This window comes from Podarcis filfolensis (genome assembly GCF_964270895.1).
Source record: "Podarcis filfolensis genome assembly, chromosome: 5".
Classification (NCBI taxonomy): Eukaryota; Metazoa; Chordata; class Lepidosauria; order Squamata; family Lacertidae; genus Podarcis; species Podarcis filfolensis.
This window is the reverse complement of record NC_139608.1, coordinates 80,230,285-80,352,180: the sequence shown is the minus strand read 5'-3', so window position 1 is coordinate 80,352,180 and position 121,896 is coordinate 80,230,285. Positions and strand designations below refer to the sequence as shown.

Here is a 121,896-nt window from a genome sequence, read left to right as displayed (position 1 = left end):
CTTACAGCTGTGTGGATAATTTCATTATATAGTCTAGTCACTGGCGGGTGGCGCTGTAGTCTAAACCACTGAGCCCCTTCGGCTTGCTGATCAGAAGGTCAGCAGTTCGAATCTGCATGACAGGGTGAGCTCCCTTTGCTCTGTCCTAGCTTCTGCCAACCTAGCAGTTCCAAGCATACCAGTGCAAGTAGATGAATAGGTGCCCCTGTGGCGGGAAGGTAAACAGCATTTCCGTGCGCTCTGGTTTCTGCCATGGTGTTCCGTTGCGCCAGAAGTGGTTTAGTCATGCTGACCACATGACTCGAAAAGCTGTCTGTAGACAAACGCTGGTTCCCTTGGCCTGAAAGCGAGATGAGCGCTGCACCCCATAGTCGCCTTTGACTGGACTTAACCATCCAGCGGTCCTTTACCTTTACCTTTTACTGGACTGAATGGTATCTGTGTTGAGTCCGGAGTTTCCTGTTGTTCTGTTCTTGTTGAAGAAAGACAATAAAATTCTGTGTAGGGGCAGATGGAACTCATCAACCTGGGTAGCCCATCTAGGGGTAGGAAGAGGAAAACTCGGCTGTTATACCTTCACTGCCTTGCCGGATAACTTCGGGAGAAGAAAGGGCTAAGGAAGGCTTCCTCAACCTTGGCCCTCCAGATGTTTTGAGACTACAATTCCCAGCATCCCTGACCACTGGTCCTGCTAGCTAGGGATCATGGGAGTTGTAGGCCAAAAACATCTGGAAGGCCAAGGTTGAGGAAGCCTGGGCTAAGGAGTAAACCCTACACAAATCTGGAGTGTAGCCCCTAAAGCGGTTGGATTGTGCCTTGTACATGTACTTCCTAAGGACAGTCACCTAAAAGAAAGTTACTTGCCACACTTTATTGTGGATTTGATTAATACTGTATTCATTTGCTTTGCCCAGTTTGACTTCCAGGGTGGTTCAGTCATTATGTCACTAACTGATTTCATGAAAGAATGCATTTCTAAAAGTGAAAAAGTCTTCAGCAGAAAAATAAAATAGTGAGGATTTTTCCATTTTGGAAAACCATTCACCCTGCATCACTGCTTATACACAGCTGCTCATAGTACAGTAACTAGAAATCTTCTTCTTTCAGTTCAAAGATGTTCCTGAAAGTCAGGAACCTTTATATGTTGCATAATCTTATTTCTAAGGGAAAAAATGAAGGAAGTGAAAACTGTTTAACATACAAATTTTAACAAATTCAGCCGTGGTCATATATGCTCACACACTTTCTAGGGTGAACCACTTGAAAAAAGAAGAAATTGCCTGGTTTGAATAGTGCTATAGCCACAAATTAATGTGTTACAAATTAATTTCATGTAACTTTAATTATTAGAAATTGGATTTTTTCCTCAGAAAAATATAGCAGCCTTCCATTCTGGAAAATTTCCCGCCTCCTGTCACAGTATAAAAATCCTGCACTCACCCCAGACATTGTCCAGCTATTGTCTTCTCCATGTACAGAGTGAGAGTAGGGAGGAAAGTGCTTCATGGGTTCTCTTTTTGTTATTGCTGAATTCACTGGATAAGTATCTCCACATGTATCTACTTATAAACTACATGTTATCTGATTCTGGCTAGTATTTCACTTCCCTGTGAAGGAAGCGGGCAAAGATAAGAGGCAGCAAAAACCGCAAATGCAACGAGTTATTAACTTAATTTCAAGCCCTAATTTTGCCTGCATAATTAACTTCAGGCTTAAAGATATATTCTTCTGTCCCACTTAGGAATGATGAGACCAACCTGAGAGTGTAGTTGTGGATCCATTCAGCTGAGATTGAACTAACTCAGGGGTGTTAAAGCCTGATTTATTTATTGACAGTCCTAGATTGTATAGCCAGAGATTCAAGATGGGTTCAAGTGTTATATGTAAAAGAGCAAAAACTGGAGGTTTGGTTTCTCTGTGTCTGCAGATGACAGAACCCTGCTGTGCAGGTTCACATTGTGTGTGTGTGTGTGTGTGTGTGTGTGTGTGTGTGTGTGTAGATGAAAAAAGGGAGGGATGTACCTTTTTTTTTTTTTTGCAGAGAGTGCCCATGCGCAATTCTTACTGAATCCAATAGCCAGCATGGGCCAGGAGAAGTGTTGTGCTGTGTTAACCTATCCTATACTGTTTTGTCCTGCTATGCTGCTTTTGCTTGTGCTGCCACTTGCACAACAAAAATAGCTTGCACAACATTGCGGACTCTCCCACTTTTTGCACTAAATGGTTCTTGCCAAGTGACCTCAGGGCTTCTTCCTCCAACTTGCACTCCAGGTCTGGATTCAGGCGTGGTCCCAACGCATAAAAGATGTAAGAGGCACAGAAGGAAACAAACTGGAGAACACTATCGTTTGTTTTTGCAGTATTTTAATACAGCATTAAACTGCTATAATGCTAAAAGCAAGCCATATACTATTCAGCAAATAAGGCACATGTCGGAATGCCATTTTATGGACAATCCACAACAGAGGTTTGACAGTCTTTTAAACAACCCAGTTAACCAGTTATCACCTTCGTGGCTGAAATAAGCCTGGCACCCCTGAGGCCTATGTCCATAGAAATGTTATCATTATTATTATTTTTAAGCTGTACAAATTAATTACCAGTTACAGAAGAGAAAAATTATACGACTGAAACTGAAAAGAAGTCTGTGGGTACAGCTATGGTGTTTTTTTCTTTAAGTTTATAAGTAATTGAACTAATCTAAACTGGTAGACGTTAATATGATAAAAGGGTTAGTTTTATACAATGTAGTGATTGCTGCTCTAAATAACCTTTGTAAAGGAAAAACAAGGCCAGTACAGGATTGAACCTATCTCCTATTTTAGCATGGTTTAAGAATCACACAAACAATCTTAATATAATGGAGCTATGTGAAACCATAAAGCGTAAGATGCATATAATACGTGCACATGCATATTGTATCATTTTATGAATTCTAAATAAAAAATAAACACAAAATGCTTGTGTCGATCTAACTCTTTCTTGATTATGGCCACTGATTGATAGTACTGTATTGTTTTACTGCTAGCATGGCATCGCAAATCCCACGGCGTCTTTGCAAACTGCTGTGAGCCTTCCTTAGCAAAACAATGTCTCCCCCCTCCCACCCACCCACCCTGAAGAGATAGTGTAAAAATAATAATAATCAGATAATATAATCGTGTTACAGAATTTCTGAAAGCCAAATCTGGACTCTTTGGATCATTTCACACATTACATTGCAACAAAACCAGGGAGCTTCAGCAAACCCTGCTGTCGAATCTAAATGATGTTACATGTTTGTCACATTTACCCCCTTGCATGTTAAGGTATGCAGTAGGTTATTTAAAAAAACTAGATGTACACCTGAAAAACATAATGTGTGAATAAGTCCTTTGAGCATTTTCACTTCAAATCTAACTCTTTGCACCGGAGTCCCTGCTATGCTACTATAAAACTGTGCCGACATAGAAGTCCTTATAGCCCCATCCTAAGCATAAGTTTTGGGAGTGGGCTATAAACAAGTGTGTCTTTCACAAGGTCATAAAGTGATAGTGTAACATCTGATTCTTACCAAATCAGTTATAGCTTCTCTAAAAAGGCAATACTTTTCAAAATACACATATAAATAAACCGAATAAGCATATTAATATAAGTTCTAAACACTTGAATAATATACTGGTTACTTAATACTGATATTTTCATCCAAAGGCAAACAACAACAAAAACAACAACAATATGGCTTAAAGAATTGCAAGGGGTTTTTTTTCTTCATGTCAGAATTATGTACCAACTTTCATATAATATTCTATGTAGACAATATTTCCTTCTTAATGTAGTTCTGTTGCATACTTTATACAGACAAAAGCATTGTAAAAAAAGAAAAAAGCAAAAGCAAAAAAGCAAATTCCTTTCATAAATATTTTCTTGAGGATACACCCTTAATTTTGTATAATACTTAAGAAAACTCTTAGCTCTGTTAGTATTCTAGTAAAAAAATCCAAGGCCCTTTTTGAAAGCTTCAGAGTTGTAAAAACACTTTTTAAAAAACCCAAACAGAACAAACAATAGTTTTTTTTTAAAAAAGGCCCTCAAATATATACAAAAAATGTTACTGCAAAGAGTTTCCAGGTAACAATTCAGTATTACAAAGAAATATTTGTAACCATTCAAAAATTTAAACACCTAAAAAGTTTTTTCCCCAAAATACACACACAGTATTAAAAAGAAGAAAGGAACTCTATGTCAAGTATAACTCAAGATAAATACACATCTGCAAGTAAAACTGTAAAATATTTCATAACAGGGGTAAACAGTAATATCAATTGACTACATCTATTAACTGCACACGATTGTCCCTTTGATATTCATCCTAAGAAAACACAAACCTTCATTTGTATAGCTACAATTTCAGTCATCTTACTGAGTGCTACAGCCATTCAACAATACTTCCAGAGGCAGTGGTTTTTGTAGACATAAAACAGATAGGCACTGAGATCATACATATATATATACACACATACACACACTGCCTTAAAGAATGACAGTGTGGATCATTCCGTTAAGTCTGAATTAAAACCCAATATCTGCTTGCTTAAATTTTAACAAGGTTTACATGAGGATGACTTAGCACTTGCATGATCAGAAGCCTGAATAATGTCTAGAACAACGTAGTGGGCACCATGTAGCCAAAGGTAAGCACTTCTAAGTCCCACTGATTACAACAGATTTTGGGAGTTGCCTCATACAAAACCAAATAGTTGGCCAAACAAGATAAGAGCTCTCTATTCTGCCTGGCAGTAGTTCTCCAATGTGGTGGGTGAAGGCATTTCCCAGCCCTGCTATCAGAGAACCCTTTTTTAAAGGTGCCGGATATTTATCCTAGAATCTTAGGCATGCAACCCATATGGTTTGCGCTCTGGCCTATCCCCTGGTGTGCTTAACTTTGCCATTGAAATGGATGGGACCTAAAAAGTGCTTCGCTTTGGTTGGATCATGCTGCTTTAGTTACAACTAGTTTGGGAGGGGGAGGAATCTAACTCCGTAATCCTAAACTCACATTTCATTTTCACTGGAATTTCCAGGTTCAACCAATTAGGCTCAAAAAGATTTTACACAAACAGGGGTTACATGGAACAGCAGGTGGTTCTGTGACACATAAAGCATGGCGCTTTTCATGCATAGATCTCTATATTTTATTTTGTCATTGGCACATTTGTTGGAAAGCCAGTGACCCCACATACCAGAGGTAAATGTAACATTGGCACTGGTAGGAGAATTGCTGGAGACCTGCGAGTTGCCAATTCACATGGGTGAATATGCACAACATCTTTTCAGATGGGCCTTCCAAAATCAGCACTTAGTACTCCCTGAAAAGCCACTACTGAGTATTAGAGGGGGCGGGGGTGGCGGCTCCAGAGTGGTTTTTAAGACTGCTCTGTGTGCTGCTGAAAGAAGTCAAATTTAGAAGCGTCTTTATATACCAGTCAAAATAATGCTGCACATGTACCGATAGGAATGGCTTATCTTCATATGTAAAAAAGAAGTGTGCAAACTGCCCATTATTTTTTAGCACATGCTGAAAAACAACTTCTAGATTTTCCAGGTGTGTTGTTTACAAAGCGTATTTTTGGCATTTTCTGCAAGTGTATGTGATGTAACAGCACTAAATTTGCACTAGAAATGTATTTCTTAAAAAGAGACAGATCGTTTTCTGAGAAAAGTTGGGCATTGCAACCCCAGTTACAAACTGTCTTAGTTCATATTTCACTTTTCCTTATTAGATATGGAGATATTACTGCTAACATTTTATAAGTGGTCAAAAAGAAATACTGTATATGATATAACATATGGCTGTTTTGTAACCATATTGTTAACTCTCTTGCAAGAGTGAAACAGAATTAACACTAAAAGTTCAAGTTTGTAAATGCCACCACTCACCTCCACACGCCCAAGATAATGAGCACTGTACTGTTCTTTACACAGTCACCTAATCTGGCAATGAAATGGAAGGAAAGTTAGAACTTTTTATACAGGAGCAGTCTTCCTTGCTTTCTGCTTTTGATCAGCCCTTTGATCATGTAAACAAAGCAGATAAAGAAGTTCAGGGGTTTCTGTCTCAGGATAACTGCTCATGTAAACAATATCTGATGCAGAAATGGCCTCATCCCTTGCTTTTGTATAATCACAATATCTTCAAGTGGTCACTGAGTCACTCCTAAGTCACTCAGGGAACTATATTTGAAAACAAAAGCCACACTGGCTCTACAGTTGTATTTGACAGAATTCATAATACGCACAGAAGGTAGGCATGGTGATTCATGTCACACCCATTTTATTGAGGCCTAGGGAGAATTCATGACTTGTCAAATTTGATAAAATCAGTCATTATTGCAGGATCTAGCCCAGAGATACTGAGGCACAGTCACACGCAGTGCTGCTAGATGGTGCTATAAACTATTTAAATTAAGTTAATTAATTTCCACGGATTCTGAATGAATACCGCCTGCCATCCATATGAGACTTATTTGCTTAATGGACATTAGGAAAATAAAAGGAATTTATGTTTTCGGCAACAACATGACAGGTTCACAACGAAATTTGTTACTGGAATAGGGCTTCTACTAATGGATTTAGAAAGAGTGCACCTGTTTCTTTAAGAGCTCTGCCACATTCCGCTTCAGATTGACTTGCTGCTGTACTTAAGTGCTGGTGTCCTCTGCTCCTAACCACTGTGGCATGGAACCAGGAAACACAGCAATTATTTTCAGAGTGTTGGTGGCATGAGAAGCATAATTTCTCATGGTGTATCCAGTTTTGTTAAAGAGGTTTGGCAGGTTTCATAGTGCTTCAGAAACCTGCAACATCTCTTTGGCCAAGGTAACAGTGAAAAAGACACCTCCACCATAGCACTTTCAATGCTCTTCAAAACAACTGTCTGCCTTTAGGCCCACATCCCACAGGTGGGACCATAGCTCATTGGTAGGGGATATGCAGAAGTCTGGAGGAAAGTGTTTACTGCCTGAGATCCTTGAGAGTTGCTGCCAGCCTGACTCAGCATAAGACAAATTCCTGTGTTTACCACGGGAATGGAAGGAGACTGAGCTTCTGGACCATTGCAATGATGGTTGACGATCTGCCCAAACTCTCTTTGCCCTGCAGCCCACTATTACCCTACTGGGTTCCAGATGTGAAACATCTTTTAAGTACTGTTTTCTTATACATGATGATAATCAGTGAAGCACTTCACTGCTACTGCTGATAGAAATACTCACCGCAAGTGTTTATGGATAACATGGCATCATCCCTAGCTGATCTGACATGAGATGATTTGACACAGAAATGATCCTGCTTTGCCAGGAACCAAAACATCCCCGTTGAAGATCGTCTCAAGTGAATACTACCCAGAGCCACAGTCCACCTGTGATTCTCTGTAGAAACAGGTTGTGCAGGCAAATGGTCCAGTCACTGCTTTATCCCTGCTCTTAAATTTAATACATAATACAGAAAGGAGTTAGGCCACATAGAAGCTTATAAGCCGTGATGAAAGCAAGTGAATGAGGTATTCCTTGTCCCAAACTCCCATCATGCTTTTTTGCTGTTCTAAGATCAAGGCTGATTAAGGCATTATGGCCCCCACCAAAAATCTTTGGCGTGGTGGCACATGAGGATTCTCCATAACCATTTTGCAAAATCATAGGGTCTGCTGTTGCGAACATGGATCGCTTCTGAACTATTACATTGCTCTGCATGAGCCTTTTTGTGATGAGCTTGATTACAAACATGCTTTGTGCAGAGGACCACCATGCCACAACAATTTTCAGTGGACCCTATCTACTTGAGGGGTGTAACGTATGAAATTTCCTTCATTTATAATGTAGGTGAAATTGTTGATGCCATATTGCTTGGCAAGTCCCAAGTGTCTATCCATTCCTGCCCTCTGCCATCACTGTTTTTAAGTCATGTGTGGCTCAAGCACAGTTCAAACAGAGCTCATAAATGAATACATCAGCAATATTTTTTGTTTAGGAACTGCTGAAGGGTTACAGGGAAGCTCCCACTATCTATTGTTTAGGGAGCTGATGTGTGTCTTTAGATGTGGAGAGTACGTACATCTTGAACATAGTGTGTGAGCAGATCAGTTAGTGACACCTCATTTCACTACAGGAAAAATCTAACTGTAGGGCCTTTGCTCTAAAAGGAGCAAAGGGCCAAACTGCACTACAGAGTATGTGAATGAGAATTATAATGGGGCAGGGAGGGCTTGGGATAGCCTGCTATGGTGAGACAAAGAAAGTTGAATTTATCATGTTGGCTATATAAGCTGGTTGGTTATGTGGCATTCACAACAGTAGGAATTTCAGCCACCACTTGCATAGCAAGTACATAAAGAAAGGAAGGAGAAGCTTTAGAAATTGTGACAAGGGAACGGTATTGGTCAACAACGCCCTGAAACAACAAATGCATCCTAAGCGCATTTGCTCAAAAGTAGCCTTATAGATTTCAGCGGAACTTCTTCTGAGGAAGCATGCTTAAGACTACTGGCTAAGAAAGATGAATTCCTGATCGACCCTTCCTGTTCTACCATTATACTTCCATGCAAAACACTCCCTCAAACAATTATTCACTTGTTCTTTTTAACCCTCAAGATTCTATTAATCAAAAGCCTACCAAAAGTCTCATTTCAGTGGCCCTGGACTCTTGGAAAGCAAGCAATCATATGCAACTCTCAGACCAACCCTAAAGTCAAGGAAAATGAACATTCCCCCCTTCCACACAGACGCACATGCACACCTTTTTCTAGCTTAGCCCTCATTGTATTAGAAAAATATATCGTTTGTGGCATTGGCTAGAACCCACATTTAACATTTCCACCCATTTTGTCTAATGCCTGCAAAAGCCATGACGTTATTATATACCTCTCTTGACAAACAATACTGTTTCACCTGGGCAGGATATTGGAACTGTGTAAACAATCAACAGAAACCACGTCGGTGATTTCATCATGAACATGATGGGCACAGCCCAGCAAAAACTGCTACTGCACAACCCCCACCCCCACCTGTTTTAATCTGGCTTGTGTGAGGCTGTTATGCAAGACTCACAGGAAAGGACGGCAGCTGTACAGCAGCAGCAGTGCTTGACGATTTGTGCCCTACATCAGTAACATCTGTTTCATATATATATATATAAAAACACACCATAGTCCTATAAATACAACTTGCACGTATACACATACACAGGAAAAGGGTTACATTCTATTAAAGGTAAGGCGTATTATTAGTTTGTTGATAGGCAATATTGGTGATGTTTGGGGTTCTTGTCTGGTGTTCTTTTTTCCTCCCCTCCTCTTTCATTTTGACTGTTTGCTGCCAGAGGATCTAAAAACGTGGTGGCAGAGGTGATCCCTGTGTTGATTTATTGCACACGGCGGCAGTAGTACCCCAACACTTTACATTTCTCACAGAGATGCTGAGGGTGTTCTTTACTTTGATCAGAAACATCCAGGCCGTCGGGCTTTTCCAAGGGTCTCTGCATAAGGAAGGTAAGCACAGGCATACATTCATGTAAATGTGAACTGAAATGCAGCTCTGTTCCAAAGACACATGAAACCATAGCAATATGCAGCCATTTTAAACATTGTAGGTTAGGAGATGAACAGAGAACTTTTACAGACGGCTGCCCACTGATTAAAGAACATTCAATGTTGATCATTGCCACAAATTCTTAAAACACATAGAATCACCGGGTACCACATACAAATTAAAAAGGCAAAGGGTGAATGTTTAACAGTAATCTGTCTTCCATGTGGTTTACCATTTAAAATATGGTTTACCATTTAAAATATTTGCATATTGCCAGACTCTCAGGATAAGTGGGCTGTTGAAATACCAAAATTGTCGAGAGCCACCAAAGTTAGATCTGGGAATCCTCAGATGATGATATTATTATTATTATTATTATTATTATTATTATTATTATTACCCCATCTTGGTGTCCTCCAGATGTTTTGGACTACAACTCCCATTAGTCCCTGCCAGCGTGGCCCAATGGTCAGGGACAATAAGAATCCACAAAATCACAGAATTGTAGAGTTGGAAGGGACCATGAGGCTCATTTAGTCCCACCCCCTGCAATGCAGGAATCTTTGGGCAAGGTGGTTCTTGAACCCACAACCCCGAGATTAAGAATCTCATGCTCCACCAACTGAGCTATCCCAGAAGAGTTCAAATCACCTGGAGGGCACCTGGTTGAGGGAGTCAGTTGCACAAGAGTGCAGAGCACTCTCCTTTTCCTTGCTGACATTAACCCTGGATGTCCCCCATCTGCAGTGAACACTGGGAAGCTATCCATATTCCTTTACATGTAAAGGCATGATTCAAATCTTGCCTCAGCACAGAACACAGCACTAAGAAAAGGGGGAAAGGGATGTAGGAAAGGTTGTAGAAACCAATTGAAATGCTCTTTATGGCATCAGAATTGCACATCTATCTCTCACTGCAAGGAATTATTGTCAGAGCAATGTATAGGTTTTTGGAGTACCACATATATTCTATGCAATCATCTGTTTCCTGCCTCCCGTCACCCTGAGCAATATGCTCGCCACCCCCCCCCCCAAATATATGACCATGATTTTGGCTGCGGTACTTTAAACGTTTTTATTCTAGCGGAGCAAGAGTGTTTCAGATTGCAGCCTTCCTGCTCTTTCCTCACCAACCCTCCCTGAAGGAGCTTTAAAATCTTAACTACAAATAAGACATTTTTGAAGAGAGACATAATCCAGAAATGAAATCAGTTGTTTATTCCCCAGCAGGTCACTTCAAATGTCTATCATAAAAACAAAAGTGCTGTCTGAAATTACACACTGTGTAAGTGAGATGGAAACCAACCACTAGCTAAGAGTCGGAAAGAACAACCCTAAGGAAATGAGCAAAGGTCTACTACATTTTAAGATTTAAGCAAAAAATAAATACCCAGCTTGCTCTTGTACCTGAATATTTGCAATGCCATAGTTCTTGAAATAAGTTAAAATTATGAATGAACTTGATAAAATCTGAGGGTTTATATCTTTTCTTGCTGGCATTCACAAAGAGAACCCCCCTGCACCCCACAAGGGGCTCCTTTATTCTGTGCTATGAAAGGTCTGCTTAGGAACTGAAGGTTTGTGCAATTTCCTTCTCCTTCCCACTGGCTCTGCTGCAATGGTAGCTCCACTGCTTTGGCCAAAGTGGCCTATGAGGTTCCTAGCCAGGGGGCAGAGGGGACCCTGCCCAGTCCATAATAGGGGGGGCCAAAGGGCTCTAGCTCAGGACAGCCGCACTGTGCGAAAGTGCCTGGGGGAGAAGCTGCCGTGACCTGACCCGAGAGAGACAAATGCAGCAGTTATCGTGTTTATTGATATAAACTAGCTTAAAGCAAATTAACACAAATACGCAGGAATAATTTTTTCCTGGAAGTAGAGCAAAGGATGTTGGGGGTGCCAAGAGTTTCTTGGACCGCAGTCAGAAACAATATCTTTCCCTGGTTTGCTTTTCCCAGGCATTGGTTGATTTCAGTTTTATTGGCCTGCAACCCATTTAGATCTCAGAAAATGTTATTGTTACCAGCACGTTATGACATACTTGCAGAGGACAGACGTTGCAAACACAGGAAATCAGGTTGTTATGGGCCAGTTGGAGGCCACAAAGCAGTGCTTGGGCTGCATGCATATGGTGAAGTGCGGCTGAGGTTCAGGCTCCAGAAACAGCACAAAAGCAACAGGAGTTAAACCAGTATGCAAACCAAAGCATAGCAAGCAAGCGCAACATTTTATGAGGGTAATGATGGCCATGGTCTAGAGCAGTAGTAGAGCCCAGGTTTCCTAGTGGAAGGAAGCACTATCCACATCAGTTCATTTGCCAACTACGTCCTAGCAGCTTGGATGTAGGGATGTACGCCATGGTGGAAGAGACTTTGGTGCAATGCAGTGGGTTCCAGGGCATGGTCAGTTCATGTGAGGCACCAGCCAGGACTTGGCTGTTGCCTGATGTGTATCAAAGGCTAAAGCTGACATTGCAGATCCATGTGTTTAAATGTGGATCTGTCCCATCACATAAAAAATAAGGCATGGGAGCCCAACTTCAAGAGCAAAAGGGGTGAGGGACACTAAACCTTTTCCTTGCCTGCCACCTCCCTGCCCCACCTCACTGGATCTCTTCTCCCCATCCGCTTTTCTTCCGCCTTGGCTCCCTTCTGGTATCAGAACTGAAACTGGAATAAAAGTGAAGTTGAGGAACAGTCCAAAAGTGGGCAGAGGGATTAGCACTCCTCAGAGGGAGTGCAGGACCAGTGTCAGGGGTTGGACTAACCACAGCCCAGCAGAGGGCCCCCTGCAGACAAGAGATGCTCCACCAGTCTTCCATTGAGAAGTCCCTAGCAGAAGGAGAACAAACACAAGGGGAGTGGTCATTGCAGGATTCTTTGCAATGATCACCCGTTTCTCTCGTGGGAAGTGTTCCGGCAGGTTGCAGGGCAGAGAATGAAACAACATATTATTCTTTATTACAGTGCTATTTTTCTACAAAAAGAGATGCCAGAAATCACCACGAAACCTCCTTGTTCACTTATAATAGCAATGGTGCCCACTTGAGAGGTACTGGAACTGAGTTCTGGTGAGTTCTGGCTGAAAAAAACCTGCTTTATCTTGCTATATTCCCATAATAACTATTATATATCCTGTAATAATTGTCACAGCAAGAATGTGTATGTGTGCACCAAGACTAAGGATGCCTATATCATACCACTCAAATTTAGTTCACATTTCTTCAAAATTATTGTTCATCCCCAACCAAAGTTTCTTATGGTTTTTTGTGATCAATTAGCAACTTTTATATGTGTTTATGTATCCGAGGCTTAAATCCCTCCAGTCCCTTTCATCTTGTTTGTATGTTAATATGGAATACAAAGTGAAAGAGAGCTGTTCTTTGCACAAATGTGCATTCTGACCAATGCACACTTGCATTACACACCAATTTAAGCTAGGGAAAGCACTTTAAGTCATGTGTGAAATGCCCCAAGTAATGGAAGGATTTGGCTCAACCCTTCATTTCATACACAGATGATTTCTCTGATAGTTTTCTGGATGCCAAACAGGTAATGTTGCAGGTAGTTTATATGTATTTTTCCTTCTGGAACACAGGACAAGAATCTTTTAAAGGAGAGAAATATTTTTGGTGACCTGTCTGGGATTCTGTGAGCAATTTATATGTTTCCAAAAACCCTTCGCTCCCAATAAAACAGTATCCAGCAAAGCAAACCAACTACCAACTGGCTGAATCTGAACCTAGTTCTGCAGCTGTCGTTACAGAAACAGCAGAGAAGGCCAAAATAACAACAACTTTTTAAAAAGGAATTTGACAGGAGGCCAATCAGGAAGAAGCCACAGCATTGATGCTTCTCCTAGAAAGTGGCAGGAGGGAGGGGGGAAATGACCATTCAGAGGCTGGCATCTGGGTGGCAACGCTGCCAAGAATGCCCAAGGAAATGGATATACATGCCAGCTCAATCACGAACCCACTGTGACGTCAAACCAAAGGCAGCGAATAGCTAATTGAAACAAAAAGCAGCAGCCTCCTGGAAAGGAGACCTTGTTTCTTTTAGAGCACCACCACAGTGCTAATGGTGGTGGGGTGGGGAGGAAATACAGCCCTAACTAACCACACTGAGAAAGGACTATGTGTTAAAGGGCGACATGGAAACTTCCCTGGAGCTGTGTGAATGGTGAGCTGCGCTGATTTGAGGAATGAAGGCTGCAATCCTCAGCACACTAGCCTGGGAGTAAAGTTGCCTGAGCTGAGTATAATGTGCACAACGTAAATGTATTGGAACATATTGTGTGAGAGAGGGCTACGGTTAATTAGCATTTGTGTTTGCATGTAGTCACGAGTTCCAGATGAATAGATCAGGTGCCAAACCGCAACTGATTTGACATACCACAATTAATTGCATGCTGGTTTGAATCATGCCTTGAAAAATATTGATACAGTCTTAGAAATAACAAATGTCAGTAGGAAACAATACTATAATGAATTTAAACTACATTTTACTAACTTCTTTGGTTTCAGATACATCCAGGTTTTTGTCATCTGATGACATCGAGGCGAAACAATTGATGGATGTGGATTCCAGAGGGAAGGGTGCCACTTTCCTGCCTCCAATGTCAGTCCCATGAGCTGCGTTTGCACATGGGTTGTTCCAACCAAACCATGGTTTAATCGGAAGGAAGAGTGCTACATAGAAGTTCCCGTAATGCTGACCTCTTGCTCCTGCCATGTCTCTGAACCTAAGCCCATGGTTTATGTCCCCCCGCCCCCAAACAAACCACAAGTGAAGATCCAATTTTGGAATTTTGTGGGAGTTCCCATATGTCATCTTTTCCCAGGGCACGCCATCTTTTTCATTAAAAAAATTGTCCAGAAGCACCTTAGAGACCAACTAAGTTTGTTCTGCTTTCGTGTACATGCACACTTCTTCAGATACACTGAAACAGAAGTCACCAGACCCTTATATATAGTGGGAAGGTGGGGTGGGGGTTTTCTAAGAAGGGTAGTAGGAGATGGGTGATCGACTCAATGGGTATGGTAAACCTGTTGGCAACTGTTAAGGACTGCAATTAGTCCTACAAGAAAAAGCAAGGGATAGTATGCAGATTACCAAAAATAGCTTTAGCTATTTATATTTGGATATACTGGATTAATGGATTAATGTGTGCAAAAGTGACTACTTTGCCCATCTCTATCAAGATATATATGCAGACTGCTTTGCATATGCAGACTACTAAGATTTTGCCTTCCTGCCTCTGTCATCAGAGACTGTGTGTGTGTGTGTGTGTGTGTGTGTGAGAGAGAGAGAGAGAGAGAGAGAGAGAGAGAGAGAGAGAGAGAGAGAACTTGTGTGTTGTTGTTTCAGCTGTAGATGGGATGCACTTCCCTTCATATGGAGCAAGGAACAATGGAGAAAAGCCGTTTTCATATTTAACTCAGGTTCTCAGAATTTGATCTTAAATAGCCGTTTTCATATTTAACCCAGGTTCTCAGAATTTGATCTTAAATCATCAAGATGTCAAGCACAAATAAGCTGGGTAGGTTTCACAATTTATGGGTAGATCATTTGAGAGGGGTCAGAGATTACAGTTAGAGAATGAGGAGAGCCATGTCCCCCATTTTTAAACTCTGCATGTGATTATCCGTCAGGATCAGCTATAGTTTTGGCTACCTTATGGTTCTACACACTGTTTTTACATTATTATTATTTTTTAAAGCTTACTATCGCTCCTATTTTTACAAGAAATTTAGTTGTTGTCTTTTTTAAAAAAGAGCAACAAAATATAAAACAATCTACAATTCAACCAAATCATGTATAAAAACACAATGCCGCAATACCAATTCCAAAGCAACCACTCGAGTTAAGCATCAATAAAAGGAGGAAATATTAAGTGGAAGGGCTTTTTAATCATCCAAATATATATATATATATTGTGGGGGCCTAGGGCAAGGCTTCTTGCAGGATGAGCACTGCTACTGAGGAGGCCATAGCACTGGTAATTTCTTAGCATGCCTGGACCAGTACCTCAAATGACTATTGTAGCACGTGGGGAGGATCATATGGAAGAAGATGGTCCTCAAGGTGCCCAGGTGCCAAGCCTTAAAGATTAACACCAGCACCTTGAATTGATGCTGAAAACAAACCTGCAGCCGGCTCAAATCCTGGTATGACAGACTAAAAATGCCTAACACCCATCAACATCCTTGCTGTGACATTTAACACCAGTCGCAGTTCCTGAATGCTTTTCAAAGGCATACCCACCTAGAGTGTTTTGCAGTAACCTAATCCGTAGGTCACTGTGGCATGAATGACCATGGCAATATTCTACTCCATCAGGAATGGAAAAGTCAGGTGCTACCTGAACATCTAATAATAGCATTGGATTTAAGGAGTACCCTCCCCCAAACCGTGAGCCTGATTTTTCAAGGGGTGTGTGACCCCATCCAGAACAAGTTGCGTACCCAGACTAAAAGTCGGACACTGTACCTACCAACATGTCTGTTTTGTGTGGATTATATTTCAGCATATTCTACCTCATCCAGTCTTTCACAGCTACCAAACAGCAGTTCAGCCATTCAGCTGCCTCCCTAGGATCATATAAAACTAAGAGGTAGGATTGAGTGACACACCAGCATACTGATGACTCCATGACCCACACCCCAACCAGCATTTTCATGTGCAGTGTATATTAAACAGCACGGGAGACAGAAGGGAACCTTCCAGGACCCCAGAGCCCGCAAGCAAAGGGAAAGAACAGCAGTCCCTTGGCACCATCTTCTGGGTCCAAATTCTCATGAATCAATGGAGTTGGTTCAATACTGTGCCCCTAATCCCCACCCTTTCAAGATGGTCCAGAAGGGTACCAAAACTGATGGACTTGACCACCACTAAGAAATCCAGGAGGATCAGCAGAGATGCTCCCTCCCAGTCCATTTTCCATTGGAGGTTATCCACCTGGATGACTAAGGCAATTTCAGTGACAATACAGACAACATTGAGCAGATGCCATGGTGGTGGAAAATGAAGATTCCTTTGCCACCATCATTGTCACAAAACAGGCTCAATAACTAGTTCTAAGCTGTTTTGGTTGGGCTCGCTATGAATCTTCCTGTATTTTCACTCCAGTGGTCTGCTCATTTGTTTCATTGCTCCTCAGTAAACCAAAGAGTTTTATAAGCCCCAGGGGAGAGCTAAGCTCCACTAGGGGCTTAGAAGCAATAGAATTGATAACTGGGCCACTTCTATATTTCACAGATTGACCAGGACAGTGGCAGAACTGCAATCTATTTCAGTGGGAATTCTCCCACCCACACAGGGAGCTATCAGGATTCTACCTGGATCCATCAGTCTCCAAGGATGGACAATTTCAATAGCTCCTTCCTGCAGAGTTGGGCAGTTGTCCAGAGACTAAACCTAACCAGGCAGTGATCTGTCAATGACAAGGGAAGCGCACCGACTTCCTCCGCCATCAGACCATATTGTCGCAGCCTAGGACAAAGCAGCAAGTCAAGCATATGCCCTACAATTTGTGTGTGGGACCAGGTACCATTTGAGGCAGGCCCACAGTTGTCATGGTAGCCATGAAATCCTGAGCTACTCCAGTCAGGTATGAAACTCACCCAAGTTTGTAAACCCTGGAGAATCCAGCATCACTATGAAGATTATCATGGCCAGCTTTGGTAAGCAGACTGTTAGATGGTGCACCAAGAGAATTGCTATCATATCCTGTGTTTTCAACACCATATGCAGACACACAGACCTAGTGGGTTGCCTGGCAAGGATGATGGCATCATGGCAGACAGCAGCAATCCCTCCTCCCTGTCTACTGGGACTGTGCTGCTACATAGTGTAGTAATGATGACTGCTTGACTTGTGGTGATATAATTGCTAACAGTTATGAACCATTAAAAATCCAATTTCAAAATGTGTGGTGTTTAAGGTTGAATATATCCAACAGCAGGCTTTTAAACCATGCTGAGAATCTTGCTGCCTTATTGTAATTGCTTAGCTCCCCCTCATATACAGAAATCTAAAATGGCAACTCTGACATGCAGTGGGAAAGGGCAAGGGCAAAACATACTACAATTCCCTTCCTGTGTAAATATATATTCAAGGTGAGGACTACAACCCACAAGCAACTTTTTATTTATTTATTGAATTTATATACCGTCCTATACCAGCCAGGTCTCATATCCTAAATTTTGTAAACAAGCCATTCATCAAAGTGTCTGGTTTTACCTAATGGCTATAGCCCTTTTACTGAACCCCAATAATCTTGGAGAACAACACAAGGGATTTCTTTCACTCTGCTTCTGCTGTTGCTGCCAGCAAAGGAGCAGAGCCTGTGCTTTGGAATGGATTCTAAATTTCTGGCATGGTGTCATCATTTGCTAGTCACACAGCCTCCAGTCTCATTTGTAATGGATCAGTTTTCATTTTGACCTACTTTAAATTAATCTGAAAGCTTTATCTGAGCACTGAAATATTTTCTGTGGCTAGGGGAGGTCTTTGCTCTGCTCTTCCAAATGACCTTTTCTTTGTACTTAATGTCATACACTTTCCCCAATATTACCTCTTACAATTGAGACTCTTCCACCCTTCACCTTCCCGATTATATAAGCACAGATCCTTGTCGAGATTTAACAACTGCAATTGCATCAAGTATAACTCTCAAAGAGATTGGTAAATACACTCCACATTCTTTGCTCATGAAAGACACGAATATCATCATATTTTTTCAGTCACAGCTTCCACACTGAAGTTGACTATCCTTAGGCAAAATGTCCCAATCTAGCAATGGAATTTCATACATGCAAATAATACATGTGAAAATGTATTGCAATGCTCCCCAGTCCCCATTGAATGCAATGAATGTGTCTAACGGGATGGATAGATCAGTCTAATTCTGCTCCATATCTGTCTCCCTTGTGTTCATTCATAAATTATTCCATCCCATTTTCATATTGATCTGTGATGATTTTTTTAAAAAAGGAAAAACATGCATGGAAATTTGCATTATTTTTCAATGCATTTTATTATTTTCACAAAATGCAGAGTTGTGTACACATTTTACCCAAAGCACACATTTTTGGGGGGCCTGTATTATACCTAAAACACAAGTTTTCAAGACAATTTGGTATACCTCTTTTAGTCAAGAACTCGCAGAAGTGCAAAAACCAAAGGATAACTGTGTTCTAATCTATACATTAATCCAGGAAATGTGAATCAGATTGATTCATTTTAAAAATACTATATGGACAAAACAAAACCCTCCACTCTCCCTACTAATGGGAAATTCTCATCCCCCCCCATCCAGATTGCACATAAGAAAGCAAAAGCAGCACATTACAATAAAAATGAGTTCACTTTTCATTTTAAAAAATAATAAATGGGGAAAGTGTGTGAATAAAATCTACTATAGGAAACCCTATAAGAATTAACAGAGTGTTATTTTAGACCCCAATGTACTATAAAAAATAATCCCAAACATTTCTTATTCTTTGACATTAACTAGAAGTAATTGTCAAATACATCTAATTGTTTTTTAAACTAAACTATGACTGGGCTCAATATCAGATAACTGAAACAACTATAAGAGGATTAAAAGGTTACTTAAATTCTTGACAGTTGTTTACAATTACTTTAGATATTCTGAATAAGAAGAAAATGTGTTTTGTTTGTTTGAAAAGTTTTGTTGCTGTTGGCTTTTTTAAAAATAAAAAAGTTTCGACATTGTTTCTAACATTCTTCATGTGCTTCCCATAATAAAATATGAACAAGTATTACTGTAATATACAATTTTCAGTAATCATGTAAGCACTCTTGCTCATAGTCTCAGTCTTGCAATGTCTCAGTCTATTGAATTAAAACTTACTTGACATTCCACTTCTTCCAATGTATACGTTTAATTCAGGGGAGGGGAACCTTTTTTGTCCCTGAAAGGCCAAGCGTGATAGGTGGCTAGGGCTGCAAGAGCAGCATGGGGATGCTTGCCAAAGCCCTCTTGCAAACAGCCCATGCATGCTGCACTCTGTATATTGAGCTTTTGGAGGCTCACTTGAACCATATGGAGGAGCACCTGTAACAGCCCTACCTGCTTGTGAGGATACACATTGATGTGGCACTTGATACATTCTTGTCCCATGTTGGCCCAGGAGTTTCCACTCATCCATTTTCTCTTGCACTTGGGGCATTTGTATTCACCAAAGCAGCGTTTTTTCCCCTGGTACGGTGTCAGGCCTTCTCCTTTTGGACGTGCCTGAAATGTGAAGAGGAGAGATATAAATGTAATCATAACTGAAGTGCAGAACAGGAAGTGGGATTGGATTGCGCAATGAGTTTTGCGTGTCCAAGGAGGCTTAGGCCCTCTCCCCTTCCTGCATAGCTCAGGTTCTCAGCTACTATGCTATACCAGTGTTTCCCAAACTTGGGTCTCCAGCTGTTATTGGACTACAACTCCCATCATCCCTAGCTGGCAAGACCAGCGGTCAGGGATGATGGGAACTGTAGCCTGAAAACAGCTGGAAACTAAAGTTTGGGAAAATCTGTGCTATACCATCTATTTCATAATCTAAACATAGTAATCTAAGGAACACTCAAATAACAAAAGACAATTGAACAAAAAAGAGCAGTGAGATTTTTAAGCACCTCTACAAGTAAGAACTTCCCCCCAACATTCTCTCCCACTCTCCCAAAAAGATATCCCATCCTAGCATGACCAAGACATGGAATCCAGGGCAGGACTACATAGATAGGGGCTGGGCTGGCTTTCAGTGGCTCCCACTGAGCTGTGTGGGATAATGCAAGTCGGCTACAGTAGGCAACATGATTCCCCCGGTGTCATTTTTTTTCTACTGTGCCACTACAACAGCTGGCATCTTGCTCATTAATAAATAGCAGAGTAAATGCAATCTTAAAATTCATTCCTTTATCCAGTACCAAAGGCCAGGTGACACTAAAACAGTGCAATCCACTTCCGAAGCATAGGGAGAAATAGAGAATGTTGGACTTCCTTGGGAGGGAATTCCAAATATATGGTGCCACTATGAAGATGTCGCTTCCGTTTGCAGCTGTTGAAGGAAATTCCAGTATTGAATGTTCCCCGATGGGATTATATGACCCAGACTGTTTAAGGCTTTTAATGAAAGATGGTAACCAGCACCCTGAATGGTGCCCAAATTAGTGCATCCACAGAGAGCATGTCAGTAGGAATTCCTTGTCCCAGAGGTGCTCAGCACTTTTGATTCTGTGCTTGGCTTCCTCTGTAACTACCCTCCCCTATGATGATGGACTTGCTTGTGAATGCCTTCTCTCTGCTTTCATGGGTAGTAAGCATGCAGGGAAATGCCTGCTCTCATGAGAACCCCAAGGCCCATATGGTTTTTGTTTCATGTGTTGTCATTCTATTATCCAACTCCTGGAAACTGTGAATCACGGCCCTTTGTGGGGCTGACTGTGCTATCCATTTATGTTGTTGTCTTCTGAGGTTGCTTAACATTCCCTGATGAAATCCTCAGTGTTTCTTAACTGTGCGGGGCGCCACTTTTCTTGGTCAGCAATATGCATGCACGATGATTTGTTTTTATTTGCGATACTTCAGCTGTTTTATACATACAGATGGCCTGTTAATGAGGACGTGAGTGATGCCTTTTTCCTCACTTAGACAAATCTTTGGATTTTGCAAGACACATAACTAAACAGAATATGGGATTACTAATTATATGACAAAATACATTGCAGTTGTGTTGATAAAATGCATGAAGAAGATAATCCAGATTTGCATTAAAACTAGGGGTACTAATACAGATGTCTGAATAAGTAGGCTATACTAAGCACCATGCTAGCACAGCAATGTTTAGGTACTGAAACAGATGCCACAGTTGGTGTCCATTTTTACAGGGTCTCCTGCTGTCTCCTCTTTCGCTACCCTTCTCTTGTGCCCTGCTTCTTCCATAACTTTCCCATTCCATCCTTGTTTCATCAAGCAAATGCCACACTCCCACTCTGGTCATAACAAGCTCCAGAGTATTTCATAATGATGTTTCTAAACTCTCCCAACACTAAATATCAGGGTTACTGAGTAAGTTGCTCCATGACTGCTGCAGAACAAGTCTTAAGGTCCCAGCAGGCATGAGATGGTTAAATTACAGTTAAGGCCATTTGGTTGCTTGGCAGTCTGTCGGTTCAGCTGACATGTCAGCTAGCACTGGGAATTGAAACTAGTTTTTTAGAAGAAAGAAAGAAAGAAAGCGTTGGCTCAGTTTCTTCGAACTGAGTCCAAATTACAAAATGGTATTTTGACATAATATGCATGTAAAGGTGGAGTTCCTGGCTGCAGAGGTGCTGGCAAATCTCCCGTTCCCTGATAATAGCTGACCCCGATTCCCAGATAAGATTTGTGCCTGAACTTAAATGTTTCTAAAATTATCACACACACACACTTCTCTCTACTGGAAGCCTGTAGGGATTAAATGTCTTTCCTCAAAGGCTGTTGGTAACCCACTGTGACCTGAGCAGGCCAAAGGCCTCTTTGTTACCCATTCACGTAACTACACTTCTGTTCTGCTGGAGACATTTTATAAGGCTCCCAGAATAAATTTAAGCTTTCCGAAAGCCAAGTGGGTCCTTAGCTTTAAGAAACTCTCTGCTTTGCTCTGGGAACTTGTGTACTATATCTCGGTGTAGAGGTCCAAATAGCTCTTGGTTGTTAAAACTGTGTAGAAGGAAAAGCAGGTGTTTGGCATGAAAACCCGAACTTGGCAGGGATGGGAGATTCCATGGCCAATGGCGATAGCTCGTGCTGTGTTGTGTGTATGTGAGAACTTCAGAAAAGTACATTCAGCGTATCTGGCCCTGTTAAAGGAGGCAATGAAACAAGGTGGGTATTTCCCTTGTTTTATTGCATGGGGATAAGGAAGGCCATAAATGCACAACTTTCAATGAGGAATGCTATATTTTCCACTTAAAGGAGCCAAAAAGCTTGCCAGAAGGGTAAGTTGGGCTACTGGGGTCAGGTGGGGCTGGGCTGCAATGGGGGTGTGAGTGAAGCCAGGCAGACAGGGATCAAGTGGAAATTCTGGAGTAGCAGAATTCAAGACAACTAACTGACATGTGCTAAGTCAGTGTTTCCCAGTGGTCAGGGATGATGGGTATTGTAGTTCGAAAACAGCTGGAGACCCAAGTTTGGGAAACAATGCTAAGTGAAAGGATGAACAAGGTAAAAAGAAGGAGAAAACAGGAAGCACAAGCAGGAGGTTCAACAGGCATAGCCAAATTCGAGTTCCTGATTGCTCATCCTTCCAGCAGCCACAGCCACTACAGCTTCTTTTTGTAGTAGCGGTAGGGAACCTTTCTCAGCTCATGAGCCATATTGTGTTGTGGGCAACATTCTAAGGGCCATATGCCAGTGGTGGGGGGAAAGGGGGGAAAGGAAGGACCTACTGACAAGAGAGCTTGGGGATCCACATTTGCACCCAGAATCTACCTTCCTTGGATGCCCGTGCAAGAATGCCACTTAGTGGTTTGTAATTCACAATGAAGCGGTAGTCTAAAATTGTTGTGAAATAAAAGTAAATAAATGATGACTTCTCCTTTGGGCAAAAATAGAAACTGTTTGCAGACGGTTGGTGACAGCACAAGAAACCCTCGACATTTCTTGTGAGTTAAAATGGGCATTTATTGGGAGCTAAAATGGGGTGTTTCCTACCCTTCTGGTGAACCATCTTCCTGGTCCCCATGGCAGGCACCCGCTCCACATTGCCATGTTACTCTTACGCCAAGAAGACCCAGTGTGTGATCCTAGCTCTTCCCTGAGGTGCTAATTTAAATCCAAGCTGAGGTGTACATGGAGAAGAGTAGCTCCTGTTCTTTATGCTGCATCTCTTTTACTTTGCTGAGATGCACCCTGCTTTAGCCAGACAATACAGATGAACCACTATGGAGGCTTCCTGACCATGGTCCCCTCCTTTTCTTGACTGCAGCCAAGGAACGGCTATTAAAATAAATAGTGATGTTTCTGCACAGGATGGACTGCAGGGTTTATATATATATATTTTTCTGGCTCAACTCCTTCTTCCCTAGAGCAAGCTGGGAGTGTCATGGTGACCCTCACAGCTGTGCAGGGTTCTCAGTGAGATGGGGTATCCCACACCGCTAGTAAATTTGTTGCATCATCACCCCTACTTGGGGAATTGCTCCTGCTCCCTCCTGCCAAGCAATAAATACTCAGTGTAAATGTGGAAGGAAACACGCACATAAAAATTGAGTCTCCCTTCCATTTAATAATAATCAGCATTTTATACAGTGCTTGAAGCTACATGATGTCTTGTAATCCTTGCAGGGACCAAGTATTATTATATGGTTGGTGTTATTATTCTGATATTGCAGAGGAAGGTTTGAGACTGAGACAGAGTGGGGTGAACAAGGTGACTTCATGGCAAGAGACCAGGGATTTCCTGATTTGTAGTTTAGAAGTAACTGAATCTTACTTCAGCACTAGTTATAGGACCAGGGATTCCCCCCCCCCCAGCCAGAACTCACCAGAACTGAGTTCTGGCACCTGTCGGGTAGGCTCCATTGCCATTCCAAGAAAATGAGGGAGGTGCTCATGGTTCATGTGCCTTGTGCACACATATTTCCACCTGGCTTCTCCTTCCCTGGCACAGGAAGATTTTACTTCTGAATTCCCTTAACCACAGTTTAGTGTGTCACCAAACCCACACTGGTAGTTAATATGTGTGTCGCTCTCTGGGTTCATAGTGTGGCTATCCTTACGTTCTCCACACTTCAGTTTCTCCAAGGACGTCTTGATCTATTTTATTACATTGTTTTTAATCCTGACCTTTATCCAAGAGGGTCACGGTGACATCCCCCCCTCCTCCCTTCTGCTACAAGCAGCACTTTAAAAACAGTGAATAGAATGAGTTTTGGACTGAACCTCCACTATAGCCATAAATTCAGTGGGTGGACAAAGACAGGCCTCTCGCATTTCTTCATTCTAAGTTTCCCTGTGTTAAAGTAGGAATCACAACCCTTGACAGAGTTGTTGTGAGGATAGATAACAAAAACATTGTGAAAAATATACTCCACAACCATCCTCAACTACACATTATGCAGACTCCCAAGATTCTTCCCTTCAGGTATGTGGACATGGCGGTGCTGGTGGTTGTTTTGCATTGTGAGCTCCAAGCAGATAAACAGATGGTCTGGCTTTGGGACAAGGCAGCTTCCTTTGTTATTCTCATATACCCCACCTACCCTTTCCCCTGTCAAACCACAAATGGGCTATAATAAGATTTCTGAAGCATCTAATCTCCCCCCGCCACTCCCTTCCCCCACTTTGGTGAGTGGCCAACTGGGGCCCAACTGGTCCGTGTATCTCATGGGATGGCTTTGCCAAGCATCTTGGCAGCATCAGGCATCATAAAGGATCTATTTGCTTCCCTTGGGACAATTCTCCAAAAGTATCCATTTGCAGAGTTTCAGTCATGCCTGGATTTGATGCTGGACTTTTACAAATGCAATAACGTGCACAAACATCCTCTCGGGCTGGAAGGCAAATTGACCACTGAGGGTGTATCTTCTTCTGAAAGCTCCAGGGACAAAGCAGAGTATTGGAACATACAAGCATGTAGCCAGCAAGATGCTGGACTCACTCCACACAGAGATCTGCGTCGATGGGAATATTTAATTAGCAAATGCTTATCCCTCAAATGTCAGAATAAAATAAACGAGTGATTTGAATTGCTGGATGACTGCTGGATAAATCCCCTGTGTACAAACACTGTCTTGAAATGTGACCATTTGCCATAGCATGAAGTTCAGTTGTCAAATGCTAGTGGGATAAATGATAGGCTCCCCAAATCATGACAGATGTGTGGTCATCTCCAAAAGCAGTGGCGCCATGTCTCCTCTTCCTTTCTCCCTCCCGTAATATTTTGTATTGGAATCATGATGCATGATATCTCACCCACCTACCCACCTGCACCAACTATACATTTTTTCACCCTACATGTTTTCGTGCAGGCTTCCTCAACCTCGGCCCTCCAGATGTTTTGAGACTACAATTCCCATCATCTCTGACCACTGGTCCTGCTAGCTAGGGAACATAGGAGTTGTAGGCCAAAAAACATCTGGAGGGCTGAGGTTGAGGAAGCCTGTTTTAGTGGAACATCGTATTCCATGCTTTCCTGGGTGCAAAACTCTCTATGTCATCCATGCAAAAGAACCCATGCAGTCTTGAACTGGGAGGAGACATTGGGGTGTTAAGCTTTGAACCTCTGCCTATGCTGAAGCCGCATGTGTGTAAACATATGCAAATATTAGAAGACATCAATAAGCCTCCTGTGACCTTATTCTGAAGGGGACCAAGCCCAAGAAAGTGCTGTACTCCTGAAATTTCTTGCCACTTAAGAGAATCAAGGTGTGCACATAACAGCTTAGTAAGGCAAAAATGTATGACCTGACATTGTGTTGAGGGTTTGCAACTCCTACACCACTTCACTGGCTGCACCATGAAAAATCTTAGGATGATGACCACGTAGCAAGCAATTTGTCCTGTGAAATGCTAAGGGGAAGAGTGGAGGAAGAGATATTTTAACTGCGGTTGTGTGGTGAATGTAACTTGCAGAACCTGTCTTAGATTACCGTATAAATAAGAACAAAACAGTCTATTAAAAGCAGCATTACTGTAACAAAAGAATATTAGTTTAAACTACTTTAAAACATTTGTTGGGAAAGCTATTATACTGCCACCTCAAGTCTAGTACGATTATGGTCTTGCAGGAGTCCCTTAAGAGGATATTCCACAGATAGGGCACCATAACAGAGAGACTGCCTGGGCAGCCAGTGATTTAAGTAGCTGAAAAGAAAGCACGGCAGCAGAGATCCTTTGGATATTCTTAGACTGTAGAGAAGCTCACACTGGAGAAAAAGTTCTCTTGAGTACTGGCTGCAGATGTTTTAATCTATTAGAGTGGCTTTCAATTTTGTTTTACTCAGATATGGTTGGCATCTGTCTATCTCGGGAGACAGTGGAATAGTGCACTTTCGGAGACAAAGTCACACTGTTGATGAGTAGAGCCATTGAAATCAATGAACATTCGGTCCATATAGTTAAGTGGGTCTGCTCTGAGTAACACTCAGTTGAATACCACCTTTAGGATTTCAGTGGATTTTCCTGGTGGTATTGATTGCATTAATTAAAAGGTATTTAGATACAAATATTTGATCATATTCCCTATGTGATTCACAAGAAAGAATAAAACAACATAGTAACTATGAACAGAATATAATACAGCAGAAAGGCCACAAGTTCACAAAATGCGCATAAAACAGCAATTTTAAAATTGTATTTAAAAAGTGTTTGGGGGAAAATAGTTGTGCCTGGCAAAAAAAATAATCAAAAAGGCACCAGGTGAACCTCTTTGGAGATAGTATTGTGTTATTGGGGAGCCATCAATAAGAAGGCCCTCTCACTCGTAGCCACTTGCCTCAACCCAGATGATGGGGGCACCTTCACGAGGCCCTTCTCTGAATATCGTAATATAATTTAGAAACATTATCCCAAAAGTTGTTTCAGAAGGGGGGAGGGAATATACATCTCTCTTTTTCTAAAGTGATGACTGAGTGGCACGATTTGGCAGTGCTAATCAGGAACTGCTTACACATGTTTCCAGATGCTGATTAAAGCTGCAAGAGATGAACTACTCAGGAGCCTAGAAACCTAAAGTGCTGGCTTAGCAGATGCCTCAGTATTCAAATTAAGACCTGTGCTACAAATCTTGCAAATGCCTTGGCCACAATATTTTGGAAATAATCTATGTAGTGTTTAATTGGGCTGATCATTAGGCCCATTTGAGGGTGAAATACATAAATGCCAAAGCTGGGATTCTATGCACTATGCCAGCAGAAATGTCAAGAGAGCTGTTTCCCAATGCTTCAGTCAACGTGAAATGTCAGGAAATAGGTTATTTTGACAGTACACAGGAAAATTTTTGACAGCACCCTGTTCCATTACATCAGGGGTGGCTAACCCATTTCATGGCTTTATGCTAATGTGGGCATGGTCACAGCTAAACATTTGGTGTGATCAAGCTGGAAAGCGGACGTTGCCAAAAAAGAAAATAAATACCACATGCAGAACCATAGAATCATAGAACTGTAGAGTTGGAAGGGACCATGATGATCATCTAGTCCAACCCCCTGCAATGCAGGAATCTTTTGCTTATGTGGGGCTCAAACCCACAACCCTGAGATTAAGAGTCTCATGCTTTGCCAACTGAGCTATGTATCAGAGCACATAGATAACACTGCATGGCTAGGAAGAACCAGTATGGACCCTCCTCCAATTTCATCAAATTATGTTTTCCCTAAGACAAGCCCCCTGCAAATTGGTTTGTTCACCCTCACAAGACCATCAATTCAGGTGCGTTACAAAGTCCTCCAGCGGCATGCTTTTATTACTAAGTGGTGAAGTGCTGGCTGCAATGCTTGTCCTACTATGATGCCATTGGTAGCACTCAGGACAAATTGCTGAAGATCATTGGTCTTCAGTTGCTGACAGCATTGCAGGCAACTACTAATATTATTAATAACACTACCATTTTAACAACATGGACCTAAAAACTTGGGGAAAGGGAAGTGAGTTTTCTTGAGTTGTTCTGCTGTTGTAGAGAGGGCTCTTGAATATGTTATGGCAGCTTTTGGAAAGGTGGAAACAGCTGTGGAATAACCACCAAATAATAGGCAGCATAATTTTCCCAGCATAAGCCCCCACTCGGACAAGTGATGGCCCAGGAAATAGATAGGCACCACATGTTCCCAGATGTGTGCCTCAGGATCTCTTGCAACCATGTGCATTGCTTTACTTTCTAAGACTAGAGATTCAATAAATGCCTTTAACAATTGGTAAGTGGCCAGCCTCTCTTTTAGAGCAAGACAGAGATCTACATTATAATTGTACTTATTCAAGTAATGTTAATAATTGTACTTATCCAAAATACTTGGTTCCTGTTTTAATCTTTCTGTTGACTGTATGCCCAAGGACCGCTTAGAGATGGAATCATTTTAGACTTCTTTTTGAAGTAGTTTATCTTTTTGGAACCATTCTTGAAAAGGAAAGGAAAATCACTGCGATAAGAAGCACGGTTGTATTCAAAGGTTAAAAAATAATAATCTGCTACAAGCTGGCCTTCTTAAGATTTTTTCAAAGCAAAGTGTCCATCTGTTACCAGACAAATAACTTGTCATAGAGTGGCAGGGTAGATTTAGAGGTGATGTAATTCTGCATTTAATTTTGCAAGTTATTAAATTTTGACTTAAGTGGAATGGGTGGAAAATACGGTAATTTATACAACACGTACATTGAATCAGCTGGGTCTGCTTCTCATTCAGCTGTAGAAACTCAAATGGCTATAACCAAACAATCTCAGCAACAAACAAGATAATGACAAAGCCCTCTGAAACACCCCACCACACAAAAGCCGGTGGTTTAGTGGTTGGAGTGTTAGACTAGGACTTGGGAGCTCAAGGTCCAAATCCCACTAAACCACTACTCATTGGGTGATCTTGGGCCAATCGCAGTAGAGGACAGTGTGATATGGCAGCAATGTTCACCTGACCTCCTGACCACTGAGTCACCATTGGTTACCATGAAGAAGAAGAGGGTGAAGTAGGGGTGGCAGGGAGGCCACTGTGGTGCAAACACACTGGCGGGAGCACTGCAATGGCTCCAATGATGTGTTTACACTATGCTGAGCTCCCTGCTGCCTCAGCCTCTCCTTCCCAGTAAGGAGAAGGAGGTTCACTGTCTCTTTGCTTAACCTACTTCACAGTACCATTGTGAGAATAAAATGGAGGAGAAAGATGTATGCCACCTTGATGTTCTTGAGGGAAAGTTGGCATATAAACTCAATAATAAAATAAAATGTTTGAAGAGGCATCATACCAAAGTTTCTTGTCTAAGGCAGAAGTCTGGTCTTTCTTGTGGATTTTTGGCCGGCCTGCCAAAAAAATATTAATCTGTAACTCAAACAGGATCACCCACATGCAAGTTCTCAGGTGTGCGAGAGAGAGAGATTGGGAGACAGAAATGGAGGGCATATTCAGGGCTGTTTACAGCCATGTTCAAAAGAATTAAAATTCGAGCACATCATTCTAAACATAAGGACTAGAAACTTCAACTTTGTCCTTTTGTGTGTGTGTGTGTGTGTGTGTGTGTGTGTGTGAGAGAGAGAGAGAGAGAGAGAGAGAGAGAGAACACGCAAGGATTATCCAGAAACTGAATTTTGTACATAGTGCCATGTTCTATCTGCACTTTTCCCATGTTGCAGCAGAATCGTGGTGCATTGTTGGAAAACCAGTGAGTGCTGGGCTGCTCTGGTTGTAGATTTAGCAGCAAAGCAGCAGGGTTACCCCTTCCAGCTGGATCTAGTCTTCGGGTTTCAGCTGCTAAGAAACAGAGAAAGGAAATGGAGACCAGATGAGCAATCTCCCCCATGCCTCCTTTTCTCTCTCTCCCTGAGATGATACATGAAAATACCAATTGAGCCGGTCAGCCTGCTTTAAATCATAGCAGGTAAAAAAAAAAACAACCCCAAAAAACTAAAAAAGAAAATGCTTGCTGCGAACAGCCCAAGTATGAAAAATGATTTGGCCTGCCCCCAGCAGATTTAGAGGCAAAACATACACCACCACCAGCCTCATGTGATGTATCTGTTGCTGGGCTGTGTGACCAAGCTGCAAGTTTCTGGTTTGTGTGTGTGCGTGTAAAATCTTCAAGTGTTTACCCATCTGAAAAAACTTCTTGCACATCCAAAAATCACATGCCGGGGAGAATGCTAGCCTAGCCTGTTATTTTCAAGCAACTGTCTTGTTGTTTGTGACTGCAACTCCCCTCCTGCACAGCAACAGCAGGCTTTTTGTGTTGGTGTGTGCATGCTCGTGTGTGGGGTGGTTACTAGAGGTGCGTAAAATTGGTCCCTTTATTTTTACAGATATTTCTGCCCTCCTGTATACCGGTTGGCATTGCAAAAACAGATAGGTGAATTTTAAGCATGTTGTGGGCGAATGTTATCTGGTCCTTTTTGCTGTGCTGCTGCATTGCGGCCAAGGTTTGTCTTAGCATGCTTTTAGGGGTCATGGATAAGTTCTGCACCAGACAATAGGACCTGCATGTCTATGACTCACTTTAGCCTTTTTAACCACATTCACATATAGTAATGGGCACAACCACATTCCCAACAATTAATTCCTGTCTTGCTCTGAAATAGTTTGCAGTGCAGATAATGGAAGCATAAAGTCAAAGTTATCCCCACAATACTTTCTCTGTATCCATTTCCTCTCCAACTCACACATATTCTGCCCTAGACACTAGCTGAATGACATTTGCATGCTCTCACACGCATATGACAACCACATGCAGACAATCTAACAAGTGACTGTGCTGCTTTGATAGTTTTGCTTATGCTTTTCTCTGTCCCTAAGCCCAGGGCACTGATTCTTTTTAGCCTGTGAAGTTGGGGTGCTTATAGGCATTCCATAGCACCACACAGGGTGAGCCAATGGCTAAAGAGGTATCCTTTCAAAATACTGAAACCGGAGCTCTTGCACTAGAGCAGGACTGTCCAGCTTCCAAGAGACTGCGATCTGCAACCACTATATTAAAAAAAACTGGCAGTGATCTATTGTTGAGCTTTTTTTTAGGGAAGCCAAAGTTGTCGGGCTTTTTTTGGGGGGAAGGATCCCGCAATCGACCAGGACATTGACCGGTAGATCAAGATCAACCTGTTGGACAGCCTGGCACTAGAGGTTTTGAGCACTGTTCTGTGCCATCTTCTTTCCACATCTCTCACCTGCAGTAGTGTAGATACTCCCACCCCGGCTCTCAACCAGAGGAACCTTATGTCTACTATTATGGGCTCTCACTCCACATGGAAGCCAATGACTTCCCTTCCATACTCTCCGATCAAGCAACATCCAGGGTGGGGGCCACAAACAAGGTCTTGAGGGTGGTGTCCTTAGCCTCATGGTGAGCTCCAAAGGTAAATTTATTTGTGCTTAAAGCCACATTGTAACTGCCACCGCTTCTTCTGCACCAACACTTTACGTCAGCATAGTAATGCTACATTGTTGGCAAAGACCCAGTTGATGGCATGTCTCTTCAGTTCTCCTCCCAAATTACTGAAGTGAGTACTAATATGAGCTGTGAGCCAGGGTGTCTGTAGTTCATATCTCAGCTCAACCACAATCTGGCTGGGAGTCCCAGGTGAAGCACTATTCCCTTAGCCTCAACTACCAAATGCAAAATGGGAACAATGCAGTTCTGTTTGCAATTACTACTTGTGTTAATGCATGAGAAAACTATATGAAGCTGCTTTCTGATGAGTTGAACCATTGGTCCATTCCTCCCACCAATATCTATGCTGTCTGGCAGTGGCCCTCCAAGTTCTCAGGCACAATATTTCCCCCAGCTCTACCTGACCCCACTTTCACAGGGAATACCAAGGATTCAACTTGGGGTGTTCTGCATGGAAAGCATTTCATGGTCCTCCACTATGATATAGCCTTTCAGCATTGTGTTTTGAACACTTGAAAAGTGCCACAGAAATGTTCTGTGTTATGTATGGAGAAGCACTCGCCACTCAACACAGGCAGTCCAAATCTCTAGATAAGGATGGATGGATGGATGGATGGATGGATGATAGATAGATGATAGATAGATAGATAGATAGACAGATAGATAATTAAAGTGCATTATCAAGTCAGCATCTGGCTTTAGAAGAAGATGCCATTCCCCCAGCATCATAAATGTGGTCACTTTCTGTATTGGGTTGACCCTCGGCTTCAGGGAGTGGTTCTGCATAGTCCTGAAATGAAGAAATGTACATCAAATTGGGGATGGTCCCGCCAATTGGCTTGCTCTCAGACTTTTTGCTGCCAGCTACACTTTCTGCTTTGGATAAAGAGAGGGCTTTGTTTCCTAAGCTTGTCACACGTCTGCTTTATACAAGCACTGGATTCCGTTTACTGCGAATGATGTAGCAAAGTTCTAAAATGACAAGGAATGGTAACTTGGCCGCAGGTACCTTTCTGTCCCAAGGGAGCCTGCAAGGTTCACTCTTTGTTGGTGATCTTTCCTGGTTACACTGTTGTTATGGTTGTAATGATATCACCCCAAACCAGCAAGGAAGATCTGCCCACACAATGAAGCAACTGATGCTGCGGGCCACTGATGCAGCTATGCATCTGCAACAATGTGCAGATTATATGCATTGACTCCCACAGAGATGGCTGAATGAATCTCATTATGAATTAGGCATCCTTCACCAGGCAGTCAGGGCACTTGACTGAACACACGGAGTGCCTTATATTGAACCAAAGGTACTTTCCGACGTAACCCAGCAGCACTTCAATATGTCAACAGTGATAATCAAAACCCTGGGACTGAACCTGAGCGTTTCTACTTGCAGCCCACTAAGCAGGGGTAGAAACATACAAATCTGTCTATTCTGGGTTGTCCCAGTTTCTCATTTTTCCACCCTTAATTTCAGTTGTTTGCATTGCTGCCGCCCCCGCCCCAACAAGTCCTCATGAAAATCCAGCATAACTTTATTGCGAAGTTCTCCTGATATACATCTCTTCAAATGCAACTTGACCCAATATGCACATTTTCTACAAAGGAATTTCACCTTATAGAATACATTTTATCAGTGCTTCTTTTTTCCTATAAAAATAGGTGCTGTTACTCACCATGAAATTGCTACAGTAAGTGTCGTACTTTTAAACAAACAAACAAACAAACAAACAAACAAATAAACAAAAGTGCCAGTACTGTGTACCCTTGAGTATGCACATGACGTATATGTATTTTTTGCACACATTTTCTTTACTGGAAAACTACATTGCAAAATTCAGAGAAGAGAGACTTTCAAAGTGTGGTGCTCTGTATGGGTCGACATACTGTTTCACAAAGTGTGTAAGCTTAAGGGTATCAAAGAATTGTAGAGCTGGAAGAGGGCCATCTGGCCTAACCCCCTGCAATGCAGGAATCTGAATTAAAAGGTAAAAAAGAAAGGTAAAGGACCCCTGGATGGTTATGTTCAGTCAAAGGCGACTATGGGGTGAGGCACTTATCTCTCTTTCAGGCCGAGGGAGCCGGTGTTTGTCCACAGACAGCTTTCCAGGTCATGTTGCCAGCATGACTAAACTGCCCCTGGCGCAACGGAACAACGTAATGGAAACCAGAGGACATGGAAATGCTGTTTACCTTCCTGCTGCAGCAGTACCTGTTTATCTACTTGCACTGGCATGTTGAAGAACTACTAGGTTGGCAGAAGCTGGGACATAGCAATGGGAGCTCACCCCGTCACGGGGATTTGAACCGCTGACCTTCTGATTGGCAAGCCCAAGAGGCTCAGTGGTTTACACCACAATACCACCTGCGTCCCTCAGGAATCTCAACTAAAGCATCCATGACAGATGGCCATCCAACCTCTGCTTAAAAACCTCCAATGAAGAAATCCCAGGTACATCACCACTGTGACAAACACATTTGAAAAACACCCCCTTTCCCCCATGGCAGCAATCAGGACCAACTTCAAAAATCTATTTATCCCCCACTTAGCACAACAGATAATGTTAAACCTGTCCCAGTTGCACAGAAGAAAGAACAGCATACTCTAAGACATGATATTGATTGTGACACCTACTAGCTAGTCAAGAACATAGTGAACTTTCTTGATAGGGCTGAGGAGAGCAGGAGGACAGCAGTTGGCTTCAGCCATCCAATGCTTTTACAGAGGTGTTTTTGTTTTTCAGTTTTTTAAAAAAGGGTTCTAGCTGTACTTTAAACTTAACCCACTTAAACTTGTTTCATGATAAGTGATTACAGCTCCCCTTCTGTTTTTTCTCCTCCTACTTGAAACTCAAAAGCAACGGTCAAATGAATACATAATTAAAATTCCAACCAATATTTGCAAGATGAAAATAGATGTCAGGGTCTTGATTCAGGAATGTCATGGTCTAGAGCTGCAACTGAGCCAGAGACAGGGTGTGCTCAAGACTCAAAACCCTTCTCCCGGCACAGTGTGGTGCAGTGCTTAGAGTCCTGGACTAGGACTGGGGGAGATTCTGGGTTCAAATTTCCACTCAGACCACAAAGCTCTCACTGGGTGACCTTGAGCCAGTCCTTGGTGCTGCATGTTTGAGCATGACCTGTGGCAGGGCCTTTTCAGGGGCCATTGTGGAATGCTGAATCCCATCCCTCATTACTGATATTCAGGAGGCATTTGAAAACATTCCTATTTACCCAGGCATTTGATGGCTGAAGAACACTGTTCCTAGCAACCCTGGGATCACTGAATGAGATAATGTTTTTAGCTGCTTTCAGAATGCTTTTTGAAAAATGGTTGTGGATGAGTTTGCTGCCCTGGACTCCTTTGAGAGAAAGGGTGGGATATAAATTCAATAATTAATAATAATAATTTTTGTACACATTACAGGACCAGGGAATGCCACTGCCAACATTGGAAAAGTGCAAACTACAAAGGATGGGTTTGTTTCAGTTTGTCGATTGTTTTAGAAAGTGTGAATTAGGTACGTTTGGTTTTAAATGCAGATTGAATTGAATTACCCCACCTTCCCTGACAGGCTCCAGGGTCAGCAGGGGACCTTTGCTGGAGTGTGGACCTCAGGGGAAGCCCAGAAAATGCAAATCCCTGGGATTAGCTCTGACTTCAGCTTGCCAAGTTGAGTTTAAAACAACGACACCACCCTGTTTATACATCACAGATCAGTGTGCGGAGAAATAAGCTGTCATACATATTTAACATGAAGGATCATGCAATCTTTTTATTTGGTCTGCTATCTTATTGTTGTTCGGTTGCCTGCCCAAGTGATAAGGGTCTCATGGCTGCAGTGATAAGAGTGAAAATATGACAGCAAAAATGTGAAAGACAATGCAAAGGAAACCCACACACCACCAGCTGCCAATGCAATCTCTTCCACTATTCGCTGACACCAGGCTATAGATCTGCACACCTCCTGCACAACTTTCCCTTTTGTTTACAATTGAGTGCTATGAGTTGAGTGCTGAAGAAGCGCATGCACAGGCACCTCTGGCTCGTTTCCCAGTGACGCAAGCCAGAGACATTGTAAACAAGCGCTATCACGGGCACCTGGGCAGTGTCATCAGCAGCTGGCTCATGGCACTTGATAGCAAAACTCAAAAGGAAATATTAGGCTTTATCCACATCTACTGCCTGCACAACTTTCCTACACAATATGCCTTCTGGATATGAACTGGGGTGGCAGCAAATCATACCATGCAAATTAATCTTTGGCAAATCATACCATGCAAATTTGCTCTGCCCCTGCATCTTCTTCTTGTCAAATTCAAGGGGTCTTGAACTGGAGACCCAGGTGACATCTCAGTGGATTATTCTCCCATGGAAACTTGCCCATCAGGGGTTGCTTGATACACTAAAGTTCCACCTGGTCTTGTAAACCTTTTCGGCTCCTCAGTCTGAGCTATTTATCACTTTGGTACTTCCTGTCCTTGTTTACCAGTACAGCTGCCTGCCTGCTTGATAACCACTTGCCTCCAGACTACTACCGTGACAATAACCTACTAATGTAGTCCGCAGCGCCAAGACCCTTCCCAGTTCCTGCCTCTGAGTTACAATGAGGCCATTTATTCTAACTCGACGCTAGAAGCAGAAAACAAGCTCGTGAGCGCGAAGGATCTTGGCCCCTCCTAGAAAAAAAACAGGTTATACCTGACAGAGAACAGGCCACTGGAAACTGTCATCATGAGATGCCATTTCTCTTTTAATGTCTGCAGAGGTACCAGAGGCAGTCCTGTTGTTCATGTGAATGCTATGCAGAGTGTTGTTGAAAGACTCTGCAAAGCTCCCTGCAGCAATAGCAAATCAGAAAGATACCAGGGATGGGGGCGAAGGAGCAGACAGTTGGAGGGATGAAAGGTTACGTCTCCCTCCTGTTTTGCTCTTTTTCCTATCCCACTTTCCCCTTTTCATTTTCCACATCCTGCTCTCTGAATCATAAACAAAGGCCAGGTGTTTGCCCTGTATTGCTCTGCCAGTCTTAATGGAGTCACACAGGGAGTTGATTTGCACCCCAAATATTAGTGCACCCCTTTCCCCCGTTGAAATCAACCCCCCATCTTCCACCAGCTGTCACATCAATAGAACTCTTATTCCACTGGAATGCTCTGGCCTCTCAGGGGTAGGTGCTGGTAATACAAGTGGTAATAATATGACTGTAGATAGGGTCTCTTGCCTAAGGTGGACAGGTTGCATCAGGAGAGGGAAAGGCTCATTGGGAGCCACATTCCCTCACTGGTAGCCTTCTGGGCACTGCATGTTGGTTGCGGGTGGGGCCAGAGGAAAAAGTGGGGGGTGCAATGGGTGTGACTCATTCAAAAGTCAGAGGTTTGTCCCCCAAGCTGGAGGCCTCTCCCTACCCCCCCTTGGACTACATGCCTATCTGGAGGAAGGTAGAATGGGTCTTGCCTTCAGAAATTCTTGAGAAAGAAAAATAACAATTACTTCTTTTTTCAGCTAGAGGTCTCTTTTTTCCCTTTAAACTATAGAATCAAAGAGATTCAGTGAGTTCAGAGCCTTGCCTCAAAACCAGATAACTTGTTCATCATATGAAATGCCTGAAGGCACATCACTGGAACTCATCAGGTTTGGCCTGATAGAACTGCCTGGATCCAAGGCCACCCAGGAATCCTGTGTAAGCTGCCTTGAGGCATTTGAAGGAGTAGTGGGGTATGTATGTATGTATGTATGTATGTATGAATAAATAAATAAATAAATAAATATGAAATACATTTCCAATCTGCTGTAGCTCATTTTTATAAACCCAATGGTTTTATTTTGGTTAGCATTAATACGTGTATATCGAGAAAAGATTCAGCAGATTCACTACGTGTAGCACAAGAATCATGTATATAATATGTGATAAATATAAATTGATTCTAACGGCAAACATGATCCACTGTGATAGCAAAGACAGGAGTAAAGACAAGGGAAAGGACACATGCTGCTTGCTCTCTCAGTTTTTCTTAGCCCTTGAGGCCCAAGGAGAATTACATCTGAATCCAATCCGGTATCATACCCTATCGTCTGCTGAATTATTGGCACAACAATACCCAATCTCTCTCAATGGATGATATGCAGTGTCGTGTAAGTGTAAGAGTCTCGCCACATGAACTTCCTCAGTCTGCTCCACAGGGTCTCCCAGCCCTCTGGAGAAGATTTCGGGGACTTCTAGGTGGCTGCAGCGGAGAGGAGAAGAGGTGAAATCTCACTGCACACATATAAATTCACTGCATGAGCAGTGATCCAATTGGATGCCACCCTCTGGCTGTGGAAGGCCAATAGCAATGAAAAGACCTAGCAGATTACTTCTCATATACCCAGCTTTTGTCAGAGCAGTGATATGGTCTTTAAAAGCATAACTGGCAAATGCCACCTGTAAAAACATTTTTAACAGTTCACTTTAAATTGGTGGCAAAAATTTCTTGTTCCCTCAAGCAGTGTTTTTCGTTGTGGTTTTTTTTTTTTTTTGAAAAATAGGTGAACAAGTGTGGAGTGAACCATTCTTCACTCACCATGAAGTTGTTACCATAAGTGTCACACTTTTTAACAACAACAAAAAAAGAGGTCATAAGCAATTGCTTCCAAATCCATTAACAAACTATTCTATTAAAATAAAATATTGCATTCAAAGCTTCAATTTTAATTAGCATTTTAACTAGTCTTATTTGCATATATTGAGAAATGCATAAAATTGCCATCAATTTTCTGAGTGATATCTTGATATTCTTACTTAAGAACTTATCTTGTTTTCAGAAAAATCATATCCCCAATTCTTGAAATCACCCATTTGATCATTCCAATTAAACTTTTTATTATACAATATGGATATTAATGCATTTTAACATCTCTTCAGGTACTTGACATATAAAAATATTTGGTTTCAGAACTCTTGACGTACTTTCTTATTAATCCACAACAGCATTAGGAGCAGTCTATAAAATTATTTCACCTCATCTCATGTCAAGAGCTGGTGTTATTTGTCCATAGCAATACTAGATCTACTCCAAATTCTCTCTCTTACTACAATCCACCATAAGAACATAGCTAAATGAAAATATATTGTACAAGTCAGTTGTAAACCAGATTTCTAAATATTTAATTGGGGTAGACAGTTGTGGCATTTGAAAAAGCTTTTTTGGATATTTTCCCCCAGGACAAGAATGCTTATTCCTAATAGTTTAGCTCTGGTTTCTGCTGTAATCTAAATTGGAACAAACCATAAGAGAATATCAAAGCTAGCAGCTGAAGACATAGCTGGATCCTGAATGTCAATGGTCACTTAGTCTACATATTAATATTATAGTTTACACACCTAAGTACCACATTTTTCACTCTATAACACGCACCCGACCATAACACGCACATAGTTTTTAGAGGAGGAAAATCCGTAGGCATGCCACCCGTAGGCATTCCCTCCATAACACGCACAGACATTTCCCCTTACTTTTTAGGAGGAAAAAAGTGAGTGTTATGGTGCAAAAAATACGGTAATATGTATATCACATACCTGACTTTCAATCAGCCCAGGTTTCTTGGGAGTGATCAGCTCTGGGTAATTAAGAAATCATACCCCACCCACACTTGTCTAATAAGACGTATGACTTTAACCATTCTGGATCCTGGAAGAGTTTCATGTGAATATAGAAACTGTCACAACATCTTTGCAATGCAATCTGCACTTCTATGAGTCTGAGCATGGCTTTCATGTTCAGAGAGCAGGCCTACAGTTTCCAGGTCATCCCTAGTGTTAAGTTTACTCTTCCTAGCTTTGTGTTTTCAAGCACTGTTTCATTCCATGTCTCGCAGACCCAATTCTAATCAACCCTGTTTCTTTGTGTAAAAAAAAAAAGCAAGCAAACAAACACAAGCCCTGCTATGCTTCCGGACACTCTTGCTGAGCCAGCATTCCGGATTTCTTGGGCTCACACTACTCTTTTGCAAGTGCAGCTGTCCCCTTTCTATAGGTTCCCACTGTTTAACAAAAATAATGATGATGAAAAGGCTTAGAAGGAAACTGTCAAAGTAACAGGTGTGCTCTGAAGTGAGAAACTTGGCTGCAGACAATGCACTGAGTGTTTGTGGGTGTGAGTGTGCACACCAGGTCTTGTGTTGAGCTCTCTCCAAGGCCTTCAAGGGCCTCCTTGTCAGAGCAGAGTCTCATCAGGCTGACTCCCTTTCTGCACTGTTTCTCATCCAGCTCTGGCCAGAATAATTCCTCATTCTACCCCCTCTCCCCAACTTTGACCCCCCGTGCCACACAGAAATGTCATCCATTATTCTGTACCACTGGTGTTTGTCAAACTAACAGGAACAAAGAGAGCATTCATTTAACCAGGAGGCGGGGTGTGTGAGAGAGAGTGAGAGAGCAAAAGAGAAAGAGAGAGAAAATTATCAAATTTTGAACACTAAAAGAGATGTCATTTGTCTTGGAAACTTGACTGGATTTATAAGACAGCAAAGTGTGTGAGATGATGATGAGGCACTCTTAGATTTAGTTCTTTAGAGTATCCACCCAAATTACTTACCACCCATGGTTCCCAAGTTGCCACTTGGGTATCACCTTGAATTATTATTTGGCACATTCTCTCAAATTCAAAACACATCATGCTGTATAACATGAACTCAATTATGCCTGCAAAACTCCTGTAAGATTAGCATGGGCTAAAAGTGACTTGTCTGAAGGCTGAACAAGACATCATGCTCAGTGTGGGTCTGCTTTTGAAAACCAAAGTGCTGTGCTGAGGTCTCACCACTATGGCCTTAACATATATTATAGGAACATGTACCTGGGCTGTGCTGCCACAAAATTTTGCATTTTCTTGTTAACTAGCTACCACTGGTGATGGGAGACACACACAGTGTGATGATGTCATGATGTCAAGCAAGTACCTCCAAGCTGCACAGGAAAAGTGAGTTTTCTGGCCAACATGACATTTGAACCAGGGTCCCCCTAACTCTTAACACTTCTTCAGCAGCTCTTGACAAATCTTGGCCATGATTTCATTCCATGGCAAAGCTTTGCTAAGTATATGCACTCTTTTTAAAGTGAGAGGTTGTTCAAAACACAACATGAAAAGAAATTTCCCTTTGCCACAGCTGCTCTAGCAAAGACTCCTTTCTGCTGGCTGTCCGTTCCCCCGTCCTTTACACCCAGTATATGTGCAGTGACAAACTGGTGCAGTGGTCTGCTACATGGAAACACCAGCTGCAAGAAGTTCCACCTACCATCTCCTCTGTCACTGCACTATGGCGCATAGAGGCATGGCCTGGCAAATTTGAATCCCTCGAAGTGCTAAGGGGAGCAAACAAATGGGCTTTTTAAATCCTCAAAATGACCCACTGAGTGGCTTCAGGTGTGACTTGTCCAAGGTTGGGTGAGTGGGGAGTTACGCACATGTTTCCCTAACCTAAGATGGAATGCTATACACTGCTGCACTGGCTATCACCAACCAAGATAGAGAAGGTATGTTGTCAAAGTTCTAAACAAGCAGGGCTGTTCAGCTTTCCACTTAAGAAGTGTAATATGTAGTTCAGTTCTATTTTTCCAAGAATCACAGAATTGTATACAGTGGTACCTCGGGTTACGTACGCTTCAGGTTACAGACTCCGCTAACCCAGAAATAGTGCTTCAGGTTAAGAACTTTGCTTCAGGATGAGAACAGAAATCGTGCTCCAGCGGCGCAGCAGAAGCAGGAGGCCCCATTAGCTAAAGTGGTGCTTCAGGTTAAGAACAGTTTCAGGTTAAGAACGGACCTCTGGAACGAATTAAGTACTTAACCCAAGGTACCACTGTAGTTGGAAGGGACCTTGAGGGTTTTCTAGTCCAACCCCCTCTTTGGTACTATATTGTCGATTTCATGACCACAGTGACACCCTAATGAGTTTCTTGGACAGTTGCATTCAGCTTTCTTTGGCAAGGAATGAAGGGTGGGAGAAAGCAAAGCTTAATTGGAATTATGAATAAACTACAACCCGCATCTTAGATTAGCCATTAGCGGCTGCAGAGTAAATGGCTTGTGGCCGAGACTCCTGGAGGAAGTTTTCCCTCCAGCTAACCCTATTTATTGGTTCAGCCTAATATCTCTCTCTTCAAGAAAAGAAAAAAAAACAAGCTGTAAAAATGTATGCAAAATTCACATCACACTTCATTTTGAAAAGGAACATGCTCCAGCTGTTGTCAGATGTTAGCCAACAACACAGATGAAATCATGGCCTACCAATGTCATTGGGAACGTTTCCATCAACTTAAGCAGAGCAAGAGCGTCATGCTCAGATTTGTATTGGAGCGCCATGCAGATTTATACTGGAGGATTCATACTCTCTCCCCCATGACCTGTGCACCTGCAGGGGGGCAAAGGGGCAGTTTCTTCCTCTCCTGGATCAGCCTTAATCCTCAAATTCCTTTCTTTCTTTCTAGTATCTAGCACTTGTGGAGCTCAAGATATGAAGCAAAACAGGCAAGCACTATTTTCATTTGTTTTGTGAGAAACTAGCCTGTTCCTGTCTTTTGGTGTTTTTAAGCCAATGAATGAAATCATAGCAGTGACTGACATTTAGGAAAGCAGATCTATTGAATTAGAAAAAAAGGCCAGAGGGAAACAGAGACATTGTTTAGACTGTAGAGGTGGTCTTTTCCCAATGAGGAAAGGTTACGGCGCTGAAGCTTTTTAGTCTAGAGAAAAGGTAAGTAAGAAAAGACACAATAGAGGTGTTTAAAATTAAGAACGGCGTGGAGAAAGTAGATAGAGGAAAGTTTTTCTCCCTCTCTCATAACATTCATGGACAGCCAATGAATCAGAATTTTGGAAGATGCAGGACAGATGCAGCATGTAGCGAAACCAAATAAACTATGTTATTCGTTCCCACAAGAGGCAGTGACATGCACACAGCTGTCTACTCCACATTTATTGATAACAGTGTTCTTTGTTAATTTAATTTTTCACATTAATCACCTTGAGGGATCTGTTGGTTAGTTTTTAGAATTGCCCATATTTTTTTATTAGCAATGGACTTTTGCACATACACGTGCATGTTTCCATAGGACCATTATTTGCATATGTTTATGAAGAAAAGAAGTGATTTCCTCTTTAAAAAATAAGAATGGGTCACCTCTCTGCTTGATAGTATGTACATCATTAGATGATACAATTAGTTTACGTAAAAATGCTAAAATCAATATTAAAAACCATACTATCAGATCAAAACAATGATGTACAACTGTAGAAAAATTGTGCCAAAATCCCTTGGCTGAATCTTTCTGGGCTTCTTTGTTCTAGTGACTCAGCCCCAGCCTTCATTTGATGACCTTTGATTGCCTAATTGCCTGTTGAGACTATCTGGCAAGTCTCCTCGGACTTAGGCAGGCTTCACACTAGAAGTACTAGGCTCTCAGGTAGTTGGGCTACTGGTAGAGACCACTAGGATGCTTATATTTGCTTGGCTCTACATTCACCCTTCCCTGCCAACCTAGCAGAAGCAGCTTAGTCATGCTGGCCACATGACCTGGAAGCTGTACGCCGGCTCCCTCGGCCAATAAAGTGAGATGAGCACCGCAACCCCAGAGTCGGTCACGACTGGACCTAATGGTCAGGGGTCCCTTTAACCTTTAGCTTTTACATTCACCCTTGCTTCCAAAATCATCACAGATCTGAACGGGTTAAACAACCTTCTCTGCCTGTTGTTCTCACTTGGGAATCATGTCTGCTGGGTTGTTCTCTGGTCTTGGTTTGGTTTCATGGAATTCCTGAAAAACCTTGCTACAAAGTCCATGGCCTTTGCACCCACAAGTCTCCCTACTCCTGCAAACACTCTTAGGACAATTTTGAAAGACAATATTTTCAGCATGCAAAACAATGGGTGAACCTTTTAAAAAGAAAAGAAAAACTAGTTCCAGTGAAATGTTCTAGACCAGAAAGTTATTAGAAGTGAATATAGTTCATTTCTCCTTTTTATTGAATGCTAGGAGAAGAAAGGCAATTAGGAAACCCAGTCAGGGCTAGGATGGGATTATTTAATTTAGGGGCAGATGCCACATTTAGAGTTGCAATGCTGAAGAAATGCTAAGAGTATGCAAGAGGTTAAAGACAAAAATGAATGACTGGCTTTTTCAAACAGCTGTGTTTCATTGTGAAAGGGTCAGATGGTGCCAAGCCAAATAGAAAATAGGAAGGCACACAGATTTGTTAGTTTGAAGTAATTGACCACATGGTGTCCAATGGTTTGTGTTCTCATGTTTTCTGGAGTGGACTCCCACGAGAGCTGAGGTAGGGGTTCCAATTCCTAGCACTCTATTGTTTATACTGATGGTTTCCAGATGCTGGAGACAACTACAGTGAAATCTCTGGCTAAATGCCAAAGAACGGGGGAGACGAAAGGAAAACTGAGAGCTCCCCCCTCATTCTGTGTTTCAAAAGATTGCACAGTTCAATTAGGAAATAAACCTCTAAACCCTTCCATTTATAGAACTATTCACCCCTCTTTGCTCGTCCTAAGTGGCATTAAGTTGCCAATGCCATTGCAGAGAGATGAGGAGCATTGGAAAATGTCAGTGTAGTGGGCAGGATTCATCTAACCAACTCCATCTGCGGAAATCCCACAAAAGGACTTCCGCTCACACAGTGAGGCTTTCCTCCGTCTCCTCCCCTCATGTCCCCCAAATTGGTTTGGTTTGGATGGGATGGTTTTGGCTGGCAAACTGCAATGCCTGCCTAGCTGAAACGTTCATCATAGTGCAACATTGAACTCCACCCTATGTATTTTATCAGCCCACATATTTCTTGTACATGCCTTGAAACTGTACATCAAATACAGGTGTCCAGAACAAATGTCTTGCACATTCATAGCAAACTCTGTTTTCTGGAGTACAATCCTTATGTAGCCAAAATGGCTCCATCCATGCACAAAGAGGAGATTTCAGCAGGCTTGGGAGAACTACAAGGTTTGCAGAAGTACCAAAAAAGGGGTTAAGGAAAACACTTCAAGAGAGAACGCCACACCCAACAGCCCAATGATGACTGAGCATGCTCAGTGGCCACAGAATGATTAACATGGGGTGGGGGGAACAACAGGAAATGTGGGGAGGGAATATCCTGGAACATTCTGGAGAAGGGTCTGGGTGCTTGGCTGAAACCCTTAACAGGAGAATTCTACAGGGCACTATTTTGTTGCAAGTTCCACTTGCAAAATCTATTGTGTTTGGCTCTCAGGGCTTGGTGGTTTGTGTGAATAAAGAAAATTTCCCTTGAGCTTCAGATTATACACATTATACCATCAAGACACGTCCATTAGAGTCTGCTTATTATTATAATGTCTTTCTGGAGAGAAGAAAGTCCATGCCCTGAGGAGTTTACAATCTAAATGTTGGCAAAAACAGAGATAACAAATGAGGTGCAAGGAAGGACAGAAACAGTTACAAACAGGGGGAGGAGTGAGAGAGATAAGGGATATAAGACAGCAAATGCACCTGTCTGTGGTTGGGCTTTGTTTCAAGTTGGAGGATAAGGATTTGGAGGTTAACCCAAAAGTGTTAAAAAGTGGGCAGTGGGAAGAGTCTTGTATGAGTTGGGACTGCAGATCAATATGAGTTCAGCAAGCTTCAAAACCCAGGTTTACTGACTTCATGCTGGACCTTTCCTGGTGCTCATGTTCACCTACTGTGAAAGGTAGTGGAAAACCCGTGTTAGGTTTGCCAATCTAGAATCCAAGTGGGGGTGAGAGGAGTCTGAGAGCATCTTGGTCATCACTTAAAAGCAATGAGCTGCTCTGATTGAGGAACCAGGTCAGGGGACAAGGTGGAAGCCTGCTTGCCTCTTGTGTCGCCTGACAACTGCTAGAGTAGAAAGTGTGGTACTGCTCTTTCGCCAGCTGCACCGGTGGCCCCTAAGCAGGCCAGCGGGGTCCTCTCATTCTGGCAAGCTGCTACAATAATGGAGAGCTGGAGGTCTGGTTGCCAGAGCTCCCACTTCAAGACCCTGATGCCTTGCAACCTGCACAACCACCTCCATAGCTACTTTTGCTTCTTGACTAATTGGATCTAGTCTCAGCCAGCACATCCTTTCAAATCCAACCGTACCTTACACTTGGGGGGGGAGCGAGAGTTAAAACTGGCCCTCCTCTGTGGGTAAATACAGGATTCCATACCCCCAGAGCTGTCAAAATGACACATCTCAGCAACAAGAAATTAAGTTTTACAGGGAAGGAAAACTTTTGCTTTGATCCTTCTGCTTAAACAAATGCTAGGCACTCCTTTACCTTACGGGAAAATAAAGCCAGAAATCAGACCGTAACTGTTGCTTTAATTAACACACAGCTAAGTCTGTTTAAACATTTGACTTCTCTCATATGTAAACATGGCTACAGATGGACATATGGCCCCACAGGGATTTTGCGGGACGTTCAAAGTATCTGAAAGGCCTCCTTCCCCAATGTTTTCCCCAATGTCAAAAATTAACTCGTTACATAATTTCAGGTGGGCTTTGATGCGCAATACAAGATAATAAAGCAGACAAGGTGCAGAACGTACAAAATAGAAAAGGGGGGTGTAAAGGGATTGAATTATAGAATCATAGAGTTGCAAGGGACCTTAAGGGTCCTCTAGTCCAACCCCTTGCAATGCAGGGATCTCAACTAAAGCATCCATGAGAGCTGGCCATCCAACCTCTGCTTAAAAACCTCCAGGGAAGGAGAGTCCACAACTTCCAGAGGAAGACTGTTCCACTGTCAAACAGCTCTTACTGTCAGAAAGTTTTTCCGTATGTTTAGTTGGAATCTCCTTTCCTATAACTCGAAATTGGTTTGAGTCCTACGCTTCGGAGAAGGAGAAAACAAGCTTGTTCCCTCTTCCATGTGACAGGAGTTATATTAGGAAGATTTATTCAAAATGCTTCATGTACTGCCAGAGCATGTCCATGGGCCATGAGAGATTGTGCTCCATTTGCTCCTCCCACCAGCAAAGAGGCCCACAGCTCCCAAATGCATGGGCGGAGAAAGGGGGCGAGGCTACATGAAATGCCCCTCTTCATATGTACTTCCAACACATCAGAGAGTTCGTGTGAACCTGTCCCAAAGTAAAATGCCAACAGGCTGTAGAAAAATGATGAGATGGCATAAGGCACATGCTTCCTCCACTGTTAGTGAATCGCTGAAAACAGAGGATGAAGGCAAGGAACAAAATTCCGCAGCAAGGAAAGCCAGCTTCTGCAATTATTTACAGAATCACAGAGTTAATTACAGCAATCAAATTACTGTAAATGTGCACTGCTTGTCCCTGTTCTGATTTTCCAATTAATCTGGAGTGGGGGACCTGGATTTATTACCCAGACATGAACTGGATCTTCCCCTCCTCACTGCTTCACGCTAATTACAGGAGGGGGGGAACCACATTGAGATCCCATCCATTTTGTGAGGGTCACAGGGTCAAGGGTTGCCTTAGATGCTCCTGCACATGTACAACATATTCACGGTGGCTCTGCACTGTCCGTTTTGTGGTTGAGATGTATTTCAACATTTATTTTAGAGTCCTTTTCATTTCACTGCTACACCACCATAGGCTCCAAGAGGCCCCCAAAATAGTTTTCATAAAAATGTACACACATCAGTCTGAAGCTAGTTATTTTCAATGAGAGGAAATCTCCCATTGGTGCCAGGCCTGTGACAACTTCTAGTCACTTCATGCCACGATGAGCCAGCTATGTGGATGCAGCTGGTATGTGCTGAGAGCCATCTACACTCTGTTCTTTGGCAAATTAAAACCCATCCAGGTTTAGTTTAATGCACTGATGCCAGCGTATACTTGGGTGCCTTGCCATAGCTTGAAGCATGGACTTTGGTTTCTCCATACCTGCATATATTAAAGAGGTTGTGCACATGGACTGGTTTTATTTTTTATTTTTGGTCACTGAGTGAAGCGTGTGTGCGCGCATGTAAGGAATTTCCTATATCGCTCACCTGCAAAAGTAATTTCAAGTCTGCTTCAAAATGGATGGCACGATTCAGACCTGCTAGCGTTTTGCCACCTTTCATATGGATAATCTAAAATGAGTCACAGTCTAGTTTTAAGGAAAACCTGGCAAAATTTCAATTCTTTTATGCTTTCAACAGCTGCCAAAATACACAAGGTTTGAATTCAGAACTCTATTTTAGTTTTCTTTACTATGAAATGAGTCTGCAGTTTGGCAAATAGTTACATTCAATATTTCTCTTGCTTTCCTCTCTTTTCTGCTACTTGAAAGAGGATTAATCTCTCCACCCACCCCGTGCAGTGTAGAATAAACCCAAAGGTACTTGAAAGTGCTCCTTGTCTTCTCTTCCTGTTCTTGCTTACTATAGAAAGGGCTGAATTTTTAAATGAAAAGCTCCTTCAGTCATTCTTTTTCTATTAAAATGGAATACTGGGAAAGGGGGGTGCTGAGCTAAATGCTTTTTAACTGACACATTACTGGGAATTATTCCAGATAAAAGGATGCTGAAACCCAAGGGGTCCTCTACCCCAGCCATAACCAACCTGGTGCCCCCCAGAAGTTTCAGACTACAATTCACCTCAGCCAGCACACCTGTAGTCAGTGCTTTTTTTGAGTGGGTACTCAAGGATACACGGTACCCTTTTTATCTTTCTAAGATGTTAAAAGTGTGGCGCTGACTGTAACAACTTCATGGTGAGTACCTGCACCTCTCCCCCCCTTTTTAAAAAGCACTGCCTGTAGTCCATGGTTTTGGGAGGGCCCCATGTTGGTCAAGGCTGCTCCACCCTCTCTAGGAAATCTGGTTTGCTTTTACAAATAATATTTTTGCCAAGCCAGAGTTCTTAATTTTTAACATTGGCCAGTGTTCAGTGCTGATAACTGGATCCTCTCTGATAAGTTCTGCTATAAAAATCCTCCTGGCTGCTCTCAAAACCCTTTGTATGTTTCAGCCAACCAGGAGCTGCCGAATTCCAGGTTGAACTTGGTGGCTTTAGGTCTCAACAACTTCATGCGCTGCATGGGGAGATTTCTTAAGGAGCCCTGCAACTGGAACAGCAGGACGTCCGGTGCTGGTGACTGGTGAATGACATACACACGGTGTAACTTAGCTCAACAATGGCATCCATGCCTATTGTGAAACCCTGGTAGGGTGTGCGAAGCCTCTCCCACAAATTCCATTAGTCTTATCAAAGTTATTGGCTATTTTCAAAATCCCACCCCCCCTTTCTCCGAAACAGTTATCCCAGCAAAGCACCCTGAAACTTTGCTTTAGGCAAAACTTGGTGTCATCTCTGCTTCTCTCCCTGACACTACCCACCACACCTGGAGTCTAAGTTAGAGGCAGAGTGGAATTCTCTTGCTGACAGTCTTGTCTAAGTTTAATTCTGCCATTTTAGGGAGGAGGGAGGGTCCTTAAATTTAGGAGGCGCATTCTCTATTCTCACTTAATTTAAAACAGAGCCCACATATTCTTGAGACCAACCATCCCTTTACAGGAGATTCTTGCCTAGTATGAAAAAGTTGCAAGCAGAAACTAGTCCGTTTCAGCTGCCTACTAGTCCACTTTTTCACAGGCAGACCATACCTGCTGTTCTGATTAGAGCACACACACATTATTTTTTAAAAGGAGGGAAGGCGGCAGCATCCATAGTTATCCCTCTAGCATGGCTCCCTGCCGATTCCAGGCTTGTACAGCTTGTGGTCTGCCCAGCCAAACAGAGCCCACCAGCCATGTTTGGCTGTTTGTGCTGCATGCACAACAGAGAGGTTTTCATGAAACCTGGCTGGCTGCAAAACATGGCTGTTGGGTTGCGTTTAGTTTTCTGGCCAGGAGCTGGGCAGGGTGTCTGTGGTAGGGGCACACTTTGAACTGACTTTGATAGGCTCCAGGCCAAGTACAAACACTCCAAAGAGCCAGGGCCAGTTAACTTCGCTATTATACTGGCGCTCAGCTTAACACATCCCTCTGAGGTCCACCCCCACTGGCTGTAAATACCAGACAGGAAATGGTTCCCAGAGCTAGATGGAGAGAGACAACATCTCATTTTTCTAAAGACAGCTGACAAGAGCAGGGTCAAGAAAAGCTTAAGACTGCAGCTAACAAAACCCAGGATATAATTTCTTCTTGTTTTTCTGTTTGTTTTGTGTGGGGTTTGTTTTTTTTTTAAAAAAAAGCAATGGACAGGATGCAGCAAAGAGAAGCATCCCCCTGTCTTCCTTTTCCTTTGGTGACTGTCTCCTTGGGAGTTTCTCTTTGAATCACACTCAGAGAGCCAGAGTTTGTGGTCAGAAGCTTTCTCTTGTTTAGTGTTGGGTGTTGGAGCTAAGAGGAGGCAGCTGCTTTCAGTCATGAACATCTCCAGCAGACTGGAGTCACAGGCCAAGGCTGAAGACAACCCATCCTATTCCTGTCCATACCAGGGATTATAAACTGTCTTCCTTCACAACAGCCCCTTGGATTACCTTGCACGGCATACCTTCACAACTAGTGGCCCACCACCCATTATTGGATTATGAATTATGCACAGCTGCACGATGCCTCTAATTTTGCATAATTTGTTCTACAACAAAATGTATGTTGCTTTGAATATATTGATTCTGCTTCTGCTGACTATGGGGAGAGGCAATGTGTGATGCTAAATAGTGAAGTCCCCATCTTCTGACCACTGAGAATCCTATGCAGCTGCACCCCTTTCTGGCTTCAGAGGCTTCCTGAGGCATTTGTCTCACAGCAATTGCAAGTGTATCTTCTCATCCCTAAGGACTAGAACAGGCATAGGCAAACTCGGCCCTCCGGATGTTTTGGGACTACAACTCCCATCATCCCTAGCTAACAGGACCAGTGGTCAGGGATGATGGGAGTTGTAGTCCCAAAACATCTGGAGGGCCAAGTTTGCCTATGCCTGGACTAGAAAGTTATTTTTATAATGAAATGAAGTTGTTTTTATAATGAAATGAAGTTGTTTTTATAATGAAATGAAGCAGTAGTAATTTTGTACCTGTTTGCGTATTTCCTATTAAATTCAGCAAGATTTACCTGTTCATACCTTCCTGTTACTCAAATGAAGTAGGAGGTCAGTTCAAGTAGTGAAAGGAATCGTGAGTTTGAACGGGTCCAGTCCATTTCCTTACTTTGATACTCTAAGATGGCAGGGGGAGATATCCCGATTTAGAAAGTCACCTATATAACTTGCTGTCATGAGCCTCCCAAGCTAATGATCTAGAACCATCTCTTTCCCTTGTGTTAAAGGACAGAGGCAAGTCTACTGTTTATTGTATTCTGGGCATCTGCTGGCTAGCTTTAAATTAAAATTATTGTGAGAACATCTCCCCCGGACCTTGACCAGAAGTCATAACTCCAGTTTCTTGGGAGGGGTCACTGATCTCCAATTGCATCCAATGTAGATTTACAATTACTTTTAACTGGTAGAAGGGGGGAGACATAGAGTAGAATTGTGAGCAGTTGGGGTAAATAGTGGCTGGCTTAGGAAGCGTGCCAGCCCCTGCCACACTGATTTTGGAGATGAATGGATGATTCTATTCTGCATCTTAATCCAGTTAGACCACATATGTGGAATCAGGCAGGAGGTCACATGCCCATGTATTTTAAAAGGTGACTCCTTTCATGTAGAAAACTAGCAAATCAGGAAGAAGGTTTCTAGTCTAGCCAGCTCCTTGGCATGCCCATTTTGTTTGCGCAAGGGAGAGTTTTAAAAATAACAATAATTAGAAACACTGAAACACCTGCCCCCCCACCTTACAATCTGAAATGATATAGCTGAGCAATGTATAAACCTGATCATATGTTCCAGCTCTTGGCAAGTATTTACATAGTCCTGGAATCCCTGGACAGCATGAACTACAGTTGCATTATTTTATTTTTATTTTTTTATACAGGGAAAGAGGGAGGTATTTCTTATCTGAGGTCCTCTTTTTCTTTCTTTCTTTTCACTCCATTCTATCTGTGTGGGCTGGAAGTGATGGTGTGGTTTCTCTTTTTCTTTCCTCTCTCCCCCCCCACCCCCGCTTTTTTACTTTTCCTGAACACTTGCTCTGTTTTTGATCAAACAAGAGAGAAAGGGGCCTGAGCTGAATAGAGCTCTGTTTCTGTCCTTCAAGATGGTTTCTCATCTTGCAGTAAGAGTATGTGTGGAGGCATTAAAGAGAAGACAGCTGCACCAGAAAACCCCAGTAACCCTCAAAGCTTCCTGCCTCTTTCTTTCCTGAGCAAGCATGTAGGGAGGTGGGAGCTCCCCAGACAAATGGACATCTATGTTCCCATTTAGCCAAGAAGACAACACAGCTGCCAAGTTTTAAGAATGCCACAGAGAGGCTGAGATAAACAGTGCTGGGAACTTCACAGCGGATGATCCTGTTTTTCCCCCCTATTCTATGGCTAGGTCTTAAGGGACAAATGGATACTAACAGCAGAGGGGAAAGTACCATGGGTTCAATGCTTCAGTTTTGAGAGAGATCCAGAAGCACATACAAACTGAAGTCTAAGCATGAGTTTGTTGGCATGAAATCTTATTTGTACCATCCAACCTTGGGCTGAAAATAAGGTAAATAGGCTGTTTAGAGCCTTGGTCAGATGTACTGGCAATTTCACTTGTTCCACGCCTCTCTTTCAATATGGATACGGGTTACAGGTTAGGGAGATTTTCAGTACATGGGCTAAACTGGTGGATAGGAAGAAGAGAGAGGATGTGAATGAGCTCAAGGCTCACCATGGCATTGAGTTCACCGAGTTGCATCTGACCAAGCACTAAAATGTCCAGAGAATCAAGGACATCTGGATGACACATTGAGCTGATAATTCTTCTCTGGCCTTGAGAACTGCAGAACTGGAAAAGAAGGTTGCAAGCTATGCCATTAAAAAAGTGACCATCCAGTACTGAGAGACTACTGTCATTTCTGACACATAGCTTCTCCTTCTTCCTGTAGAAGGAACCCCAGTTGAATCAGAAGCCTCATGGTCTGAGGCTGGGAACTAGTCTGTGTATCTGGATGCAGAGGGATCTGGGGGGAAGAGTAAAAGGGGCAACATTGTTTTCTGTGATTGGCAATATTGACTGACCAGGCTTGGAATAATATTGCGGTCAAACTAAGACTGGCAAATCTGTAGGTCTCTGTTTCTTGTTCTTCCAGTCTTAAATTCAGTTATCTGCATTTCAGGATCATAAGAACATAAGAAAACCCTGCTAGGTCAAGCCAATGGCCTGGGTGGTCCAGCATCCTGCTCTCACAGTGGCCAACCATGCCTGTGGGAAACCTCATAAGCAGGACCTAAGGACAATAGCATTCTCCCTAACTGTGATTCTCAGCAGCTCGTATTCAGAGACATATTGTCTCCAACAGTGGAAATAAAACATAGCCATCAGGGTTAGCAGTCACTAATAGCCTTATTCTCGATGAATGTCTACTTTTTAAAAACCATCTGAGCTGATTGTCATTGCTACATTTTGCAGGAGAGAATGCTACAGTTTTAACTATGCACTGTGGAGGAAAGTGCATTTTTTCTTTTGGTCTGTCCTGAATCTTCCAGCATTCAGCTTCATTAGTTGTCCCCAAATTCTGGTGTTATGAGAGAGGGAGAAAAACTTCAAGTTGCATAAACAAACAAACAAACAAACAAACAAACTTCTCATGAAAAATTTGGCCCATATAGCCAAAAAGGTTTCCCACCTTTTTGCACATTGGGCTCCTCTACATAAGGAGGCGGGGGAATTCTGATTGTCCTTATTATGTTTTAAGTTTAGCCTCTGCAGCTAACTTATTGTACTTCAGTGCAACACATTTGGCCTGTAATAAACCTTTTCACCTCCTGGTTTTTCAATGTCTGCAACTGCTAGGGGAGTTGAGTTAGGGAACTCTGTGTGGATCTGCCAAACAAACAAACACAGGATGTCAACTTTGCTTAATGACCTCTAATTGCTCCAGAGAGCCAGAATAGTGGCAGGAAGCTGACATGCTTAATATGCATGCTTGCTATAATACTTAAGATGCCATATAGGTATTCATCCATTAAGCTTCTCTATGAGAGGTCCACAGAGTGTAAAATACATTGCACTGGTTTTTTGTTTTTTGTTTTTAGTGTTGGCCCTCTTTTATTTCCTGGATAAGTTTAAACTAAGGGTCTTAGAGCCTTTGCAAGAGTAAGGAATCTCTCTTCGCCACAGGAAAGGGAGCGCCTTATTTGAGGTTATACAAGTAGGAGTAGAAAGAAACCAGCAATGCATGGACTCCTCTGTCCAGCTTTAACCATAAAGCCAAACATCCCAAGGTCTGCAGATGTGGGTTTTAGAAGAAAGCCTGGGGGGTTTTGTTTTAATATTCTTAATATTCCCTTAGTTCTGTGGAGGAAGGGTGTGATACAGATGTGATTGACAGAATAAAATCTGAGCAAAACACATGTGGAAGTGCAAATGCCCTGATTCTGCAAGAGAATTCTGCGCATGGAATCAGGCTCACATGCATCTGACTAGCCACTGTGAGAACAAGATGATGGGTCTTATATTCTGATCTTATGGAAGAAATGGAAGAACCGTGGTGACACAGGGGTGCTTTATGAATATAAGCAATATGTTAAGATCAGGAATGTGCAAAAAAGGGGGAAACTAGCCTCAACCAATTTAGCTTTTCTTGGTGTGCTCCATATGTATTACCTCCAGATTCACCAAAAATGTTGCTTTTAGGCAAACTTCAGTTGCATCTGTAATAAATATTGATGTGAACTGGCAGCAAGGGTGGGGGAGAATCTTCATAAGCTGGTTTATCTGAAACAGTTGTGCCATTGCCCTACACACATGCTTCTATTTTCATCCATCTCCAGAAACTTGTGGTTATTTACTGGAAACCCAGCCTGGAAGGCCCTGCTTGTGCAACAAGGTCCATTAAGGACCTTAGGGGATAAGTATTGCCAAACAACGTGATGCTGAGGAACAGGAAGAGAACCCAAACAAAATAGGCCTCTCCAAAGTCTCTCTGGCTAAATATTTATATCAGAGTCAATTTTTAAAAACAGAACATTTGTCCCACAAAGGGCTTGCGGGTAATCCTATAGATTCAACTAGCCTCCACTTATTGGAGTGGGAATTTATATTTGAACAAACAGATGTGAGTGTTTTTTAAGCCTGTGGGGACAATAAAGCAGGCTGGAAGGCCCTTAATTGTTCAGAAATTCCAACAGTTAAAAAAGGAAAGCTGGCCAACTTTTCATGGTAAGAAGCCAAGCAATGCCATATGGCTTTTGGTACCCAAAAACGGGCCACACCAGCAAAAATGCCAGAGAGCAGCCGTGTTTGGGGAAGATGTAGGAATGTGTATTTACCCAGGTGGCTGCCTAATGAAAATACTATTTAATTCCTCAGTCAAATTCCAACTGGCATTGCAGGGATCAGAATTCATTTTAGTTTAATTCAATTACCTTGCATAAACCTGAAGAGATCCCCCACAGCCACCAATTGCACCAGCAACCCTTTCCCCAAGCACTGCTGTTAGAGCTTTATTGTGCTTGACAATCTCTGACAGCTCTAGCAGTCGATCTTGCCCACCTTCTTTTCCAGAAAACTATGAGGAAGTTTAGGGAACCAGCTCCAATCCTCATCCCTACCCACCAAGAATTGCACAGGTAAATATAATTTATTTTCCCCAGCAGCACTCAGTGGGGCAGCGAAGGCAGGGCAGTGTTGCGCCCCTGGCTTCCTGATGCTGAGTATTGCTGCCTCTTGCCAAGAGAGGGAAGCATGAGGCATGGGGAGTTCTGCTGCAGCACCTGCACCGCACTGAGCTCCAGGCACCTCATCACTTTCCCTCTTGGTAAGTTGCAACAACACTTGGCGTCAGGAAGACAAGCATGCAATGCCAGCCTGTCCCGCCATCCGCTGCTCACTTCTATTTATATTCTAGCAACGAACATATAACTCCTAATAGTAGAGTAGGAAAGCTGGGGGGCGGGGATCACATCTGGCAACCAATGTGCCCCTTTGGCTTCAGATAGTACATGGGTAGATGAGTCTAAAAAGCCCGGGGCACAAATTTTCACAGCCCTCATTTCATCATTTATCATTTTTGCAGATAAAGTCGCTCAGATTCGGGAAGAGGTAGACGCCACCGTGGGAGCAGGGCCAGGGCGGGAGAGTGCTAGAGTCCTGTCTAGTCAAATTGCGTGGGATCAATTCCAATCTGTTACCTCCGAGGATGTGGACAGGCTGCTTGGACGAGTGAAACCAACCACCTGTCTCCTGGATCCTTGCCCATCCTGGCTTATAAAAGCTAGCCGGGAAGGGCTGGGCGGTGGGCTTCGTGGGGTGGTGAATGCTTCCCTCCGTGAGGGATCCTTCCCAGACCCGCTGAAAGAGGCGGTTATTAAACCGCTTCTTTAAAAACCATCTTTAGATGCGGCCACGATGGCCAACTATCGCCCAGTCTCAAATCTTCCATTCTTGGGCAAGGTGATTGAGCGAGTGGTTGCTGAACAACTCCAGGCACGCCTGGAAGAAGCGGACCATTTGGATCCCTTCCAGTTGGGATTCAGGCCTCATCACGGGACTGAAACTGCCTTGGTCGCACTGGTTGATGATCTCCGGCGGGCTAGGGACAAAGGTGAGAGCTGTTTCCTAGTTCTGCTGGATCTCTCAGTGGCGTTTGATACCATCGACCATAACATCCTTCTGGACCATCTTGAGGGGCTGGGAGCTGGGGGCACTGTCATACAGTGGTTCCGCTCCTTCCTCCTGGGCCGTGTTCAGAAAGTGGTGGTGGGGGATGAGTGTTCAGACCCCTGGGCTCTCACTTGTGGGGTGCCTCAGGCTTCTGTCCTCTCCCCCATGCTTTTTAACATCTACATGCAGCCGCTGGGAGAGATCATCAGGGGGTTGGGGCTGGGTGTTCATCAGTATGCAGATGATACCCAGCTCTACCTCTCTTTCAAATCAGAACCAGTGAAGGCGGTGACGTTCCTGTGTGAGTGTCTGGAAGCGGTTGGAGGATGGATGGCAGCTAACAGATTGAGATTGAATCCTGACAAGACAGAAGTACTGTTTCTGGGGGACAGGAGGCGGGCAGGTATGGAGGATTCCCTGGTCCTGAATGGGGTAACTGTGCCCCTGAAGGACCAGGTGCGCAGCCTGGGAGTCATTTTGGACTCACAGCTGTCCATGGAGGCACAGGTTAAATCCGTGTCCAGGGCAGCTGTGTACCAGCTCCATCTGGTACGCAGGCTGAGACCCTATCTGCCTGCGGACTGCCTCGCCAGAGTGGTGCATGCTCTGGTTATCTCCCGCTTGGACTACTGCAATGCGCTCTATGTGGGGCTACCTTTGAAGGTGACCCGGAAACTACAACTAATCCAGAACGCAGCAGCCAGACTGGTGACTGGGAGCGGCCGCCGAGACCATATAACACCGGTCTTGAAAGACCTACATTGGCTCCCAGTACGTTTCCGAGCACAATTCAAAGTGTTGGTGCTGACCTTTAAAGCCCTAAACGGCCTCAGTCCAGTATACCTGAAGGAGCGTCTCCACCCCCATCGTTCTACCCGGACACTGAGGTGCAACACTGAGGGCCTTCCGGCGGTTCCCTCACTGCGAGAAGCCAAGTTACAGGGAACCAGGCAGAGGGCCTTCTCGGTAGTGGCGCCCTCCCTGTGGAACGCCCTCCCACCAGATGTCAAAGAGAACAACAACTACCAGACTTTTAGAAGACATCTGAAGGCAGCCCTTTTTAGGGAAGCTTTTAATGTTTGATGTATCACAGTATTTTAATATTCTTTTGGAAGCCGCCCAGAGTGGCTGGGGAAACTCAGCCAGATGGGCGGGGTATAAATAATAAATTATTATTATTATTATTATTATTATTATTATTATTATTATTATCTCATCTCATAGAAATTTTGGTTTCTATAAGAAAATGGTGGTAGATGAGTCTTTCTCTCAGTCCATCAGGTCAAGCATTTTAATACTTTTTGACATGTCGACACTAGCCTGGAGCCCAAATACTTCCTTAAATAATGAACTGCTACCATCTGCATCATCTGCAAATGGACCATTATAGCTTTTTAATAAAGTATACTTATCTCAAGAGCAGTGTGCTTCAAGGATTCTCTTGTTTCCTGAATGACTCTCCCTTTTAAAGTTTGGCAAACTATTGTCGGTATCTTTATTTAATGAAAAAACATGGAACCAATTGTCTATGTATGTGTGTCTGTAAATTATTACAGAACAGCTGGTCTAGGAGCTTGCTGGCTTTGTAACAGACATATTTTAACTATTTCTTTTTTTCTATTAAAAAAAAAGGCTTACAGTCAACCCAATCATATGCAGAGCTAGATACTCCTAAGCTGTCTGAAATCAATGGGCTTTGGTACTCTTCACTCTTCATAGAAGAAGGCAGTAAGTTTTCGATTGGCTTGTCCAAATGCTAAGCAAAATATCTTAAACAGTGGAAATATATATATATATATATATGCTGCAAAGTCTGCAATTATAAACAGACAAATCTGCAGACTGTACAATTTCTTTTTGCCAGCAACAAGTTTGGATGCCACGCATGCAGCTGATTCAATGATGGCATATTTCAAGCACCCAAAACAAAGCAGCTCTTTTGGAAGATATTGGTTTACAATTCCCCTGCACCTCCGCATCACCAGCTGCTGCATATCCTACTGTATTTCCAGTTGCCGCCACTGCCACTGGCGGAGGAAGAGGGTGCAGTGGGTGCGGTCCACACCCGGTGTCATCCCTGAGGGGGAGTGACATCGCCGCCCCGGCCCCCCCCCAGGACACTCTCCCCGCCCACGTGCGCACAGTATGTGCGCCGCTCCGGGTGCTGGAGCAGCTAGCTCCGCCTCTGGCCACTGCCACAGTGCACTACACTCAAAGTGCCATCATGGCAACTGTGGCAGCAGAGCAGTGGTAGAGGATAATGATAGGGGATTGGTCTAAGGCAACCCGGGACAAGAAGGGAGCCAGTAGTCATCATATCCAAAAGTGTCTTAGGAGGGTTTATTTTAGTTTAGTGACATAATACATCCCACTGCTCCTCCCCAGCCTCTTTGAGAGGATTGTGACACTGCCCCTTCTTCTCTTGTTGGATTGGGATAAAGAGTTCACCATGCAATGCAATAGCTCTACTTTATAAAGAGAGCAGCCATCATATATGAAACTAACATTGCTGCATAGAATTGTGAAATAAACCATTGCTGAATCCTTATAGGAAATCTACCCTTTCTTAACACCAAACTATGGATTGAGTTTAGGCAATGCTTTGGGAAATGTGAAAATGACATTTATTCTTTTCTTCCATATATTGGGTCACTGAATTATTTGTTATGAAGTAATTCCCTTTCTTTTCCTCTCCCCTCACCTCCTCTCCCATGGAGTGATCTCAGCTCCTTCTATACTGCTGACTCATCCAGTTAACACTAACAAGCTGGCAATATTTATTGAATATTGCACTTAGGAAATGCTCTAAGCATCAAGGAGCTTCTACACAGTGAAGACAAACCATTTATGTTTTATTTACTTATTTGAACCACTTATATCCTGCACTTTTAACACACTGGTATTGAGGACCGCCATATCTCAAAGATTACCTCTTCCCATATGAACCAACTCAGACCCTGCAATCATCATCTGAGGCCCTTATTTGTGTGTTTCCTCTACAAGAGGTCTGGAAGGTGGCAACCTGAGAAAGGGCCTTCTCTGTGGTGGCTCCTGGTTTGTAGAATGCTTTCCCCAGAGAGGCTCACCTTGCATGTTCATTACATATCTTTAGGCATCAGGCGAAAACTTTCCTTTTCTCTGAGGGCTTTGACTAGTTAAGTTATATACGGACTTCTAAACTGTGGGGGGTGTTGTTGTCTGCTACTCTGTTATATATTTTTATATTATAAACTGCCCTGTGATCCATGGTTGAAGGACAGTACAGAAATTTAATATAAATGCATAAATTTAAAAAACTCATGTCCTTAGGGCAGCTAACAGAAAATTAATAAAAACAATGCATAATATAATAATTAATGGGGGGTTGCACCCCCCCAAAACAGCAACAACTATTTAATTTTCTATTTAGAAATCTTAAATGGCAGATATTTATTTATTCATAGGAATAATTATAAACCACCAGCTCCTAAAAATCTCGTGGTGGTTTGTGTACAATAAAATCATGAAAACATAAAATAACGAGCATGTATGTTAAAAATTGGATTATTGTCCTTATTCCAGAGGGGAGATTAGAAAAGGGTGGTGACTGCAACAATTATATGTGATATGGCATTTACTGAGGAGTTATGGGATAAAGTAGGTAAAATTAATGCAGACACACAACAGGTGAGGACAAAATAGCCCTCTCCAGGTCTTTAAAGTACACACATGGACATCGGTGGAGGAGATTAGAGTTCCAGATCATGGTCAGAATTCTACATATGTTCAGCTGAATGCATGAATGTCTCCCTTCGGACCTTCCTACTCAACAGAGAAAGGCTCAGGGTGGAGCTGGTGGGATGATGGGCTGGCACACATTGGACCCTTCAACAGTTTATGCCCACACACATTCTTTAAATGTCTGAAGAGGGCTAGCATCAATGGAATTTCAGTGTTGGTTTCCGGAGTTCTCCATTTTTCAGTTCTAGATCCCACAGAGATAGAGATAATAGTCTTAGTATGATAGCAAAATTGACATTGGGTTGGAAACAAATCAACAAAATCCAAATTAACCACACTTTAGCTATTGTGAATTGTCACTCCATAGAGTTCTTTTGATGTGCATCCCATTTTTCTGCTCTTGTTAGAATTTGTAATTATGCTTCTAGGGGAAGGACATCAACAGTCCTATGTGTGTGTGTGTGTGTGTGTGTGTGTGTGTGCGTGCGTGCGCACGCACACACACACACACACACACACAAACAAGCGTGCCAATTTCAACAATTGCATGCAGAAGGGTGTACACCTTGAAGACAAACATCCTGCCATTGTAGCCTCCATCCCAGCCTTTGCAATTGTGAGTTTCTGACCTCAAACTTCTATTCATGGTTCTGGAAATGCACAGAACAGCTATCGAGGCTTTTCAACGAATGTGGCTGGCTTCTTAAGATTATAGACAAAATGAGAGGGAAAATCACAAGGATGCATTCGACAAATCGTTATAATAAATTGATTATGATGACTCCTTGTTATAAAAGTAACATGTAGCTTTTTAGTCAGACACTGTAAACAAACAAACAAACAAACAAACAAACACCTCAACCCAATCTCCCCCAATCAATTCCTCACTAGAGTTTGTGATTTCCATCAGTATAGTGTGGTCTTCCCAAACTAAGAACTGTGCCACATGCTATGATTACTCTGGGAAACATTTATGTTATAAAGGTGTGTCCCACCATGAATACACTACGTGTGAAACAAAACTGTTCATGTACATACATACTTAAAAACCTTTGTGCATGCTTCTAGGAAACCTATGCCAATCAAGTGTGTGTGTGTGTGTGTGTGTGTGTGTGTGTGTGTACTGTATATATCATCTGTCTGACCGTCTATCTATCTGTCTCTTTAAAAAGGTAAAGGTAAAAGTACCCCTGACAGTTAGGTCCAGTCGCGGACGACTCTGGGGTTGCGGCACTCCTCTCGCTCTATAGGCTGAGGAAGCCAGCGTTTGTCTGCAGACAGTTCGTCTGGGTCATGTGGCCAGCATGACTAAGCCGCTTTTGGTGAACCAGAGCCGCGCACACAAATGCCGTTTCTATCTCTTACTTGCTCATTTTATGCTTTTCCAGAAAACACCAAAATATCACCAGGGTTTCTCATGGCAATTGTAATATGTGAATCCGCACTAGTTATGGAAACTCAAGCAAACCCACCTAATGCAACATATGCAAAAATCTGATTGTGCTGGACCTCCGTGGAGGCTCAGTGCTCAATAAGTTGCCCCTCTCACAGTAAGTGTGAATAAAGGAAATCCTTCATGATTCCCCATCCTATCGTAAGGCTCAGAACAACCGTGCCATATATGATGACTTAACTGCAAGGAAGAAAGCACCAAAGAGAGAACAATTCACACACTACGGAAGAGACATTTATGCACAAGTGTGCTCCGAAAGTGCAGGGCTGAATAATCCCTTTCAGTTCTTCCTCCTGAGAGTATTAATATAGATTCCACTGTGTAAAACAAGATGCCAGCTGTGAAACCTGAGGAAATGATGCAATAAGCTTAATCTTCAGCCTCATTTACTACTGCAGAGGGATTGTAAACAGTGTTTTGTAGCTAAGAGGGCAGGTTGAGATCCAGAAATAATATCATGACGACGCACCACTCTTCCCCTCCTCTCCCCTGCTCCCACCACCAGAAAAGAGAGAGAGAGAGAGAGAGAGAGAGAGAGAGAGAGAGAGAGAGAGAGAGAGACTGTGCTCTCTTCTGACATTCAGGCTGACAGAACTGAAGTGCAGAGCATCTGAAGAGATGCTATTATAGGCTGCTGAGAGGCCCATGTTATGTGTCAGCAGAACATACATCCTTCCAGGACTTCTCAAGGGTCCTGTGTGTAGATGTGTTTACATGGAAACCATGACCCCCAGGAGAAAAACAAAATTAGGGAGGGAATGTTTCTATCCACCTGCTACAGTATGGTTTATAATCTCTTTCCAAAATAGCTTAACTCTTTGAGTGTCAAAGCGGAATGAAAGGGGAAGGTCATGCTTGATGACTAATTAGAAGCAGCAGCAAACATTTGCCAAAACTGAATTTCAAAACAAATTGAGGTTTCTTCTCAGGTGAGTCATCTGAAGGAGTTCCAGTGAAGGCAAAGAAGTTTGAACAAAACTATCAACATTTCTCAGGGGTGTCCTGCAGGTCGCTAGGTTTCGCCTACAAAAGCTTCCTCCTCAGGTAAAATATATAAGGAGTCTCAAGAGAAACCAAGAGAATATCAAAATCACTAGCACGATTTTTCAAGGTGTGCAACAATTTTGACACATATGTACTGTTGCAAAATATGCCTTATTTGACAAGACCACCATCAGTTGTTTGCCCATCATTAATATTAGGACCCCTCCATCAGTTGGAAACAATAGATTGCTGTCATATAATTTGAAGTAATTTAACTTCCATCCATGGCTAGGACTACCAACCATTCACAGTTCCAAAATAAGTGGAAAACTTATGGGCAGAACTTGCGCTTATTTTTTGTGGTGAAACTGTATGATTATTTGAACCTTACTCAATTCTATCTTGACTTTCAGAAATATGAAGCACATTGGTGGAGCGGGGGTGGACTTCTGAAGGCAGCAAGAAGCAACAGTAAGTCTGCATTAAAACTTTTTAAAAAAAACACACGAATGCAAGCTGTTTTGTGGAAATAAAATACATACCGATTTTCTGCTTGTCACATCTGCTTGGAAAACTAAAATTTGCCATATATGCTAAATAGTGAATATACTGACCGTTAGGCTTTAGTAACTTGTTTTCAAGCCCCCTATTTATTTAATTTGGGGAATGCTCCAAGTGAGAGGTGAGGTGGTTTCTAGCTAGAATGGTTGGATTTGTCTTTTTGGTGTTGTTTTACCACTACAATTAGAGGCAGGTTAGAGGAATCGTGTGTCTTGGCAAAGGAAAGGGGAAGAGGCGGGAGTGCTGCCATCCCTCTGGTGGTAGGTAGGGGGCTGAATGAAGCTGAACGAAGACATATGGAGGGAGGAGGGCTAGTTACATCAAAGCCCCCCCCCCCCGTTTCACCCACTGTCCTGCTCTGATTTGATGACCGAGATGAAGTGTACATAGGATGTTCACGCAGGCAGGTGTTTTGCCTGAGGCTGCCATCACATTAGGTTGGGTTTTTTTCACGTGAGAGTTGGAAAACCATTGTGGTTTAATAGTGGTTGGTGTGTCAGAGTGTGATATGAAAACCTAGGTTCAAATACTCTGCCCCACCCCCACAGCCATGAAGCTGAGTCACCATCTCTCAGCTAGGGATCAGCAAATCTCTCAGTTTGGGTTTCTCCATGTTTTTCAGTTTCCCAATCTTAAATTCAGTTCTCTACATTTGCATATCAGGAAGCACTATTGTTTTCTGTTTTGCTTTGTTGTTGTTGTTTTTTAAAAAAGTCCTCCTGAAAATTCCTCAGCATTTTGGTATGAATTCCTCCTAATATACACATATTTGTATGCAATTTTGGCTAATGTGTAATTATTATTCTTTTACAAAGCCATTTTCCCTAGCACAGCACATTTTTAAAATGTTATCTTCACTAATAGGGGGATTTCAGTGCAAAATTTGCCATAATATATGTATTTTTGGTCAAATTACTAGGCTGGGGAACTGCACTGCAAAATTCAGAGAGGCATGAATTTCAAAGGAATGGCTGTGTTTTGTCTTGGAAGGTGTGGATTAGGTAGGTTCACCTTTACATGTAAATTTATCCACCATGTAAAACTGCCATTGATTAAGCTGCAGGCTGATGGATAAGAAGAAAGAAAGAAAGAAAGAAAGAAAGAAAGAAAGAGAGAGAGAGAGAGAGAGAGAAAGAAAGAAAGCCAGCAAAAAATACTCAGGTCCAGTTTAAAACAAACAGAGAGCAATCAACACAACATTCATCTGAACACAAAGGAAGAACAGTTAAAGCTAAGCAGGAGGTAGGTACTTGTTAGTAAACGTGCACGAAGGGTCATTGATCTGTTTTATAAGGGCTGAGGGGGCCATTGCCAAAAGTGTCTGTTCCAGGATGTAAACTTTTTGGGTGAGCCGTCATTAGATATTTATTTCCTCAGCCACGAGCCCATAGCTGACACAGCTGCTCTGTGGAAGATGACGGAATACTTTTTAACAATTCAAAACCAGCATTTTTGTGAGCCCACCTGCAGTACAAACCCCCACCACCACCCTGTCCAAAGCTAATAAATCATTTCTCATTATGGGCCTAGTCCACCGGGACCCTCTCCTGGACAAGCAAGCTTAAATGAATTGTGCAAGGGCACATTAGCGTTTGAGCACGTTTTAAATGGGTCTGCAAAAGGGAAGTTCCCAGCTTTAGTCTCCACCATTGTGCTCCCTCTCTTCCTCTCTCTGTCTATGGGAAATTTCAAGCTCATAGTGGCAAATTTACCAAACGGATTGTTTAGTGGCCAGAGTGACAACAAAACTAATTATTGATTAGTGTGCAGTGGAGAGTGTAGGAAAATAAATTAGCTGCATTTGCACTTAATGCTATATCACAGAGAGGCTTTAAGGTTGAATTTGGCCCTGGGTCCCTGCCCTAAATGGTTTACAACTAGGTTACCTTCAGAATTGCCCAGGGATTAAGGTGGACTTCAGAGGCCTTGCATTGGGTGCTATCTCTGGATATCTGTCAAGTGAGCACAAAAGAATGGACCTTCTCCGGGGTGCCATGCCCTCTTTCCCATCAGAAACAAGGACAGCATTGCTTTGACAGACTCTGATGTGCAGCATCTCCGCTTAATTGCTGGCTGCTTGTTGCTGTTGTTTTCTAGTATCTTAACGGCAGCCAAAATGGTTTGGCTTTCATTTTCATTTTGTATGCTATTATGGTTTTGCTGTCTGCTGCCCTAGCAGAAGTAAGAAGGAGGAGGAGGAGGAGGAGGATGAATTAAATTTATAGACTGCCTTTCATCCGAAGATCACTGCATTGCTTTGGTAGGCCTCACTCACTAACCCACAAATTATCTTTGCATAGCAATGGATCTGGGAGTTCTGTATTTTAATGGTTAAAATATTCTTAACCAGATCCTAGTCTGTTCCAAATCGCATGGGTCAACTTTGACAGGTGGCAGGACAACTCCCTGACATCACCATGGCATCAGATAATTGACAGGTGGGTTGTCCCACCCACCTGTCAAAGTGCTTTGTGGAGCACTGAGGAACAGCAGCCCAAGGAGCTTTGCCACCCGTACGCTTGGTACTTGAGAAGCACTGAGCACAGGGCTTGCAAAGAACTTTCTGCAGTGCTTCTTGAACACCTGACAACCAACCTAATGGCTGTGGTGTGTTTGGGGAAAAGTGACAAAAACGCTTTGCAAGCCCCATGCTTGCATCCAGCATAGGGCTTACAAAGCAACTTTAATCATCAATCATCTACGCAACTAAGTCCCAATCCAGCGGGTTTCCCACCCCTCTTTTAAGCCTTTTCCTGGTCCTTGTGACCAGGATGCTATCATCAGAGACTGTGGTGATGGAAACTGTCCCTCAGGACTTCAGACGTCAACTTCCATGTCTGTCAGCTTTGGGGGAGAGACAAGAACTCCACTTGCCATGGAACAATTTGCCTCCCCCCCACACACACTTTGTCAGTTGGGGACCCTTTAGCTTTCTTCTGTTGGTGTCAACATCAGTGTGGTGAGCAGTTAATGTGCAGTGGCCCATTTGATCATGGAGAAAATTCCCTGAGCGAGACATTGCACAGCTTGCTATGTAGAGGCAGCTGCTATTGAGACACATTTAAAATGCCCTCTGCATGGAGACAGCTTTGTTTGCTTGGGATGCAAGTCTCTGGCTGATAAATACATTATAATGAAGAAGTCGGAATGAATAAGGGTGAAAAGCCTTCTATTATGCAGGTGGGTGGGGGGGATCCAGCACAAAATCCTGCTTCTTGGAGCTGGCTTGGTCCCAGGGCTTTTTGTGTGGGTGGGTAAGGCTTGGAAGAATTCCTCCAAGCATGTCTTGCATTGCAAAGAGCCTGCAGTCTATAAACACACAGCTCCAGCTCCGAGCTTTGATTCACTTTTCTTCTGTGCCTCTGACTCACTTGAATTATGGGGAGAAATGTGTGGGGAAGGGGGTCCCTCTCCCCAGCTTCAGTTCTCCAGCAGCTCTGGATGAATCTGAGCAACAGGGGGATGTCAGGCTCCAACGTAGCACCCTGTAATTTGAGACTTCAATCCAAGCAAAATGCCCTTAAATGGAGGGATCATTTCTCCACCGTGTGAATGTGGGAAATGTCAGCTCTTAAAAAAAATACATGACACACACCACAAACTTTGAGGCTGGAGACCAATGGCTGGTTTTCCCTGCCCCCCCAAGTGGTTAAAGTTGCATAGTATAGGCACAACTTGCCTATGGCATGCCTGTTCATTTCCCCAGAGTTTCTGGTTGGTGTCCAGCCAACTTTTACTCAGAGCTGACCTCTTGAAATGAATGGGTCTAACTTAGTCCTGTTCATGAATTTCTGTTTCCTATGGCAAAAGTGTGCTCAACAGCAGGCTAACACCAGGGTTAATCTGCCTCTATCCAGAATCCTGAGGGCTGCCTGCTGCTGCAGTTACAGGCAAAGCTTTTGGAAAGGACCACAGAAATGAAGGGTGGTCAAATACATGGCTTTTGGAAGGAGGGAGGGCTCTAGCACCCTGCCAGAGCCTCGCGCCTCCTTCCCAAAGTGCGGCGCCTTGCTTACCCAGCTTTGGGAAGGCAGCATGAGAGCTGGGTATGTGTGTGTCAAATTTTGACCTTGCTCCCTGATCCCTCCCCCCCCCCCCGTGACAAGACAGGGGTTCTGTGTCGAAGCACTCTTGCAGCCCACTTGGTATGAAAAGTTGAGCCGCCCTGCTTGATAGCATGCCCAGTCCATAAACAAGTCATCATAACTCCTCCATTTTGTAAAGCTAAAACTTTCTGCAAGTTGTTTACTTTTGGAAAAAGGTGGAGGGAGGATGGCAGGATGGGGAATAATCTCCTCATGCATTTGCACTGCCAGCTACTTAACACCCTAGCATGGGGGTGGGGTGGGGGGCTCCCTTAAAAAAAAAAGATTTATGCAGCTGCATACTGGGATTGAGTTTCAGGAGATGTGAGCTGCAGGAGCAGGTGAGAGACCACCTGGGCAAGGAATGCAGACTTTGGAACAAAAAGGGCAAGAGTAATCGGCACTCTTTTTTCCAAATTGGAAAAGAAGCTGACAAGATGGTGCTTTGTAGCTTAGTCTCTCTCTCTGGCACTAAGAATGGCTAGAAAGCCACCAGCTGCTGGGGGGTGTCCTGCATGGTAACACGAACCTTTAATAAAAATGGAAACTGGGCAGGCCCAAAATGCATTAAAAAAACCCACCAAGTAGCGAACTAAGCAGGCTGCATGGCCTTTTATCGACATGCTGCAGATCTGCTTAGAATCATAGGATCTGTGGGCCTCTCTGGTCTATGCTGCCTGGAATTTAATGTCTTGAGAGAAGGAACTTTCCAGCATTAGTTTTGCCTGAGAATTCATTCCAGGTCTATATTCAGAAAGCCAGCCACCCAAAGGTTGCCTGAGCAGCATCGCATTGTGGATGGCCACAACCAGCTTCAAGGTCTTGCACTGGGCAAGATGACAGTGTCATGCTGCTGGAAGTCCTTAATCTTCCTTTGGTGGCTGGTCTCTCCAACATCAAGGAGTGTGGATAAGAACTGACACAATGATTCTTGGCGGGTTGTTCAGAGAACTGCCCAAACTTGCCCAAGGCTACGGCCAACCATTGAGGAAACACTGCCCCAGCTTTAAATAAGAAGCATATATTTGGAAAGAGCTTTGAGTGGGCTGAAAATACCTTACAGAAATCCCCCTCAAATGCCTCTGAAGTCTGCTAACCTTCTTGAAAAAGGTGTGGCCAAACACAGTGATTATACAAACAATTTGCATGTGTTTGAGAGCAATGGGAGCTAGACAGAGAAAGGCCCAGTCCTCCATTCTAGCTGAATGTAAAGAGCTACATATACATGTTAAATTCATCTGGACAGACCTTTGGCATCATGGATACAGTTTGAGAGAATGACGCTTTTCACTGTTTCTTTTTGAAAAGTGTAGCCAAAGGAAGGCAGTGTGTTTTCTGCTTTGTGCAATAAAGTGCAGAACAGAGCAGCCAGCGACCCACAATCCCAGGGGTCCTTATTAGTCTGTCTAAAGGAAGATAAAGGGTTAGGGCAAAAGGCACATTTTCTAAGGTCTGCCACCCACATCCTATATGTGTTTCTCCTAGGCTTGCCAACGTATTTACCTACTTCCGCATCTGTAATATCCGCCTGATCAGAATACATCAGTTCAGTCCAGTTCAATTTATTGCATCTAGCAAACAGCCATTACACACAGATATGAATACATCAGCAGGAGGCCATGATTATTTCTAATGCTGGTTTCTGCAGACCAAGCAGCTATTTCAGGCACATGAGTGGGCTGGTTCTGTGTCTGCTTTGGCCAGACTGAGGGAGACTTGCATGTTTAGGAAATTAACATTCTTTGGAAGGACCAAGTTCCCTGTGGCTGCGCCCCAAACCTCCTTATTCTAATGCCCAATAGCTGGAAATTTTGATCCTGAATTGAAAAGGAGTAATCGGGACTATGCAAGGGCAGGAGGGGTTTTGCTAGCTTCCTCCGCCCTGGGACGGTTGCAGCCTTACATGCAAAAATTAGCAGATGATTTTACCCTGCCAGGAAAAGTGTTAGCTTATAAATTTCTGGCTGTTCAGGGTTCATATTAAGTGAACATCCAGCCCTTCTTGAGTTTTGCTGTTCAACCGGAAAAATCATGGGTGCCAGTGGGACTTGACTCTATGTTGCCAATGGTGCAGATAAGCTTGGTCACTGAAGTTTCAAGCACCTAGCAGGGCACAATTGCGATGTGTGTGAACGAAGTGACTGTTCCCACACCATGAGTTTCAACGTGGAATTCCCACTCTTGTCCTTCAAAAAGTGAATGGGGGAAAACGTTGCTATGGAAGACAGGGGAGCATAACTCCTTGCAGTGTTGAAAGTTTACAGAGCTTGTAAGTGGGGAAATGAGGAGTGGGTGGTGCTAAAAACCCTCAGAGTGGAAGCACCCTAAAGTGTCATGATGATAGGGGTGACACATCTGCAGTGCCACTACTGGACTTCAGCACCCTCTGAAGTCATTAGCACAGAATTAACACAGAGCAATGGAAAGGAATCAGAGAGCAGCCATTCTATCTGCAAAAAAAGCAATCCTTGTCTCAGATAAATCTGCAAACGCACTGCAAACTACATGTGCATAGACTGCATCAGAGGCTTATTAGGTTAATTGCTAATAATGACTAAAATCTTCATATATCCCACCAGACTTTTGGATGCAACAAAGATGCGAGACCCTGAACAACCTAAATTTTACAAATCCAGTTCTCAACAGCTCTAGCATGATAACAAACAGAACCTGAAGCCAGGCAGAAAGGTACAGAGTTGAACAGACAGGACTAAAGGGAGCATGAGGAGCAGCCACCAATGTCACCCCTAAACACATTTCCTTAGCACCTACCGTATTTTTCACCCTATAGGGTGCACTGGCCCATAGGGCGCACCTAGTTTTTTGGGGGGGGAATAAAGGGGGGGAAATTACTTCCCCCCAGGCGCGCGGCTGGGGCGGGGGAAGCCCGAGCTTCCCCCGACCCCAGCCCCCAGAACAGGCTGCTATCCCGCAAGCCTTGGGAGCCCGGCGGGAACTTCCTTTGGGCTCCCAAGGCTTGCGGAGAGCTGCCTGAAGCCCGGGGTGTGCTCCGCTGGGCTCCCCGGGTTTCGGGCTGCAGGCTGCTGTCTGCAAGCCTTGGGAGCCCGGCGGGAGCTACCAACCTTACTATATGCTTGTGAAACATGGACCACTTATAAACGCCATCTCCAGCTCCTCGAAAGATTCCATCAACGGTGTCTCTGGAAAATTTTACACATCACTCGGGAAGACAGGCGAACTAATATGTACTGGAAGAAGCAAAGATCACCAGTGTTGAAGCAATGATTCTTGAACATCCACTTTGTTGGACTGATCATGTTGTGCGGATGCCTGGTTATCACCTTCCAAAACAACTACTCTATTCTGAACTTAAAAAGTAAAAGCGTAATGCTGGTGGTCAACAAAAGAGGTTTAAAGACTATCTCAAGGCAAATCTTTAAAAAATGTAGTATAAACACTGACAACTGGGAAACACTGGCCTGTGAGCATTCCAGTTGGAGAACAACCAAAGGTGTCATGGGCTTTGAAGCCACTAGAACTCAGGACACAAGGGAGAAATGCGCTAAGAGGAAGGCACGCTTGGCAAATCCACACCGTGGTCAACTCCCATCTGGAAACCAATGTCCCCACTGTGGAAGGACGTGTGGATCCAGAATTGGCCTCCACAGTCACTTACAGACTCATTTTTAAAACCGTGTTTATGGAAGACAATCTTACTCAGCTACGAGTGATGGCCAAAGAAGAAGAAGAAGAATAGTCAAGATTCAGATTTATCACCATATCTGCTGGGGACCTCAGAACCAGTTAACTAATCCAAAACCAACCAACCAACAAACCCTTATATCTGGGTAGCTTGCAGGCACATTCAGAGGTTTATGTTCCATCTGGCAAGAAACCTGTGGAACCATTAAAGGAAAGTAGGTGAAGCAGCAGGCATTTGGGAATCTCTGCCCCACACTTCAAACTGGGCATGACTGGGTGGGCATGATACAAGACAATCGGTGGCATTTTGCATCTGATGGTTATGAATTCCTTTGTTACCAAGGTCCAGCACAGCATCAGCTGCTGACATGTACAGACTTGTTTTAAAAGGCACAACATCATGGAAGTGGTACAGCCAGGGTCATTGGTTCAAAACCTCAACAATAAAATGTGTTATCTTTTCTTTGTTTCAGCCCTTGTGGGGCAATCTGGGGGCCAGCAGTAATAAATAAATAAATTTAAAAGTGACTGAGGCCAGATGGCATTCACCCAAGAGCTTATAATGAATCCAAATGTGAAACTGTTGAGCTAAAATATGTAACATCAGTATAATCAGACACCTTAAAATCAACAGACATTTCAATGGTTGAAGTGTAACCCCTTAAATAATAAGAATAAAGGACCAAGAGGAGACTGAGAAGTTACAGATCCATTATCAGAATGTGTCTCCTAGTTAAATTGGTGGGAAGCAAAGTTAAGGCTAGCATGGTTAAAAATACAAAAGAGAAGGCCTTGTTGAGCAGGAATCAGCATGGCTTCTGAAAAGTGAAGCCTTTTCTCAATGGTCTTTTGTAAAAAAAAAAAAAACCATGTAGGGGTGAACCAATCAACAATGTGTATTTGGATTTGGACAAAATCCTCACCAAAGGCTGCTGAAGGAACTTAGCTATTGTAGTGATAAGTGGATAGATCTTCTTACGGATTGGTAGCAGGTTAAAAATAGGAAGCAGAAGGAAATAATAAGTTGATAATGGAGGGAAGAGTGAGATTTCTCAAGGATTTCTATTATCCCAGGTTTCCCAGAACCTGGCTATTTAATTATTTAATGAGCTTCCCAGGAGTATCTGGCTAGCTACTGTTGGAGATGGAACGCTGAACTGCATGGATCTTTGTTTTACTTACTTGCTGATGTTCTCATGACCTTAGCTCAGCACTTGAGAAACAATGATCAGTTCTGAAACTTGTCCGCACTATTTGATCTCGTATTAGGTTTCACAGCCAATTCTGGACCAAATACTCAGTTTTGATAACTTTTTCCAAACTCAGTGAAAATGATGCCAAGGAGAAAGCAGGAGAGCAAGTTAATGCATCTCTTGAAAATGTTCGATTTAATTATTTTGGCAGGAGATAGGACCACTCATTCTGAATCACCAAATAAGATTGCTGTCAGACTGCACAGAGTTTTCAGTAAGGATTGCCACATCCAAAACAAATACAAGAAAGCAATTTCTGGCCAACTGTTACTAAGAGGAGTTTCTCTGTTTATTATCAAAATATTTGTGCTTTATTCTGCGCGCCTTGATTGAATTTATAAGAAAACAGACATTGGAATTGGTAATGGAACCCGGGCACGTTTATTACAAAAGGGTACACTTGTGTTTTATTTTACACTTCTCTATTAATGTTTTGATATATATAAGAAACAACTCAACCTCCCTCTTGGGTGGTGTCACCATTTGAGTTAAGCACTGAGTAATCTACTGAAATTTAGAAACAAATCAAGATTATGGGGGGGGGGGGAATGGAACTCCTACCAAGGACATTTGCAGACAATAGCCTTTTCCCTGTAACTGACTTAAAAACTCAGATACATAAGCTAGGTGTCAAATGGCCCCTGAAACCAGGGTTATAGTCACCATCCCAAAAGTTGTATTTTCCAATACGATTTTTGGTTCCTAAAATTCATCCTGATTATGCACATAAAATATAATTGATAGAATTCTACATGATGTGTTGTTAGTGTGTGAAAACAGGAAGATCCAAGGATCTCCAGGCATCGGTCCAGTATACCTGAAGGAGCGTCTCCACTCCTATCGTTCTGCCCGGACACTGAGGTCCAGTGCCGAGGGCCTTCTGGCAGTTCCCTCGCTGCGAGAAGCCAAGTTACAGGGAACCAGGCAGAGGGCCTTCTTGGTAGTGGCACCCGCCCTATGGAATGCCTTCCCACCAGATGTCAAAGAGAAAAACAACTACCAGACTTTTAGAAGACATCTGAAAGCAGCCCTGTTTAGGGAAGCTTTTAATGTTTAATAGACTATTGTATTTTAATATTTTGTTGGAAGCTGCCCAGAGTGGCTGGGGAAACCCAGCCAGATGGGCGGGGTATAAATATTATTATTATTATTATTATTATTATTATTATTATTATTATGGCACCTCCAGGTAGTGGAGACATTGGGCACCATGCTGGTGCTTGGGCATCTTCATGTGGTTGCAAGTGGCTAATAGCCAGGTTCAAAATGTGCCAACAACAGATGAACTTGCTGCTTGTCTCCAACTGGAATCTGGCTGTTTAAATTTTCTAAGTAATCACTAATGGGGAGATGCAACTCTCCACTTCATTTCTCCCTGCTAATGACCACCCCTCTTTCCAATCAGGCAGTGGGGATGAATCATGCTCAGCTCAGTGACCCAGCCACAGAGACTCTGGGTTCCCAGTGTGTATGGAAGGAGGAAATTTTGCCTTTGGTAACAGAAGCAGCTAACAGACGAAGGCCACCAAAGGGAAGAATTTTAGTGTGAGTTTCCCAAGACTTTTTATACAATCACTGTGCTGTACAAAGAAGTGAAGACTTTGCACAGAGGAAGTCTAAGTGAAAGGCACAGATTTGGACCTGCCTCCCAGTCAGGGTTTATGCCAGCCAACAGTGACTTGTGCTGAAATAACAAGGGTGGGCTCCTGTGATGGTAGGTTGTTCTTAACACATTCTAAAAGTAAATATTTTTGGCTGTAAAATATTAATATTTCTATTGAATCTAAAATGACTCAACTGTCCAACTGACTTCCATGATCAGAACCGTTGGGAAATATCTAGCTGCCTTTGCACTCCAATTGGTTGTATGAGTTCTTTTAAACTCAGCTCCGCCTTCTCCCTGGTTGGTTTGTGTGTTTACAAAGCTCTTGTGCATGCATGCTTTTAATCTGCAAGCACAAGGTCCCCATTTTACCTCTATTTAGTAAAGTGAGAGGTGCCAAGGCAGATTTAGCAGCAGCCTATTTTTACCAGCTGAGAAGCAGCTGCATGGAGCAAAGTAAAATAAATAAATTCCAGGCCAAATGAACAGTGGCATGAGATGTCTGGCTGTCACCTGCCTGCAGAGTGCATCCCATGAAGGAAACACAAGGTCCAGCAACTCAAGCACTTTTGTGGCCCTACATCAATCTAGTCAGACATGTGAGAGCAGGTATCTAACTGGGCCTACTTAGATCAGCTTAGGTGAAGACAGCTCTCTGGGCTACTCCAGATGAGAGGCCAAAAATTAGTGCGAAACAAGACAAAAGAACAGAACAAAGTGCATAGCTGTCAACTTACAGATTTGAAAATAAGGGACCAGCAGCCTTGAAAATAAGGGACCAGCAGCCAAACTCATGCTGGGTAGCTTCATGAAGACTGTCCAACCAACTTTGTAACCAGAGGTTCAACTGAATAGAATCTGAATCACATGCACCACAAGGCCTATGCAGCCTCAACTTAAGATGGCTCCCCTGCCTGGCTTTGCACTGCAAAGTTTGCAGCAGCACGTGCAATAAAATGGCGTCCAGCATTCAAAAACTCCCTCAGCTTGCATTAACTATCCACACACAAGGCATGCAAGCTCCACCCCCCAGTCGTTCTTAGACTTCTTATTGGGTGAGCAACGCAGCCAAGCAACACAGTTGGAGCCTCCCTCCTCCCTGGCCGGCGGGGAGGGAGGGAGAGGAGCTGCTTCCTTTGAAATTTAAGGGACATCATTTAAGGGACATCCATCAGTAAGGGACAGCAGCGGGACATGGCGCTGGAATAAGGGACTGTCCCTTCAAATAAGGGACACTTGACAGCTATGACAAAGTGTCTACCACCATTTTCAGCCCAGATCGAAAAATCATTGGGAAAGAAACTGCAAACGAAAACCAGATAAAAAAAATCCTTCCAGTAGCACCTTAGAGACCAACTACGTTTGTTATTGGTATGAGCTTTTGTGTGGATGCACACTTCTTCAGATACCTCTTCAGATGGTCGGCAGCCATCACATACATAGTCATGTTGCTGTCATAGCTGCTCAAACACCTTTTTTCAGGTTTCCGAGGCATGACAAAAGCCTGCAAACCCTGTTTGAGCAGAGATTGCACTGAGACATAAAAAAATAAACATTATGCACAGGAGAGAATAGCTCAGTCACATCACCTTCAGTTCTCTTGCCTGTTTTGAGCTTCATACCCTTACCATGCCTACAATGCGCACATGCATTTTTTAGGATTTCAAAATCCAGATTTCCAAGATAGTGAAACCCAGGTAAATGAAACCACACCAGCAGAATAGTTTAGGTAGAAACCTCCTTCGCCGGGTATAATATCTGTGTACTTGAAGTAGTATGCATAGGTTCTGTTCAAACACACTTCAGCCTATTATGAGTGAACCTCAGGCTGTCAGGCTACACCCACTCACCTGGGGCAAAACCTTATTGGAATCAAAGGGAATTCCTTCCAGGTAGATACTTTACATATAGGATTGAGCTGTCACTCACAGTATGTATGGATATCAGTTTTTTTAAAAAATATATAATTTCTTCATTAATTTTATCAGTGTAAATTGAGTACCTGTTTTTGGTAGGAAAATGATAGGCAATACAGACAAATGGGTGGATGGATGGATAGATAGATGCAACTACTTTTCCACTTCTAGGGGTAATTCCTAAAACGAGCAAGCCTCGACTGATGGACTATTTAACTGGCTCTTTCTTCTGCCTCTGCAGTAGCTGGCTGGGTTGAGTTGGGGATGCTTGGCCAGGGATATTCATTTCCACCCACACAGCTGACTCTCTTTAAGATTTAGAACTCTCCTTATGGTTCCAATGAGGTTTCCACATACCTAAATGAGGACAAATGATTTGCTAAAACCTAAGCATGTAAATAAGGGCTGGGAATGGGCAAAATAGTAACATAATCCCTACAGCCGACAACTGAAGATCAAAGAATTTGGTAGACGCTGCTATTTTCCACACGATTCGGTTCCTCCAGGTTGTAGGCAGAGCCAGAGAGTAAGGGGGGGGGGTCCAAAATACCATGGGAAAGGCTTGCTCTCTTTTTCCCTTTCTCTTTTTTTTTAGGGGGGGGGGCAGAATGGCTGGCCTAGCCAGACACAGCAATAACTTGTTAAAGGGCCAGCTCTCCATTGCTTTCCAGTCCAGCTTGGCAGGCCCCAGGAGGTCAGATGAGGTTCAAAAGAGAAAGTTTGGAGTTTATGCTCCCTTTGAATATGCAGCAGTTCATGGACCTCTTCATCATTCACTGTAATAGCATCTTAACTATCATGTATGCGGCTCATCAAAAGGGGCAATCCGTCCTCATTGTCTCCAGCATATTCTTAGTAATGCGTTGGAGACCACACAAGCACACAGCCTTCTTTGCCTTGATGTTGTTGCTGCACTAAATTCCAGATAAAACTAGAAGTCTGTGGTCAAAGGTTTGGCTGGTTATATCATTTCGTTAACTTCAGCTTTCCTTACCTCTGCACTCTTGGCTATGTATATCCCTTCATCCCTCTGCCCCTCCTCTTTTTTTCTAGTTCCCCTTCCCCTCTCCTTTTGGCCTCCTCTTCCTCAATCCAAACTTCCACTCTTAGGCCCATCTTCTTCTATCCCTCCTTCCCTGTGACCTGCTTCCTGTCCTGTCCTGTCCTGCTCTCTCCAGAGTCAAGGACAATCAGTAACACTTAGGACCAGAGCAACTCGGTAAACGCAGTGGAAAATTGCTGTGGGGCTGCTTTTCATGGGCATCTTATGTGCAAGCCTGTGTGTATGCCTTAATTTTGTGCAAACATGCAGAATGTTGTAGTATCAACGTTTTGCTTAAAGTTGGCTTCTAGCCCTTACGGCTTTGAATAAAAACTTTGGAGGTGTGGGATCAACTTCATGGTGAAACCTAATAAGCCTGAGGGGGTTGTGTCAGTGCAAGGATTTGTTTGTGCAATGGAGCTTTCCCCCCTCCTGTCCTTCCCCACCTCCCCCAAGGCATGCCCTGAATCCTCTCCAAATCTGCTTCAGAGGTTTGGGGAAAAGCCTAGGGGGCACAAGGAAGGAAGGAGAGGAAAGTTCTGTTGGACAAGCAGATATCCTTGCCGTAACTGAACAAGTGACTTAGCGCTCCTTTGGATACCAGCTTCAAGTTCCACAGGTACCATGCATTTATTAAGGGAAGCATTAAGATGCTTTATGAAGCGTCTTGTGCTCCTCTGGGAGAATATGTGGGAATCCTTCACCACTTCAGAGTATATGGTTATATTTCTGACTGCCCTGCAAAGATGACCTGTGCACACTCTTGCTAATGAGACCACACACCCCATTGTGGCAGTGTCAGGAGAAAGATGAAGAGCAAAGAGAACTGGGGTGGAATCATAACAACACTGTAGTCCTATGTGCAACGGATAGGTATGTGGGTTCCTGAAGCCCAGTGGTCCCTGGAAGCCCTGACAGATGCTGAACCCCAGGCCTGGTTTCTCAAGCTGAGCAACCCTAGTTGAGAATCACTGAAAGAACATTGCGCATGAGCCACTTTTATTGCACCTAAGGAAATGCCCCCTGCAAACCAGAAACCTTCCACGTTCTTGGAGTTACTAAATAACACTCCACCAATCTTCCACACAAATTCTCTGTGCGCAATGAGGCAACAACTGCTTATAGTTTATCTGAAGCTCCCTGCTACAGATAAGAGGCTCAATCTCAGCTGTTGAACTTGAGCAAACGGAAGTTGTGGGACTGCTGGATCAGCAAACTATACTGAAAGCAACATCCCCTTTATGTAATTTGCCACATCTGGCAGGAAACCCCTCTCTTTTGATTTCCTTTTTGAAGAAAAGTGGACTCACTGTGTGGGTGTTGGTGCATCTTTTAGACCAACCTCTTTTTGGCGTCCATCCCCACTCAGTAAACCAACTCCCCATCCCTAGTCTTTCCTAGGGTGTCACCTATTTTCTGAATTTACATTATAACCACGTAGGCTTTCACCAGACATATAAAGAGACCAGGACTGCAGAACTGTGCAGCTAAGGCTTGAATTGCTGGTGTGCTGTGACCATGGTGGCTTCTGTTTACTTTAGATATGACAGAGCTTACTCTTCAGAGCCATATAAGCAAGTAAGATTTATAAAATTGCAAGCTGTATTGTTAGGGAGCCATATTTTCCTCTCTTAAACACACTAAACCGGTATTATTTCCTCTTCAAGTGTTAATGTCCAGTGTAGCAAAGAATTAAAGCAGAAGGAACTGTGCCATTCAACATAAAATGTCAGGGCTAGACTGAACAACATACTAAAGATGTTGTGGTGTATTTATCTAGGAGTTGCCAAAGCTGTAAGGGATTGGGGGGGGGGGGTCTGTCCTGCTTCCTGTATCTCAAAATAGTTTGATACCAGAGGAAGGATTGTCTGTGTTGCAGATGCTGATAAACTTAAAATCTATCTAGCCTATCCAGGTTGCCATCAGGGATAGACAGTTCCTGCTCTGCATCAATTTTGCATGAACTTCTTCATCTGTGATAAAATTGCATTTGAATTTATGTTTGAATGTGTATCCTATCACATGACACTTACACAGATTTCGTGGGAAGAGCCATGGTGGTTTAACTGATATAAAACGAATCAAGTATATAGCATAGATATTCCTTAGGTGGTTTTTCATTGAGTTGGGATTGCTTATTTAGTGCTTGCAAATTTCTGCATGAAATTTCATTTACGGAATTGGTAAAGAAAGAGTTTTAAGGAAGCAAAAAAAAAAAAGAACTCTCACAGGGAGCTGCATCACACTGTGGCACAAGAAATGTGGTCTCTAGTGCAGACTCTGAAATCTTGAGAATGTGTGACTTTGTAATTGAGCCCTAAGTGCATTTCTAGGTCTTATTATTGTGCAAAGCATGTGTGCGGTTTCTGCTAAATAGTGCTACGACTCAAGGCTGCCACGCTCTTGAACCTGAAGATCCATGGCTTGAGGAATGTCAAGCAAGGAAGAGCTTTGCACCACCACTAAACTCTGGCTAGAGGAGGAAACTAGAGGATATTAATCAGCCAGACCAGCAAACAAATGATTACATAACAACTTCCTGTCCTTCACCATATGCTCCAACCCACAGCCTACTGCACCTCAATCTCTGCTGAAGTCTAACCTTCCTTCTGGGACAAACATTAGAATACAGTACATTTCCCCCCCTCCAAATGCCACATAAGATGTATCAAGCAAGTTGTGAATCCAGATCAAAATATACACACTTGCATAACTGATTTAAGAACTGTTGATTTTCTGCAGAGTGTGGGATTCTGGATTGTTTCATGTGGTATTGAATGCATGTTATGATCAGACTATGTGAGGGTGGAGGAAGCCTTGGCTTGGCCCAGAGGAGATTAGTTTAAGGAGTTGTTCTGAAGCGAGGGCAGGTCTCTGACCTTACAAAAGCATCTAAGATTTTGTGTTCTATGGAGGAGGGAAAACATGGTTTTAAGGGTCTCATCTGAACAATCATCACAAAGGAGAAGTTACATAATACTTGGATTATTTACATAGCAAAATTGAAGGGCACAATTACCCCAGCTATGATTTAAACTAATTACAAAGGGATCCAAAAAAACAGAGCATTTGGACCTCTCAGTTGAAACCGCTGCCAATCAACCCTGCCTCTGAGTGTGCAGCTTCAAACCCTGAATGTTATCTCATGTGAAACATCTAGGAACAAAGGAAGCTGCTGTATACTAAATTAGACTATTGGTTCATCCAGCTGATTTTTTTGTCTGCACAGATTGTCAACAGCTTTCCAGGGTTTCAGACAACCCTACCTGAAGATGCCACCAAGTGAAGCCGGGTCCTTTTGGATGTGTTCCTACACTGAGCTACAGTACAGCCTTTCCCAGCAGCACTTCTACTGGAGCAAACAGGCAGCAGAACTTGTCAGGTTATTGGCTTAGCCCAGCGTGAGACTCTTAATCTCAGGGTCATGGGCTCGAACCCCACGTTGGGCAAAAGATTCCTGCACTGCAGGGGTTGGACTAGATGACCCTTGCGGTCCCTTCCAACACCATGATTCTATTCTCCAAGTCAGCCAGGGAGATCCACAGGTGAAAGAAAAGATCCACATGCACAACTTGTTTGCTGGACCAGGAACTGTGTCCACGGATCAACTTTGGACATATGTTTGGACACACATCCTTACTGTGATGCACATCTGGGTGGAAGGTGCACAGAAAGATTTCCAATCACTGCAGTGGGTGAGTAGGGGTGGCTTTCTATGTGACTTGCAATGCTTAGAGCAGTGCACATCCACATTCCCTTGCAACACACAACTGGAAACAGCCCCTGTTCCTTACCAGTGCTGTCTATTTGATGCAGAAACAAAGCTGCTCTCCACCATCTAAAAAAAAGGTGAGCATGTACCAAGATGAAGACCAAGGCACTAGAACAGTTTAATTAAGATTCCTGATTGAGCAGCTTTTATGGAGAGAGATGAATTTAACATTTGACTAAAAAGGTGCTGCTGGTTTTGTAAAATAAAAATCCCCAAAATACATTGGGTTATATGCTGCTCCGCCACCAAAAGAAAAAAGAATTGTCAAGGGAGATGAGGTGTATGAAGGCCTTCCTGAAACAGCAATCAAGTACAACTATAAGTAACAATGAATCTAGACCCTGGGTGCTTCCAGACTGTTACCGTTTCCAGATGAGATTCAATCCCATACTGGCAAATTCAACCTGTACAATTAAAACAGGTTCAAAGGTCTCATGCAATAAACCCACTTCTCCAAAATATCAGACTTTTTGCAATAAAGAAAATGATTGGGGGGGGGGGGGAGAAACAAGCCATGGATGGAAAGAAGGAGAACCTGATGGAAGGAAACAGGCAGGGGGTCTAGGAGTATGAAGAACTGCAAGAGAAAGTAAAGCAAGGAGCGGTATTGCAGAGCAGGAGCTGGAGGGCTGGGGAAAACTAAAGATCACACAGAGTTCTGAAATAATGGATAGACCTGCTCACCACCTCTTCTGCTGGCAAATCCTAAGTCAGCTATGCATGTCTCAAGTACTTCCCTTTGTCAGTCCTGAACCAGCTGCCAGTCAGCTTAATTTGTAATACAAACACACTAACACTAAGGAATATGGAAGGAAATGACCCTCTCTCCCTGTCATCTTTTTCCTACTGAAACCTTTTATTGTTTTTCCTTGAGTCTGCAATCTATCCTTCTGCACACCACTTAGGTAGCTTTTGGTTGTGAAGTAGTTTATAAATCTGTAAATAAATAATTGTTGGTTTTTTTTATAAGCTTCTATTATAATCAATCATTGACCACTGGAAAATATTTTAAAGATGGGCAATACTTAGAACATGACTAGAATTGAATGCCCACCACCACCACCAATGTTTAAATTAAATGTTAGCAGGTAATGGATCTCACAGATTTACATCTCCTTAAGTCAAAGAAGCTTTGAGTTGAACATTGCTCCTGGATGTCCACGTTCAAACCAAGCCATTTGTTCCAGATTTATTTATTATTTGTTTATTAAATTTGTGTACCACCCTTCATCCATAGATCTTGGGGAGGTTCACAACATTAAAAATTTAAGATAAAAACCCAAAATACATAATAAAAACTAGAACAAAAAAATCCTCACATACCAATTAACACCCCCCCCACCCAAAGTACACATGTTTGCTCTAGGGGTGGAGTGGAGGGATCATGAAAAGCCCATGCCTGTTATGAATAAATCTTATGAGAGGACCTGTAACACTTGGGATATTAAATCTAATAAACAACCAATGGACCTGCCAGCCCAAGTATTAAAAGTAATAAGAATGGCAGGACTTGACTTTTTTTCTTTTCAGGAACTTCAAGGTGAGCAGTTGGGAAGATTCGTACTTATAGCCTCCTTTAAAAATTCAAATTTAAACAGTAAATTAGATTGGGGCAGCTAACGTGGTGCTTTTGAGGTGTTGTTGGGAGTGAAACACCCATCACCCTTGATCATTGGCCATTCTGGATGGGGCTGATGGAAGTGGACTCCCACAGCTTCTGGAGGGCATCATGTGAGTGACTCCTGGATAAGAGAGACATATAAGATAGATAGATAGATGATAGATAGATAGATAGATAGATAGATAGATAGATAGACAGATATAGATAAGACAGATAGATAGAGGTGGGAAGGAGGGATGAATACATGGTGCCCCCAACCCAACACTGCACATTGCATGAGCCAGAACTGTATGTCTACCTCTGAAATAACCTGCAATCATGTACATCCATCGGTGCATGATGGGAAAGGGAAGAGAAAAGAAGTACTGAATTCAGCCTTCAGCTTTCTCTCCTGATTGGCACTTCTGTACCAGCTGCTGGATCAGGGTGGAGAATTGCACACAATTGTCCCCAGTTGTGCCTCAGCCCTGCCCTGTCTTGGAATGCATGTTCCCTGCTTTCTGTGGCTCCCACAGCCCCTCTAAAAGGAAGCGAGAAGGCTGGTCAACTGCTCCTTAGCTTTGCCTTCAGCCTTATTTGCACCGCCTGCTCTTTTTGCTTTCACTTTGCTCTGCCCTTACCCTCCCTGAATCCCACTTGGGCCTTTTTGCCTCTTCCCCATCTCTTTGTTCTCAGCTTTTGTCATCCTGACCTCAGTTTTGGAGCCTGCGTCCCAGCATGGCCCTCAACAAGGCATCATGATTTTTTGTCTCTGGCAAATTTGTTCCTGAGAATTAGAAAATAAAGGCAAATTTGCTTTTCCAGCTGTGGAATTTGTTTGGCTGGAATGAAAAGCATGGCCCACAGGTTTTGACTCTTATTTTGAATAGGAGTTCCAGATTTTGCAAGTCTGTCAGCGAGTGAGATTTGTGCTTTAGCCATCTATACTGTATGCTATATGCAGGCCCAGGAGTAGCTCCCAGAACTGCGGAAGAAGGGTCTGAATGGGACATTAAGAGTAGTGGTAGGCAGATTGAGAGGGAAACTTAAGAAAGAAAAATAACTTACGTCATTAACAGGATTGTGAGAGCAAAGTCTGCTGATAAGAGAATATCCTGGGGATGGGATTAAAGTTATCAACACACACAAAAACAGATCATATGATAAAGCTACTTCAGACTGCAAGTGGGTGATCTTATGACTGAATGCTGCCCAATATAAAAGCCTACACATAGAAAATTAGCACATTTGAGTGAAAGTAACTTAGAACGCTTCTCTCTAACACACAAGTTTTCTATTGACAGAGTTGTTATTTTTAACTGAGGGAGCATTCAATCACACAGTCTCCCAAATGGCAATCTGAAATTATACTCTCCAGTATAAGTTTTTGTTTAGATTTAATGAATGAAGATTTGCACCCTCATTCATTGCTGTACCACAGGGAAATTGTCCTTTGGGTACATGCCACTTTTCCTTCAAAGGAAATTTACAAACAAGGGATTCTGGACACTAGGTAAGTTGTCATGAAAGGAATTGCCTCCTTGATGTGGAAAATCCTGACAACAAGAGAAAGAAAAAGGGAGAAGAGAGAGGGATTTTGGAATCTGATGGTTAACCACATGGGGTGTTTTTGCCCTTTTAGAGAGAAAATTGTTTACATGCGTTTATTTTCTAAAGATGTAAATAAACAGAACTGAGATTGAAGATAGGCAAATGGAGAAGATTGGGTGGTGTATTTTTGCAGCGAATTGTTAGTTTTCTTCCTAGCCAAAGATCTTTACAATGCCAGCAGGTAGAAATAAACGAGATGTCAATGGCTACTACAAGGAAAGTCACTGCCACCCCCCCCCACTGGTCTAAATGGGAGTTGGATACACCGCATGTTGAGGTAACATTTGGGGAATGCAAAGGCATAGTTCCCCATTGGCTGGCTGGCTTTAGCTCTCATATCACTTACACCAGATGGGAGATGTCAAACAGGCAGCTGCATTCTCTCACCGACACCATCTCTCATTCGCCCCCACCTCTCTTCTCAAACACTTCAGACTTTTATTCACAGTAGTTGCTAAACTTAGCTCATCCTAAACATCAAATGCAATAGGGATGGACATGGGGAAAATATAAGGGTATGTAATGAGAAGATCATATATATATATATATATATATATATATATATATATATATATATATATACACACACACACACACACATATATATACACATATATACATATATACATATATATATATACACATATACATACATATATATATATATATATATATATATATATATATATATATATATGGTGGGGGGAGCCTGACGACATAAAGATCTAAGAAAAAATAAGTTATGAGCATTCAAAACCTGCCCAGATGTTCTTTGCTAATTTCCCTAGAGGTTGCAGTGCTGTCCCAGCTCTGTGGCAGGTTTAACCCAATCTCCTCAAATGAAAGGGATACACAGCAACAGACAAAGAAGTGTGGCTCAAATAGTGTGAGCTACATTACCGAACAGTCCTCAATTGGAAGGGCTATCAGAGGAGAGTCTCTTCAAAGGAGTCCTCTGTTTGAAAGGCTGCCCAGTCCAAGTCTGGTTTAAATATAAACGAACCATAAGAAGAGGGGGTTGGGCCTTGAAGTAGCTGATCAGCTGTTATGAGTAGCTGATCAGCTGTTATGAGAGGCATACTCTTGGTCAGTGTTCCCCAACCTTGGGTCTCCAGCTGTTTTTGGACTACAACTCCCACTATCCCTAGCTAGCAAGACCAGTGGTCAGGGATGATGGGAATTGTAGTCCAAAAACAGCTGGAGACCCAATTTTTCAAATTTTTATCTCTTGTTACAAATCACTTTATGCAAATCACTACTCTCTTTTTTGCCCCTTCCTTTTTGATGATGTAGTTCCTCTTTTATGGCAATGCACAAGTGACCACCGTAGACTCATTGCACACTGATCTGCCTACAGTTGTTAGGGCTACACAGAAATCACACTTAAATTCAAATAAATTATAATGGAGCAGATTCTGGTACTCAACAGAATTGAGCAGGTCTTCTTGGATGGACACAAAACAAACAGGCCAGATAGTAGATTTACCTCAAGTTTTTGCTTAGAAGCAGACCAAACATTTCCTATCTTCGATTTTGAGATCCCAACTCATTACAGTGGTATCTTGGGTTAAGAATTTAATTCGTTCTGGAGGTCCGTTCTTAACCTGAAACTGTTCTTAACCTGAGGTACCACTTTAGCTAATGGGGCCTCGTGCTGCCGCTGCACGATTTCTGTTCTCATCCTGAAGCAATAGTACCCGAGGTACTATTTCTGGGTTAGCGGAATCTGTAACCTGAAGCGTCTGTAACCCAAGGTACCACTGTATTTCCTTAGGATGTAAATTTCTCCTGAAAATAATACTGTGCACATATCCACTTTTCTTCAGTGCTGAATATACTTGTGGGAAACAGGGAGGTGCTTTTGCTTGGCCCTAATTTTGCTATATTTTTTACTCCAAATCACCATCCAGGTTTAGAGCTTTTGCAGCTTATAGTACCCACAACTCTATCCCTGGTAATCTTAACAACAACAAAAAGGAAATCACTCTGAGGACTGGAACACAAAGAGCAACCACACACAGTCCATTACCTCTCTCCCTTGGGGAATTATGTGGCTAGAGAAGCCTCGATTTGCTATCACTGTTTACCTCCTCCACCTCCCTTAGAAACAGTCTTGCAGTTTCAGTTTCAGCTGTTCTAGGAATCTCTCCTGGTCTCCTCTCCCTCCTCCTTTCTAAATCGCCAAGAAATCTGATGCACCAAATGGGTGGGAGTGCATATTGAGTTTTTGAGGGTGGGGGGTGGGGGTCTGACATCTGGTTCCCATTAGCACTCTCATGCATGCTGAATCAGGAATGGGAGCTCAGAGTGGAGCAGATGAGAGTTTTAAAGTTTATTTCAGCACCAGAAAGAAACTCTTTGCCTCCCTGGTAGCCCGCCCATGAAATGTTTAGACCCAATGAGCCAGTTTCACTCAAACATCTACTCCTGGACTGGAATTAGCCCTGCTCCATATTTTTAGAGGTGCATTGCCAGATATTATGAGGAGAAGGGCATGCCCTCTGAAGATCTTTGTTGAACTCACAAAAAGATTTGGGGCAGAGGCAGGAGGACCTGTGTTGTTCATTAGTGGTGTCAACTGCTGGTCAATATGGCAACTGACACGCCATATTGCAGAAACAACTGGGGGGGGGGTTAGTGACAAAGGGTGACTAAAAATGAACAGATGACTTCGCTTGTACAATGGAACTTCCCCAACTCGGCACCCCATGTGCCCTTGCACCCCCCCCCCCACATCTACTCTGAGAGTTCCCCTAACCCTCTGGAGAATATGGAGGATTTGCAGGGGCTTCCCCTACCACTACACCCCTTGAGCCCCTCACACCTCCCTCATCTGCACCAGAGGTTTATGAGTACCCACAGAGCAGATTTGGGGAGGGGTCCAGAGGAGAAAGAAGGAAGGAAAGTTTTGTTGTGCAAGCAAGAAATAATTTCACTTATACAATAACTTCGTTGGATGCAGGCCAAGTAGGTATAGCTACACCACATTATGCCAGTTTTATATCACGTTTAATATCATGGAGTTCCCCAATCAATTCTGGAGATTATAGTTCGGTGGGAGTATAAAAACTTCTTGCAGATCCCCAGGGAGACAAAATGTAAACTAGTAAACCTTTTTGACGTGACATGTGCCCAGGATGACTGCAGTTTCACTATTAGAAAAATGAATGCTACCACAACAGAATCCATGGCTTGAGAGTGGACATGTGGATGTCTCCAAAGCTACTTAGGAAGAACTGTTCAATTCATTGCGGTATTGTAAACTTTTGATAGTGTTATACCACTTTAACTGCCATGACATCCCCAAAAGTGGCTTCAGATTTGTAGCTCGGGAAAGTGCTGACATTTCTCTTTTGGAGGCCCCCTTGCAGAATGATGGATTCTAGGATTTTCTGAAAAGACAGCCTGCTTATTAAACCAGGTATAGATATGCCCGAATTCAGCCTTCCCCACTTGGTGCCCTCTAGATGGTTTTTGGCTACAAATGGCTTGGGGCCCTCAATAGCCACAGATGATGAGAGCTAATAGTTCAAAACATCTTGAGGGCACCAGATCGAATAAGGCTTCCCTAAATCATGTCATCTTACTGGTAAACCCAGTGAAGTGACTTTTTCCTCCTTCCTTCCAATATAACATTTACATGGCTGCAAATTAACTGAAAGCAATGGAATTCTCTTGTGACTATTATCTTAAGGATAGAGGTGTCGATGCTAGAATGGCTCCCTTAAACAATTTGGCCCAGACTGAGGGTGGCGGGGGGAGGCAACAACAGTTCTTACTGAGCCCTTAAAACCATCTGCCCATGTTTGGATTGTAGGATTTGAATGACAAGCCTTGCATATGTTCTCTCTTTACGAAAAAAAAAAGTCTTAAGGTGTATGGAGAAGGGTTAGAAAGCCATGAGACAGAGGGAGAGCCTGGAAGCAGACTTTGGCAGAAGCTGGAGACAAATGCTTTGGCTGAAGGTTTTCCCTCTCTGTCAACAACCCTGCTGCTACCTTCAGTATGGATCCATCTTTGCTCAGGGCAATGAGAAGAGCTAATCTTATTGGAGCGAAAAACAACAACACAAGATTCCCTATAGAGTTGAATTTTTAAAACTTAGCATTTCCAGAGAGCATTTAAGGTTCTTCATCCACATTGCAAATGGAGGCCTGGGGCTGGAAGACAGTTACTACATTTTTACAATCACTCAAGGCTTCAGAAACCATGCTTTATGAAGATGCGAGCACATGCTATCGCCCCACTCTTCTCCCTTGCCCACTCCGACCCCCCGTCATGCACTGGCTCCACCACAATCTCCTAGCTTGCATTAAACCAGAATTTCCCATTTCATCCAAACCAGGGAACCCTAGTGGTTGACAAATCTGAAAGGTAAGTCAGGATTGTAAACCATGGTCCAAATTGTTTCTTACTGCATCTGTGTCCTGGCTCACATACATATTAATGTTCAGGTCATTTTTTTCCCTCTCTGTTGGTTTTTTGAAGGGAAGAAAAAAAAAGACCAATCTATTCCCTTCCTCCACCTGGTAAAATGGAGAGAGAAAGTTGTGTGGTGGTGGTGGAGGGGAGGCCTAGGGCTTCCTCAAACCTTGCAGCTGATATTTCAGACCAGGCACTAGTTCCCAAGATCCAAATGTGTTGTTGATGCATTTTTTGCTTCCTATATGTTTTGGGGTTTTTTTTGCTTGAAATGTACATTACTTAGTTGTTCTAAATGAAGTGTCCCATTCAATAACTGCTGCTGAACAATCATGGAAATGCACTTAGCAAAGAGGGCGGAAATATATCTGATGTGTTCTTCAAAACAGATAAAGCACAAAGAGGCGACGTTAAATGTTTTCAAAGATCTCTCAGCTGGGGTAAGAGAGAGAAACTCCTTTTGGTGGGGGAGTGGGATAAGTAAGATACCAGTATGTTTTCTTTTCCGGCATCATCAGTCCAGAGACTGCAAAAGCTAGCAAATAATCCCCGAGAAGATTATTGTGAGATATCACATTAGCTTATGATCTCAAGGAAGGTAACAATCCACTTCTTTCTTAGCGGATGGCACAGCCAAACATTGTGGTGAGACTTTTGTTGTCCTTACCTGTGGGCAGTCCTTGATGTAGTGTCCCTTGTTGAAGCAAAGATGGCACAGGTAGTTGGGTGGTGGTCTCTTGCTGGGCTTTCTGGCTTCTGAGGAGAGGGATATGTCGGAGAAATGTTCAGTGAGGGAGCTCAAGCCATCTACTATGTTATTAAGGGAGCCATAGGGAGAGGCACTCTTATAGAGGCTGCTGCTCAGCGCCTGCCGAAGGGGGAAAAAAAGAAATGAAACAGGGTGATTTTCAGTGGGAATAGAAGGAAAATCCACATCTGAAATTGCACTGCCTTTGCTGGTGACCATATGACTGGACTGAACAACAATGCTAATTTTTTTTTTAAAACCCGAAAAGGGGTGGAAAGCAGTATCAGTCTAAGCTTCCCTTCACAAAAATCATTTCTCTGACTTGCTGCAAAAGTTAATGACAGGAAACCAAGGCTCATACTTAGAGGTCTAGCTTGGATTTAAGCAACCAGACAATGCACACGGTTGCAGCCCTGGCGAAGAGAAAGTTACCAGAGTATATTTTACAGATCCCTTTCTCCCTGATCTCAGCACCACATGGATTATTTGAATAAGCACTCTTTCCCCACCTTTTGTTGGACTATAAAGTTGTCTGCAATCAATAAATGGTGCCAAACACCCCACAGCCTCTCAATGGTAAACAAAATTACTAATGGGTCTATTTTTAAAAACAGATCGGCATCACACAACTGCTCGAGACCCCATGGTGTATATATTCCACATGCAATGTTTGTTTCCTAAGATGGTAACTGTGGGGAAGAAAAGAATCATTGATCACAAATTCCAATACCAACTAGAACCTGTTGTCAGACTGTTCTATGTTCTACTGAAAGATTGCTTCATATAGAAGGTTTACTACCCTAGACACTGTGCTCCCATCAGCACTTTAAACAGTCATGGCTTCCGTAAAAAAATGCTGGGACGTGTAGTTTGTTATGGGTACTGAGAGTTGTTAGGAGACCGTCCCTCCATCCCTATTCACCTTACAGAGTTAAAAATTCCCAGAGTTCCCTGGGAAGAGGGATTGATGGTTAACCCACACTGGAAATTGTAGCTTTTTGAGGAGGAATAAAAAGGTAAAGGGACCCCTGACCATTAGGTCCAGTCGTGGCCGACTCTGGGGTTGCGGCGCTCATCTCGCTTTATTGGCCAAGGGAGCTGGTGCACAGCTTCCAGGTCATGTGGCCAGCATGACTAAGCCGCTTCTGGTGAACCAGAGCAGCGCACGGAAACGCCGTTTACCTTCCCGCCGGAGCGGTACCTATTTATCTACTTGCACTTTGATGTGCTTTTGAACTGCTAGGTTGGCAGGAGCAGGGACCAAGCAACGGGAGCTCACCCCGTCACGGGGATTTGAACCGCCGACCTTCTGATCGGCAAGTCCTAGGCTCTAACTAGAACCCAAACCACCCCTTCTCACCCGCGTCCCTTTGAGGAGGAATAGGGGTCTACTAATAACACTCAGCACTCTTAAGAAACTACAGTTCCCAGGACTCTTTTTGGGAAGGAATTATTGTTTGAAGTTGCATACTACTGCTTTAGATATATAGTGCAGGTGGGATTTGTGCCTTTGGAATGCAATAGGTGCAACCCATTTGGCATGTTCATATGTCAATAGGAATTGCCATGCCTGTGGCCTTTTTGCCTGCCTTAGAGCTGTTAAAGGCATAGAGCTTGCATCAAATAAAAAGCAGCAGCCCTCTCATGTGCTGCTTTTAATCTTTTGCTTCCCCATAGCATTTGCCACACGTTTATCCTCTAAGTATTGCAGGACATGCCTCCCACACTTTTTATTTTTTTAAAAAAATCCTTTTTAAGGTTAGCTCCACCTCATTCTATGTAGGGATGGGCATATTGCTAAAATGGCCAGTGTCAGTAGTGGGGCTAACCATCTGTGACATTGCCATCAATCTGGAAAACCCAATTGTTATGTCATCATCTCCTAAATTTGGAGAGGCTGAAACAGTTGTCTCCTTGACAAATGAAAGCATTTTATGGCCTTTGTTTGTGAGACCTAAGATAACCAAACTGAGCAAATCACCCCCTCAGTTCAAGAAACAAAAACTAACCCTATTTCGTTCAACATACACTCAAAGACACTAAGGGTTCGCCTTTGGATGCTATAGCTTCCCACAATCATTGTGTGGTATAACTGAAGGAAAATTTCAAAGAGTCCACACACACACACAAATGTAAGAGAAAATATTTGGCATCCAAGGCTATCCAAGAGGGAAAATTTAAAATCTGTAAAAAGGAAGAACAATAAAAAAAATCAAAAGTAATTGTTCATTTGTGACTGGTTAAAGAGGCCTTAAACACAGTGTTCTGGATTTTATAGTCAAATGGTAACAAGGAGAACTCAGACCTACATCTGTCTTAGATTTTTCTGTGGGAAACCTGCAGCTGTTTTAACTGTTCCCTGGCAAATGGCCCCTTGGTGTCTCTCACCTCCTTGGGATGGCTGCTCTCTCTAGAGCGAAGGTCATACCCAGCAAACACAAGGGGCTTGCTATTCCGAAGCCTCAAACCAGCAGGAAGCACATAATCACTAGGATGGAATTAATATTCTTAATAGTGGGAGAGAGTCTGTATTCCTTCAGGTGCCCTTAGATGTTAATAAATGGGTGGACCACCCTTATTTAAAAATTTCTGAGGTAAAATGCTATGGAGAACATTCCCCTGAGGATAAGGTGGAATGCCTTTGGCAGAGAATTTTTTTTGAAAAATCATTCTCGGATGACTAAGAAAGAGTTCCTTCAACTTTTCGCAGGGACCATCCATAATGTACGTTACACAAAACTGGAGCAAGGAGTGGGAAGGATACTTCCTTCTCTTCCTTTTCCTGCCTTTATTTCCCCTCTCTCTCCCCTATGCCATCTCCCAGTCAAATGCCTATCCCTCTATAGTCAAGGCCATCCCTCCTTGCCCGCAGAAAACCTGGTATCTTTAGTGTTCAGAACAGAGCTGGATTTTTCTTGCACATCAGTTGTATAATTTGTTTAACAAAGCCTTTCATGTATTAAGGACTAACTAGGCCTGCTTTCAAAGGGCTAGGATTGCCAACAAGATGGTATTTTACTGCTCTTTCCAATAAAACCACATTGTATCAGGTAACCCACACTGGAGTCTGAAAAGCCAGTCAATTCCTTATCCTCCAAGGTTCCATCTATGACCCATCATATTTTGCAAAGGCCCACAACACTCTACTACATCTCTTCCACTTGCAATCCATGATGCATCCAAGCTCTACCCCTGACAGGAGGTTCTGATAGGCTCTGTCTCCTGCGCCCACCGAAGAGGATAGTAGTTGTTTTTTTAAACCGAAATTTAATTCAAAATAGTAAATCCATAGCTTTCAAATGCAGCGGCCTCCATTGCTAGGCAGACAACAGCAGAGTCTAGGCAAGAGGTTGACCAAGAGCCTTTGTGCCAAATCAGTTCATGTTAGAGCTGCAGTCCATTCTCAAATATCACAAACTAACCATCTCCTTCATTTTTGGAGAATGTTTAGAAACATGTTTCCTTTTTTTATTTGCAAAGTTTGCTGCATCATTATTATTATTATTATTATTATTATTATTATTATTATTATTATTATTATTATTATTATTTACAAATGTATACAATATAAAAACTGACAGAATTTGCGAATGCCTACTACAAGGTTGTAACAAAGTGCTCTCTCTCTCTCTCTCTCTCTCTCTCACACACACACACACACACACACACACACACATACACATTCATATAAACAGCAAGGTCTCTCAGGGTGAAACTTATTGTACAGGCCAGAAACAGAAACACTGTTAAAAACAGAAGTACAGTGGTACCTCGGGTTAAGAGCTTAATTCGTTCCAGAGGTCCGTTCTTAACCTGAAACTGTTCTTAACCTGAGGTACCACTTTAGCTAATGGGGCCTCCCATTGCCGCCGCACCACCACCGCACGATTTCTGTTCTCATCCTGAGGTAAAGTTCTTAACCCAAGGTACTACTTCCAGGTTAGCAGATTCTGTAACCTGAAGCATCTGTAAGCCAAGGTACCATTATAGCTGAAATGAAACAAGTTTTTGAAAAGAACCTTTAAGTTGTACAAATCCTAGAGAACTGGTTGAGGCTTTGTGCATTGCTGAGACAATAGGGACAAGTAATGTAGAGGCACTGGTGGACAAAAAGGAGTGCGGGGGGAGCGCACCGCCCCCAGCAGTGCAATCCCAGTGGGGTGCCATCATGGCTGCCTCCCGCCCGCGCTGGGCGCCACGCCCCTGCAGGTGGCGCACCACACCCCCAGGACACACGCCAGCCCCGCCCCTGCCTGCTCTCCGCCCCCCCCCCAGTGCTGGAGCCTGAACCTCCGTGTAGAGGTACTTGTGGAACATGAGGGATGCCCCGATGCTGGTATCTGAATTGGTAATGGCTCGGAATTGATCTGCCTCTAGGTAGTTTTACATCGCATATGAAATATTAAAATAAAATGTTTGCTTGCTGACACACATTCTTTACTCCTTCGCCTGGTGTCATCCAGTTGGCCCATGTTGTTGGAGGACTTAGGTGACTGCCACTTCCGTTCCACACCCACAACTGAGACATGAACCACAACTTGTGAAAGGTGAGGTGTCCATGCTGCACAACTTGCTCCAGGCTCACTGGATGCCACTCCCCACTACCACAATTCAAGTCCACAACTGGAATCCACATTATTTTCCTCTGATGACTTAGTTCTCACTAAACTCTTTCCAACTACTGCAGTCTTGGAACAGCCTCCAGTTGGCTTGAGAGGAAACCCCTATATTCCTGCAGCCTGAAATCGCAAGAGGAGAATTAGTCCACTTCATAGGACCTTATTCCACTTCATAGAATCATAGAGTTGGAAGGGTCCACAGAGTCATCTAGTCCAACCCCCTGCAATACAGGAATCCTGACCACAGCTGTCCCTGGGTGGTCTTGAACCACCAACCTTCTGGTTAATAGCAAGATGCACTGACCCACTGCACCACTGGCAGATGGTCTCACTTGAACCTGCTGACTGTAAAGGAGGACCAAGCTACTCACGGCACACCTTTGCATCTAATGTGTGAGCATTAAAGAAAGAAATGCAAATAGCACCAACTATTTCTCTGTGTGTGGTGATGATGATCTAGATCACAGCAGACAGGAAGGGAAAATTGAGCCCTTTTCTCCTCACACTTTCTCAGAAGCTTGTATTTGCATTGGGAGGAAGCTCCCCAGTTGCTGTGGAGACATCTGAAGCAAGCTTGCCTGCTCTTCTGTTACTGTTCCTCTTCAGTCCTACTCTCTCCCTATCACAGTCTGCATCCTTGGCAATTTCCCCATCGCCCTCCAGATGAACCTAACTCCTAGCCCTTCCTGCTGCTCGCCTGGCTTCGCCTACTTCCTTCCCCCTTCCCGACAAACCGCTCTCCTGGATTTTGGATTCTGACCTGTGCGCTGGAAAATATAACCATGGACTTAGCTTCTTCCTCTGGCCCAGGTTAGGCCTTCCTGATCAAAAGATAAAATAAACAAAACATATATATGTATTTTTAAAAAAACAAACCCTAACCAGTCTGACTACACTTTCGACCAGCCTATAAGCAGATCTGGATTCAGATTCTTTTTTATTTATAAGTTCTAGTGGAACTGAAGGGACGCACTCCCAAGGATAGAACATCAGGATTGCACCCTTGCTGACTGAAGTAGCCTGAGTCATCCGGTTGTTTCATATGATTCATGAGGATTCCATTGGGATGAACATTCCTGAAGGCCCATTACCGAAGGGAAATAATCCTGGCAACAAGTTGCTAAGAGGAAGTGCTACGAATGTCAAACTAATGTTGCAGCCTTCCAAAAAACCTTTCCCCACATCTGGAAACTGCTTTCATTAACACACTCTTAGTCTTGCATGTTCCTGTATGCACACACACGCAAAACAGAAACCTTTGCATTACAGTGCTATATTTCAACAGAAGAAGCTCAGCTTCAAACAGCACATGACTGGAAGTAGCACATTTTTTTATTCATGTGTGTGACGTGAGTTGCCACGTCTCTTTGTTTACCAAAAAGAAAGCTGGGGTGGGGGTGGGGGGTTGATTCAGATCTGGATTCAGATCTGGATTGTGGCCATGGCATGCAGAGGCTGTTAACCCTTTCCCCACCAACATTTCCCCACTGTTTTCTCATTCAAAGGTAAATCTATCAAATTTGCACTTTTCAGAACGATAGGAGAACTGAAACACAGCCATCTTTTGAAAATTCAACACTTAGTTGAATTTTGCAGTGGAGTTCTCCAAGCAAATGATGGTTACAAAATCATCTATTTTAGGGGGAAGTGTACTTTGATATTAATATAACAGCGAAAATAGCATACAAAATGCATTGTGTTGGGGAAAAGTGCTTGCAAAAATGAGAACACTCATCAAAACTGCACACAAAAATTGGGAGAAATTTGCACTAAAATGCTGGTGAATTTTCATGAGAATTTTTTATTTAATGAAATTGCTGCAGAAATGTGGAGAAATGGATTTAAAACTGGAAGAATGAGAAACTGAGAGAACCAAAATTGGCAGATCCTTCCACCCCTATCTGAGAGCAAGCTCCATTGGACTCAATGGGGCTTACTTTTGAGTAGAGCAGCATAGGCTTGAGTTGTAGATGCCCATAGCCATTCTAAGACATAAGAGTAGAACCCACATATAGAAGGACCCTATAACTGGCTGGGTACATTGCGGCATACCTGGAACACAGCAGCACAAACAGACAGAGCTGAACTAGCAGGAGAGTTCTAATGGTTTGGGATGTCTCCATGTTCTTTGTCCCCCCCCCCCCCCCACTACAAAATAAGAACCATTCCTTAAGATCCCTTGTTTACTGTTGCCATGTTTGTTTGTTTCTTTATATATATATATTTAAGGAACACAGTAAACATGTTCTTGCTGATGTGACGAATTGCCTCAAAGTACTTTATCTTGGCACACAAAAGCATGTACGTGTATTACTTTTATTCCAAAGACACATCCAGTGGGACCTGTTTGTGAGCCAGAAAAATGGCATTTATTTTTGGGAGGGGGCAGTTCTAAAGGTTGGAGGGGTAGGGATAAATAGAACTTGATACACTGCATCTACATGTTTATAAAAATGGTCAGATAGCTTCATCTGTCAGTGCCAATTTTCAGCACAGTGAACATTTTTTATGGCCAAAGTTATAAGCCTCTCTGAAACCAAGGGGTTTCGGTGGAAATTATGACATCACCTGGACTACAAACCAGAATAATGAAAATAGGGCATGTTAACTTCTGCGGCCAAAAAAATGCTCCTTTGGGAAGGGAGGAGGTGAGGATTCCAGTTTCAACCAGCGCTGCAAATATAGTAGTATAAAATCTACAAGGAATTGGGTAAGAGGTCATCTAATTGCCCAGAGCTGTATCAGCACATTAGCGTTTAAGGCAGGATGAAGCAACTGCTGCACTGGGGTTATAGCCCCATCCGCTATAGGGTAGCAAGCTGATGTGGAAAAGTATCGTGGTAGGTTGTGGCAACTGTCGCAAAAAATGGCAGAGGCATCATTACACAGAATCATAGAATCACAGAGTTAAAAGGGACCTCAAGGGTCATCTAGTCCAACCCTCTACAATGCAGGAATCTCAACTAAAGTATCCATGACAGATGGCCATCCAACTTCTGCTTTAAAACCCCCAAGGAAGGAATTTGTTGAGCTAGGGTGACAGTGTGCTTTATTCCACTTCAATTGTGCAAACCTAAAGTTCTGGCATGAGACCGAATCCCTTGTGCAAAATACTGAGACTGGAACACTCAGAATCTGGGCTTTTAGGCGGCTTGAATTGAATTTTAGGCTGTCAAAGGTGACACAGTGACAAACCTTGAGAGTCCCTTATACGAGGTGCATATAGCTTAAAATAAAATAAAAATCCCAGGGAAGTTGAGAGTTCAGTTAATGAGACGCAGTCTTAGAGGAACTTTCTAATTCTTGTCCAAAGCTCTGCAGGGAGCCTTTTCATCCGCTGAATGCTAAACAACCGGCTACTTATACTAAAGAGAAGCCCTACACACATGAGCACTATATTAGGGACAACGGTGGCCATTCACTCTGCAAATAACATTTCACGCATGCGCACACACCGCCTTCCCATTTCTTGTCAGTGAATAGCCTCCAGCTGAAATGTCCCTGCAGTTTCAGTCTACTAACCTCCCTGACCTTTCTCCCCCCACAAAAGGGAGGTGCACAAGTTAAAATTTGGTTGGCCGACCAACCAAACCCAACACTTGCTTTTGTTTTTGAGTTTAAAAATAGGCACATAATTTTATGGGTGTTAGCCGGGATCGCCAATGAGGGAAGGGTGGAGGAAAGGTATACAGTATAGGGAAGTGGGAAATGAGCAAGGACTTTGTAACTCCAGCCCATCAATAGTTGTTGTCGGATTTTGCTTCAAGCCTCTGCTTCCTGCAGGAAACGTCATGTCAATCTGACCTATGGCTTGAAGCAGCAGCAGCAGGGAGGGGGAAGCAGGGGCCAGCTTTCGTTCTGCTGGGCCTTTAAATGGAAGGGAAATAGCAATGGGGAGAAATACTTCTTTTTAAAGAGCGGCACACTTAAGAATTAGGTTTTGCCTCCTGCAGAGCTCCTTGGGGATTAAATGTTTGGCTAAGAAACTTTTATTGCAATTCCATTTTAAGCTGCAGATCTGAAACCATTTTGTTTGTGTGTGTGTGTATACATATATTGTTCCAATGGAGTCCAGCGCACTTGGCAGAGCAACGGACATAACTGCCAGAATTTAAAAGAGATCAATCTTGAGGTCACTGTCGGAAGTAGAAGGAATGCTGAATCTACCAAGCATATGGTATAGTCGCCCTGATAGAGTATCTCTGAAGTAAATATATCCATATGCAGGAAAACAGAAAAGGGCCAAAAAAAGTTCAGTTTTCTTTTCAAGATTGTGATCCAGAATGTTAATTTTTCAAATGATGCTTTCCCAGATGAATTGGTTGTAACTGTGGTAAACAGCAGCGGTATCATCTGAATGACGCTGATTGCTTGAACCGTCACTGCAACTTATTTTAAAATGAACAGAACAAATAAATAAATGAGGTTTAGTTTTCAAGTGAGGCTTACAAATTCTTGGAAGCCGGGTTTATTTTCCACCATAATATATGTCAAGAGGAACAAGCTTATTGCTCAATAAAATGGAAATTAATTGGCCTTTAGAAAGAAACATGTCCTCATACTTCATAACTTCTAGACTGGGGATTAATGGAACAAACAAAATAGGCTTCTGCGAAGCCATAGCTCCATGTAAGAGATGTAAATCTGCCCCACATGTGGATAGGCCCTTTCATTTGGAACACCATGAAAGCAGAATTGCCAAGCAACTAGCTCTCTTTTCTGCTTCAGACCGTCAAACCAAGAGACGAACATTTTTCAAATAAAAAGTTGGGAATAATAAGTGACAGTTGCTGTCAATAAAATACAAGACTGGAGTCAGGCTTCTTCATGTGTTGCTGCAATTCCTACACTAACAGTGCAATCCAAACCCAAGATCCACCGGGATGAGAGAGTTTGGGTATGGTAGGCCCTGGGCTTTCCCAGCTGAGTCAGAAATACATTGGAGTAAGTCCCTCATGCCAGCTCAGCGGACAGAACTTAAGCCAGTGGAATTTACAGTGGCGTATTTCTTTAAAAGGGGGGGGGTGCATGTGTCAGAGCAGGACAAGACAACTCAGGGTACTCTTGGGCAGGAATTTACTGCGGAATTTGTGCTGCTCATGGGTAAAAGTTTGTTTGCTTGTTTGCGGCATCCTTTATTTATTTATTTGTTTGTTTCCCGCCCATCCGGCTGGGTTTCCCCAGCCACTCTGGGTGGCTCCCAGCAGATTAAAAACAGAATAAAACATCAAATATTTAAAACGTCCCTAAACAGGGCTGCCTTCAGATGTCTTCTAAGTTAGATAGTTGTTTATTACCTTGACACCTGATGGAAGGGCGTTCTACAGGGCGGACGCCACCACCAAGAAGGCCCTCTGCCTGGTTCCATATAACCTCACATCTTGCAGTGAGGGAACCGCCAGAAGGCCCTCAGAGCTGGACCAGGCAGAACAATGGGGGTGCCAGCCCTAAATTTTTTTGTTCTACCTTTAATCGCACACATTATGTCATACCACACACAAATCCTATGAAGCAGGAAGAGGGGAAACTTATAAAATCAGACCACAGGTGTGGAAGCTCAGAGTCAGTCTGCCTTACCCACTGTTGTCTGCTCTGGCTGGCTGTTGCTCTCCCAACTTTCGGGTCAAGGTCTTACCTAGCTCTGTTAACTAACTAGGTGGTGTTCATAGTTCATTCCCTCTCCACTGGACCCTCACAACAACCCTGTGAGGTAGGTTAGGCTGAGAGATCGTAACTGGCCCAAGATCACCCACTGAACTTCATGGCTGAGCAAGGATTGGAACTGTGGTCTCCAACTCTTTAACCACTATGCCACACTGGCTCTAACTTACCTAGATATTCCTGCCCCACATATTCTATTTTCTTTCTAATCCTTGGTTTATAATTTTACTCACCAGGAGCATGCATACCAAAGGTGGAAGAATCCCTTCAAGATGCGGTTTCATTATCAGTTTGTTTAAAACGTTTCACAGTGCAAAGTAATACAGAAAGAAAATGTAGCCACAGGTAGCCAGGATTTTCTCTTAGGCCACATTAAATTCAAGGACTGGTTGTGCATCTCCTTAAACCAAGTACATTGTGAAAGGGTTTTTATTTTATTTTATTTTTAGAAAAGGGGTGACTTTTCTTTCATTTTGAGTCAGAGGTGACTTTAATTTGGTATTTAACTGAGAGATAGTATTGAAAAGACTTAGCAGGAAATCCCTGCTTCAGACTTTACTTCTGCTTTGAATTCAATCTGTGGCTTTAGACCAGCCACAATTCTGCAGCTTCATCCTCCATTTACAATATGACAAAATGTTGGGAACTAAGACAGACAGAATCTAGGATGTTAGCATAGTGGGGTTCTTGAATTAAAATGAATAAATAAATCCATTTTATATAGCAGACAAATAGTCTGACTAATCAGAAGGAAAATATGCATAGCTGGCCAAGTGGGAATGATTATATTACTGCAATAGTAAACACCATGTAACTGCAAATTATTTCTTACATTTTATTCCTTTGGGATTTTAATTAGTCGTCGCAATTAGCTTTGTTCTAATTCCTGCATGTTTTCGAAATGTGAATTATTTGCTTTTGATGTCATTTTAAGAGGCCATGAAATACTATAACTCTCTGCTGAAATTATAAAAATGCCTGGGCATAAATAAACTTACTTAAATTGGACAGAGTGTGTTTCTTGTCTAAGCACAGCAGCATGTATTTCATGAGTGGGGATGATAAAAGTGTCAGAGGAAAGAGACTGAAATTACTGATAATTCATTTACCATTAAGTGAGCCAATTCTAGTATTGATTCTGGTAGTAAGCACTTAATCTGGATTGGCAGTGGAAATTACCAATCAGGCTGATTGTAAAGCTGCTGCAGTGCTAGACCACCCAACCAGAACTGTCACATACATTCAAAATGGTACCCCTGCCATCAGCAACCAATATTGCAGGAATTCACATTCTGTGTCCTCAACAAACCCCGTAAGAAGAGCTTCGTAAAGGATGGCATTTGTTTTTTAAATATTATTAAATGCACTGGGTTTGTTTAAATTGAGGAAGCTCAAAATTTGATGGCTGTGTCGTTTTGACTATTATGTTTCTGGTTTTTCTTTAATTTTATATATATATGCATGCTTCTTTGTATATTGTAAGATACTTTGAAACCCAGTTCAGTCCCCAAAAGTGGAAATCAGTTAAGTAATACCTGTGCTAATAAGTAATGAAAAGGGCAACCTGCAACAAAATGTTACAGTGTATTTTCACTTGGTTAGAAGAATATTTCTCTTAGCTGGTTGACTGGAACTCTTATGTCCTCTTCCATTCCATTCTATTCTACCTCCCTGTTTTCAAATTTTCTTTTCCAGCTGAAAATCAATGTCTAGTGAGCTTGCTCCATCTTTTGGGTTTTCCCAGAGTTTTCTTTTTCTTTTTAAACTGCGAATCTCAGGGTTTTCCCCAATTTTAGGGGTGCAAGGGGCACACCAGGGGAGGAGAGGGAGGAAAGCCCTGCTGTGCTAGTGGAAGTCCTTGTGTGGGCTTCCATTAGTGGGACTCATTAGGTGGAACCAGCCCCAAGTTTTCTTATTTTCAAAAACCAGTGAATTTTAGGTCACATCCAATCCATTTGAAGTACAAAGAATCTGCGGGACTGTATAGTTTGTTAAGAGTGCTTGGAAGTGCAGTTCTGTGAAGGATAAACTACAGTTCGCAGGATTCTTGGGGGGGGGGGTGCCATGATTGCTAAAGCAGTATTAATGTGCTTTAAATGCATTATGTATGTGATCTGAGTTTGATCTGCAGACCAGCCTTCTCCACTCAGATACTCTCCAGGTATCATTTGACTACAGCTCCCATAATCCCTCACTGCTGTTAGTGTAGTCTAAAAATAGACTATACAAGTTGTCTTTGTATAGTTTTGCCCCTAGCAAGAAATTTTCTCCTAGCAACAGGTCTCCCCAGCAACAGGGTTTCCTTAGCAACAGACTTCTTTATTAGACGTGCTCCGAAGGGGAGAAAGAAATAGTCTGTTGCTCTGTCCAGATGACTGAAGACAGCAGGGAGGAGACATGATTCTCTGTATATACTTTATTTTCCTTAGACCAGTAATTGTATAATAATAATAATAATAAATAATTTTTTATTTATACCCCGCCCTTCCCAGTTCAGAAAACCGGGCTCAGGGTGGCTAACAACAAATTTAAAACACTTAATTGATGTTGCAATGTTAATTGTTCAATTAATACTTTAAGCAGAACTGGAATTGGTGAGGAAATCACCAATAGATGAACTGAACTGAGAAAGAAGATTCTGGAAGGTTTTCTGGGTGAGTCTGCTCACTGAAAAAGGATTCCCAAATGATTGGCATAGTGCACTGACAGTCTATGGTTCCTGGGACTGATGGCAATTGGTGTCCAACTGCATCTAGAGGAGACCAAGTTGGGAAATGCTGCTCCTGTCCATGAGATGCCACCAGTGTGACGAAGAAATGGAAATGAAGGTGTTGGATAATTGGATGTATCCTGGATTTCAAATATGTGCCATAGACAGTCTTTGGGGCAAAATAAATGAGGTGTCACTTGGGGCATAGCTGATGGAGGAGTAAAAACCTGCCCCCTCCCCAGATACTAGGGGTGAATTTAGCCTAGTCTCCAGTCTGTCCCTTGGTGAACCTTATTTCTATCTCTTGTTTTAGTGAAAGGTTGCCATTCACCTACATGCCATTCATTCCTATGGAATATACTTGGGGACAGACGTTGGGTGGTCCACCAACAGAAATCCCATGGGAGAAGGCAATGCACATTTTGCTACTGTTCTAGAACATCCCTCAGTGTTAAAGTAGGCAAAACGCTGTGCTAGAATTCCACTTCCCACCTTAGCATTCTACCACTTCATTCCCACCTCATGCTGCTGCATATGTAGACCCAGCCTGAATCTCCCACCTATTTTGATTTTTTCAGTCTTCCTTTAGGCTTATTTAGGAAGGTATTATTTATCTCTGTGTGCTATCAGAATTTTCTTGGATATTGCACTGCAATGGAAAAGCTTTTCTGCTGTTCTCTTTGGGAGTAGGAGTTGATTTATGCCACAGAAGTTCTAAAGACTTTGGTTTCGCTGTAATATAATGGTGCAGCGTATTTTTCTAAATTATCATCATTGTACCACGGGCCTACATAACTCAACACAGTCGATGCAAATTAAGTGCCTTTATTGTACCGTGCAAGGAGGAATGAATCGCTTGACTTTGGATACGCAACCTAACGTTTATTTTTCATCGCTGAAAAGACCTCTTAAAAACCAACTGCTCAGTCTTGCCACTATGGTAAGGCCAAATACTATGTGTACAGAACGGAGACGTTTGGCTTTTCTGCATTGGCACACAACCCAACTCTTTAAATCTAAAGCATGTGAATAATTTAAAATTCCTTCCTTGCACAGTAAGGCAAAAAATTGCTGCAGCCTGACAGACAAGGCTAAAAATTTACAAAGGATGTGATGAAGAACAGACGAGGGGGCTTATGCCAGAACTAGTCACACATGGCTTGATAACGCCAAACTTAGTTTTATGGCTTACCTTTACTCTGAAGCAGGGGCATTAATGTCTCATTGCTGCTGAAGCCTTTGCTTCTTTTCTTAAGGGCGAGTAAAATTCCTGTCACATTGGGAGAGGAAGGTCCAGATATTGTGCACACAAACACACACCTGAGAGACCCAATGGTTGTGGTGGACAACAATGGCAGCATACTGGCGACATTTATTCTAGAATCAAGGGAAGCAGAGTACTTGTTTTTTCACTGTAGCCTACACAGCCTAGATCTGATGCTCTCCCCCCCCCCCCCATTTTTTGAAAAGCACTTCTTGAGAAACAGGATTCATTTGCAAATAAAAGCAACTGTGTCATAAGCTGCTCTTACTCAGCTGTGATATCTAAAGTTTATTTTTTTAAAGAGAAAGAGATCAGACAAAATAATCCCTCAGTTAGAAAGAACATGAATCTGTATTTACTGCAACCTTTTGTGCATGTGTGATGGGGCACAGACATTCATCCAAAGGCTCTAAACACAGATACACACAAAAAAAAATCCTGACTTTCTCCATTATTTTCAATGGGTAGCTCTCACTTCTGCTGAGGGGTTGGGGGTGGGGAATAACTTCAGAAAGAACCAGGAAGTTACATTCCCAGACAATTAATCTGTGACTCTAATTTTCCTATCTCTACTCATATCACTTTCCTTACATGCCAGTCACAGCCATGCAAGAGGTCCCAGATTCAATCCCTGACTTCTCCAAATACGGGTGGGAAGGACTCCTGCCTGGAACCTGTAGAGCCACTATCAGTTTACTTCAATGAAAGCTGAGCTAGATGGGCCAATGAATAAGGCAACGGCTTATGTTCCAGTGTGACGTCACTTGTCCGCTACAATAATACGGGTGGGGGTCCCACACAAAATGATTCTGCAGATTGCTGCCTGCATAGTTCAACTTGCACCTCTGCTTCTGTAAGAGCTAGAGACTTGCCTTTTCTTCCTTTTCTTTCAATGAAAGCTGGGGATCTGAAAAAAAGCTCCTGAGCCAAAGGGGCACCAGGGACACGGCCAGAATCCCGGCAAAACCTGGCCAACTGGGACATATGTCAACCCTAATAAGAGTCTAATAATCCGTAAGCCCTTTCAGTCACTGGCTTCAGTGATCACTAACCCAAAGCACTAGTTAATTGGCTTGATTCAAGAACATTAAATCCCTTCTAAAACGTCAAGCTCTAAAAGCAGTGGCTTAATAAGAGTTGGGGATATTAATGAATTTCAAGCACCAGTTTAATACATCTTGATGTCCTAGAATCCATTCTATATTCTAGGTATTAAGCATTGCCATGTTAACAATAAACCCACTGCTGCTAATATTGCTTATTAGTAGTAGTAGCAGTATTCTGAAAAGGGCACTTTAAAAATAAAGTAGAACAAAATATGAACTCATTTTATGTTTGCTATCATTCTACCTCTTTGATGGCACAATTGGCTTTTATGCACCAAGCCACTATAGCCATCAGGGTTTTATTCAGAAGGCAGCTACTGTGATGAGAAAAGCTAGAGGGACAAAAATATTGGTTAAACACAAAAGCATTTTGTGGGTAGTGGTGCTTTTTATTTTTTCCTGTCCAGTTTCTTTGGTCAGCATGCCGGTCACATCCACAGGCACCACCATGCAGCCTTGCAAGCCCTCTCTAATAACAACTCTTCAGAGGCTGTCTGTTTCCCCCTCCCGCAGACAGATCCCTCCTTTGCCGTTTCTTTTCAGCCACACAGCAACACATTTCCAGCTTGCTTATTTTGCTCCCTTAACCTGTTGCTATTTTTGCTCCTTGTTCAGTCACTTTCCAAATATTATACCTAGCTATGTGTCAGTCGTTGTCACTGCTTGGACTTGGGCAATGCCAAGATAGGACAAAACTGGAAGGCGAAAAGAATCCGCAAGCAAAGCAAGCAACCCTCCTCCTTTTTTTTCCAAGTCCACAGATGAACGGGGAGAAGCTCTCTGAATTGCAAAGGCATGCAGTCCTGGAGGGGGGAAGGGGGAATTGTATCCACGTCCACATATACACACACCATCCCTTGTTTCAGACTAGGGGAGGGGGGTGTCACAGCTCAGTGGAAGAGTGAATGCTTTGCATACAGGAGTTCTAGGTTCCATCCAGTTAAAAAGGATCTCCACCTGAAAAGGGATGCCCACCTGGAAAGAAGTATGATGGAAGCCCACCCCACAAGCATGCAAAAGGCACAAATCATACTGCAGAAGTTAGGATGTCAAGAAATAGGAATATACAACATCACAAGCCACTTTCCTTGGGTGGGGTAAGGCGATTGGGCATCCCTGATGGCTGAACCAAGGGTACTTTTTATATATATTAAAAAGTGTATTTATAATATGAATACAATGAGAGCAGTCCAAAATCAAGCGTTTTAAAACTTGTTCCCTGGGAGTGTTAAGCATGGGAGTGTTAAGCATGCACTTATATTATACCCACTGAAATCAATGGGATGTAATAGTGTGTAAACTTGGATGGATCATGCCCTATATAGTTACTTTGTTTTCCAACTTTATTCTATTCCCCCATCCTGAACGCTTACACTCAATTCAACAGAACATTATTATTATTATTATTATCATTATTATTATTATTATTATTATTAGAGGCTGCAATGCTGGTGGTCAAACCTTCTGTGCTTTAAAGAACCCCTTCTGTGTTGATTTGTCTGCTGAGCAATGTTTGCATGTCTGCCACAAACCTCCTGCATGTTACGGAGAGTTCAGGAATGTATAGTTAGATGTGCACAATCAGTTCAAATAGGAACCTGACCAGACCTGAGGGGGTCTCACCATTGCTAAAGGCAATCAATCCCAGAACATATTCAACATCAAACCTCTGATAAGCTTCTAAGGAGCCACAGGGAACCTGGGAACAAGAGTTAGGCTGGATCTACACTGACCTATTTAACATTATTTCCCCCTATTAGGACGATATTAGATATTCCGTTCTAAAACATCACAGGGCATACTTGTTAATTAAAACATTTTTTACCTTGGTATTTTTCATCAAATGTAGGTAATACTCAGCCACACCATTTTTCAAAACCCTGTTTCTTTCTGTGGGTTGCTGGTTGCTCTGCTCCATCCTCTGGTGTCATTTTTTAATTCTTCCTCCCTCCCTGTATGTCCTTTATTATTTGCACATGTCAGTATTTCAAAATTATTTCTTTATGTATTTATTTGGAGAAGCAAAGTTAGGATTTTAATCAAGGCATCCAAGAGTGTGTGACAGCTAATTAGGAAAAAGGAAAACAACTAAGATTTAGTCCTTGTGGCCTGACCTTCTTCGTAGGCAAGTAGGCTTTACATTAAAATAAAGTGATAAAAACAACAAGGTAATAATGCATTATAAATACAAAAAGTAGGACGTCATGTGTCCATCTATGTTATCAAAACCCTTCCCTAACCCTTACTTAACATTAAGAACCATGAGTGTAGATCTGCCCTTGAAAATAACTCCATGACTTCAAAGCCTTTTGAAGCCATGAATGAAAGCATACCATAGAAATACTCCAGAGTATTCATGCCATCTTTGGCAAGGGAAAGCCCAGCTGACCACCCTTCCTTAGTCCAAATATGGCGTCCTGGCCCAAGGAGTTCCTTAGCTGCTAACTCGGCCTGCTTTGGGAACCAGGATGCACCCAACTAATCAGCAAAGTGACATCACCACGCAGCATGGGTAAGATGTTTCCCCAACAAGCGTTCCTTATTCCATCTGGTGTCATCATCACATTCCACATGTGGGCAGGCAGTGTGCTAAAAATGGATGGGGTCAATTGCTAAAGAACACCTTGGGCCAGAACAGACACCTGTTTTGCGGGTGGGGGGAAGGGATGCCTCCTGTGAGGCAGCTCTGGACAAGGCTTCACTTCCTTGCTTGTTTTCAAGGTTTCCTGGGGCAGGTAATGAAATCCATGGTCAAGTTCAGTCAGCAGATTTGCAGAATTCTTCATGGGCCAATGTTATTCCCACAGAGTCAAAGAACTGCCCTGCTCCAACCTTCGCATTTGCTATAAGATCTGACCCAACCAACTGATGTCATTTTAAATGCATTGTGAAGAGGTAATGGGAATAAAGCAATTTTAGATCCACATACCCCACGCCAAGGAAATGTGCTTTATTTCCTCTTCCACTGCACAAGGACATTATTCATGTTTTCAACTTCCAGCTAAAAGCAGAGATTATGATTATTCCTAGTATTTATATGGCACTTTCTAAGTACAGTAGTACCTCGGTTTAAGAACAGCCCTGTTTATGAACTATTCGGTTTACAAACTCCGCAAAACTGGAAGTAGTGTCTTGGTTTGAGAACTTTACCTCGGTCTATGAATGGAATCTGAATGGTGGAGGGGCACCTCATTAGGGAAAGCATGCCTCAGTTTAAGAACGGTTTTGGTTTAAGAACGGACTTCCAGAATGGATTAAGTTCGTAAACCGAGGTACCACGGTATTCGTAGCATGTCATATACGTGATCGCCATTATAGCCCCCATATTGCAGCTGGGGGTGGAGGCATCTGAGGGTGGCAGAATAGAGGTTTGCTTAGTTTCCCACTGAGTGGCAAATATTGAACCAGAGATCCCCTATTTCATGTTTTTATACTCCAATCTCATGCATTAAATCCTGCAGTGTCGATGGGGCATTCTTCAGAGACTGCTGGCACACGTTTGCAGCCTTTACCACTCAACCACACCAGCATTTAAAATGATTTTACCTCACTTGAGGATGGGCAGACCAGTCCATTTCCAAGCTATGTCAAGTGCGCATGTATTCATAAGTCTGTTCCACCGTTTCCACATGAATCTGCAATTCTTTTCAGCCACATGAAAATTCATATTTAAATTTGTGTTTCAATACATCACAAGCTATGTAAATATGTGTTTTATGTACACGTTTCTAAATAATACATTTATCTTAAAATATTCATTTGAATAACTTTTGGGTCATTTTGAGCTGAGCACTATATCACAAAACTCTGGAGGGTATTTATGTCCCCATCCACACTTCAATCAATCAATCAATCAATCAATCAATCAATCACATTAGTCCAGAAGGCTCAGACTGGGTCAGTTCACGTTGGAATTCGCAGAGATCTAATGCCTCAAGAATCTCTAGACTCATTACTCAGATAGACACACACACACACACACACACACACACACAAATGCAGCAGCAGTTATATGGCCTTCAAACACCTACAATCTAAGGGCTAAACATAATTACAAATGAGACTTGTTTTACATATATCTGTATACTGACAAATTGAGACTGGTTTTGTACATGGACGCAAAGAAGGGGGGGAGTACAGCTGACAATTACAAATGTGACAGTAATGTGATTTTTGATTTATTTATTTTTTTGTTCATGGAAACTTGCCTGAAGAGCCCAAAAACATAACCTTGTCAAAAAATGTGAGTTGGGAGGTCCCCCAATTCTCAATTTTGTCCCGTTAATATTTATCAGTTTAAGAGGTTAAGAGGTTCGAATGCCTAAGTTTTCCAACAGAAGAGGGTTGGGTTAAAAGTGTTCAAGGAAAGAACACACAATACAGTGGTACCTAGGGTTAAGAACTTAATTCGTTCTGAAGTTCCGTTCTTAACCTGAAACTGTTCTTAACCTGAAGCACCACTTTAGCTAATGGGGTCTCCCACTCCGCCCTGGCGCCGCCGTGCGATTTCTGTTTTCATCCTGAAGCAAAGTTCTTAACCCAAGGTATTATTTCTGGGTTAGCGGAGTCTGTAACCTGAAGCGTCTGTAACCCAAGGTACCATTGTATTGCAACTAACGGTGTGAATACAGGAAGGACAGTGAAAGCAAAATATCCCACACAAACAATGGTTGAATTAGAACGTCCTGCCTTAGTTTAATATGACAAGAATAAGTCTCAGTGAGTTTCACCTTCTCCCCCAGTGTGGCTATAAGGAAGAGTTTGGAGCCTTTTACTTGTAATTAACTAAAGCTTAACATTACAGCAGAACATTAAACTTTGCTTAATCTTAACTCTGGTTTGTTTAAACAAGGCTGCTTCTTAAACCATGGTGTGAAGTTGACTTAATTTAAACAAACCATTGCTAAAATTTACCACAGTGTATCAGGTCTGGACGACACAGATTGCTGCAATTACCAAAAATAAAAAAATAAAAAATCGACTGGCCGATGAACATAAGGGACAAGCTTATTGCTATTATTTCCCCAATAATAAATGAAATAGGTTATAATTCCAATTAGACTGAGATGGTTTCCCAATGAAGTCAATGTTCAGTTTAGAGGTCCTACCAATGGAGGCATAGGGTCAACAAGGGTCAAGATGGGCATCAACAGAATGAATTCTACATATTGACTGGAACTATTCACTGCAGATTTCTAATAGATATTATTGTACTGACCATTTATTATATATTCCCTATCACTATGCATGGCTACATATTGGATGAAGAACATGGCTGCTGATCTCTCAGTTATCTCTCTCCATGATGTCACTGTTTGTCCCACTTATAGACTTTCAGCCAGATTTGTGATCTTGTAGAAGGGCTAAATTGCTACTAGTTAATCCATCGCATTTCCATCTCTCCCAGTCTCCCATTTTGGTCTTCTCATATTGGCCCTTGTCAGCTCCTGAAATGTGCCCTACTGTATAAAGCCCTGGTGTACAGATACACCAAAACTGAGGATCAGTGCTGCTGGAAGCAGAAAAAGAACTCTGAGTGGTCAGGTTGATAATGATTGATGTGTATGAGAAAGTATTTGTCACAAACTAGCAAAAAAAAAAAAATCATTCTGAAAGCAAGTGAGCTGAATGTAGCCAGAACAACCAAGTCCTTTCGGAACTGTGTTGCAATTAGCTGTTCGTAGAGCGAGTCCCTGTGGTATCAAGAGAGCTGATATACCATAGTGTCTAAGAGACAGGTCTGGGAATCAGGCAGTTTCTGGTTAATATATCATCTCTGTCATGAACCTGTTCACAATAGTGGCTGGGGCAGAGGCACTTACCTGTCCTCCCAGTACATGAGTTGCTACTGCTTACCAGGAGGGGTGAGATGGTGGGGAGGTCAGCCTGGTACAAATGCACTAGCAGGAAAGTCAGATTGGCTCTGCTGGTGCATTGCATTCACACCACACTGACTCAACTGCTGCCTCACTCTTCCCACCCCAGATAAGCAGCAGTGACTTGCCTGCCAGATGGTCAGGTAAGTGCCTCTGTTCCATCATGCTGTCTGCCACTGCCTATATTCATCACAGCCCTGTGAGGCCGGTTATGCTAAGAGAGAACCATTGACCCAAGGTCACTCAAAAAGTTTCGTGACTTGACAATTACTACCCTGGCAGCTGTTGTTGCATATAAAAAGATTGTTTTTTTCATATGTTTTTTTTTCATATGCCACTAAATGGAAATCTCAGGGCACACCAACAAAGGAAGAGTGGATTTGTAAATTAAGTGAGTATATAGAATTGGAAAAATTAACTTCAATTATAAGATATCAATCAAATCAAAAGTTAAGAATGGAGTGGAAGTATTTCAAAGATTATACTGTATGTCAAAATATTGTTCTAAAAATGACATGCTAATAGGCTTAGAATAAAAAAATGTAAGCAATAACAAAACCAATAAACAAAGAAGAAAAAATCAGAATGTATCAAAAATAATTTATTGTAGAATGCAAGGAAAAAAGGTAGAAAGAAATATAAAGAAGTCGAATTGCTGTGGAGGGAAGTAGGGGGTGGGTGGTGAGTTTTATAATTAAGTGTATAATCAAGTAGCTGTTGTAATTTACCGTATTTTTTGCACCATAACACTCACTTTTTTCCTCCTAGAAAGTAAGGGGAAATGTCTGTGCGTGTCATGGAGGAAATGCCTACAGGTCGCATGCCTACGGATTTTCCTCCTCTAAAAACTACGTGCATGTTATGGTCGGGTGCGTGTTATAGAGCGAAAAATACGGTAGATATGATATTTTATGTGAGGGAATCATTGGGAATTTTGGTTATTATGTATATATGTTAAGTTTCAATAAAGATCTTTGGGGTTGGGGAAGTTTCTTGACTTGAGTGGAGATCTCAACCACGGTCTCCCTTGCATACAACACTCTAACCACTAAACCACAATGGCTCACCAACTAGCCTTAGTCCACTAGTGATGGTATCTTTCAGCCTCAGTTTGCCATCTGCAACAAGGGATAGTAAAATTGATGGACCTTACGAGATTGTGAGGATTACAAGAAAATAATGCATCATAATGGCTTGGAACACTTGAAAGCTAAGTAGCATCGTGAAGACCTGTCCTATCACTTAAGCATGGTGTTCAGGGGAGCAGAGCATAATGGCATCCAAGCAGGGAGGGGCAAATATTCAAATTATTTCTAGTATACCTTTCCATGCATGTGTTGAAGGCAATTCAGATAAAAGGAAATATCAGTAACAATAATTAAAATTAGTAAAGCAAACCAAAGTATAAATAAAGCCGCATCAGAAAACAGCAGCAGAAATTTCAAAGACATCAGTTTCATAAAACGTCTTCAATGGAATATCCAAGCAAAGAAAAGCTTTCCTCCGACACCTAAAAGAAAGCACCAAGCAGACTTCTCTGGGGAAAGTTCCATAATCATTGTGCCAAAACAGAAAAGGCCTTGTCTCCAGTAGTCACCCACCAAACTCAGGCTGAAAACATCTAGGCCTGGGTTGCTGATGATCTAATGGGCAGATTCATAAGCAAAGAGGGTGGTCCTTCAGACTGCCAGATCCCTTGGCACACTTACAGTTCCACGTAGATCAACAGGATTCACTTCCAAATAAACATGTTCAGACTGAGTTGTTAAAGACAGCAAGGAATCAACAGAAACACAAACTCATCAGAAATCTTTCCTGGGATGAAGTAAAAAAAAAAATGGGAAAGGAAAGGAAACAGGAAGAAAGCCCCTAAAAGACTGCAAAGTGCTAATGCTTCAGTTTAGGGAAGGTACTGTAGAAGACAACTTTCACAGATTACATGCAAGGATTGGATTAGCTTTTTATTCACAACGCAGAGGAAAAAGTAATGTCAGTATACTTTGCACTGGGTTTGTTTTAAAATAACAGTTTGCCTTCATAGTAACTTGATCACAGGGGGGTGGATAGGAAGAACCTCAAACTTAATAAGCAGTTGAAGGATGCATGACTTAAAAGAGGAAAACAACGAAAGAGCCTAGCAGGGATCAACAGACATACAGTTCTGTGCTCTTTGGAAAGTAGCAGGCCCTTAAACTTGTGAGCTGGCATTCTTCAAAGAAATTGCAGAATTATGAAAAAGAAAATTTCTGTCACATTCCTGCATTGATAAGACTAACAAACTAAGCAATTCCCAAATAAGTAGTCTGCTGAAGCCCACAAAGAATCCTGTAGTACTTTAAATAATAACCTATTTATTGTGGCATAAGCTTTCAGACTAATCAAAAGCTTTTGATCTGGCAAATAGCTCTTGAAGATGGGTGGTATAGGAGGATAACACATAGCTCTGTTCCACTGAACTGGCATTGCAACCTGGACCAAAACTTCATTTCTCTTTCAAAGCAGCTCCCAGGAATGCTTTGATAAGTTCACAAAAGTTGCTAGACTACACAAAAAGATTTACTAGTCTGCCTGCTCACACATGTCTGCACTGGGGGCCTAAAATTTAAAAAGAACCAACTTTCGTAAAGTTCCTTACCTGCTTAGCTGAGGACCATTCTTACTCTAGACAAGCAGCTACTTACAAACCACACCACTAATTGGCACTGGTATGCCAGTGAAAGCTACTATAAGATGATGTCAAATAGTAATATCAAGTACCCAAGTCCAAGACATGTCCATATTTAACAGATGGAATGGCATGGCAGGGGTATCACAGGGTGATGTCATTGCAGCATCACTAAGGGTTACATTGGGAAAGGTACCATTAGGGGGTGGGGTAGGGAGAGCGATCTAACTGTGGCAGGGTGCAGATTCACAGCAAAGGTTGGCCCAAGATTCAACAATATTTTTTTCAAAAGCTGTGTAACTTGAGAGCATGTTCTGGGTATTTACATATCTCATAACCACAGAAATATTATTTATTTGTGTGTATCCCATCTTATTTCCTCAAGTTCAGAAAGTGTATCATGCACCATCACAGTTCCACATATACAGAGGACAACAGATATCCAGCTACTTTGTTGTAACCAATTTGCAATACAAGAATATTTACAAATGGCTCTGAAGTCACTTCTTTTTGAAAGCAATCAATATGATTGCCTGGTGTTCACAATAGACTCTCCCAGGTTCAAATCCCTTCTTCCTTTGATTATTCTGCAAACTGCATCACAAATAAAATGACCTGACACAGAATGATACTGGGATAAGTAATGGCAGATTTATTAACAAGAGGCTCCCTAAACTTGTTTTCTAAATAAGACCCATTATACACATTCCACTTAAAGATCCTTGGGACCTCTCTTCTGCTATTAGCATGCATGTTTGAAATGTGGAGATGAAGTTCTAAATACAAATGTATCGGGTGGTTTAATAACTGCTGTCCTGGTAGGAACTTAGATGCACAATTTAATTTCAACCCTTCGGCAGATGCTGGTGTCACCTATGTGAACTGAAGTAAAGTACCTGAAGCACATTTTAAACCCTCCATCTGACACTTTCTCCCATAGCTATATACATTTGGTGGGAAGTGTAGCAGTTTATTTCCAAGTTCTGCAGCAGGAAAAGAGGTCACAGTACCTGTGGCAGAAGTCACCATGCCTCTGGAACTGGTTTTGCCTTCTTGACAAAAATCCCCGCCCCCTACACACACCCTACATGCAGATAAACATCCTAACTGAAACACACATACAACAAAGCCAAATGAGCGCCCCATTTTCTGCAGTGCCCATGATGGCATCTATTAACTCTCCTTTCCCTTCAAATCCCTCAATCCATTTTTTTTAAAAAGGTGAAAAGACCACATGTTTTTAAAAGAAAAGGCACTGCATAAAGGTGAAACTGCCAACCTTGCCTTGCTGGGGCAGATAATTTAGGCAGGTAAAGTTACACACCATACAGTGAGATTGCATCCAAGTTTGGTCCCAGGCCCAACCCACTATAGACCAGCATCCTGGCTAGCTAAGTAGGGGAGTGTCTTCCTCTTGCAGTAGATGAAGGGGGATACAGTGACATTTGAAGAAAGTATAACCACACACAGTGACAATGCCCGCTAATTGAAACAGAGGAAGATGGAAGATCCCCCACCTGATGAAGTATTTTAAGATGCATATGTGACTTTGCTCCAAGTCTGAAAAACCAGTCTGGGGCTTTTCTGTTGGTTAATAACATAATACTGTATGTGGTGATTCACAGAGGTACTTAAGAAGATACAGTCCCTTTCTCCTCAGGAAACTTACCGTGTAAATGTAGGAGACACCAGAGAGAATGAAAATGCAAGAACACTACTTAGAAACTTTCCCGGGCTAGAAAAGCCCAGTTGTCTTTTGAAGTTAATAATAGCATAATACTGGTCAGCTTAACTCTCTCGCTTTTTAAAGCGATGGTGCTAAAAGTGATTGCTGACTTGTTGAAGATCATAGAATCTGTAGAGTTGGAAGGGATCCCAAGGGTCATTGACTGTAGTTCAATGCCCTGAAATGCAGGAATCTTTTACCCAACCAACGTGGGGCTCAAACCTACGACCCTGAGACTGACCCAGATATCTCCGTCTTCCTTCCCCACCTCCAGGCCCAGCGACCCTATCAGTATTTATATCACCGAAGTTTAGGATATAGGTAGGCAATTCAATCAGCCTTACTCTGATCAGCCCATGTAATCATTGACCACAATGTCAACAGGAACCAAACCCACGAGCGCGAGCGCACCTTCCCGCACAGTCTCAAACGCGTGGGCAAGGGAGGGAAGGTAGTTTCCAACTGCAGAATTTTCACTGGACTGCAAATCCAAAGTAAACCCCCACATACACACCAGAGAGAGAGAGAGAGAGAGAGAAATCTAGATGGGAAACTGAAATCAACTTTGTTCCAACTCGAAGCGCATTCCAATATGAACACCCTGTTCGGAATGCTTCGTTTGTAACAGCCTAAGAACCACCAAGCAAGCAGTAAGCAACGCGTAAAAACCAGTTGTTTTCCCAACGTTTCTGTAGGACAAAATTCTGAACCGTTGCAACGAAGAGTGCGCCTGGGTTCTTTAGATCTCCTGCATCTCTGACGCGGAAGAGAAACGTCTCTCCAGAAGCCGCCTACCTACCCCCTTCTGCATAAATCTGCTAACTCGATTACCAAGCGCTCCACGTTTCAAAGGAGAAAGCGGTTAAAAAAAGAGAAGGAATAAAAAAAAAGAAAAGCGCATTGGAGAGTCAAAGGGCGCCGAGGACGGGGGAGAAAATACTTGCAAAGCATCATGGCGGTGCAAAAGTTTTCAGAGGGAGCAACTTTCCGCAAACTTTTCCCAGTTGTTCCCTCCGCCGCCCCCCGTCCAAGCAATGGTCGCTCGGCTCTTTCTTCCCCCAGCCGAGCAAAGTCCAGCCCTTTCCAGCTCCATTTCAGAGGCCAAAACCACAACCAACCAGCTTATTTCCAAGTGGGGGTCAAAAATCGGTATTCATCATCATCATTTTTTTAAGCGCTCATTTCAGCTGAGGCTGAGTTGCGGAGGAAGGGATCGCGTTACCTCGTTCCTTTGGAGCTGGAAGAAGCTGTTAAGATAGCTGGAGCTGAGGGAGGAGCCCAGCTCGGCGCTGCTCTTGCTGGGGTAGCTCAGCTCCGGGTGCTGAGACGACGAAGGCTCCGGTCGGAAGGCATCGAAGGCGCTGGCCTGGTGCGTGTCTTGCAGGGACAGATAGACCCAGTTGAGCAGCTGCGCGGGCTGGTAGACGGAGGCAGCGCTGGTGTCGATGGCTGACAACAGGCTCATCCTTGCCCACCCGAAGCTGCCCCACTCGGAGATGGTCTTTTCCCCTCCCCTCCCTCGCTGGATCAACTTTCCTCCTCCTCCCCGCGGGGGACTTTTGCTACCCTGGACGGCTTCCTCGTGGGCCCCTACCAGAGGGGGTGGGGGAGAAGGGAGGGAGGGGGGCTCCTCTCCGTTTTCCTTGCGCCCTGAATGTTTCCAGCTCCCTTTCCCCCCCTTCCTGTCTTTCCTAAGGCGATCTGAGCCCTCCAAGCTCCAGCACGCCGTCCACCCCCAGCATAGCTGCTGATCTACGGTGGCAGCAGCAATAGCAAAGTTAGGCAGAAACTTTCTTTGGCTTTCCGCCCCCCCTCCCACCTTCCTCTCCTTCCCGCGGCTCGATCCGCTATCTGTCTTTATTCTCACTCCCTTAGTCTCCCTGCTGGAGGGGAAGGGCGCCTTGAGTTATTCAGCAAACTCGTCGGGGCTGCCTGTAGGAACGCGACCATTGGGGAGCGGGGATTGGGGGGGACGGGCGGGGAGCGAAAAGGGCATTGGCTCGCGAAAGTTCCGTGCAGCGACCAAATTTAAATACGGGGGTTGCTGCGGGCCAATCAAAAGAGGGACCGCGCCTCCTTCCCTCTGTTTCACCCCGCCCCCCTCGCTCCCGCCCCCGTAAGAACACAGTGGAATCCACTCTGGAAGGCCGGCTTCGTACATGACTGGAACTATAGCATCATAGTGTCGCAGAGCGGGAAGGGACCCCAGCGGTCATCTAGCTGTTTGCAAGAGCTTTGCTGGATCAAACTGAAGAATCCACCTCGTCCAGTGTCCTGACTCCAGCAGAGCCAGCTCAGGAAATCTCCAACGGCATGCAAAATATCCCTGCATGGCAAGGAGTTGGACTAGATGACCCTCATTGTCCCTTCCAACTCTGCCATTCTGTGCCTGCTTGCCATCATGTTTTGTGCCTGCTTTGGAAGCCAGGAGCTGCCATTGGCCTCCCTTTTGCTTACCGACCTTCCAGTAACGGGCTCCCTTTGTGGTCTCCTTCAAACACTAGCGCTGTCAAAGGTTTATTCCTTATCTTCTAAGTTTGCCGCCAGTGTGAGGAAGTCCATCCATTGGCACAGTTGTGGTACAATGGGTGCAAGCCGTGGCACAGAATCAGGCCTATTACACCAGGACCACAGCCTTAACTCATACCAAACTTGCCAAAAAGGCTGGCCAACAATGCTGTTTTTTCATTCACTATTAATAAAAAGCAAGAGAATGTTTTGTCTAAAGCCTCTCTCAAACCTGGGCTCCTTGAGGGGAACTTGGCTCATCTGCAAATTAACCGTGTGAACTTTACAAAAGTTCAGATGCAAGAATTGCAACAAAAAACAGGAATACACACACATGCACACACATGGCAAAATAAAGAGTTGCCCTCTTTAGTCTTAAACTGACACCATGCCCCTCCCCAGATTTGCTTTCATATTGCTGTATGGTACATCAGCTGGAGCTCTTGAGCTGAAAGGTTCACTATACGTGAAGTTAATCAATAGACTAAATAAATAAATTGTGTCACAAGGCCAGTGGGCATGCAAAGCCATGCAGCTTTCTCCTGCCTTGCCTCTGAAGTTTTAATCACAACACACACATTTATCTGCAGTTGTTAGCTAACTTAAAATGGTTTCAATCTTGCAATGCAGCCAAAGCTCCATCTCATTTCTGCTCCATACCCTAAGACCAAAGTGGGCAGCAAGATGTAGTTGGATTCTAATGCCCATCAGCTTCATCCATTTGGAGAGCAACCATGAATTGTGGGAGCTGTAGTCTAGCAAGATCTGGAGGGCTGCAGGTTCCCCATCCTTACCCTAATGAGTAAGACTGTGGTTCTCAAACTTTTTTTGCTGGGCCAAACTTCCAGAAGAAACATTTTCTTGCACCACACCATATATTTTTATTGGTAAGAAATACATTGGGAATAAAAAAGAAACAACTCCTAGCAGTACTTTATTGATAACGTAGAATACAACTGCTTTATAATATGATCATGGCACATCCAGAAAGTATAAAACAATGCAGCTACATAAGAACATGAAACATTCCCAAAATCTAATTATAAACGAGCCTCTTACATGTGTACCTTAAATGTGTATACAAACTCAATGAGAGGTGTGAGCTTGCTTTTGCAGGGTAATCTCATATATGTTGGGTCCAGTTTGAGACAGACAAACTCTCTCTCTCTTTTTTTTAAATGATATTTGTTGGAATTTCAGAAAAAAAGTTACAAAAGTAGAAAAGAGATAAAAAAACAAACAAACTCTCATCTCCTCATCAACTCCTCAAAGAACACAAAAGATTTCTCTTTTGTGATCTTTCATATTTGTCAGGGCTGAAAATCTCTGTTGCCAACAGTATGTCATGGAGAACTGTAGAAGAATTGCCAACACTCTTGAAGAGAGGCATGGATACTGTTTCTGGTTGTATATCCCACCCAAGTTATTTGGATACTATACTATACCCAGGGGTCAGCAAACTTTTTCAGCAGGGGGCTGGTCCACTGTCCGTCAGACCTTGTGGGGGGCCAGACTATATTTTTTGGGGCGGAATGAACAAATTCCTATGCCCCACTAATAACCCCAAGACGTATTTTAAATAAAAGGACACATTCTGCTCATGTAAAAACACACTGCTTCCCAGACTGTCTGCGGGCCGGATTTAGAAGGCAATTTGGCCAGATCCGGCCCCCGGACCTTAGTTTGCCTACCCATGAACTATACTACAGTGGTACCTCTGGATGCGAACGGGATCCGTTTCGGAGCCCCGTTTGAATCCAGAAGCGAACGCAACCCGCGTCCGCTCATGCGTGGATCGCAATTCGCCGCTTCTGTGCATGCACGTGACGTCATTTTGACCGTCTACGTATGTGCGAGCGGCGAAACCCAGAAGTAACTCGCTCCGTTACTTCTAGGTCGCCGCAGCGCTCAACCCGAAAATACTTATCTCGAAGCTACTTCAACCCGAGGTATGACTGTACAGTGGTACCTCTGGTTGCGAACGGGATTCGTTCTGGAGTCCCATTCGCAACATGAGCAGAACGCAACCCGCATCTGCGTGGGTTGCGTTTCGCCGCATCTGCGCATGCGTGTGACATCATTTTGAGCATCTGCGCATGCACAAGCGGCAAAACCCAGAAGTAACCCTTTCTGGTACTTCCGGGTCTCCGCAGAATGCAACCTGAAAATGCGCAACCTGAAGCAAATGCAACACAAGGTATGACTGTATACTGAAATGTTTAAATGTGTTGTTTTTTTATTGTCCTTGAATCTTCTCGCCACACTTGCCATCATCTCATGCCACACCAGTTTTGCATGCTACACCCTTTGAGAACTACTGGCATAAGACCTCCCCAAAAGCAGTTTAGCCCAAGATGCAAAGCATAGAATTGTACCAATGCTAGGAGCCTTCTGCTCGGTTGTGCTCTGTTGTCACTGTGCAGCAGAGTATTGGATCAGGCTGAGTGTGATGATATCACCTGGATTAATGCACTTAGTCCAGTGTCTGAGTTCACTTTCAGCAAGGGCAACACATTACATTATTTAGGGGTAGGCTTAACCTTTTTGTTATCATGAAGGAAAAGGACTGTCCAAAACAAGGTAAAATTGCTGCATATGTTTGGTTTGGGGGTTAAAACTTGCTGGACCTGACCTGTCCAGGAATTAAACTGAAGGGTAAAATAACTGAGAAAGGTGCCAATCGCATGTCTGCTGTTAAAAAAAGAGAAGAATTTAGCTTCCTTGAGTTTGTGGATTACCGTAGGTGTCATGTAGCCAGAGGGAATCTGATGAAGGGATGAGGTGTGATCTCAGGATATGAAGGAAGCACACACCAGGATGGAGTGTTTAAGAAACTGGAATGCTGTATTGCAATTAAATCTCTGTTTATTTGTCTGCGCCTTTGCTTCATTGGGAGAAATGCTTTTGTGTGCATGCAACCATTCTTATGTTTAAATCTTTTCTTAAGAATTTTTTTTCATCCTTTTAGTAAACTTTTAAACTTGTTTCATAAAACCTTTTGTGGTTGCCTTTAATGTACCGCCCCTACGTCTATTGCCAAGTTCTACACATGTTCTTCAAGTGTTCTTGAGGAGACACAGGGGAATTTTAGGCTGGTTGGTGAAAGGCAGCCTTGTAGAAAAATGAACTCTTTCACCTGGTGGCAGCGAGAGTCCAATGGGAAGAGTGAGCAAGCAGAGTGGAATGCTCTGGTTTGGCCAAATCTCCTTTTCCGTCATGATACAGGGCCCAGGGTGCAGCTGCAGAGCTGCAAAAGATAGGGTATGTCTAAAACCACAAAATACAAATGTATCAAACAAGTCTGCAAACATGCATATCCTATGGGTACACTTGTCAGAGAGCAGGGATTGGCTCAACCAAGTATTTACTGTGGCAAAGGTGGGTTTAGTAATACATAATGTGTGAAATGGCCTGATTCTGTGTCGGGGGGAGGGACTTTGGACCAGAGGGTGGAGGTTTCTGTATATGGTGTGTCCTATTTATCACTCCACCTGTCTGGATCTGTTCCTGCAGCTCCCCCTCTTGAATTTCAGAAAGCTTTCTTGGTTTCATTTTGAGAGGAAGCTTTTCACAGGCTCATACAAAAAAGGAAGACTTCTTTTTTAAGCCTTTTAGGTTTACTTGTGTTAGAAAACTCTTTGCAGAGATAATGCGTTCACCATGATTTGGCACATACACAAAGAGATGCAGATTTGGGTTCTGTTCCTTGCCTTACCAGAGCTCAGGTTCGTAACCTAAGGCTTGTTAAAACCTTTGAGAGCAGCACAGATTTGCAAGAGTCTGTGCCAAGGCCTTGCATTATTAAGACCCAAAAGGGGCAAGAAAGGAGTGCATATATGATAAAATTTTATATCCCTTTTAGAAACCCTTGTGCATAAATTGCAACAGGATTTTTCAGAGGCAGAGTGTGGCAGTGGAGGTGGTGGTGAGTTTGTTTAGAATCAGGATCTGGTTGAGCTATACTTAGTAGGGTTAGGAAACTGGAGGTTGGGGCAGTGACATAGCAGGGGTGGCCAGCACCCAGGGCTGCAGGGAGGCAGTGGTTGGGAGGGATGGAAACGGACCATCTCTCACAGCCACAGAGATAAGAAAAGAAGAGTCATTCTGTTGTCTGGAGAAGTCACTTCCTGGTTCGCATGGAGAAGCCATTTTCAACGGAGACCATGGAAGTGCACAGCTGTACTGAGGCAGCACCAGGATTTAAATCCCCCCCCCCAATTCCCTTAACTAGTGCTATTTTTTTCTAGAAAAAGAGGTGCCGGAATACCTCCCTTGTTCTCTTATAATGGCAATGGCGTCTACTTGAGAGGTGCCGGAACTGAGTGAGTTCCAGCCGGAAAAATAGTCCTGCCCGTAACCTTTTCTCAATGGGAAGATGCATCAAGTCTACAATGATCACTGTAATCCATCTTTTCCAGATCGTATTTCAGATCTATATTATTTAACCTTAGGGCTTCCACAACATTCACCTAGCCTCTCACGGCACACTCGTATGAATGACCCATATGGTATCCGTATCAAATGAAAGGTGTAGCGAAACGCATGTGCGAACCCCACTCCCTGGATGTTGCAAGTTCGGCATCAGTCTGAAAGGGGTCCTACGCAAGTACAAATACATGTGCACATGTGCGTAAGGCTCCTTCCTGTGGGACAAGGACACTCACCAGTCTTTCCATTTCCACAGAAGGGGTTCTCTGTGTGCACATTTGTACTCATTTAGGCCTCCTTCCGACTAATCCTGAACAGGGAATGGCAAGGTGTGTGGTCAACACATTCCTCAGCGTCTAGGGCCAGGGTTGTGCTGTGGGTTCTCTCTATTGCCTTCATGCCTTCAATACTCACAGGTACCTAAGCCTGAATAGGGCTTAAAACTCATCACAGCTGCCTGGGTCACACCTAGCACTAAGCCACGGTTTACAAACTATGGTTTACTAAACCATGATTTATGTTGATTGTCTGGACCGGGCCCACATTGTGTTTCTCTCTGCATCATAAGCAAAAATGTAGAACATTTTTCCTGT

General features: G+C 42.9%; 1 protein-coding gene and 1 long non-coding RNA gene across 4 annotated transcripts; one reads left to right on the top strand and one right to left on the bottom strand.

The window, feature by feature from the left end:
• Positions 1-2,351: 2,351 nt before the first annotated feature.
• On the bottom strand, positions 2,352-116,366 carry ZCCHC24 (zinc finger CCHC-type containing 24). Of its 2 annotated transcripts, XR_014548321.1 has the most exons (5): positions 115,590-116,313; positions 88,660-88,860; positions 19,655-19,819; positions 8,204-9,510; positions 2,352-8,165 (listed from the first exon to the last, which is right to left on the bottom strand). XR_014548321.1 is itself a non-coding variant. In XM_083614865.1 (4 exons), exons 1-4 carry the CDS (start codon positions 115,830-115,832, stop codon positions 9,397-9,399), a joined length of 723 nt encoding a protein of 240 aa, XP_083470991.1. In that variant the 5' UTR covers positions 115,833-116,366; the 3' UTR covers positions 2,352-9,396. The 2 variants fall into 2 exon arrangements, 1 of the variants encoding a protein (XP_083470991.1); XM_083614865.1 differs by having other exon boundaries at positions 2,352-9,510; positions 115,590-116,366.
• On the top strand, positions 100,983-102,030 carry LOC310763009. 2 transcript variants are annotated; one of them, XR_014548358.1, is made up of 2 exons: positions 100,983-101,427; positions 101,604-102,030. It is a non-coding gene; the product is annotated as an uncharacterized lncRNA (long non-coding RNA). The 2 variants fall into 2 exon arrangements; XR_014548359.1 differs by having other exon boundaries at positions 101,601-102,030.
• Positions 116,367-121,896: the final 5,530 nt, after the last annotated feature.

Excerpts from the sequence above, each read along its gene's own strand:
- ZCCHC24 (XM_083614865.1), bottom strand. The coding sequence starts at position 115,832 with ATGAGCCTGTTGTCAGCCATCGACACCAGCGCTGCCTCCGTCTACCAG. Across the intron at positions 88,861-115,589 it reads TCCAGCTCCAAAGGAACGAG|GCGCTGAGCAGCAGCCTCTA; the intron begins GTAACGCGATCC and ends CCCCTTCGGCAG. Across the intron at positions 9,511-19,654 it reads ATGTGTATCCTCACAAGCAG|AGACCCTTGGAAAAGCCCGA; the intron begins GTAGGGCTGTTA and ends TTCCTTATGCAG.